This window comes from Alosa sapidissima, chromosome 17 (genome assembly GCF_018492685.1).
Source record: "Alosa sapidissima isolate fAloSap1 chromosome 17, fAloSap1.pri, whole genome shotgun sequence".
In the NCBI taxonomy this organism is placed as follows: domain Eukaryota; kingdom Metazoa; phylum Chordata; class Actinopteri; order Clupeiformes; family Clupeidae; genus Alosa; species Alosa sapidissima.
Genome location: NC_055973.1, coordinates 17,968,379 through 18,090,274, shown reverse-complemented (window position 1 = coordinate 18,090,274; position 121,896 = coordinate 17,968,379). Strand labels below are relative to the sequence as shown.

General features: G+C 40.6%; 4 protein-coding genes and 1 long non-coding RNA gene across 5 annotated transcripts; 3 read left to right on the top strand and 2 right to left on the bottom strand.

Moving 5' to 3' along the window:
• Positions 1-936: 936 nt before the first annotated feature.
• Positions 937-3,172, bottom strand: idi1 (isopentenyl-diphosphate delta isomerase 1). The gene is made up of 5 exons (XM_042067599.1): positions 2,778-3,172; positions 2,353-2,531; positions 2,140-2,232; positions 1,724-1,854; positions 937-1,552 (listed from the first exon to the last, which is right to left on the bottom strand). The coding sequence occupies exons 1-5, from the start codon at positions 2,927-2,929 to the stop codon at positions 1,235-1,237; spliced, it is 873 nt and encodes a 290-aa protein (XP_041923533.1). The 5' UTR covers positions 2,930-3,172; the 3' UTR covers positions 937-1,234.
• Positions 3,173-4,171: 999 nt separating this feature from the next.
• Positions 4,172-15,837, top strand: prpf4bb (pre-mRNA processing factor 4Bb). The gene is made up of 15 exons (XM_042067598.1): positions 4,172-4,384; positions 5,336-6,640; positions 7,225-7,383; positions 7,565-7,714; positions 10,125-10,206; positions 10,466-10,676; positions 11,739-11,812; positions 12,109-12,199; positions 12,465-12,612; positions 12,756-12,893; positions 13,187-13,340; positions 13,435-13,549; positions 13,710-13,861; positions 14,039-14,125; positions 14,271-15,837. The coding sequence occupies exons 1-15, from the start codon at positions 4,263-4,265 to the stop codon at positions 14,472-14,474; spliced, it is 3,192 nt and encodes a 1,063-aa protein (XP_041923532.1). The 5' UTR covers positions 4,172-4,262; the 3' UTR covers positions 14,475-15,837.
• Positions 15,838-22,987: 7,150 nt separating this feature from the next.
• On the bottom strand, positions 22,988-24,243 carry LOC121688872. Its single transcript, XR_006024713.1, has 2 exons — positions 24,142-24,243; positions 22,988-23,627 (listed from the first exon to the last, which is right to left on the bottom strand). It is a non-coding gene; the product is annotated as an uncharacterized LOC121688872 (long non-coding RNA).
• Positions 24,244-27,677: 3,434 nt separating this feature from the next.
• pxdc1b (PX domain containing 1b) lies at positions 27,678-38,178 on the top strand. Its single transcript, XM_042068454.1, has 5 exons — positions 27,678-28,525; positions 34,458-34,549; positions 34,815-34,932; positions 35,100-35,211; positions 36,013-38,178. Exons 1-5 carry the CDS (start codon positions 28,270-28,272, stop codon positions 36,131-36,133), a joined length of 699 nt encoding a protein of 232 aa, XP_041924388.1. The 5' UTR covers positions 27,678-28,269; the 3' UTR covers positions 36,134-38,178.
• Positions 38,179-38,766: 588 nt separating this feature from the next.
• tmx3b (thioredoxin related transmembrane protein 3b) lies at positions 38,767-70,538 on the top strand. Its single transcript, XM_042067846.1, has 16 exons — positions 38,767-38,905; positions 39,147-39,198; positions 39,760-39,799; positions 40,561-40,684; positions 43,175-43,220; positions 46,499-46,579; positions 47,198-47,297; positions 48,420-48,497; positions 48,661-48,727; positions 54,203-54,301; positions 57,091-57,148; positions 57,406-57,459; positions 59,940-59,996; positions 63,582-63,711; positions 64,538-64,606; positions 68,369-70,538. Exons 1-16 carry the CDS (start codon positions 38,872-38,874, stop codon positions 68,666-68,668), a joined length of 1,389 nt encoding a protein of 462 aa, XP_041923780.1. The 5' UTR covers positions 38,767-38,871; the 3' UTR covers positions 68,669-70,538.
• The last annotated feature ends 51,358 nt before the right edge of the window (positions 70,539-121,896 follow it).

Sequence of the window (121,896 nt, the reverse complement as noted above, 5' to 3'; positions counted from 1 at the left end):
GTTTTGTATCACCTGAAGCTGTTTGATTGTCTTTTTAGGAAGGCCTGTGAAAAACCCATTGCAGTAATCAGCCTGCTGGAGATGCATGAATAAATCATTGCTTTGACATCAGCCCTCTAGGTTTGCCAATGTTTTTGAGGTGGTAAAAAGCTGATTTAGTTATTGTTTTCATGTAGCTGTTAAAATGTAGATCACTGTCACATAAGACAGCAAGACAATATTTTTAACAGTATCCTTTACTTTGAGCTCTTTTCTCAATGAGAACGGCTACTGTCTTTCCTCCTTTTTACCAAATACAATTAGGCTACTTCAGTTTTTTCTTTGTTCAGCTGAAGAAAATGTTGAGAGATCCAGCTGTTGATTTGGTCTAAACTCTGACAGAGAGATTCGATAGTCATTTGGCGACAGTAAATTTGGATGTCATCTGTATAGCTATGATAGGAAATAAAATTATTTTTAATAATTTGCCCAAGTGGGAGCATATCAAAGTTGAATAATAGTGGCCCCAAGAACACCACAGGTCAAGGACGTTGGTGTTGAGGTACAGTCTAGGCTGAACTTGTCATGCTGCAGCATGAAAAAGACAGGTCCGCAAGTCCTTCCACTCACAAAAATGTCTTCCACAAACATGGTCTTGAGGCAAGCTTTCTACTTATTTTGGTGTCATTTTTACTGTACACTATTTTTAATGTCAAGTGTCTTCTTATTCTCTCACAATTTTATTCAATATTTCTCTTTGATTTGCAATTCATTATAACAGTGCATTCATTTTTAAACTCTTAATTAGTTATATTTTTTATAGTTCTTTATGCACACTTTTAATACATCATTTAGATAACTATTTCTTAATTTTCTAATATTCTATTTATTGACATTTTGTTTGATTGAGAACATTGTGATGGTTATAACCTCACTGATCTTGCGGTTTTGCTGGCAGGCTTTTCCAAAAAGTTTTATTGAATAGAATGCTATAAGCAGCTAATTTAGCTAATATCCAAACTTAATTTACACTACTGTACAGCATGACACAAGTAGTTATCAACACAAAACATTTCATAAAACAGTCTCTCAGTTGGTAACTAGGCACTTTACAAACTAGTTCCTCTCTTCAAACAAGGTCCTCTCTTCATCACCACTACAGCAAATCTATTCAAATCTGTAGGACTACAGACAAGTGCTCTAAAAGTCTCTGTTAGCAGCTTTCATGTGAAAATCCTTTTGCTGAAGTCTGTGGCTACATGCGATGGATTTTCTCATGATCCATGAACTCTTTAAGGTTCTGCAGGTTGTCCCACCATTTAAAGAGGAAGGTGTCCGCAATGAGGCTGAACCAAGGTGTGATGTCCAGTTCTTTTCTCTTTGCTTTTTCCAGCATGTCCTTTAGCTCCTCTTTGGTGACATAGCAGTAGCTCTTGATCTCATTGGGATCGGGGTCCAGCTCAACATCTTTCTGCATGAATAGTATGTAGTCAATCTCATGCTCGCCCCACATACCATCAGACTGCGCTTTGTAGTGGATCCGGGTCAGGTAAGTCATGTCCTCTGGTGGTACCTAAATTGGAACAGGAATGAACAGGAAAATTCCCTTAACAGATCAAAGTCCAGTCACATAACGAAGGTATAAAACACTTGCACAGGCTAAAACTCCTCCCTCTCCTAATTATGACTTTGGCCAGTTAATCCCCTGAGCCTCCCCTTGAGTCACACCTCTATGGAACTGTACCTGATCTGTGGGGATGCCCAACTCTGCTTTCAGGCGTCGCTGTGCTGCTCTTCTCACCCCGATGGCATCCTGCTCCTCTAGCTCACTGTCTGTGTGGAGTGGATGGCTACAGCAGGTGTTTGTGAAGCAACCTACCCACACCAAAAGAAGGAAAGAGGAAAATATTCTGAAGTGTATTCTACTTTGTTCATAGCACTGAGTATTTCAGTATGAGTTCAGTCTTAGGTCAAAATGACATATAAAACGTTCTGCAATAGGCTTTCAGATAGTTGAAAAACTTTCATTTGTAGGTCAAACATGGGCTGATGCACAAAAGTAGATTGTGTTCCACAGACTAGTGCTGACCATTTCAGGTTTTATTGTAGGCCTATATCTTCTTAAAGCCAAATGCCATAGTGTTTGAATGCAAAGCAAACCTGGGAAAGTAATCTTGGCATCAGATCGTTGTTGTAGTAGAAGCTTATCTTCATTGTTAAATATGAACACACTGAAAGCACGATGCAACAGTCCTGAGGGTGATAAAAGCGGGCATGGGTTAAGAATCAAAACACTTTGTGGGCATACCGAACATATAGCCTTACAAGACTGGAATTAGTCAACAATTAAACAGAAGTGCGGTCATAGCCAACCTTTTTCGATGTTGGAATTCAAATGACAGTTCTTTTTGCTGTCAGCTCCTGTCTTAAGGTCATTCTCATCTATCAAGATGCACATCTCAGCGAGGAGCTGAACTTGTTTTTCGTCCAGGTTATCCATGTTAACTTCATTCTCAGGCATCTTTCCCGACGTGCCGTATAGTCTTGTTAAGCTGCATAGCACATATTAAGCCACAGTCATATCGTCTCGGTAATCAGGCGGGTATAACCTTGGCTATCTCATGTTACAATGTTTAAGTGACAGTGACGTTGGAGATGTTTGTTAATTTTGTAAACAACCAATACTTGAATGACAACTGATTCGCCCACTAGTGTTAGGCTAAGCTAGGGTACTTCCAACATTAGTGTAGGCTACTAGTAGACTACGAAACGCAGTGCGTCAAATTGAGGAATCTTACCTTGCGTGCTTATATCCTAAAGTACTGGTACGCTTTCTGAAGCCTGTTGATAGAGCAGTGTTTCTCCCACCAAACACAGGTAAGCCTGATTTTCTCGACAGAAGTCCCTTGCAGGATACTACCCTTAGCGCCGCCCACATACTGTGCGCCATGGTCTGTCAGCACAAAACCTCCAATCAAAATAGAAGAACTTCCCAACATGCCATCGAACCATTTAATTGAGTAGAAACCCGGTGGATAATTACGAATAATCTTCGCGGTGCTTTCCAAATTATGCTTTATTAAAGTTTGGAATTTGTTCAGCAAATGCACTAAAAGAACAAAGCTAACAGAAAACGAATATATTTGCTACTTCTCAATCACGCAGCACACCACTCGCTCACGCGCAACACTTCCTGTCACTCTGACGCAAAGCCTATTCATTGGTTCATCTACAACACGGACCACCACCACTCCAGATAAAGTGATAGGCCTACAAATAATATTAAAACTCCGACCTCTAAAATCAAAGAGCTCGTCTATATACAAACGTTGGTAATTTAATTTAAGTACTGTCCTTTGCTATCTTAGGTCTTTATTTTACGAGTAGGCCTATGTCGATTAATTATTACGTGAAAATAACAACCGCCAAAGCCAATCAATTACGGCAGACTGCTTAAAATCCTGCTTTAGGTAGGGACATACCTGCTTCAGGTGGGCAAATATGTTGCCATGAAATAGTGTATAGTAGGCTATCAGAGATGCAGATGCAGGGGTGGACAGTAAACTTAGTACATTTACTTGATTACTTGTATCATTTTTGAGTACTCAAAAAAGTACTTTACTTCTGTAGGCTATTAATATTTTTGGAAACTTGTGACTTTTACTCCACTACATTTGAAAGACAAATACTGTAGGCCTGCTTTTGAGTCCATTACATTTTAAATATGAACATGAAGTACTTGTTACTTTTAACCACATTTGATTTTTTGAATGCAATAATGCGATAGGCTAGAACATCTTGACGTTTTTTCCATTAGTCCAATTTGAACACGGCTGAATTGGCTGTGGTAATGATGGTGACAACCAGGGGTGTAGCCTAGTGGTGAAATAAGAGGTAGGTCAGTGATCACGGTAAGGTGGATTGCACCATGTTATATTCAGAATTCAGAAAGCATTCAGAACATGTTTGATGATGGTGGAGGATATCCAATGTTTATAACAATACCATTGGTATTAAATGGTCCGTAGAGTGTTGATGAGCGTACATATATTGTGAATGTAGATCATTGTGATTTTTGAATGTTAAAAGTCAGAGGTGGATAAACTGTGTTTACTTGCGTTTAGCCTCCACTACACATCTGCTTGTATTGGAGTAATATTTGACAAAGTCTAGGCTATCTATACTTTCACTTAAGTAAAGGAATTGTGTAAAGTATAGATACCACCTCTGCATACGTGAATCTGTATGCATCTACTCTCCATGGCAGTAGGGGCGACACATATATGAGATCTTTAAGGCTCACTACATCTACATGCGAAACCATAGAAGAACAAAGGAAAGGCCACTGGTTGAAGAAAATGGCCGACGTAGAGATGGATTTTCAAGGCGAGAGGTTGAATAATGGGTAAGAACACGTGCAGGGCACACTCTAGTGCAGGCCACTGATGGCTTGAAATTATGACGATGGAAACCAATATCTAACATACTTTAGTGGTTTCAGTTTATAAGTACTTTAATCAGCTGTTCAGATGAGTTTGAATAATAATGCTAACGTAGCCAGTTAGCTAGCCCAGCATCTTAGCCAACCTGTCGGAAAATTGATAATGATGGGTAACGTTACAGTGCAGGATACCAAGCATAACATAGCGTAATGTGCCGGCAACGACAAGAGATCGACATCCCTTAGGTTCTTGATTGTCTACGTGGTCTGTTCTTAGAGCTATAATAAGCCTATAATTGGCTAAAAATAGTTAACGTATAACAGATTAGTGTGTGGTTTAGCTAAATTGTTATTAGCCGATTTATGCTAGCTTACGGCATGCAGATAACGTTGGCATAGATCGCTAGCGAGTAGGCTAGCACTAACATAGCTACGGGAGCAGTGTTTAATATGCCGGCTGACTCTTGCCTAACATACAACCATTCCGTCCTTCACATCCGCATAGAATTTAGTATCGATAGTTGTAGGGGTACGTACCACCACTTAGCACTTCTTTGCCCAAACTTTTGTTTGGGGAAGGACGCGCATGGCCAAGCTAGTTAACTCAACGAACAGAGCAACGTTAATCAAAAGTGATTGTGTGGTGTAAACGGTTAACGCGTATCATTTATCTTAGCTGAAGTTTAAAGTTAAGGAAATGTTATGTCATCATCCAGTTTCTTGGCCTTAGCTGGTATCTAGGGAAATGTTCATAGTCATGATGATTTGATTAAGTAATCAATTTTGCTATTGCACATTCTATTTCTTACAATACATTGTTGCCTTTTATGTCTCAATTTAACTACCCACAACATGCATTCTGTGCTATTTAAAGTAAGTTGACTTTTTGACTTTAATCTGTTTGTTGTCCGGTAGGAAAGAGGATTTGGAAAGTCCTGGAAAGAGTGAGGATGAGAACGGTGACATGTCGGAAGAAGAAGAGGAGGAGGATGAAGGGGAGGCACCAGCAGTAACAGCTGGGGTTGAGATAAACGGAGAGAAATCAGAACAGGGGTCCAAGCATCACAGCAGCAGTGGTAAACATAAGAAGAAAAAACACAAGCACCGCAGCAAGCACAAGAAGCATAAGCATGCTACAGATGAAGACAAGGAGAAGAAGCGCAAACACAGGCACAAGCACAAGAAACATCGACGCAAAGATGATGTCTCGCCATCCCCTGCTGCTGGGGCTACTGAAAAGGCTGAAGGCTCCCCAAGCACAGTCAACCCCAACTTAGATGACCGAGCCCTTCTGGAGGACTTGGAGAAGCAGCGGGCACTTATCAAAGCTGAGTTGGACAGCCAGCTGATGGAGGGCAAAGTGCAGTCAGGCATGGGCCTTATCCTGCAGGGTTACAACTCTGGCTCAGAGGAGGACGGTGGGGGAAGAGATGGCAGGACTCGTAATGGGGAGCAGAGACAAAGGGTCAGCACAGGAAAAGCTCGCTCGCCCAAGGACCAGAGCAGCCGGTCCGGCAAGAGCCGGAGGGACTCGATCGAAGCTGGCAAACCAGGCTCCAAACGCCGCAGCCGAAGCAGATCCAAAGAAAAGAGTAGTCGGGATGCCAAAGTTGAAAAGACCACGACATCAGCAACCACAGTGACTAAGGGCAGTGACTCTAATAAAGAACGTGGTAAGGATCGCAGCGGTTCTAAAGACAGGAAGCGCTCACGAAGCCAGGACCGTTCCAAGGATCGTCCCAAGAAGTCTCCATCCCCAGCTGGACACAGACGTTCACCCTCTGACAAACGAGCAGAGGGGAAAGGCCGCTCGGAGAGGCGATCGTCTCCCCGGCCAGATGAGAGGCGACACCAGGCTGAGCCAAGCAGCAGCAGTCGCAGGTCGAGCTCACGCGGCCGTAGAAGTCGGTCCAGAGATGGGCGGCCAGGTCGCTCAGAAGCAGAGAGGGATCGAGAGAAGGACAAAAGGCCTGGTAAATCCCCGTCCAAAGACACGTCATCTGGGAAGGAGAACCGGTCGCCGCACCACAGGCGAGCTCCGAGCCCCCAGCACCATCGCAGCTCCTCTCCACGCCACAGGGATCGTTCTGCACACCAGCCACCATCTGGGTCTGCAGACAGGGGCAAGCAGAGCCACTCCCCCCCCAGAACCAGGTCCCCGCCCAGAAGGGGTAGAAGCAGGTCTCCAGAGGCACGCAGGAGGGACTCCTCACCTGTCAGGTACAACACACTTCTGTCCAATAATTTGCTGTTCTACGTGAAGGCAAAATGTTAGATTTATTAAAACACTAATTATTGAGACAACCATTTTCATTAGTTCATTCAAGTTGTCTGTGTGTTTGTTTATTGATTATATGTCATTTTTATAGCCTAAGCTTAATAGTTTAATTTGTTACAGTTTGACTTCTCTGTTTGGATATTGAGGTTTTACATCTGTGAGAGAGACTTTGGCAACTGCAATCTCTCTAGTGTCTAAAGATGTTTGCTAAATTGAACAAATTGTTAGGTCTGCGTTGTTTAGAAATTCCTACACATTTTTACATTGACTACTTGCGTGTGAAACGGCAACTAATTTTCATAGATTTTGAAACAATGCTTTACTGGTGTAAGTAATCTCAGACATACAGGCATAAATTTACATGAAAAGTTGCATTGGTTTCCTAATGTTAGGGATTTGAGGCCTTCTGCTATGTTTACATAAAAATGACAGGGAAGATTTATTTATTTATTTATTTATTTATTTATTTATTTATTTATTTATTTATTTATTTATTTATTCATTCATTCATGTCTCCATCCGTCAGAAAACGGAGCCGGGCAGATGGTATCACAGGTAGATCGCGTGACACCAGTCCTGTTCGACGACGAATGAGCCGCTCCCCCTTGAGGCGGAGGTCTCTGTCTCCACGGCGACAGGCGCGCTCATCTCCCCGCAGGCGAAGCAGGTCCCCCCTGAGGCGTGGGTGAGAGAGCCTTGTCTTCCATAAGTTTTAGGCTTTTACAAATTGAACCTAGAATTGTTAAGATGAAGATACAGAGAATAACACGGAGTTTAGTCCTTTACAAACACTGCAATTTGTGTAGTATACTGTTAGGAATGTGGATATTAATCAGATGACTCACTGATGACTTTGGATTTTTCAGTGAGCGAGACCGTTTTGGTCGGTTACGATACCGGCGGTCCAACTCTCGGGATCGAGGGCGAAGGAGACGGAGGAGCAGAGATGAGGACAAGTTCAAGGGCAGCCTTTCAGAGGGCATGAAGGTTGACCAGGAATCATCCTCAGAGGAAGTGTATGTTGAATGAAATGATACACAACCACATTTGAGGAACCTGAGATTTGAAAGTAGACCAGTGTTTTTCAACCTTTTTTGAGCCACGGTACATTTTTTACATAAGAATCCCGCGGCACTAGCCTGGAAACCAGACTCTCTGACTTCGCAGAGAGTCTGGCCCAGATCCATAGGCAAACGTTTATTTCTGGGTGGGAGGGCACAGTTTGAGGTTTAAAATCATTGGAGTTCCTTTGAACCAATCACCATCAACCAGCGTTTCGTCATAGGCCTACAGAGAAGTTTCTCTGCATCATGCCCATAACAAGCAAGCGTGCATCTTATCAGCAAACAGTCACACGTTTCATCTGCGTAACTCTCGCCAAAATGCATCATATGGTGTTTTGTGAATGTACCCAAGTCAAACTTTCATATAAATGCATAAGTACGTCCAAAGCGCCACTTTTAAGCTTGTATGCGATGTCGTTTTCGGGTGAAATGACCTTTTGAATGGGAATCCTATAGGGCCACTACTTTTTTGATACAATCGTGTCAAAATCGCTATTTTTTCAAAGAAGTCTCGACAACATGAAACTTTGATCGAAGTATCATCAGTGTCTCTACACATGAACTGGGGGACGTAGTAATTGAAACACCATGCCTGTGTAACGTAATCGCTCTCAGGGACGTCTCTGTTCGCTGGTTGGTTCGCCTGCCCAACTACCGAAGTAAACGAGGGCGAATCAACCTATTCCAGACTGTATGGAAAAGAAATCGAGCGGAAGTACGTAGGCAGGCAGAGGCCAGGCTACCGCGGCACACCACCAATCAAAAATGTAACAGAATTACACACCTAATATAGCAAAAATAATGACAATTTAGTCTCATTTGTTTACAGTTGAGTTCAGAGTCTGCATTTTTTCTTGTATATCCATCACTGTTTTAGGCCCTACGTCTTTTCATCCATAGTTATTAGAAAGCTAGATAGTGGGTTTTCCGTTGAGTTATAGCCTATTAAGTGACAGGCTACGTGAACGCGGAAATCATATTACTGTCTATGGGCAACACTTGTCAACAATCAGACACCTGTTTCTCTATTGGCCTCCTGTGATTGTTGCACCCAACATGATGACAGCGCCGTTTACGTACATTCTGGAGCCCAATGCGGTATCTTCCAATAATAATACATTTTACTTTTATCACAGATCTAGCTTTCCAAGTTCTCTTGCGCATCATTTGAATTATTGCACTACATACTGCCACCCACTGACATGAAAGAGTATTTATTTGCTTAGCAAGTCACTACATTGCAGGCATAGATGCTCAACAATGACATCCTAGCCTACAATTTGCAACAACTAAATAGTAAATGTTTTTGGAACGATTAAGTGAAATTGGACAATTCCCACGGCACACATGATCTCTCACGGCACACTGGTGTTCCGCGGAACAGTGGTTGAAAATCACTTAAGTAGACAATTGTATGTTATGGTTTTAAAAATGTCTGATATGTTCAGGCACACACATTTTCCCTTCTGTAAGTTAGTTAATGGAATTAAAAAATGAAACCTAAAAACAAAGTGAGGTCTATAAAAAACTAAAATGATAATGTTAACACTTCAATTTGTTCCTAGGGCCATTGAACTGTTCAATGCCTCACTAAAGGGAAGAGGAGAGAGACTTCTCTGCTTAGTCTGTCTGCCTCTCCACCCTCTCCATGTTTGAGTACTGACTGTCCACTGCTGCTTTACTACTGTTTTACTACTGTTTTACTAATGTACACAGCCTAATGTTTTCACTACTGTTTTACTGCTACACTGTTTTTCATGCTATATTAGCACACATGATCAATGGCTGCGGTCAGGCTTCTGCTACAATACTGAATGAATGAATGGCTATAACCCTATTACTTCAACCTGTTCTTGCACTGAAATAGTTTTTTATTTTACCTTGTCTACATTATACTTTACTCTCCTAATTGTCCATATTATTTATGCTGGTCTCTAGACCTTACTTTTGCCCTGTTGCACTGTTGGACTAATGTTGGACTACTTTTTTGCACCTTCACCATGACACTCACTCCTTTTAGCACCTTACCAGTCCCGGCCCTGTCACTACAAGCGTCTTATGCTTGATCACCCTCAAGCACATTGGACTTTCTTAATTTAATTTATATAGTGTATTTAGTATTTAGTTTTGTTAGTTTTCTTATCTTTCTTATCTTCTACTGTCTTTATTGTACAGTGGAGTTTAGTTATATGTTTATACTTATACTTATGTTTACCATTTCTGCTGTAAGTGCATGTTGTGTGTGATGTCTGTATGCTAACTGAGACCCTTGAATTTCCCCTTGGGGATCAATAAAGTATCTATCTATCTATCTATCTATCTATCTCAATTTGAAAGTAAAATAAACTGTCTTTCCATTCAGGTTGGAGGATTTTGATGCAGAGGAAGAGGATGAGGAAGCTTTGATTGAGCAGAGACGACAACAGCGATTAGCCATTGTGCAGGTCAGTTGTGCAAACGGTATGGGATATTTTGGCTGGACTGGCTCTGGTTCTGTCTACAGGTGTGGAAATGCACAACAAAAGCCTATATGAACTGTAAAATGTGTCTGTTATGCTGAGCTTTTCTGAGTTTTCAATTGAGTTCAAGTTTGCTTCAGTGCCTATAATTCAAACCTTGACCTGTGACTGGCTGAACTACCCTATTGTAACCGATTTTGTGGCCCATCGTCTAAGTCTGTACTGTAATGTTACACCCACATAGAAATACAAGGGAGGGAATGAGGACAGCAACATGGGCTCCATGGCGTCAGAGCCCAGCAGTCCTCAGAGTAGCACACGGAGTCGGTCACCGTCGCCCGACGATATCCTGGAGCGTGTTGCAGCTGATGTGAAGGAATATGAACGTGAGAATCTCAACACATTCGAGGCCAACATCAAAGCCAAGCAGAACCTCATTGCGCAGGAGAAAGATGGTGAGCATGAACAATGTTCTAACTAGCCAGCGTTTGTATCACACGCGGCCCTGTCTTTTTCCTGTTCCATTTTAAGAAATGAGCAATCAAACCTGAACTTTTTTTGTTTATTTATGGTGTGGAGGGTGGTTGGGGGTATATTGAGATGTATGCCGTGTATATAAGTATGGTAACCCTCTGGTGATGTGTCATGTATTCAAAACATCGTTATCTTGCCGCTAAGAGTACCAAGTTCCACTAAAGCAGTGGTTCTCAAACTTACAATGAATACCACCTCACGTCTTAATGGTGGTGCTCTCCAAGTACCAAGAAAGACAAAAACTAGCCTAATTTAAATTTAACTTAATTTTTAGTATATATATTTATATATAATTTGAAGTGAATATTTCATTATGAAAAAACATCTCGGAGACTCCCGGAGTACCACTAGAGAGGGTCCGCATACAACCAGTGGTACCCGTACCACTGCACTGAAGGTTTCTAGCTGAATGTTTTCTCTAAATCCTATTCACAAAGCTGTTGAAACCAGTGTTTACTAAGGAAACGTGACTCCTACAAGCAAAGAGAAAGACTTGTAACTATGGCTGATATGAATTCTCATGCTTGCTTGCAATGACCTTTCTGATTGACTCATGAGCAACTGATATGTTACAGTGATTAGTAGGCATGTGCTAGCCAAAATGTCCATGAATGCATACAACAATGAAAACATGGAGAAATAAGTAGCTAACTAAATACATATTTCTTTCACTGGTGCCTCTAGAGGATGTTGATGTTTTCAGTCAAATTAAACTGTCAGTATTTATACATTATACTCCACTGCTACACCTTGGTGACTGGAAAGCAAACCACACAAAGAAACACTCCTCTGTTGGAAACAATTGCTTGTTATGGGTTAGGGGGGAGGGGGGTAACAAAGCACAGTGGGCATTCAGTACATCCTTTCCCCATGTTAGCGTTGTGTGACTTTGGAAATGTCATTGACTATTTCTCTGGAACAAAGCCCTCATGTACTTTTGATCGACACAACTGATCTTTTTTCCGCATTCTTGTCTAAAATAGGCTCCAACCCAAAGAAGCCATCAGCTCCTGACATGTTTACAGAGTCAGATGACATGTTTGCTGCAGACTTTGATGTGAGTCATGTTTGATTAGTCTTCTGTAAATCCTCTTGCCCTTCAATTTGTACAGTGTCGTCACAAACTTGTACCTACAATGATGCTGTTGTTTAATTTATATAAATGTTTTTGATTGTTTGTTAAATTTAGAATGATAGTTCCATGTGGTCTATAACCCTTAGTGTTAAGTTAGGTACAGCCAGATCAGTCCCTATAAATTGGATTAGGACACGGACAAGAGAGCCTGATACTGGATCTGCACTGTGTGCTCTATTAACTATTAACATGGCCTTTCCTGTCCCTCTCATCTGCAGAGTGCAAGGCTGAGAGCAGCAGGCATTGGCAAGGATTTCAAAGAAAACCCCAACCTCAGGGACAATTGGACAGATGCTGAAGGCTATTACCGTAAGGAAAATCTTCAGACCAATGTGCTTTGTTGTTTGTTGTGTTTATTGTATTTCTGAAGTATTTTATTATAAATCAAAGAAATTGTGTGACTCAAACTGCTGAAAGTATTCCTTGTAATAGTAAAGGACGATTACTTGGAATAGTGTTGATTTAAAGCCTTTGATGATCGAACCAAGACAGCCAATCACCCAAATTCACAATTTGTGAAATGCTCCCACAATGTGTTGTGTTGCGTTGTTGACTTCGGGTGACTCTCGCACAGGTGTGAACATTGGTGAGATGTTGGATAAGCGGTATGATGTGTATGGCTACACTGGCCAGGGGGTCTTCAGCAACGTGATCCGGGCCAGGGACACGGCCCGCGCAGGCCAGGACGTGGCCATCAAGATCATCCGCAACAACGAACTCATGTAAGCACAGGCGTGATGCCCAGTGGGCTGTACGCTCCTATGCTATTCTTAAGGCTCCCCTAATCAGACTTCAACGAAGGGATTAATCGGGTCACATGATAATAAGCTCATCTTTTAATATGCTTTGTGCTTTCCCCCTATAGGCACAAGACTGGAATGAAGGAATTGGAATTCCTGAAGAAGCTGAATGATGCTGATCCTGATGACAAGTTCCACTGTCTCCGTCTGTTCCGCCACTTTGACCACAAACAGCATCTGTGTCTTGTCTTTGAGCCACTCAGGTGCATAAAACACTACCAATTGAACATTTTCCTTCAGGATCAGTATTTGTGTATCTATCTTTTTAAAATGTGTCACATATTGATGTAAGCCGATAGAAGAGCATGTAGCCATGCTTGCTGTGAAATGTACGGAAAAGAACGCGTTTACACATAATTCAAGTTTATACACAGTGTTTTTGAAATGCACTTAGAATGATCATTGTAACAGTTCCAAGAACATGTCAAAAGCTATTGTTTGAGTTTACAATGCTTTTGAGATGGACAATTTTATACCTGATTTCTCTGTCCCTCAGTATGAACCTACGTGAGGTGCTCAAAAAGTACGGTAAAGATGTGGGGCTGCATATCAAGGCGGTGCGATCCTACAGCCAGCAACTCTTTCTAGCCCTGAAGCTCCTCAAGCGCTGCAACATTCTGCATGCCGACATCAAACCAGACAACATTCTGGTGAGTCTTGCCCTATGGTCTGTGGAATGGAGTTCATGTTTTACTTTCTATGATCTATGTGTCATCATTTTTTCTGTTCTCTACTTCAATTCAGGTGAACGAGTCAAAGACGATTTTGAAACTCTGCGATTTTGGGTCAGCGTCCCACGTTGCAGACAATGATATCACACCCTACTTGGTCAGCAGGTTTTACAGAGCACCTGAAATCAGTAAGCACAGCTTTTCACTGTTAACTGTTATTAGCATATGCAACATTTAGAAATATGTGGGTACATTTGTTGCAATTTATACCAATGTAAATGTTTGTCATCTGTCGCATGCAAGGTAAAGGTTATTTAAATTAACACTAGCTGGTCTCTTTCTTGTCAGTCATTGGGAAGCCATATGATTATGGGATAGACATGTGGTCAGTGGGCTGCACTCTTTATGAGCTCTACGCTGGCAAGATCCTCTTCCCAGGCTCTTCAAACAACCACATGATCAAACTGGCCATGGACGTCAAGGGCAAGATGCCCAATAAGGTATCCATGTAGCTCAATACTACTGAGTTGGTACAATTTTATACCGTCAAAATCTGTCTGATGTGAAGCTATCCATGCTAAATACCCAAGCATTCATTACAGTATACAATGTTATTAACATATTAATATACTGCAAAACCTGTTTAAAATTGTAAATCGTCAGTATTTAATTCACAGATGATCCGGAAAGGCCTGTTCAAAGACCAACACTTTGACCAGAACTTGAACTTCTTGTACATTGAAGTGGATAAAGTGACAGAGAGGGTTAGTGTTTGTTTTTAGTTCTTTTTCCCTGCCCCCCTTCCCACCTTATTAGTCGAGTTCCATAATCTATGAAACTGTGTTTGTGCTTCATGTATGTGAACAATGGTCTCGTAAATGTATATATCTCTCTTGTCCACACTTATAGGAGAAGGTGACTGTCATGAGCACCATCAACCCCACAAAGGACCTGCTGGCAGACATGATTGGAGGTCAGAGGCTCCCCGAGGAGATGAGGAAGAAGGTGATGCAGCTGAAGGACCTGCTAGATGGGACTCTCATGCTGGACCCCGCCAAGCGCATCACCATCAACCAGGCCCTCCAGCACCCATTCATCCAGGAGAAGATCTAAACTACTGGTACCACCAGACACGGTTACACAGGAGACCATACTGCAATCCTCCCCTCATCCGTCAGGCTGCCTCTGACCTTAAACCAGCATTATCAGGACAGATCTGATCCATCATAAACCTTAGCTAGGCACACTGGGGACCTTCTGGAGTTGATGCCTCCCAGGCCTACAGTTGACCTGATTCAGATGTTGGAGTGGTTGAATGGTATAAAACAATCCATTAGAATGTTATCTTGATACATCTGCACCAAGTCCATATATGTCTCACTCTGTAGAGAGTAGATGCATTACACCTGGAATACATTATACCATTTCTCAAGATGCTTCAAATATTTGTGGATCATCCTGTCGTGGTCATTCAACCAAATGGCAATGAAATGCCATCCTTTTTATTTTTAAGATCTTTCCGGATTTGATTTTCATTATGTTGCGCTAAAGTGAACGTATTTTTATTGTAAATATGTCACTGTAGGCTTTATGTTTTCAGGTCATTCAGGAAAGTTATTTGTTCGGTTCACAGCAGCGAGGGTGAGAACACTGTTCTCATGACACTTCCTAGCGACTGATATATTGAAGAATAGCAAATGGTGTAAGTGTACAGCTCAGACAAGGCTCCATGGAAGGCTGTTGATGTACTGATCATAGTGGGGCCTGTGCCTCAGAAAGACTGACAGATCTTGGCCAGGAGATGGCTCATGTCACTGTTCACAGCACTGAGGTCTTTAAGTGACAAGTGGAGTTTCAGGATGTCATGTTCTCTCACAGGAAATCTGAAGAGTGTTCCATGTTGCTTTCCCCTTACTTAGAGATTCCTTTGGTTGGTAAAACCTTTGACAAAAGATTTGGCCAGTACGCTTAGAGCACCCTCATGTTGTGTTGGAGTTGGTATACGGTTCTGAATTCTACGCAAGTGGTGCTCCACCTTCATTTAGAGCTCCAAACAGTCACATTTTTGTGGTGTCCAGATCTGTGTACTATTCTGAGCCCTGCCATTGACTGACTGCCCATGCTCTTTCTGGCAACATTCTTGACCCCACCTATGGGCATCCTTGTCAAAGTGCCTCCTCCATGAGTTGTCTGTGTAAAATGTAAAGCGATTAAAATGACCCACCCCACCCCACGTGCCCGGTCCTGGCCCACCTCACACTCACAAGCACCATTGTTTGCATTACGTGTTGTAGATATTCCAGTTACCACTTTCGTAATGCAAGCCATCAATGTTTTGTTTCTTATAAAGGAATAAATGCCTTTTGTTTTCACTTCGGGATTGAAACTCATTAATTGGGTTGTGAAGGACATTGAATGAAATGAAACACCTTGAGTGTACCATTTACTTTTATTAATAAAAATGTTTCATATCTTTGCCAAGCACAATTGTCTTTTAACTAACAGAAATGTAGCAAGTGCTATTCTGCAATTTACTAAATAATGCATTACTCACAGACTTTTTTTCATCGTTTGTAATAGGCTGTACCACCACGTGGAAGTTTCCTGTGCAGGTTTGATGTAATACTGATAAGATGACCTGGTTCACAGGGAAATTATATTTGTTAATCAATATTCTGATTCACCATCTGATTATAAAGCTCTGAGCTTTAAATTTGATTGATGCATATGAGCGGATTAATGAAAACAAAAAAAATGTGGTCTTGCTGTTAATAGCTTTTCCATTCAGAATCAGAAAATACCAATTTGTTGCAAATATTTGTCTCTCTAACTTATCATTTCTTAGTTTTTCGCAACTCAACCTATTGAAATCGAGTCTAGTTTGTCCTTGGTATCCCAATGATATTGCCTGCATTAAAACTGAACTGAAACTGACCACCCTCTCAGCCAACACAACCCTGCACCAAACCTATCATCCAGCAGGAGGCAGTGTGTGGCAGAAGCCAAGATGACTGGTGGACTGAGCATGTGATGTGGGACTGAGCACTTCTCTCTTTAATTTCCTCTTTGCTTCTGTCTGCAGAGAAGAGGTGATGTTTGTTGTGACACAGGGATATTCTAATCTTAGAATAGGTTATTTAAAACGTTTCAGCTATGTCCCGAGATGGAAAAGAAGGGGTTTCACAAAAGGAGAACAAGTTTTCGGTCAGTGTTGGCAAGCTTGATAATAAAACAACTAGTTTCACAACACTGATAAATTAATGGTAGCCTATAAACTAAAAAAAAACATGAATCAGTGGAAGTATGTTTGCTTTACAGAGAAGAGATTCAGAATCACAGGAGATATTTAACATCCCTCTGTAGAGGGTGTGAAGTATCGGTTTTAACAACACAAAGGAGTTCCTCTTTTTGTCAGTTTTCAGTGTGATCATGTGCTGGGTAGTCATTTGGCGCTAATGGACAATTCATGTAAAACCAACAAACAGGGTCATGCTCTTACCTGCGAGGTAAAACAAAGGCTTGTTTCTATTGCTTCAAGTTTCAAGTAAGAAACAAATGAAGCCTCTCGCAGCAACCTTTAAAGCAACACCAAAGAGTTTTTTGTACCTTCAAATATTGTTTCCAAAATCGTTTCAGTGGTTCATCAACTCATAACAGGGTGAACGGCACTTTTGCATTTTCTTTGCGACCCTCTCGGCTATAACCGCACTATGCAAGTTTGCCAGATCGGGTAGCGGATCTGTAGTTCGATGGAATGAGACATAAGAAACTAAATTTGACTTGCTTCTGATGTTGCAATACATCATACTTTCATAAAATCATGCAACGTACTCTAACTTGTCAGTAGACATCGTTATTTCCAAAGCCAGTGCTGGATGTGCGTGCGACAGGAAAAGTGCTTTGGTGTTGCTTTAATCAAATAAGGTTCAGTTGCATTGCGCCCCCCCCCCCCCCCCCATCCTCGGTTGGGCTTAGGAGATCTGGTCAAACCCGCTAGCAGTTCTTTCTTTCCATCACCAAAGTTTTCTAATTCCCAGGAATGGGCACAAATACATCAAATGTATTTCCAAATAAAATACCAAATACCCACCTTAAAAATTTATCAAAAAAGCAACAAAATACAGCAGCCAAAAATTTATCAAAATACTGTATTTTTGTATTTTCAAAATACTACAAAATAGTTCTTTATAAAAGCCTTTTTCGTCTATCCCTTCACTTGTACACTACCTGGAAAAACATCTGAAAGCAAGAGACTCCTTCCATAATCAGTCAACAGATTAGATATGCTGACCCCTCATGTTGGACATCCCAATATAAACCTCTGCCAGGGCCGGCGCCAGAGAACAACGGGTGGGGGGGGGGGGGGGGCACCTCTTTTATTAGTTATTTTAGTATTAGTTATTTTAACAAAATTGGCATAGAATAAAGAGCCTTCGAGCCTTTTGGATAACTGAAACAATATCATGGGGGAAATAGTGCAAGAACATAGCGGCCATAGCCTAGTGTTTAATGGACTATAGCACACAGTGTTTAATAGAATAGTTGCATAGGCTACTACAATACAACTAAATAGGCTATAACAGACTCACCACTATAGCAGGCCTAGGCTACAGCTGAGTGCAAAATCTCATCACTGTCTTTCCATTCATTTTGAAATGTTCTTATAAGATCCTGCTCAAAAGAAAATTGCACATAGGGCCTTCTGATAATATTGCAACATTGAACATACAGTAGGCTATGTGATCGCTCAAAATGTTCTTTAGAATTCTAACACATTTATGGAGTGGCTAGGCAGAGGCACCAAATGTGATGGAAAGTTTATGAGCGAACAGGACACTCATGGCTTTTAGTATATGCTGCTCTGACAGTCCAGTTTTATTTACTGTTAGTCTACTGTTTTTAAGTTTGGAGATGTACTGTTTTGCAGTGACATGCAATGCCGACTCCACAACTGTTGCACTTCCCAGCCAGTTGGTGTAATAGATTGCCCATTATGAATCAGTGACAATAACTCAAAGACAAACAATCCAAATAGATTTTAGACTTATTTAGACATTTAAACTGGGTAGCATTTTCACCTTTTAAGTTATTTAACACCATCACTACCACACTTATGGTGAGTTTCATCACAGTTGAATAATTTTGTATACACCTGAAACTGGTGTGTGCACAACCTCTATCAATGTAAATACAAAAAAATTCAAGTTGTCACATTAATACCATCCAATTAGTTAAGCCAATTAGAAGCCAATTATTATGACATTATCAATCATTTCTTATTTAAAATGTGCAAAATTGGAAATGTCCTTGTTTGAGGTATCTTGTCAAGTTACCATAGCACTGAAATATTTCACAGGTCAGAGAACATAGACAAATTTAAAGTCTAGAAAAAAACTGTAAAACAGAAAAAAGAAAGGAAAATAGCAAACTCAAGTGTTGCAATATAAACTTGTGAACTCAAGTCCTTGTGCTGTCCTTGTGTGAGCAAAGGAGTGTGTGTAACCTTAGCTATAGTCGTGTCTCCTCAGCTGATGCCTTTAAGCACAACTAACTTCTCAAAACAGTGTTGCATTCAGACGACGCCTATGGGACCTGTTAATCATTCCAGCAAAGGAAAATCAACGCTCTACTGGAGCAGAGGGGCTTGACCATGCGAGGGTGCCACAAACAGACAGAGACAGAGATTTAATGCTTTACAGTATAGATAGATAGATGTCATCACAGTGTTTCACAGAAAGTATTTTGAAAATACAAAAATACACAACACTGAAGTATTTTGATACAAAATACGAAGGCATTTTCATCATCTCAATAAAATACAAATTACAAAATAGTATTTTGTATTTCAAATACGTATTTTAAATACATGTATTAGAAATACTGCCTATCCCTGCTAATCCCTAACACAAAACCACTGACTCTTTTTCCTCCCCCTCTAAGACAATAGACTCAAGAGTCAAGAGCAAACATGTTATGACATGATGGCCAACTGTCACTTACAAAGAGATAGAGGATTAGCAGTTTCCTTGGAAACTCCCAAAGTAATCCTGCATATTCTTTTTTAGTAGACAAATGCAATTGCAACCATATTGTTCTCGTTGAAAGCCTTTATTTAACAAATCCTAAAATGAGGCACCATAGGCTGAGGCTCACCTAGGCTATCTCAAGCCAAATGATAGGATTTATATTGTTTCGTGAATTGTGTTCATTTTTATTTGAAATTGGCTTTTATGCAATTTAAATACAGTGCATGTAGCACCATATATGTTATCACTGAATGAATATATTTTCCTGACAAAATGTGTCATGTCATATCAAAAAGATAAAAGAAAGAAATAGGAACATGTTTATCTGATTTCATATTGTCTCGTGCATGGTGCATTGGCAGAATGTAGCTTCAAGAAACGTCTACTTCTGGAGTAGTCTTCAATCTTCAGTCTTTAATACTGTTGAGCCTTTGTCTTTTGTGCATGTTTGATTTAGACTTACATCGACAGAACTGCACAGTATGCATGAAAGCTGAGGCCCATGCTAACCACAAGCCTGCAAGCCTGCAAAAGGACCAAAACATTCTAGTGGTCTGTGGTAATTTGTGCCTGTGCTTGGCAGTTCTGTTTACATGCATAGAAATTGCTTTTCAGGAGGCCTTCTTGACTTCTGTGACACATAAACTGGCTGTGGAGGAGGTGGGGTGGCTGTGAAATATAATCACATCACCAAGGCAAACAGCCTAAAATGGTTTGGGGTCCAGTGAACTGTGAACATATCATAGGCATGCAAATTAGATGCTTGAAATTACCATCTTTAAAAAGAGGAGATGTAGCCTAGAAATCAAATTACATTTGCTGCCAGGGCTAGTCTAGCAACTCTCCGTTGGCTTGTGAGCTCCAGAAATCGAAACTTAATCAGGGCATTGAAATCATGTATAGAGTCGTTTGGTGGGCTTAACATAATGATTGATGGCAGAGTTGCAACGGTTTGGCTTGAATTCCCTGCTACTTGAAAACAAATATCCTATTGCGTCCTATTGCGTGCAGAGGGAATTTGAAAGACAACTGATTATCCCGCCCCTCGGACTGAGCACTGCGAACGGTGAGTGCCCAGACCCTACATTTTAATGTGGGTCTGGCTCGCCAGGCTACTGTGAACATATCATAGGCATGCAAATTAGATGCTTGAAATTACCATCTTTAAAAAGAGGAGATGTCTATGTGCCCTCAATACCAAGTCAAGGAAGCGATGTCATTTGATACTCACGTCACAGCCATCAGCACATTTTTCTGCCCAAAGACACTCTTAAGTGCATGTGAAAAGTGCTCAAGTGAATAGTGGTCATTATTCATCCTGTCACAGTCTGCATTGGATGTATACTATATTTGGATGCCTGCCATTACACTCACATGGAAGACAAGATATAAGAAAAGGAGTTTTAATCCTGAATAGGATAGGATATATCAGAAACAATAGGCTACGCAAGATGCACATTCACTTTCTATTGGTTCATAGTTGGCTAAATAAATGAATGGGAGGTGTAGGGCAATGTGACTGAATAGTCAATGATTGGCTAGGAAGAACAATGAATGATGTGGTGTGTTGACGTGTGTGAACATGACTATAAATCTTCCCTATAGAACTTAGCTATCATTGACATCTAATTCTAAATCCATAGGTATTAATATGGCGTTGGGACAGAAATTGCAAGCCAGGTACCCTCTTGCCAGAGTTCTTCTGAATGTGTAAGGTTTGGTACAGTATGAGTTACAGTGATTTAGGAATAAAATAGGACTTTATGTTGTAGGTCAAAAAAGGATGACAGAAACTTCAATAGCCCGAATTTCTGTGGTCACTTGTTTATAAGGAAGCAACAATACATCGGACTAACATCAGTATTAGCCAATATTTGCATCGCCGATTTAAAATCGGCCTATCAGCAAATAATATGCCATTTACAGATGGCAGTGCCTGATATTTATCTGTGGTGTCGCATCAATTCCGCTCTAGCTAAATGTTGTGGCACATTCATGCTATGAAGGGCTGAAAGACTGTTTTTTTTAGATAAACTATGCCGTTTTGGCAATTTCTTCGCTGTTTTCTAGCTTTTGGCTCACAGCTTTCTCTGCGGAGCTCCCCCTATAGCTTACACGACACTCCTCAATCGGTCAGTCTGCTGTTTTCCTCTTTCCCTGTTCCTCCAACAACGCTTTACTCGCTTTATGCTTCTTTTCGCTGGCTCTGCCATGACGAATGTCTGAGAAACTCCATAGCTACCTTGTTCTAGCCAGTGCCTGGTGTGTATGTGTGTAGTGCAGTAAAGCAATTTGTTACATCGCGAGGCTGCGAGCAAAGGCTGCGAGACTTTCTGTCTCTGAGGCTGTCTGCCCGGCGGCCCAAAGTTGCCAGGGTGGTTTTCCCGCTCACAGGCGCTAGAGAAAGCCAGACGGCCATCATTCAACCCGGAAAAAGTCATATAACCATTCCAATGACTTCAAAGCTGTTCAGTTAAGGTAAATTAAGCTAAAAAAACAACAACTGCATAGGTCCCCTTTAATAATAGATATTTTGTCACTGCCACTAAGGTGTAATTAACAACAAATAAAATAAATAAAAATATTGGTTATTGGCCAGATTGTTAATATAAAGATTGTTATCATGCAACATTTCAGAATTGGCGCATCCCTACTCATTTACAATTTTGAAAGTCTCAAAATGTGACTAATATCATGCATGTTGAGATTCTCAGATTTAGAATAATTTAATGGCTGTAAACCAGTTACAATATGTGTCTGCATGTTCTATAGCTAATGACTTTCATGTATTTCTTCACAGACAGCAGACATCAGACAAGCTACATAAAGAGACCTAACTGCTCTTAGCCCAGCCATTTAACTGCTAAATAATTGACGTCCCTCCCTGACTTCAGGCCCTGTCTCTGAACAACTCCCTTCATGGCTTGCCCTCAAACCCAAAAACAAAAGTTTGATAAGACAATTCAATCTTTTCAGAATACAAAGGATGCATTTAAACAATGCCAAGTTTGCTAACACGTTAAAGTCCCTTTTGGACACTCTGTGCACCCCTAAGTGGTTGGTAGTGACTTTGGAGTGTGACCTAGCGCACAGAGCTGTTCTCATGCTTAATGAGTTTTCATTTTCTGTAGAAACATGTCTAACATTTCACACTCTATCACATTTCAATGAAGACTTTCTGTCAAGTTTGGTCTTGCACTGAACAGAGCACATAACATCTCCCATACCCTCAGGGCATCCCATCCCAATCTTTTTCTTATAATTTTTTTTAACAAACTGGTTGTGTAAAAAGTACTCCCCTCCCATAACTTTTTTTTCTCTGGTTCTATCATACTTCATTTGAGTGATCAAACTTTAATTTCCAGTCCGGTTCCAGAATCTGATCAGTCAGATGTTAGCACAGTATGCCTGCCCTGGTCTATACACACCACCCCCTACATCATGCATCTGGAGAAAGTACCATATGATGTAGCCTATGTGTATACTGTATACTCATTAGTGAACTATTTCATCCAACACATTTAATTAGCAGACAAGAGCTCGGAGAAAAGCCAGATCTTTCTCCAAAGCACATGGCCATGTGAATAAATCTGTGCATAATTCAATATTATTAATCTTTTTATTTTAAAGAATATAGTCCTTTGTTTGAAAATATTTCCTGATTATACTTAAAAACTGCAGGCAATATCTTCTGAAATCTTGCCAAAATTTGATCAAAATGCCTCTTGGCTGCCCAAAGACTCTGGAGTGCAGAGCTGACAGGTCAAATTGACAGCTTGTCCAAACAGGGATTTAGCACTGGAATACATTACAATGTCCAGACAGCAGGTCTCCTTTCAATCGGTGGGCGACACTGTAAAGCCAACCCATAAAACATGTCTAGCAGATGCTTTATGAAGGCAGCCACAGTTAATTACCAACTCAAAAAAAGCTTTCCAGTTTTTAGTCTCTCCTCTTGACCTTCCCCCTCTTCTCCCACCACCTTCCAGGAGGCTTTGTGTCAGAGGGGATGGTTCCTGAGTTATGGCTCTTCTCATGACTTCCTCCTGCTGCTGAGCTGGGGGTGCAGGTTGAAGCCCTCTCACTTTTAGCTCTGAGGGACAAGGAGAAAAAAAGATGGCTGCAGATGTTCTTTGTTTCCCTTTCTTCCAACAGATGCCCCCTCCTTTTGTTTGCTCTGTTTCTGTTCTTGCCATATCTTTTATTTTGTATTTTATAGCCTCTGTATGGTTTGAAGAGCCTGAAACAAAAAACATAGCTCTTGGCAATAGGGAATGTGTAGTCTGTGTTGCCTGTAGGAGAATAGCCAGCACATGGTCACATAAGTGCAATGGGATTTATGTGTGGTACCAGACAGGATATTGGAAAATCAGTGAGGGAGAATTGCTCCACAAACCTTTATCGAGCTCAGTGTAGATTGTCAAATGTGTGGATGCTGTATAGTATAGATCATGTTCCCTCTGTAATGTCCAAGCCATGGTCAACCCTTCACTAATACATCTGAAGAAATCTCCATCTGATGGGCCATTCTGATGGATTACTAATAGATGCTCTAATGCTTCAAACAATTTTCAGATGTGCAGTAACTGGCACCCCATAATTAAGTGAAACAACTGAAGGCACCTTATCAAAGAAGAATGGTGTTTTAATTAAAATGCATTGCAAAATACTTGCCATGTCCATTTTTAACTCCAGGCAAGACTCTTTGCAAACAAAATGGTGGAACATGTTATACATAAGAAATATAACTATACCTGAAAATATTCACTATGTGGAGCAACTGAATTATTGGTTGAGCTGGTTTAAAAAGTTGAAAGGATGGCTCCAATGGCTCGGACGTGTCCTTAGAATGGACAGCGTCCTTGAATTAGCCTTGAGATGGACACCATCTGGAAAGAGGAAACAAGGGAGGCCAAAAACAACCGTTTGGGGAACTGACTTCAGAATTGAAAATGGCTTGAAAACTTGGGGTGAGACACAACATGTTGCCTAGAATAGGACCAGACAGAGGCAGATAATCACAGCCTTGTGTTCAAAGAGGATTAAATAAGTAATAAGGATTAATGATAGCCATCAGTCACCCTGCTTCCCTTTTTGGGAGATTTACATTTAATATATACACTTGGATACATTTCTTACCTGTCCACTACTCTGAGCATTATAAACCTTAGCCCCATTCTCCTTCATTTCACTGAACTCAAATTATTCATAGGGTGTCAGTAGACTTGCTTTTTAGGAAAACCAGCACCATGCACGGTCAGCTACCAGGCCAAACATGCTTATTATCAGCGCTCTAACTGTTATCATAGTTTATGAATTTCTCATATTTTTACCTTGCTGCTAACTAATTAGTTGTTTTTTAGAATCATTGGAAATTATTGGAAATGTTTTGATTTTTATTGACTTAACTTTAAATCAGAAATGTTCAATATGAATGTTATGGTTATTGTTATGCAAGTCACTTTAGATAAAAGCATCTTCTAAGTAAACATAAACAAACATCACAGTATAACTGGAACTGAAGGACCTGGAAGTGGAACTGGAAGTCTTGGAGAGTGCTGCTGGGAATTAGTTTATTTTCATGATGGAAATGCGAGATTCAAAACCACTCAGTACCCTCCCCAATTATATGGCAAATCTATATATGGATGACATCACTTTTCAGATTCCACTGACAGCTCATTATTGGAGGGAAGGAGACAGGAGAGAGGACAGTGATGAGTTACAGCTGCACTGTTGGAACTGGCACAAATGTAGCTCTAAATAGAAACAGTGGTGTGGAAATGTACTGTAATTGTGCAACGTTAAGAGTTTTTGTCTAAAGGCCAACTGCAGCAAATCTGCCACTAATAAAGTTGGTTCCAAACCGATGTGTTTTGGGTGATACAGTTAGAGAAGCTGTGTTGTAATAGCATGCACACATTATTTCAGGTGTTCCGCCCCACACGATTACCTAATGAATGTCCTTAAAAACTGACATGAAAGGTGTGCTTACCTCCCTTTCACTTCACACAATCAAAATGACCTACCTATACAAACACAAACCATTGAAAACTACATCTCTCTCTCTCTCTCTCTCTCTCTCTTTCTCTCAGAAACGTGATTATGAGCTGTCAAAAAGTAACCCCAGAATTTAACATGACCAAAATGATATGACCAAAACGTCATGTATGGCCTGTTGTACCATCCACAAACATGAAAAGCCCAAAAGTAATTTAAAACATAGGTAACCGCAGAAAACCCCGTCTGTCAACCTGAGATGTTCAGGAATGTTGTTGAATTCAATAGAAAAAATGTGGTATAACACCCCTGTTATAGCCTAATGTGTGTAGCCTATTTCACAATAACCATAGGTCAGGGTGCCTCTGGGCATTTTGGTTTGACTTGTTAGCCCTAGCCTAGAAATCTAGACGCACCTGTCTGGCTCATCAGGCTTAGCCCCAAACAGTAGGCTAGTGGTGTACGATACTTTTTTTGGTTTCGATCCGATACCAAGTAAATAGGGCCGATACCAGGTAATAGGGCCAGCATTGCAATACCAATATTTGTTACTAAAAGCAGCTTAGATAGCCTACTTTTATGTAAGGGAGAGCAGTGTGTCATGATTTATGACGTGAAGGAAACATCAATATGCTACATTTTAATATATTATGAAGATTTTGTGATTTCCACTGTTAATAATTTAAAAACATTTCAACAACGAAACATTGCAAGGTGGCCTGCAAGATGTGATGTGCGTTTTGTGTACGCACAAAAATGCTGCTTCTCACGCTCACGTCCGGATGTACGAAGAGTGACTTGAACGTGAGAATGTGTGGTCCTCCACGCAAACTTCATGTCTGGCGTACGCACATTTCCAATGTGTATCGTCAGTTGGCGACACTTAGAGGCAATGCAGCGCAACAAAATTAGTTGATCGCAAGTCTAGGCCTTTATTTGCACAGTATTGTGAAACGTGGGTTATTAAAAATTATAACACTTCGAAAGTAGGCCTATGTTTCTATATTTGGACATGCAAAATGCTCAAATTCTACTAAGTTATGCAACAACCTATCTATAATGACAACTGTAGACTTATTAGAGGATACGAATTAAAAGGGAACGTGAAACCTATAGCCTACACATATGTATATATAGATAGAATAGATAGGCTGACTAATAAGCGCGGATATAAGCTATTTCCCTTAGTGTGATTGACTGCAAAGGATACTTTGACTTTCCTCGAGTAAGCATTCGCATTATTGTTGTCACACTTGTGTGCAAATATAGGGATATGATCCAGAAATCGTAATGTTGTGGCGATGTGGCCTGGATCAACTTCGTTTATTCCACCTGGAGTGCGCGATGCGTGGTAGTCTACTTGGACACGATTGATTTAATGTTTTTTTTTTATTAATGCAGTTGTGTTGTAATGGTTCAAATGCATCAAACCCAGTTATGCGACTGTCACCTACTTGACTGACCAATAATTCTGCCACGGTCTCTGACCCTAGCTAGCCACTGCTACGCTCTGCCTCTACTGTTTTTTTGTTAGTATTTTTTTTTAATTATTATTAATTACAGATGATAAAGACGTTAGATTCTTGACATTTCGTCGGATAAACACTTTTACCTCGCATTCGCTGGAGAGAAACCTTTTTTTATTAATTTGATGATTTCAATTATTAAACTTTGGAGCAGGTTCGAGTATGAAAGGATCCACAAATGAGTTTTCATTGTTATTAATATTGCGGGATAGGCTATTTTGTCTGCGCGGAGGTCTGCGCTCTCGAGTGGCCTTCTAGTTAGCATATTAAAATGAGTGTGATTGAGGGAGGAGAGAGGGTGGAGTGTTATGCTTGTGCGTGGAAAATCTGCGTGGAGTGCTGCGTACGCACAGTTTCAGGATTTTTTGTGCGTAGGCTACGCTACTTTTCAGGTTTGCACGTACGCAATGTTTTAGTATGAAATCCACCACGCAAGTCTTTGTACATGAGGCCCCTGGTTGCTTGAATTTTATCAGTGAGTAGCCAATGGAAATTGTGTAACGGTACCGGTAACGGTTTACTTATGGTTTAGTTTGGTGTGGAGGGAATTACTTGAGAGCAATCACTACATCACTGAGGAGCAGCACCTACGATTTTTAGAAGGCAACCAATTTTATTATACTGGATTACTACAAACTGTAGCCATATCGCCCTGATAGGCCCCCCCCCTACTCATTAGCGTTTTCCCTTTTACACTCCAAGTAAACTTTTCACACTGGACAATGAAGTAGGCTAATGCAGGGAGTTGCATTCCTTACATAGCGTTGCGTTGGGGAGAGTCAACTGGGAGAGAGAAGGAAGCAGGGGAGGGGGAATGTTGACTCCTGCAAAGGAAGCCATAAAGTTGTCTCTGTGACCAGCAGCAACACAACGCTCAAGAAGCTTCGACTGCTGGTAGAACTGTGGAATATATTTGAAAGTGAGATATGCTGAGAAATCCTGACAAACAGTGGTCGCGCTTTTTAGCCTACATTTCAATCCGCCATCAAGGAGCAGAGATCAAAGGATATGCTGGAATAATAGTCTCAAGCAAACCTTGTAATGTGTAATTTCCGATTTGTTTTAAAATATCGATTTTTTTTTTTGAGCGCATGACTTGGTCAAAGGCTGTCACGGATAGTGCCACGTTTATAATAGGCCTATCTGCACTGACCATTGCGTCTCCAGAGCTTAAAACGTCGATATAATTAGCTTAGTCATAGGTGGAACTTCACTTTTATGTCTCGCATTCAACTGGTTAGTTAAATTGCAACGAAGCCCCGACCGCGCCTTGCCGAGTGGGCATGACTGTTTTGATTATTCAGTTTGACAAGAGACTGCCAACAACACTCACAATGTGGGATTGACGGCTGAGGAATGGCATCGGCGATATTCGAGGGCACGTCTTTGGCAAACATGTTTGTGAAAGATTGTTGGGTTAACGGAATCCGGAGACTTATTATAAATCAGCGTGGCGAGGAAGAGGAATTCTTTGAAATTAGGACTGAGTGGTCAGATAGAAATGTTTTATACTTGCATAGAAGTTACTCCGATTTTGGAAGATTATTGAAAAGGCTTTTGGAATGCTTCCCTGAGGACAGACGAACCCTGTCGAAGTCACCACTAATAGAAGGTAAGCTGTCCGCCTCGATTACCGGTATGTAGATAAATTAGTTGTCCTAGGCTATATGTTCAAGTCAACCTATCCCCAGATAATTCTGTGGATTTTGATGCTGGCCATGGGTATAGGCTACCAGTGCGAAATGTCCAAATTAGTTAGCGTTCTGTGTTCTGCCGTATTGGTCTACACCCCAAATAAAATTACTCACCTGCTGGTGCCAAGTAGGCAGATGAGTTCATCTGCCTACTTGGCACCAGCAGGTGAGTTACTGTTATACTGTTTCAGAAACAGTTTTCACAGGGGTAAATATAAGCCATATATTTCAGACCTTCACTTGGGAGTTTAAACATGGCTTTGAACCATGTCTTGTAACATAAGCTATGAGCCACAGAGGCCCTTGAGTCACGTACTAGGTCTTACAAAAGTACTTTGATCTCAATTTGGCACATCCTGTCTTGCTAGAAATAAAATACTCATGTTAAATGTATATAGGCACAGACTAACACAGACACACACACTTTAACAGAAGAGAAAAAACAGGACTACAGTAGGTGATGCAGCATTACACGACTGGTGGTTTCACACTGTTACACACCTTTCCTTTCTTTCTTTGAACTAGTACATTTTTTCACTGTATGTTATGTGCAATGCAGTTTGCAATATTTAGATACTGTTCAGTGAAGGTGGACATTTCAGCCATTTTGCCTGACTATGATGATTATCTATAGTGTGACAATCAGTACAGATGCTCCCCTCCTTGGACTGTGTAGCATTTTGTTGTAAGGCTACACGCCGAGCATGATCATAGTGAGTCTTAATTATTAAATTATAGGGATGCCAGTCCAGTCTTTCAATTTCCTGCTGACGTGTGCTTCACTGTAGACCCTGACCACTCTCTGATCAATCACAGCACCAATATTTCATAAAGACATGATTATTAGTCACAGGTTGAGTCAATGCCTGCACTGCGTCTCAACAAGCACTATGGAAAATTACAGTATCTCGTAATCATTTGGGACCCTGCGTATTCACAAAGTAAGACTTGACAGCAAACAGGCATTCATGATTAACTATTTTAATATCAAGGAGTATAGTAGCAATGACTCAATTCACAAGGTCTCTATACTTGTAGAGTCTTCAAGGAATTTCATACAATTTCTTATGATTATGGTTATGGGATTTGGCAAACGCTTTTATCCAAGGCGACAATGCAGACCTTACCTTTATACCGATCTACCCATTCAAATCTTATTCAGGCATTTATACCTGTCTTTATTTACTGTACTATCTACATATATTTTTAAGTTAAAAGTGATCATTCTACAACTGGCATGAATGTTTTAAATAAAGAAATGGCATGGGAATAAATAATTATCCAGGATAATAGCCTATCAAAGTGTAGAATAAGCTGTTTTGATAGTAATTTCTCTTAATTGATATGCAATAAAGACATCTTTCAAAATGTAATCACACTCTTAATTTATACCCCTGCCATTACATTTACAGATGATTTGATTTAACAGGCTGATAGCTAATATTTCTTGACTTGCACCTGATTGTAGTATTGTTTTCAGTTGGTCATCAATGTGGTGCATGCTCTGGACGCCTTCCAGTGGGCTTATCTGTGTCTGGCAGAATGTAAAGCGTATGCCACTGCACCAATCAGTCTCAACTTCTGCACCTCTGCTTTTGTCTGTGCCCAGCCAGCCAAGGTAGTTTTTGAAACAACACCAAACAGCCTTTTATGGCCACAGCAGTGTACCATCATGTCCACTCCATAGGATATTCATAGGCCAACTATTGTAGTGAAATAATGACAATGACTCACTGTCGCATGTTTTCAAAGGCTTCTTCATTTTTTAAAACCACCTTCTCTGTGTGCATGTGTGACTGAATGAGTGAGTGAGTGTGTTCAAATCAATGTTTAATCAATGTTAACATTTCCAAGCAGGGATAGCTCATCTCCTACACTAGTCTTTCAGCATGGCTCTTGTTTTCCTGCTACTGGGGCCTTGCTAGGCAACTGGGCCAGACACAACACTTCCACTTTAGGCTGATGTCATCAGCAGAGAGTGGTACACAGTGCTGGGATGAGTAGGCCTAGCAGGAGAGAGGGAGTATAGGACCCTATTTTTATCCATCTCACAGAGTTTCTCAGCAGACCTGCGCACCAAGCAGATGTGACATTCTGAGGGTGTGTGTGGAGAATGGACATGGCTTGTGTAATTGACAGTGATGTAAGAGAAGAAGTGGATGGTTGTACCATGTCACGGATATGAAACTTATCGGCACAATCTTATTCCGAGGACATTTAAGTTGTTGAGTGCTATGGGTTTGGATGAATTTCTAGATGGTGATATCGTCAGAATCGAGTTTATTATTACTGTAATGATGTCAGCTGAGCAATGGAGAAAGCTGATTAGCAGTGTTCATTCTACACTCATATTGTGAAGTTGAATTCGCTCTGCAGGTTAGTCTGGCAAGGCAGCAATTGACACCCACTTCCAATATTACAAAAACCCAGGCACCAATCACATACACCATTGATAATGGGCTTTGTGTGATGACAGATAGAGCAATGCATTCAAAACAACCAATGGCTATGCTGATGGAAACAGGGTTAAACAGATGTGGACTTTCTTTGGATTTGAGTAAACAACTGCATTTAAAACTTTTGTTTACAAGATTTGATTGCAGCACGATTTGGTAAGAGTTTAATGCACCAATTTAAGTTTAAATTCACTGCTAGTTATGCCCCTGGAAGTCGTAAGTCAATGAAGCCTTTCCAGACCCACTCTTAATCTCAATTGAGATATATGGTCTAGTGTCAATGAAGCTATGATTTCTTAAGTCAACTTGTATGAATCTACACACCAAAAAGAAATGACAGATAGTCAGACAGTTAAACACACCGAAACTAACAGAAAGAAGGATATGACCAAACAGATATAGTTCCTTCTTTGTCAGCCTTCATGATCTGCATTTTCTGTGGTTCTCAATTATGTCTTTGAATGCATGCATAATGCAAAAAAACATTTTAAATAAAAGTATCTGCACACAGAATTAAGAAAACTGTCATTTGTTGTAGTTATTGTACTTTTCAACATTATGATATGAAAGTAACCATTTTATACAGTTTTAGAAGGTTTAGAAACAGTGCTACTGTTTATCAGAGTTAGCATGAGCACCCGTCGTGAGACAGCTTAGTTTGACCCTACTGATGATGTGTTGCAATGGTAATCCTGCTCAGTACGAGAGGAACCGCAGGTTTTTCATGCTTTTCATGCATGTCTCCAGCACACTTGATCTGATGATATGAGAAAAATACGGTTACACTTTACTTGACAGTATTGACATAAGAGTGACATGACACTGTCATGAACGTGTCATAAACAAGTCATAAACGTTTATGACATAACGCTTCTGTTATTAAGTGACATTCAGTTTTTGTCATAACAAGATAAGGTTAGGATTAGGGTTAGGATTAGGGTAAGGGTTAGGGTTAGGGATAGGGTATGGATTAAGATTAGAGGTTAGGATTAGGGTTAGGTTTCATGTTTCATGTGTCATGTGTTCATGACAGTGTCATGTCACCTTTTATGTCAATACTGTCAAGTAAAGTGTTACCAAATATACTGTAGCTGCAAAGAAGGTGACAGCACGGTGCAACAACTACATAAGAAAATTGAAAGGAATACATGTTTAAAGCAGACATAGAATGAAAACACCGCTGGATTTGTTGAAGATGTTCGGTGAGAGTCCGGTGCATGGCCTCAAACCTACTGTGAACCGGAAACACGGTTGTTTCCTCCTATGCAAATCTGGGACTTTGAAATTACCATGAAAAACGGGCAAACCTGAACAAAGAGTGTGACGTGAACAGACACACAAACCAATCCTCTGATCACCCCCTCCCCCCAATCAGCGTAAAGCTCACTTAATTATTCATTGTGTTCTGTTTTGGAAAGGTTGGCCTTTATGGAGCATAACCTACAGGTTGTGAGATGGAAGTTATGTAATGTACAAAGTCTGCATGTAATTGGTAATATATATGTATACAAAGCAAGCCAAATGAATGTACAAATAAGGAAGACAGTTTTGAATGACAGTTGTTACTTTGATAAACCTATTCCAGGTGGTTTAAAGATAAACTAAGACCGATAGTTTTTCATTCACTTTACCAACACCTGTCCACATCCATTTTGGTCGATCAGGGTAGCTTAGGTCAGGGTAGAATGTAGAGAGACGCTGAAATGTACAGACTCAAGGCGCTGAAATGTAGACAGACTAGAGTTGTTAAATGATTAAAGTGGATAGAATATAATTCATACAGTCTACACTCACACACCAAACCCAAGTTCAAGTTCAAGTTCAGACACACACATAGAAAAAGGTAGGACATTTTAAATGTTTTCCTTCCACATTAGGGCAGTAGATTGAAGGATGTACAGGAAAATGCTTGTTCCTCAGGAAGTTTTAACTGGGGATGCAGCTGTTTCTGATTTGTTGGTTGTTGTTGTTTTTTTAAGAAAGAGCATGTTTTTGCTATAAATGTAAACCAACCAATATGTAGAGGTCCCAGTTATCTGTTTCACTGTTGTCCAAACAGCAATAATTGTTTTTGTCTTGGCTCCTGTTGATAATGTCTGACCACCACCAGAGGAGACACCTGTGTCCAGACTTTAATAAGCTGTATCCACTAGCGTGAATAAACAGACTTGTATTTTGGAGAAAGGATTAACGTCTAGTCTCTGCCAGACAGCTGTGTTTTTGTTTTGTATCACCAGCACCATTTACCCCTCCTATGTTTAATGAATACAACATACTCACATTGGTCAACACTTTGCCTGGTTACCTTGGCAAACTATTTTTATTGAAATGCACCAGGAAAGCATCATTCATAATTATAGAAAGAGTAGCTTCTTTTATCTTTTCACCAGCCATAGGGGTAATGTCATCATGAAAGGTGTTGAATGCTTCTATCCCTCCAAATCCATTCTGTGCCCAGGTCCTACTGAGGTTTTTTTGTTTGTGTGGCTTAGAGGGCTGATTCAGAATGAGTTCTGCTCCCCCTGTATTAACGACATTGTTATCGTCATCACTCATCTTCAGCATGACCATAGGGATATGTGAGGTCATAGCTTTCGTCTGAACACTCAGCTCTCTGTGTGTTAGTCTGAATCATGTCAGTGTCATTGCAGAAGCCATCAAGGTTTCTTCCAGGAATATGGGAGTTTTTCCTTGCCACTGTTACCATATGGCGTGCTTGTAGGGAGTTAAAGGTTAAGGGTGCCAGTTTTCCAGTCGTTGTGTTCCTTAAACATCTGTACATAATCACAATAGATACTAAGAACATACTAAGGCTAACCGCTTGGAGTCCACATCAACAGGGCCTAAGCATTTTTTAGCAAAACCTATACTGCAACTTGCTGCGTTAGCCTCAAAATGTATTATTATTATTATTATGTATAGATCAGCAGTCAAACATTTCAGACGATAAACTGATTGGCATCCTAGTGTCAAAAACCTAGTCCCAAGGAACATTTTGCGAGACCAGAGATATGCATAGTTGGTGTACTTAAGTTTGCTGCTTACAATATGCAACTGTGTCAGAAAACAATCCCATATCCAAAATCTGTATCAGCTGGTACTGCCGATTGTTCACTATTGTGTCACCTGAAGAGAATCTGGACTTTTCTGTTTTCCCCTGTAAATGACAGCATTCAAATGGATATTGTGAAGCAAAAGGTTAGCGCTATTGAACTGTCAGTCATCTGTTTTTCCTGATGCTGGTTCAGTTGGATGTCTGGTTGCTAAAGCACTGAGCCTTTGTGGCATCTGATAAGGCATTATATGTGGAAAGGTCATCAAGACTGTCCTTTATTGTTCATTATTGAAGTATGTACCTGTGTGTTTATATTCCTTGGTATTTCTTGTTATCCAGGGCTTGTGAAGATTAAGGAAGCAAGTGACATTGAAGTGAAACTGAATGAAGTGGAGAAGTTATTGAAAAATGCTATCAACTTGCCCTGGAAGGTATGCAATACACTGGTCTTGGACTGTTTCTTTAATTTGGTACATTTGAAGGATGAATTAAGGAGTAAAAGGCTTGTCGATTTGTATCCTAGTTTATACTGAATGAGATAAGAAAGTGGATTTCTTAATAAAGCTGTATTATTATTTCATGATAGGAGGTTTGGGGTTACCTATAGACTTAAGCATCTTACTAGGCCTACCATGTTCAATGTTATGTAATAGATGCGTTTTGAACAGGAACTCAACCATTGTTTTTTCTCTTTAGTATTCCAGGTCAGAGGTTGTGCTTACTTTCTTTGAACGTTCACCACTTGATCAAATCCTAAGGAATGATAATGTTCACAAGATCCAGCCTTGCTTCCAAAGTCCAGTCAAAATCTCTGGTTAGTCACACAAAAATGTGTGTGTGTGTGTGTGTGTGTGTGTGTGTGTGTATGATTGTTTTTCTGAAGGTGCTCAGTTTGTATGTATAATAATATTGTGTTAAACTTGAATCAGTTGTGCTAATGCTATACATTCGTTGATTTGGATTGCTCCTGGCTTGTTACAGAGATCATGAGATCCAATGGCTTCTGTCTAGCCAATACGGAGACCATTGTGTTTGATGAAAACATCCCCCAGGAGAAGGAGAGACCCTCATCGACTGACTCAGCTGAGCATTCGTGAGTGTTTTCATTCTCATGTATATTTTGATTCCTGTTAAATCATACAGACATGAAAAGTGGTGATTATGTGAGACATGACATGGCATTAGCATACCTAGGTTTGCATGTGGATGTATGTGTCTAGTCCCCGAATGTGAATGAGCTTCTTTCTGGCCAGGAAGTAGCAAAGAGGCATTTCCTTTCCTGGGTGTGAGTAGGAAGTAAAGGAAGTCAGCCTAGAGTTGGAGCATTCATCAAGAATTTGAACCATGGCCTTCATAACTCAGACTCCCTTTAAAGCAACACCAAAGAACTTTCCCTCTGTCACACACACGCTATTTGTTTATCCAGCACCGGCTTTGCGTTGTCCACAGACAAGGTAGAATATTTTGCATGACTTACGAAGTACGATGTATTGCGACATCAGATGCAAGTCAAATTTGTAGTTTCTTATGTCTCATTTCATCGAACTACAGATCCGCTACCCGATCTGGCAAACTTACATAGTGCGGTTATAGCCGATAGAGGGTGGCGAAGCGAATGCAGAATTGCCGTTCACCCTGTTACAAGTTGATGAACCACTGAAACGATTTTGGAAACATTATTTTAAGGTATAAAAAACTCTTTGGTGTTGCTTTAACCTTTCAAGAACTTTTTTTCCCTGGCCCTCAACCTCAAACACAAACAAATATCAAAGTGCTTACTGACAGCTCTTGTATTTGGTAGACCATGCATGAGGTTATATGTTTGGGTCATATATTTTATCACTTTATGTGAAACTTAATACTAATGCAGTTTCCCCCTCTATTCTATGCTTAGGTATGATGACACGGAGAGTCTTCCTGTGGAGCCTGACCTCAGTGATGAAGAGCCTGAGGCATATGTCACCAACCTGTCCTACTACCACCTGGTGCCTTTTGAGACAGACATTCTGGAGTGAGATACTCTAGACATCATCTACTGCACATATGTCAGGAAAGCAGCCATTAGTGGTGTTCTCTTTGCTGATTTCCATTCAGTTCTCTTGGAGGACATTGCAGGAGTTTTGTGATGAAGAAGCTTAGACTCTCCGCTGAGTCACACCTCCTTGTACACATGGCATCATTATCGCAGAGGTCTCCCACAGCCAAGGAACATTCACAGACGTGCTTTAATCGAGTCATCTTCACTGCCACTGATTTGTAAAGGACTAAATGGGAGAGGAGGTGGTTATCAGGTCATTTCTGGATATGGAGGAAGGGAAAAGGGTGGAGGATCAGTGCTAATCTTGATAGGAAATCTCACTGAGTTGAGAAATTATTGTGGTCACATCTTTCAGTGTTATGACGGTAAATTTATTTTTAAATACCTGTCATTCTCTCGCATCCAAGGGTTGTTGAATTTGCTCTGTCTTGGGAACTATAAAGATTAAAAATCACACAGATATCTAGTTGCACTGCAGTTATCTGTGATGAATTATGCTCACATTAGACTGCACTGTCAGCTTATTTAACTGTTATAACTTTAAAGAGCATGAGTGAATGCCCTGTGCCAGAGGGGTGTCTTTTGGCATGAACCAGTACGAAAATATGCTTTGGTTGGAACATTTCAGATTCTCTACTGCGGCCTTTGGAGTGCTGTTTATTGCGCTAGCACCACAATAACCATTAAGCCTGTGCATGCAATCAGTGTGGCCACATGACAAATCAAAGCTTCCCAGTTATTTCATCTGGCATAGTTCATTTTGAAAACAAGTTAGACTACATCATCAACTCATTGATACAAGCACAGTGTTGAACAGTTCAAGTGGGACTATTCACGTTTACATAAAAACATGAAAGCATTCTGCTGCAGTCATATTTTGTTGCATGTTATTTCTCCGTCACATACATTCTCTCAGCGCCAGTTGTGACACAGTACAAGTATGCTGTAAAATTTGCCAGAGTCATGTGCAGTTGTAGAGATATGTGTTTTTTTTTGTTGTTGAGAGGGCACCAGACAGTCTGCATGCAGGCTAAGTAGGCTACTTCTGCTTCTTCTTACCTTCCATTTTCTCTGCTCATGAGTCTGTTTAGTAACACAGTCATGCCCCTCTCTGGACTGTGGGAAAGCATTGCTCTTTCTTCAATGGATTTCTTGCAATGTGTGTGTGTGTGTGTGTGTGTGTGTGTGTGTGTGTGTGTGTGTGTTTGTTGTGTGTGTGCGCGCGTACCTGCGTACCTGCGTGCATGCTTGAATGTGTAACTTTATTTTTCTTTTTAGTTTTTTCTTCCGTTGCTCTGTTTGCATCGACTGTGGTTGAAAGTGTTGAAGGGGAGACGAAACAGCAGAACAATGATCTGCATTGTGCAGCTGAACATAAGCAAGACTCTTCTGAATTGAGCTGATAAATAAAGATATTTGTGCACAATTTCTAGGATCTATAGCAGTAGAGGACAGTAAATAAACTGGAATGGTGGACATGTAGGTATTAAGTATTCATTAGCACCACAGGATGATTCATGCCAGAGTACTTGTTGATCAAGTCACTTGCCTCTATTTGGGTAGTCAGGCTTGTCTGAGCATTGCAGCCCATGTTCAATCATAAGCTAGTGTAACAAGTCATTAGACACCCAGGCTAACAAGTCATGGGAATAATTTCTAGGGAAGGGAAGTGATTGAGAGTTTTTTTTTATTGCAATTGTTTTATTTAATATAATATGAAAGGAAATATTTATTTTTGTAATCACAAAAATGGTCAGGTTTACAGTTGACCCGAGAGACATTCTCACTTTGCTGATCTTGGAGTGCCTACTAATTTTGATATATTAGAATGATGTAAAGATTTTCAGTGGGTGCAGCAATAACATCTGACTGGAGGGCAAAATAAGAAAAAAACCCTTGTCAGATTGCCTTTCATTTAAGCTATTAGTTTATCAGTTTAAAAGTTCAGTGCTTGTGCCTGAAATCATTTGCATGTAATATGTTAAAGCTTTATTTGTAATAAACAATGTTTTTGGTGCTGCACTGTTTATGTTGTACATTTGATATTATCTTCCTCTCAAGCACTCATGCATGCCTCACCAGTTCATTTGGCTTTTCAAACTCAAGATGTGAAAGAGCTACAACATTACCATCTGCTGGCATAACATCGACAGTGCTAGTCTCCAGGCACAATAGCCCAGAAGACCAAGTTCATGATAAAAACAATAACAAGTAAATTTGTTAAATTAATTGTTAATTTGAGGACCACATATAAGAAATGGGTTCTATATCCCTAGGCTTAGCTTAGTATAGAGTGATAATAGCCTAATACAAATAATGATATGGAAAGTTTCAGGACAATAGCCTACAACAATGAAAAATGTTGTTGGAGAAGCTCACTGTTTTACAAATTTGCAAAAGTACCCTAATAATACTTTTTATTTGCGGAATAATATAGGTCTGACTGTAATAATAGGCCCACGCTAACGTGGCAAGTTTGAAAAACACCACTTCATAAAAAAAATATTTCAATTTTAATACATTTTATTGTCTAACAAAATCTGAAAGGTTCCTCCTAGCAGAGAATGTATAAAGTACCATATGTAAGTGAGTACCCTGTCTCATCGCTCTGCTGTCGCCAACACTTCCGATAGAATGCAGCGGGGTGACTGCGCACGCGCAGATGTCTTGGATTTTCTTGGTGTATTTCCTGTTTGATGGTTCTCATTCGGAAAGATGGCTGAAGTGAGAGTCAGTTTGGTTTGTGCAGGTAAGTAACTCGTAGGCTACTACAATATTTGTGGCGTTAGGATGTCTATTTTAGTCAGCACCGTTTGGAATGAGAGTATTCCCAAGCGCGATGTGATAGAACTATGCATACAAGTTCGACCCTGGCTTGCTAAGCAAGCTTATGGATCATCGATAGCAGCAGAAATCTCAGATGAAGATACACTGTTCCTTCCGTTAAATGACATTCATCATTGTGAATTATGTTGTCTTTTTTTTCACAGTGCTTTTTCTAAGTTCGGTGGTAGTAGCATTAGTCGAGGACCTCGATGACTCGTAAGTGATTTCATTTTTAAAAGAATGAGCCCAATCAGCCCATGCTTATTTAAATGGGTTAGCAAATGCAGACATTGCACCAGTTTTACCAGAGACCTACATTTTACCTACATCTTACAGCCTACAGGACATTCACTTAAAAGTAACAAGGATATTTTGAAGACAACAGCTAGGAGTAGGCCTACGTTGTGTTTCTGTGACTGCAGTGAAATGGCCTGTGCATATAATGTGCATTGAATGAAAGTAGCATAGCATCCTCTAGTTATTCTGATGTAGACAATTGTTCGCTGACCTACACTTTGTTGATACGCTTTGTTGATTTACGCAGTCATACCCTTTGTAACAATATTAACAGTGTTTTGCAAATTCACACCCCTTGCTCACTTCCTAACAGGAAACAACAGTCTGTCATGCCATTCTGTAGCATAGGCTAACTTTATTGTATTGGTACAGTAGTTGACTTAACACAGCATTAACATCCTCAGTGTAGACATTTACCATCCTTTATCATATGGCATCTTGTGAGCTTTTTAAATCTTTAAACGTGCTGTTCTTCTGTAGGTTTAAAGACAAACGCATGGATGATGTGTGGATAGTAGATGTGAGTATCTCTGTTTCATACACAGACACACATAGAGACAACATTCAAGCTGTATGCACCCCTTTAGAGCCACTGCCAATGGGCACCCTCGACAGCTCTGTGATTTTCATCCCTTACGGAAGCTGCTAGGCTGGTGGAATAGGAGACGATGCGCTGTGCTGTGTTTTTTAGTGAAAGAGAAGTCATGCATGCTAGATTAGGTGGGCGCAAATGGCGGGGGTACTGGGTGGGTTTAGTCTGTGTGCGGATGATGTGGTATCAGAGTTGGTTCAACACAGGGTTCCTGTCTGGAGCCTGGGCAGATGGCTAGGACAGTACAAAGAGAAAGGCCTTTGTGAAAATGCAGGAAGTTTTATCCAGTCAAACTGGACATAATCAAAGAATTTGCTAGCTTGGCTGTACTAGACTATATGCTGCTTAAGTTATTAAATATTCTTTGTACTAATGAGAAATGGATGTTTTGATTACGCAACATGTGTTCAGTTCAGTTCCGTTTTCCATGAAAATGCCCTCAGGTACACTTTAAATAGTTCAATGTGAATAAACAATACATCTTTCACTGCAAAAAAATGGGATTAACTCTTAAAATTAAAGTGTGGTGTTTATAGCCTACTTGAATGTGAGCATCTTGTAGGAATGGTATTAGCTTCACAAAATACTGTAACTCATCTTTGCTTTGTGAAATAGCCTGACATCGTATTCTTTTTTTGACTTTTAATATTTTACATGTTTAATGTGTTGTCATGTGCTGTCTACTGTAGTTTTATGCCCCTTGGTGTGGCTACTGTAAAAAGTTGGAGCCAGTGTGGCATGATGTCGGTGCTGAGTTGAAGAGCTCAGGGTCTCCTGTCAGAGTTGGCAAAATGGATGCAACTGCTTACTCTGGTGAGATTGCATATTTTATTACAATATACAGATAACAATTAGCAATTGCAAAATAGCAATTTAACATGGTTGTTATCTTTTCCGTACTGTCCTTAATACACATAAGACAAGATGGTGTTTTGTTTAATTTGCCATTGACTAAGCCCATAAATGTGACTAATAAAAGATTTATAAAAAAATAAAAATAAAAACTAGTTCTTAGATAGACAGCTCTATTTGCTATGCACTTGGGTGGTTGGTGCTCCTTAAACGATTGTACATGGGAAATCTCTGTTGTATTATGGCCGCAGTGGTATTTCCACCTGACTACTAAGGCATCCTGGGTGATACAGAAAACACAGATTACACTTTGGGCCAATCCTCTCAAGCAAGTTAATTACGATAATCTGCTTTGAGTTCCAGAGTGAGATTACATGACATTAAGGTTTGGCCACAGCTTTGTTAAAAGAAGCTACTTAATACTTATAAAGCAGGTGAGGAAAGTGTGCTGACTCCAGGATTACAGGCCTGTCCATTTAGAGACCAGAGATGGGAGAGCTTTATGTGTTGCAAATAGAGGATTATAGGGCTTGCCACTCTAAACAGCAGGCAGGTGAGGTGTACATGTCCCAAACTTTTCTGTTTTAAAGTTCCAAAACATCAAAATGCCTCTACACAGGGTCTTACAATGCTTCCTGAAGTACGCATATCTATAACCCTAGGTCAATGCAAACTATAGTAGATATCTGGGTAACACAAAGCATAGGTCTTTTGACATTACGTCAAAAGGGTAATTTCTTCACATTACTTCACAGAGCACACTGTTGCTCTCTCTAAGGAATTTTGTAATATTTAAAATTAGGGATGCACAATATCGTATTTCTGACGATATTCAAACAAATTTTTTGGCCAATTTCCAATGTTGATACAGATATTCACACATTTTTTTTTATTTCCTCCAAAGCAGTGGTTCTTAACTGGTCTAGCCTTGGAACCCTAAATTTCCTGGTCATTAAGTCACGACTCATATTTTTTAGCATTCAAGCCAAACTGATACGGTGAGCTATGTGGTAATATGTGCAAAGTGCCTATAGGCTAGGTTACTTGTTTGGAACATGCTGATCATAGGCACATTTGCAAAGTCCTGAACTCCTAACGTCACCTTTCGAAGTAGGCTACTCAACAGGTTTGTCTTTGACAGTAGGGTGCTTTGTTTTCATGTGGTGTTTTAGTTGTGATGGTTTCATGCTCTCATGTGTCAGCAATTCACTGCTCATTATACACTGAGGTTTCTGTCCCTTTTTGTCCTCAACATCTGAATCCATACTTCAAATATTCAGGGCTACTTGCATATTTACTGCTAAAATGATGTCTAACATGACCTGTCACATAAACATTGTCTATGGCCATGGCAACGACTAGCATACAAAATACATTTTATAGACTAAAGGTCCGACATTAGATCTGATAGGGTGGCATTTGAAATGGCTATTTTTTTTTACATTTCATTTATTTATTTTTTAACAACAACCTCCACGACCTACCCAGAACGATTCCGCGACCCACCAGTTAAGAAACACTGCTCTAGGGGTCTCTCCTGTACTAGAATTAACCTATTACTCTTATTGTGAATGTCTAGTAGTTGCAGACAGATATACAAAACTTTCATTGAAAGTGAAAAATAAGGAAATCATCGCAACACAGGGCAGTCGTGGCCTACTGGTTAGGGCTTCGGGCTTGTAACCGGAGGGTTGCCGGTTCAATCCCCGACTATGAACGGCTGAAGTGCCCTTGTGCAAGGCACCTAACACCTCAACCCCTGAGCGCCGCTGTAGCAAGGCAGCTCACTGCTCCGGGTTAGTGTGTGCTTCACTTCACTCTGTGTTCACTGTGTGCTCTGTGTGTTCACTAATTCACAGATGGGATAAATGCAGAGACCAAATTCCTTGTATACGCAAGTATACTTGGCCGAGAAACCTGTTTTTAATTTAATGTTGTAGATGTAAATGAGATATGATGTGAGATATGATTAAACATTTACATGTCAAGTTTCATATCTGCCCATGCCGATAATACAATTCCTACGTGGTCGTCTGCCGATACCGATTTCCTACCAATAATATCATGCATCCCTATTTTAAATCATACATATAGCAACAGTAAACAGTGATCTGCAACTTTTTGAGGTGTTTTTACAGGTAACACATGTTTTATCCCTTCCAAATTCACTCTTGTGATGTATAGTTAATTTGTAGAACACATTACTGCACATTACTGAACACATTACTACACAAACTGTCGTGTTCTGTGGTTTGGGTTGGATCACATTGCGTCAAAAATGTAAGAAAATATTTCACTATGCTGTTGCATTAAATGAAGAAATCAGTGGTTTTTGAACTACTGTCTTACACTTCTGACTTTAATCATTCAATTATTGTTGTACCTCTTGGCATGTTTGTGGAAAGGTGTCCACCAATATAGATAATTCATGCACATGTTTTCTCTTACTAGGTATGGCTTCAGAATTTGGTGTGCGAGGATATCCAACAATCAAACTGTGAGTACTATATTGCCAATAATTGTGAGGGGTGGGGTAGGAGTGCATTTTCACATAAATCATTTGTAGACAATATAACACTGGTAAAACATTGAAAAACTAGATGCATCGCATAGCGGTACAATATATGACCACGGCTCAGTCCTGAACATTCTCTGCGCAAAAATAAATCACGCTTGTCAATTTGTCTCCATCTCCTACTCCATCCCCTACTCTTGCAACTTTTGTATATGTAAATGAGTGTGTGCATATGTGTGTTTGCTTTTGTGTATATTATCAGTCCCTCCAGAAATTTGCGATGTTGCGATCACAACAATTAACGCAAATTCAACCAATCCACGTGAATTCTGGGCGACCTTTGCCATTTTAAATGCAAATTTAAAGAATCTACACATGCCTGTGCCCACGGGAGTTTTTGCTTGACTTTAGAAACTGGCTTCAACTCACAGTGACACATTTCAGGAGCTACTACTGGGGCTGGTGACTCTGGGGTGTTGCAGATGCTGTAATGAGAATGGCCCTTGAGGGCTCTGCTTATGCAATCCTGGGTTCGCTTGCTTCGGGAATGAGGTGTTATTGCTACTTACCCAGCGGGCCCCATTGGGCCTGATGGGGAAACTAATTTTGTTTGCAAGTTGGAGCCTAATGAAGGAAGAGAAACCCAATTTGTGTCCTCATGTATTTAGATTGCAGACAGACAAGTATGCTCCTCTTATCTTAAAAGTCTGATCTGATTTATTGATTACCATAAGTTTGGAGTAGTTTCATTAGTTTTTGAAGGTTTTCAGAACATGACACAGACCACACTGAAAAACAATTATAGAAATTGATTTAGACTTTCTATATTTTTTTTCTTCTTCTTTATTTCACATTGTAATACAAGCATAATGGACATAATTGAATATAAACATTTGTATCTGATCTCAATGGTGGATTATAAAAGCTTTATTGTCTCACATAATGACAGAATTGACATAATGTGAGACTTATCAACAATATCTGAGTACAGATAGTACATAACATAAAAATGAAAGGCTAGAGAGGCAAACACACCCTTATTATGACTAAAATATAAGACATTCAGTCTGGAGTAAATTGGTACCCTCTAGCGCAGCAGTTATTCATGCCTGACCACCCAACCCGATCCACTTAACCCTTTAATTTCCTCCTATATATTACAGGTTTGTAGTCCATACCCCATTTAGCTTTGAGATGAAAGGGTTAATGTGCGTTATAATTATGAAGGCCTTTTTGTGCAAAAAATGGTTTGGAGCCTGTTTTCTCCGTTTTCCTTCTGAAATAAAGTAATTGGGCCATCCACCATCACATGGCTGTATCAGACCCGCAGATGTCTACTTCAGCAGGGGCTTTAATATGTTGTTTTTAAGCCGAGTTCCCTTCAAAGTGAGATCAGAATAAAATATACTCAGGGGACTATTTAATGCCAGGCCTTCAGGGAAAATGGCTTTAGGGCTGCTGGTTGGGAGGACGTGGGGGATCACTTCTTTTCTCCCTCATTAGGCTGGCAGACAGGGCAAGAATAATCTTTGTTTATGCATGTAACCCTAGCAAACACTCGTTAAGGGTATCAGCAGAGTCCTGGCATCCATCACATCTAGTTTAAGCGGAGTGGCATTACCCTGGAAATAATGAAAACAATTTGGTGGAGTTGTTTTGTCCAAAGGCTCTGGCTGTTATATGTATCTATTGTACAGTGAAAAAATAATGGGCCTGTTTTTGGTTCTCATACGTGTGTGCTGTTGACTTTTTTTCTCTGGAAGTGGAGATTTTCTTTCAGTTTGATCATGGTAAAGATAAAAAGAGGTATAAAAAACATATTTTGGTGATCTAGCTCACGTTGAAAACAATATGGGAGCAAAAGTATTCTGAGAAAAAAAACGGATCAAGAAATTATTATTATTATTATTATTATTATTATTATTATTATTATTATTCATTTTTTTTTTTTTACAAAAACAGATGTTCCACAATTATTGGCACCCTTGTATTTAATACTTAATACTTATGTAAAACCTCCCTTTGCCAATAAAAACAGCTCTCCAATAACTTCACATAATGTTGGAGAATACAAAGCAGGGAATTTGACACTATTCATGGAATCTCCTCAGATCTCTACATCCCCCAGATCCTGCAGATACAAATTTCTTTTATACATTCTAGATCACCCCACATGTTTTCTGTATAATTTTTTTAAATGGTTTTCTATGCACAGTAGCTTAGAGCTGATCTTGACCTATGTTTTGCATTATTGACCTGCTAGATGATCCAGTACTGACCCACGTTTAGTGTCTTGACAGAGGAAGACTGATTTCAATTTTAAATGTCTAGGTATTTCATTGAGTTTATGGTACCATGCACCATAATACGGTTCCCAGGGCCTTTTGAGGGAAAGCATCCCTACAACATCACAAACCCTCCACCATAACAGTAGGCATGGGGCTCTTTCAGTATAGTCGTCCTTCTATGTACAGTACACTAAACACTCCTTGGGCCCTAATTTAAATAGTGGGGAAAAAGTCTAAAGTCTAACTAAAGCTGATTTAATGAGTCAAAATCTGCTGGCTAATGTAATGTCATGGGCAAGAAACAAAGAAAAAAACCTTGGTGTGTCAGCTCAATGGTCCCACATGCCATTCAATAGCTTTAGTATTTATGTATCAGACACTTTGCTCTTTGAGTGACTGCCCTTTGCCCATAATTTAAATAAAATAAATATATATAAAATAAATAAAATGTTGCCAAAAACCATGGAACACAATTCCATGCAAAGTCTCGGTAGCCTTTAGTGAAGTTCAGCCACTTACATTTGCAACTAAATGACAGGAAAGGCGTTTTGTTCCTGGCTTTTCACTGTTCAATTGTCTACTCTCTTTTCTTTCTCTGTTAAAGAATGATTAGGACATTTGACTTCTGTGTCTTATTTTTATGCATCCGTGAAACCGGAAGCCATGGATTTCTGCTTCAAATTGCATCAAATGGGTTTATTATACTATGTATTTATTCAGAACTGTTAATGCATCTGAAGTACTAGTCATAACACTGTCATAACACTGAATGTTTTGGTCTCCATAAGTATCCTAAAGGGGTGAATTTAGTTTTAATCTACTCACGCAAGGTTATATAAGGTTGTTCTTGTCAAGCTCAATAGAGAATTGAATAGACCTTCTCATTATCTCTCATTCTCCTCCCCCCTCCTTCTCCTCTGCCTCCCATTGCCCTCTGCTCCCTGTCTGTGTCCATCTCAATCTGCATCGCAGGCTTAAAGGAGATATGGCCTATAATTACAAAGGGCCAAGGACCAAAGATGACATCATAGAATTCGCTAACAGGGTCGCTGGGTAAGGCTAGCAGGCTTTTCATCATTCTGGACACTAGTTTATCATTTAACTTGATGCTGAAGAATGCCTAAATGTGTCATCCAGATGCACATATGTGATATAAAATGAATTAATTTGCCATTTATTAGTACTATAAGCCCCTGGAGATCAACTGTCACTGTTTTAAGGGGGTCTGTAAGTTACACAAATGTACAGGGAATATGATCAAATTGGTTCAAATTGAGTGGAATTAGAAGTGTGTCAGATATCAGATACTGTAAATGTCATGGGTGTTTCACTTTTATTTATTGTTGTGCACAATCCTAATATGTGATGTTAAATATGACTGTCTACATGTAGAAGAAAACAATGTAACACTAAAATACAGAATTACCCATATATTGTCACATTGTATGCTTATACATGTATTTTTGCCACAGCTGTCCACCAGATGGAGCTAGAGGATCAAGAGTAACAGTATTGACTATTGTGTTCCAGCCAGTGTCACATGGTACTGGTTACACCAGTCAAGTGTTCATCATTTCCCCCCCATCGTTTTGTACAGCTTGGATATTGTAGGTGCAACCAGTGTCTCTTTGTTCTGCCTTCTGATTTTATCTTATTCCCTCTCTATTTTAGGCCAGCTGTGCGCCCCCTGCCAAGCAAGCAGATGTTTGAGCACGTCATGAAGAGGCACGATGTGCTGTTCGTTTACATCGGTGGGGAGTCACCGCTGAAAGTAAGCCTGTAATAGTTGGAAGCGACAGCTGGCAGGTCATTAGAAAAATAGCCCATTATGACACGCTCCAACATTGTGGTTGCTATATTTAGGAAACAAATGTTGGAAATAAATCTGAGGTATTTGAAGAAACTCTGCTTAAATGACCTTTTGTTAAAATTGTGTTGAAGGGACTGACTGTTGGGTACACTGCAGTGTTTTCTTAAACGTAGTGACAGAGTGCGGGGCTTACTGCTTTTGTCCAGAGCCCATTAGGTCAGTTTATTATACATCCCTGGTCATTATCAGACACATATATAAAACCTATTCCTTTTTGCGTATTCCATACCCCCCTCAGAATGATCAATGGCTTTGTACCAGGGCTCCGTCTATAGATTTTTCTAATGCTATGCCCATGCTCTCATGTCACAGAGTGGACACACTTGTCTGTTCCCTCCCCCACTGTGGTCATGAATCATGCATGATGGCGATGTCAGTAGCTGACTGATCCTTGCAGCTAATGGCAGCTCTGGCACTATGTGTGTGTGTGTGTGTGTGTGTGTGTGTGTGTGTGTGTGTGTGTGTGTGTGTGTGTGTGTGTGTGTGTTTGTCCTCCTTATCAAGACAAACAAGTCCCCCATCATGGACTTCTGAAATCTAATATAGAATTCAGGAGGAAGATTGCATTGCACGCAGATTATTTCAAGTCAGACATGTTTAGCTCTTCTCTGACAATAAAAGTTGGATGTTGGCTGATATTTGTAACGTCTGTGTACCCTAGGCATTGTGTTTCTGTATGTGCCCCGCAGTGAAAATTGCATTTATTGATTGGGCCATAAAGTGGCCCTGCAGCAGGGTGCTGTGGCAGCTTGGGATAAAGGCGAGCACGTCGCGGTTTGCAAAGCACTGTCACCAGAGCTTCCCAACAACTGTGACAGATTGGCCATAAAATGATGCTGATGTGAGAGACAGTGCCTATAACTCAGTCATGGCCAAAGCAACATTTCAGAAAATCAGCCGTAGCTCTTTGATGCCTCATTATTTTGTGATTTACTTGGGCCTGTGCCTTGACTAAGAGGTAGTGAGGACTGCGTCAGAAAACGGATGCATGACCCTGGTCTCACCTCTATTTCCTGATTCCAGGAGAAGTACATTGAGGTGGCATCTGAGCTGATTGTCTACACTTACTTCTTCTCTGCCTTAGAGGACGTTTTACCTGAGGTGAGTTACCATGCAGTGCACTTAAGTGTCATCATTCACAATCCTCTTTTGAATTTGTCCTATTTCACTGAAATGACATGTTTTGGGCTCTTGACATCCTTCCAGCCAAACATACCGGTGCTCATTTACTGCTAAAGTTCTTTCACTCTCTTTTTGTCATCAGACTGTTACTTTGCCTGAGTTGCCCTCTGTGGTGGTCTTCAAAGATGGCAGCTACTTCACATATGATCGTGAGTAATTTTCTTCTCACAAAAACGTTTCTTGAGATAGCATCCTCATGTGACTCCAATAAGCATTCACATTTTCTCTGAAATCAACCTCTTTTCACTACACACATGAAGGCATAAATGCATGGACTCTAGTGATGCTGCAATAATTGAATATCTGACCTGAAACAGCCTAGAAAGCCTATGTGAATGCGGTCCGATTTTAAGTGCTATATGTGTGTTTTCCACCATGGTAGGCCTCCCTGTCAGCTTTAGCTAAATTACAGGCTAGTGCTAACCCTTTGTCCTTTTTGACCCATGTTCACACTGGTGTTTGTGTGTGTTTTGTCTCTTTGATTTTTTTCTTCCTCTTCTGGCTCATTGCTCATGGGTATGATCCGAGACTCTGTCATGGAGCCACACGGTTCAGCTTTTTGTTGGACCTGTGGTTAGTCTGTTACTGTAGTAGAGAAATCCACTCAGAATTCATAGAGATGAACAAGAGCAAGGATGAATTGTCTGCATATTTGGCCACTGAGAATGATCTGCTGAAATTAGTTTGTCTCGACAATGTTTGAACCTCTTGAAATGCAAAGGTGCCAGTGTGCCAAAGCTGAAGCTTACAGGATTTTGACCAAGTATAAAAATAGTTTATGGCATACACACACATTTTTATATGCCCCTGTGCATACAGTACGCCCACGCATTCACAAACATGCTGATGTGTGAGGCAGGGAGAGCGAGGCATTGCATTGATGCATAGAAACCCTAAATAGAATGCTGCCACTTTGTGCTGAACTTTCCCAGTACAGGCTGTGATTTATCTGGTGTGTAACCTTCTCTTTTCAGCGGGGAACCTTCTGTGTCTTAGGGAAACGGCACAGCCCAAGGGGAAATGATAGTGTGGCTCTATCCAAAGCACTTCAGCAGTGGTGGAATTATTCTTTCTGCCTTAGTCATTCTCTCCTCACATGGTTTCCACACACTTACCTCAAACCTCTGTTCCATGACCTGTCCCTGTACAACATACTGGTCCAGAGACCTTTTTATTTTATTTAGGACTGCAGGTTGTGTATTAAAGTAAAATAATGTTAGATTAATTAGATAAAGAAAATGGATAACCGTAGAAGCTATAAAAAACAGCTATAAAAAAACAATAAACATACACCACTGAGAGTTCCTCCACTGACCGAAATATCTTATAAGAAATTCAACACAGTAATCATGAATAACTAGACTCAATCAATCATTTCAAAGCTGTGAGACAAGATTGCAGAACAGATGCGTATTATCAGTCCTTGTTTTACCTTTAAAATGTGTTGTGCCAGTTTCTAGCATAATTAGTCTTTTTTTGGCACTAAGTCAGTCATAGCCTCCATTTAAATTTGGTTAATGCCCCCCCCCCCCCCCCCCCCCCCCCCCCCCCCAATCCTATACACCAAGACCTGCATACATGCCCATGCACAGGGCCAGTCCATGAATATTATGGCCAGTGTGGAAGATATCTCATGTTAGCGGTAGAGCACCAGTTCTCCTCCACTCTCCTGCATCGCCTTTAGCAAGCCTTTCTCCAGTACCTCAGGTGGTAGGGAGAATCGGAAGAATACAGCGTCCAGACACAGTCCCGTCACAAAGGGCCCCCAGTAGTGTGAGTTGTCCAGCCCCCGAGCTCTGTGCTGGGCTCTGAGCACAAACTCGAGCACTTTGGATGGCCAGGCCCCTACTATTATGTCCGTCTGCTTCACCTCTTGGTTCCAAAAAGGTTCCTTTCGCCACAGGAAACCTAACAGGAAAGGGTCATCGCATTGAACCCTCACCACCCACATCCCGCCTCGAACTCTGTTCTCCACCACTGAGATATGCAGAGCCTCTTGTCCGTCTATTGTTGCCATGGCGAAAAAGAGAGCAGACAGGAAAGCACACCACCAAACCCTTGGGAGATCTGACATGTACATATTAGTATTCATATGCAGTGTGAACAAAATACAGTAAAAACAATACACAGAACAATTACGTTCATTTATATTAATATGTAACATTCCATGCCAATATCATAGGCTTAACATTGTTTGCCCAGTTTTGTGACCAGGCAAATCGTACGCAAAATGACCTATCAGTGCAGTAAACAAATTAATATCCACAAGACCAGTAGTCTAGTTCTAGACCTTTTATTAGACAATACTAAGTTAATACAACATATGCCTCTGTTTTGTATAGAATTATTTTTACCTGGATGAGGTAGCTGACAGCTTGAGGTGGTTTGTCTTTCTTTTCCCACGGTTGATGCAATGGCCACTAGTGGACTAGGTTAGCTTCCTGTCAGAGGAGAACAGGATGATTTGCACAGGACCTCAAGTATGATAAAAGTTTGCATAGAACATAATTGCTTTCTGTGTTGTTTTTATATCACTTTTACTGCATTTGCAGATAGCCATATAGAAGGTAGGATGATCCGTTGGCAATAAAATTAACTCCTGAAATGAGATGGCACTTAGGCATGCGTTTCCCTTATTTGAGGTATCAAAGGAAGTGCCTAGAAGTTCACAGGGTCTTGTTTTACTGCTGTGTCATTTGCTGTGTCCTAGGACTATGTGTGTCTACAACATGCAGAAAAAAGTGGGGTTAGCATGAACCCTTGAAAGAGTAATTTTTTATCACATGGCAGTATTGTATCATATTAAGAGAAGCCTCCTGTTTGCTGTTCAGATGCAGCAGGGCCAGGTTTTTGTTAATCCTGTTTGACACAAACCCAACCAAGCTTTGACTGTTTCTCTGTACGTAGCAAACTTAAAGTCCTGCAGCAGTGTAGAGCAGAATAAGCTGCAAGCATGGGAGCCCATACATTTTTTACCACTTGGAATGGGTGAATCTGAAGCACTATGATGTTATGCTGGAATTAGATATTATTACATACTGACTAATGCAGGAGCTTTTAGTGAAATTCTGAAATATATATATATTTTTTATTGCATTATGTAAGTCGCTTAAGCACTCTCTCACTGAGGAGGAAAGGGAAACGGGGGGGTCGACTGTGCGTCTTAAAAGGCAGTTTGTTCTTTTCAACTCAAATGTCAGTAGTGTAATGCACTTGTGTGTATTAAATGTAATGAACACCACGAGTCGAGTAACTAAGGCATGCTACATCTACACACAGTCAGGTAAGCATGAATGTTAGTAGAGAATGAGTAGCCTACAGTTGGCATTTTCACTGACAAAATTCACACATTACATGTGCATAGCATATTAGTAGCGTTTTTGAAATTCTGGCTGCTAAACACCATTTTAACGCAGTTTGGGAGGGACAGAAATGCAATTTACATTACGTGTAATACAAGAATAATTGAATAATGCAATCCCCAAGACCCCCAGTCTGGGGGTGTCCAGGTCCTAATCAGGGGGGCCAGACCCCCCCCCAAACTCCCCAACTATGGGTTACTGCCTACACTGAGAGACTGAAGACTCCATTGACCTTGTCATCGTTGTGCTTTGTCCATCAGAGGAGCCATGGCCTCCCAGCCTCTGACAGCCTAATAGTTAGCTCTGCCTGTCTCACTGTTTGTGTGTGTGTGTGTGTGTGTGTGTGTGTCTGTATGTGTGTGTAATGTGTGTTTGTGTAGTGTGCCCTTGTGATGGTGTAGATGTGTGTCGAGGCTAGAGGCAGCAGTAGAACTAATTTGTTCCAAGGTGAAAGTGATTCAGTCTGGGTGTGTGCGTGTGCCAGTGTTTGTGTCCCTCCCTGACTATCCTGTCCTCTGACATCTATGACTGCGTAATGAAGGGGTGGAGCGTTAGGCAAACACATTAAAAATCAGTAGACAGAGAGAGATAAAGGAAAACTTTAAAGTTCATCTACTCAACAGGATATTTACAATTTTTTGTTATTCCACTGATGCCATTTCAACAAAGTTTATAATGACATTTGCAGTATCTGTCTCACTATGAATGAGCAGCTTCTCTAATATCATACGGTACTTGGTTGATCTACTACCCTTGGCAGGATGTTGCAGATGGGAATGGTACTGGATGGTTAAGTCTTCTGAGATTCATTTTTAAGCCTAAAAAATATGGACACTTCACATCTTGTGTGATTCTCTGTGGGGAGGTGACACTGGTAGTGAATTCCTTGTCATATCTTATTTCATATCCAACCTAAGAATGGTCGTTTCACCTCTTTGTCATTTGATTTTCAGTTTTCAGTCTCTCCAAAAACAAGCTTCAGTGGGGAGAGTCACAACAGTATCTCTTTTGAGACATACTTGCCTGTCAGATGTGCTCATTGTTTATGTTTGGGCCACTGTCGGCTGCAAGGAAGCATCGTCTTAATAAGGTCTGATCCTGTCTAAATAGATTATCTCAATTGTCCCACATGTGTCATTGTTCTGGGATTAGACTTTCACACAGAGCCAGGTATGAATATTTGACGAGTGTCTCACAGGTTTTCAGAAACTCTGCACTTTTACCTATGCAATATATCTTTATATCTTCTTCTATTCATCCTTAAGATGATACTCTAGAGCCATATTTCACTCTCTGCAATGGGTGCATGTCAAATGAACCTGACTCACTGAGTTTAGCATTTGCTGCATCTGATTGCCTGCCACAACAGCATGTCTGTTTACTCTTCAGCGTCCAGTTAGCATTTATTACATTGACTTTTTTATTTTACTCTGTGGTCTGAAAACTGATTACATTAAGTTTATGTGTTTTGACTGCAACATCTGCTGGGAAATAATTTTGACTTCACTCTAGAATGATCATTTTTCTGACATGCAAAAATAGCCATTTGTTAACATTGTATATAAAGTTGGCCCTTATTATTTCCTGTTGAAAAAATAAGTTGTTATTGGTAGTCCAAAAAATAAATGGAACTTTTTAGAATGCAGTATTTCAGTGCCTAAACAACCATGTTGTGTGGCTGTCTTGCAGTCCCATTAAAATGGTCTACGGATATTGAATCTTGCCTTTAACAATCACCCATGAGCAAAGGTTTCTGTTTGACTAATCTATCTCTGGTATTGGGTGCCCTTCACATAGACACTCATTCATTAGCCTCATGTCTTTTCCAACCGTCTTACCCAAAGGCAAACATTTGTTGGCACACTTGGTGGAAGTTGGCCCACAGATGAGTTGCTCTGCATCCCCAGTAGGTGGTCCAAATGTTGACTATGGCTACACATTTTTCTTCCCCTTAGTAAAAATTCAGACCAGAGTAAGCCTCCACTGTGCAACAAAGAATGTTTGTTATTGATTTTAAATATAAATTTGATTCTGGGTTTTCTTGGTTAGTATTTATTGTATGTCTGTGAGACATTGTTGGCAGTGTTCTTTTAATATTTCAGACATGCAGTTGTTAGTTATTGAATTTGTCAGAATTTTCAGTTTGCTTTTTGTCATTTGTTGGAAATGCATGTTATTTTTGTATGTTTCACTATGTGTATGCATCACAGGAATTATAAAGATTTTTCTTTTTTGTTTCTCCTTGCCTGCCTCTTGTCTCAGAATATGAAGATGGCAGCCTGTCTTCGTGGGTGAACAGGGAGCGTTTCCAGGGTTACCTCCAGATTGATGGCTTCACACTCTATGAACTGGGAGAGACAGGTGTGGTATTGTCATGGCAGTATTGATCCTTCAAGGAATACTTAGCAACGTATAGAACGCCGGTCATTATTGAGAAAATAAGTCCCGACAGGGCGAACCGGACCCCGACGCGCCAGCGGAGGGGTCTTGCTTCACCCTGAAGGGACTTATTTTCCCAATAATGACTGGCGTTCTCTGTATATGTGTATAGACTATAAGTCGCATTTATTTAAAAAAAGTATTTCACAAAATCCAAAACCAAAAACAGAGACTATGTAACTGGATTATTGAGGTCAAAAAGATTAATGTTAATGAAGACGAAGGAGTGAAGGCAGCCAAGAGGAGGGCAAGGTAATTGCAAAGCAAAAAATTCACTGAAAGAAAATGCAATGTGGTACACCAAAATGTATAAATTGCGGAGAATACAATGCAATCAAGCCTTTTGGGCAATGTGGAGTCACAAGCTGGCAGCAGATTAAATGCTCATAAGAGAGAAAAAGATGCAGTTTTAGACGTGACTGAAGCAAGACAGGCGATAGGCCCGACGGTAATTGTAAAGCAATTTACAAAAGATTCACTGAACAAAAATGCTGATATGATACATGAAAATTTAGCTAAAAATGTGGAGAATGCAATGAAATCATTTTGGGCGATATGGAGTCACAAGCTGGCAGCAGATTAAATATTCATAATAGAGAAAAAGACGGTTTTAAAAGGACGTGACCGAAGCTGAGGCAAGCCAGGCAATAGGCCTATAGGCCCGACGGTAATTGTAAAGCAAGCCGGCAGCAGAATAAATGCTTGAGAGAGAAAAAGATGCGTTTTAAAAGGACGTGCAGACCGAAGCTGCAGCAAGCAGGTGATATTTAGAAATTTATTATTAGAATTCTACAGGGAATGTTGAAGATGGAGTGAATAGTGGCAAGAGGCAAGCCGAAGGCTGCTGACAAGGGCCCGACGCTATTGTAAAGCAATTTACAAAAGATTCACTGAACAAAAATGCTGATGTGGTACATGAAAATTTAGCTAAAAATGTGGAGAATGCAATGCAATCAAGCATGTTGGACGATATTTTGTCACAAGCTGGCAACAGAACAAATGCTCGCTGGCCACCTCCGAGGGAGCGTGAGAAAAAAAGATGCGCATTTAAAACCAGGGCCTAAATTTCAGCGCTGGATTGCAGGGTATTGCGCATACATTATTACAAAGTATTGAGCATACTAATAAAAGTCCCGCAACTCTAGCCATCATAGTGCGAGAAATTCCCACACATTTTACAGTGCTGTCTGACGTTAATCTAATAATGGAGCGGCCTAAATGCGGGACTATTGACTGGACGGGCCAACTCTGACTTCAATTGAACCCCATACAGAGACACACACACACGCGCGCGCGCAGGACCACTTTGTAGGTGCCTCTCTCTCTCTCTCTCTCTCTCTCTCTCTCAGCAGGATTTGTCACCGCTAAAGTCAAATTATAGCCTAGCCTAGGTGCTTCTACACCAACCGCTATCGACAGGAAAGGAAAACAAACGTTTATCGATCAGGAACCGTCAGGAATTTTGCAAACACAGATGCATGACAGCATATAATATAACGCGAGAGAACATGGATGTGTTCTCCATTTGAGGAACGTTATAATCGATTGCGGACGTGAACAGACAGCTACAGACACGGAGAGCATAGTAGGCCTACTTTCACTTTCTGTGCATATTCACGTGAAAGAGAATTAGAAGCAAAACAGCGATCAAATATTACATGGCAGTGAGTTTTGTTTTCAAATGTTTTCATGCATGTCTAGATAACGGATGAGGAATGTTTAGGGGACAGACTATGGTAAATCCTCAAATTATGGCTGGGCAAAGCACAGCACCTTTATTTGGACCATGGCTTGTAGGCTATTCCAGTCAGCTATAGGCCTTTATTTCTTGCGTTTACATATGCCTATACTTTTCATTATAGGAGCGGCATACCGGTAGGCAATGGTTCATTAAGTTTCATGTATGAAAGAGTGTCTGGATTTCCATCCGCTTATTGCGAGATAAGGCATCCGCTTTCATTCATTCATGGTATGTGTGCTGTGCTGCAAGGGAAACCTTATTCCATATAGCTAAAGAGGTCTAAGATAGACTAAATTTAATTATTTTATAAATTATGCATGATTTACTTTTTTTTATTTTTATATAAAGGCAGCTGATACCTGGCAGCAACAATTGTGTTTAAATGTAGGTTATTACTTCAGCCTCTAGCTCAGAAAGGGGCTGTGTGCGTGACTGGTAGCTTGAGAGCAACGTGTTGGAGACTCATGGTGTAGGATGATGACTTTTCATTGGCAACAATATTAAACCAACCAACAATATACATTATTAAGAAGAGCTCTTTTGTGAGTTAAATTGAAGCAACATTATACTGGCTTTTATTTGCCCGAATCTGAGGCCCGGCTATAAATAGAATCCTGGCCATAATTTGAGTATATGCACGTGTGTTTCAGGCATAGCGCAAGCGCTAATCTCTGACTGAAAGTGCACAGGAGTTGTGCATTTGAGAGTGCTCTCTTGAGGCTGTAGACGCTAATGTTTCATGTAGGGTTCATGTCAGTTCATATAAATTAACATTTAAAAACATGTTCAATTATATATTTTTTTTCATATATAAGTCGCACCTGACTATAAGTCGCAGGACCAGCCAAACTATGAAAAAAAAGTGCGACTTATAGTCCGGAAAATGCGGTATATATGAGCCTTTGTATCAAGTATAAGGTGAACTGTTTTTTCCACTTTTCTGACTTATGGTCTACTTATTTTGTTTCAGGTAAATTGGTGGCGATTGCCATCATTGATGAGAAGGAGCATGCAGAGGACAGCACCAGGTGAGAGGCAGCTTTAAGTGCTTGCTCACCCTGTGACAAATGACAAACACCTTCGCTGTCATGGAAACCAGGAGTTTGCTCTTCAATGCAAGCATGTCCTCTAAGGCTCTTTTCGGAATGGATACGGGCCAAATTGAAGCATATTGCTTTTTCAAAGGCATGGGTTTGGATTGTGACATCTCTTTCATTCTCTTTTCTCACACATTCTCTCTCTCCCTCTCTCTCTCTCTCCATCATCCTACCACTGTCTCTGTCAGGCTGAAGAATCTTATTCAGAGGGTGTCCACAGAGTACAGAGATCACTTCAACAGGTAAGCCACCATGTAGTGAGTCATGGAGAGAAAGAAACTCACCTGGCCTCAACTTCATTTGCATCTGCCATCATCAAAAGGTTGCTTTGTGAGAGCATTAAAATGTCTGTGTTAGCATGGAGCGTAGGAGTCACATAATATTTGCCTTTTCGAAACAGTTCTCTGGGTTGTCTTAAGCCTCACTCGCTAGAACCCCTTGTGTTCTAAAAATATAATGGCCACATACTGTTGTTGGCCTGATGGCTTGTGTCGTCAAGCTGATCAAACAGTCCCTCTGAAATGTCAAGTGCCATAATTGTTGGTATGCATAGGTTTGAGCGGATATTTGACAAGAATATTTCATAGTCCTTGTTTCCAATCCCTTTCAATGCAGTAGGTCCACAACCACCCTCTCCTCTCCTCCAAACCAGGACACATCTCAGCAGTAGCTTCTTCAGTTTTGGTGATTCATCAAAGGAGGCGGAGCTTTTGTCTCCACTGTTATATACTTGGCCAGATACCTTGTGGAGATTTTTTTCTGGAATCTGTAACTGTTTGTTACTGGCCTCCGATGGTTACAAGATGCCATAGTGAATGTATATTCTCTCCAATCATATTGATGTGTCTCTTTTTCCAGGTGGTTCCATCACAAGCCATTGCAATAGACGAGACTGTATTTCAGCCAATATGCTGCCTCTGTTTTGCCACCCATCATTTGATTGTATCTCTCATTCTCTCTAGTCCCCTCTTTTCTGTATGTAAGATGTCTGCTTCTTGATTTTTAATGCAACTGAGCATCGTAGGCTGTACTTAATTGCATCAAGCCGTCACACAAAATCCCTTCAAAGTGTGTTTGTGTGTGTGTGTGTGTGTATGCAGGGAACTGAGCCTGCCAACCAACCATTAGATGTCAAGTGAATTAGGCAGTGGGTGTGACTGGGTAATGGGGGCTGTGTGTGTGTGTGTGTGTGAGAGGGGGAGGGGGCAGTGTGCATTTTATCCCAGCATAGCCCAGGCTATTACTGAATGCAGAATGCAGAGTCTTTTAGAGATGTTTGTGTGTGTGTGTGTGTGTGTGTGTGTGTGAATATGGCCTCCGATGCCTAGCAGGGAAGGCGGGAGTAGGAGGAAAATGAATATGGTGGATAGATATGGAGGGTTAATAAATACATAATGCATATATGCACACTCATACTCCAAATACTGCCGCTAATATTGGGACTCTAGGCTGTGTAGTGCAACTCAGTGCAACTCAACAGAATGTAACTTCAGACATTCCAAGCTTGGGAAAGGCTTTCTCATCATCCCCGGGCCACAAACTTAATGCTGAAGTACATTTATTTATATGCTAATCAAATATGATGAACTTCCAAGTACAAATGTCTGCAGCTATCTAAGGTATTTGAAAAATATGTAATGTAACCACAATGTGGAATATACTGAGGTAAACACAGACCCATAAAGTAGCACACCGATGCGTAAAGTGTATGGAAATTGTGTGTCATATTCTCTTGGTATTATCTCTGGAGACTTTCTGCACATGAGCACTCTCCCCTGATAACAGTGATTTTCAAATGTCTTTATGTATCTCTCTTCCCTTTCTCCAATTGAGAATGCACGAATATACTGTTGCATACTCAGGGGAGTCAGCATGATGTCTTTAGATAAGATCAAATATGAGGGCAGTTGATATACCCAAGCTTCGGTAATCAGCCTTGCGGGCTGCATAGTATAAAAAAGAAAAGAAGAGAAAAAGACAAGAAAGAGAGAAACACTTGTACATAAGAAACTCTACCACGACGGACCATTCTCCTAGACAGTGAGACACAGATTGAATTCTGCCCAACTGTATAGTATAGAATAGATATATGACCCCAGAGAGAGATGAAGGCCGATAGAGATGTGACAATAGTTCTGAATGTAGGTGTCACACAATAGACATGGCAAAGCTCAAAGAGCTCCGCCTGCCCACTTAGATGGTGCTTGGATATTGAACAATGATGTTCAGTGGTATTCAATTATTTTATCCTCATGAGCAATGTGTGGCCAGGGTTTCTGTCAGTATACTAAACATGGTATAAGTATATATATACTCTTTTGATCCCGTGAGGGAAATTTGGTCTCTGCATTTATCCCAATCCGTGAATTAGTGAAACACACTCCGCACACAGTGAACACACAGTGAGGTGATGCACACACTAATCCCGACGCAGTAAGCTGCCTGTTACAGCTGCCTGCTACAGCGGCGCTCAGGGAGCAGTGAGGGGTTAGGTGCCTTGCTCAAGGGCACTTTAGCAGTTCCTACTGGTCAGGGATCAAACCAGCAACCCTCCAGTTCCAAGCCCGAAGCCCTAACCAGTAGGCCACGACTGCCCCTCAGGCTGGTTGTGTTTATAATACAAAAGCTCAGGGTTGTGTGCGATGAATTTCAGCATTAGTGTTACATTTGGTTTTGGATTGCAGGCATGTGACTGACACCAGTCGTCTCTCTCTCTTTACAGGGATTTCCAATTTGGCCACATGGAAGGAAACGACTACATCAATGGACTCATCATGGGGTGAGTACCATCTCTGTCCTCTGCGTGCGGCTGCCGCCTCCGCCCTCCAACTCTCGTATCAAAAACAGGCTCTAACCGAGGGAGGCTTCACTGTGGCTGCACTCGTCTGAGATGAGAGTAATGACCCATAGATTCAAAGTACAACTTGGAATGAAGTTTGTTGTGGCTGTAAGCAGGTAATTATGTAGTCTACAGGATGAGCTAGAGACATGGCTTTTCTACACTTCCCTTCAAGGTTATATTTATTGTCATAGTTAGGAGGTAGCGGAGGAGTGTGTTGGCACACGGTGTGGTCTGCAGCCGGCTGCTTTGTGTGAGGTGAAGTGCGTAAGGTCAGGGCTTCGTCTGCTGTTAGGTTTTGGGAGGAGCTGTACTGTATAATGAATGCAGGAAAGAGGGAAGGAGACGCTGGTAATGATGGAAGTCTTACTCCGTAAAGTGGAACCATGCTAGGCCACTGGATCAGTGGTTGTGGAGCGTGTTCGTAGGTGGCGGAGTAATGAACGTCTCAAATCGCCGTGGTGATGAGAGGCCCCACTCTTTGAAGTGGTCTCCATGGGACCAGAGGTTAGATGGTGGTGTGGATGGTACTACGGGTCGGGTGGCACGGGGGCGGGTAGTGTCGGCGCGCTCGCTGCGTGGAACAGCCTGGCGTTGGCAGGGCGTGGAGCTCGAAGACTCTTATTTCTGACTCCCCCACTTTTAATTAGCCTCCGACCACAGAGAGGAGCCAGACTCTGAGCCTGATACTATTGGGCTCCTTTAGGGGATACCATTTAAAAGAGCTTATATATGTATCTCATGTTTGTGTGTGAGTGTGGGTGAAAATTATGAAAGCTCTTTATTTGAACCACTGAGGCAAATAAATGCATTAAAATCTGAAATGACTGCTGAATATGCAAACATGCACTCCTTTGAACTTTGAAATGGAACACAAAACAATCAAGCTCCTGGCCCTGCAGCAGAGTCCTATAGCTGCACTGTGTGTTGGTCTGTTGGGTGTCAGAGTGGAAGTAAAGGACAGTGTAGCCAGTTAAAGCTTTTTTATATGAATCACTGAAGCAAATAAGGATAATTCACAGTGAATTGAAACATGGAGCGTACCAAACGTGATATAGCACACTGTATCTTCATAGCAAGGGTTTGTGTAGTTTGTGGCGGTTTGTGGTTTGAGTATATTTTGAAAAAGGCAAACAATTGAAAATATTTTCATATTGTTTTAGATTTTCAGAAACAATTAATGTTTTTTGTCTCGCGTTCATTGGCCAATGATTGGCTCATTTGCCGTTGTGCACCACCTTGGGTATGAAGTATTTGACTTTTTGACCACTTTACAGTGTGCTTGATAGATAGATAGATAGATAGATAGATAGATAGATACTTTATTGATCCCCAAGGGGAAATTCAAGAAAGTGAGATCACGTGACAGCGTGCCGGCAATGCTACTGGCATGGTTCTTCATGTGCCCGGCAGAGCAACGCCTTCTCAATAGTGCTACGGAGGCGATGGAGGACCACACCACGTTTATCATGGCAGCTGTGCTCTCTCACTCTCGAGTGAAAGGCTCCGCAGCTCCAGGATTAATTGCCCTCCTTTGAGGAATGAAATCCCTCGGCCTGTCAATGGCCACTAATCCGCTCCTCTGGGATCTTGGTCTGAGTCAAATCTGATGCCTTTTATATTCACTGCCTGCCACCCCTCTGCCAGCTTGGACACGCGCATACCCACACTCTGTCTCAACACACGCACGCACACACACACCATTTATAAGCATGCATACACACACACACACACACAGACACAGACACACACACACACACACACACACACACACACACACACAGACAGGATGACACATTTAGACAGTCAGACATGCACACACACACATACAGACACACAGACAGATTACACTGCACTGGCATGGACTGTATGCGGCAGCCTGCGGCCGAGCTGCTCAATCCAACCAAATCATATGCGCTTTCCATCTCGCTCAGAGTCTGTTTGAACATGAGATTATCATCAAGGCTTCCTCGCACACCGCACATATGGCACGCCATTGAGGTTCCCACGGAAACGCACGAGGGAGGGCTGCAGTCACTCTGGAAACAGGGTTGCGGTGCTTGCGTTCTGATTTGTGATAGGAATACATTGCTGCGTGCAGAGAACCAAGATCTCCATAAAACCCCCCATCTCTTGTCTATTCATGGGGACACGCTATGTTTGTGCTGAACTATTACCACCCCTGTGAATTATTCAGAGTGCCTGCTGAGTTGCATGCACATGCTTACAGTCAGACACGACTTTTTCACTGGAGAGGCAAATGCCCATCGAGTAGGAAAAAAAGTTGCTCTTTTTTCCCCATCTCTTTGGCCAGAAGCGGTGCTTTTAGCGTGTTGAAGCTTCTTTAGTCACTTGTTGTCAAGTGGACTTGGCACAGAATGCCCGGCCGCATGCAATCCTCGGTGGAACTTGCAGTTGGAAAAGCTGAGTTTTTGATGTTCCTGTTTCCTGTCACAGAGAAATAGATGACCCAACACTCACCCAACACGCCTTGAGTTTTTTTGGCTCTAATAGGTCCTCAGGGGTATACAAAGTGTCTTAAGTTGCTGTTAGAATGACCAAAATCATGCAAATTCTCATTCTGTGTGTAGCCTTGACTTTTTGAAGATGTGGATCTATGCAAGAGAGAAAACAGTGGGAAAGCTCTGTGTATGTACATCTGACTGGATTATCAGTCATAGAATGTATTCATGTGTATACACATTGTGTTACTCATTTTCAGTGCCAAGTGTATATTTGTGTATCATTTCCAGTGCAGTGTATTTTTTTGGTGATGTGTTCAATTCTTGTATAGTATAGAGACGAAACACAACAGTACTGTGTTTCTTTTTTCAGTTGACAATCCTCAGAGAGAATGCATAATCTATTAATGACTATATCAATATTAATATAGAATGCCAATTACTTGTTCACTTATATCCAGTTGGTTATGTATGTACTGCACCTGAAAATAATTATGCTTTTATTTATATAATTAATTATAATAAGTTCTGTCCAAAAGCATCTGTTATAGGCAATGAACTATGCATGCTGTTTATACAAAGCATTTGGGTAAAACACATAAGTCACCAATGCAGTATGTGTATTGATCTTGCTATTTGATTTAGAGCGGTCATCTCTGAGAAATCTCTGGGCAGTGCCTGAGAAAGCAAAGAAGAAAGCTTAAAGGCTCTTTTATCTAGCAGTTTAATGTAGATGTAATGGACAAAAGTACTTGGATTTGTGTATATATCTAGACTTCATAGACACCTGGAATGTACAGTGTGAAACATATTGACTGTTCCTGCAGATGTATGTCATTTTGGTAACGAAATAGCCACTGGCTGTGGTCAGACTGTAGAAAAAATAAATATAATGTGCGCTTAGATTACAGGGAGCACATGCTATTGTATTTGAATATCAGAAAGTTTGAAGCGTTGCATTGTTCTAGGTTTACATTCTTTTACTGGCTTCTCAGAAATAAGCTACTCGTTAGCAACTCCGAAATGAGATGATGTGATAGCCATCCTTTTTGTGTCGCCTCAGTGAAGTGACAGTCCCCAGCGTCATCATCCTCAACACCTCTAATGAGCAGTACTTCCTGCCTACTGAATCTATGGACACCATAGAGAAGCTGGTGAACTTCATTAACAGTGTGCTGGACGGCACAGCACCGGTAAGATATACAGAAGACACCACACACACACACACACACACACACACACACACACACCTCTGTGAGCCCCAACTCTCTTCACACCACTCTGAGGCCCAAAGGAGCACACACACACTCCTCCCTCTCCCCAGTCAGAGTGGCTTTGGCCCTGGGAAGCCACTCACACCACCCTGCAGCCACACACACACACACACACACACACACACACACACACACACACACACACACACACACACACACACACACACACACACACACACACACACACACACCTTCCATGTAAACGTGGCACATTTGAACTGATGAAAAGCATGCACATGCTGTCATTACTGGTTATAACAATGGTAACAGAACTGTAGCTTTGACCTACTGTTTTATTTTCTTTACCACCCCCTCAACTTACTGGAAAGTTTCGTTTCGTGTACCACATTTTCTACAAAAAAAAGGTTCATCTGTTCCGGATCTTTCCCAAGGTTATTTTTACTTGGCCAAACAAAGCTGGCCTGCCAGCTGAGTTGACCGCTGACCATGTTCCTACGGCGATGCCAGGCAGCTCACCTCGCTGCCATGTCTGGTTTGGCTGTGTCCGCAGCACTGCCCTGGGCAAAGTCTTTGGTCTCATTAAAAAAACAACATAACCACTCTCTCTCTCTCTCTCTCTCTCTCTCTCTCTCTCTCTCTCTTGTTGTCTTACCCTTCCTCTCTCTCTCTCTCTCTCTCTCTCTCTCTCTCTCTCTCTCTCTCTCTGTCTCTCACACTTGTGGTTTCTCATTCTTTCTGTCTGTACCTGTCTTTGTCTGTCTGTCTGTCTCTCTCTCTTACGCAGGCTTATGGTGGAGATGGAATATTCCAGAGGGTCAAGAGAGTGGCTTTCGACGCCAAGTCTACAGTGATGGTTAGTGGGACTGTACAGTACATAGCAAGACAACTTTGGCATTGAAGGCCAGCGGTCCTCATGATAAGTCAAGTCAAGTCGGCTTTATTGTCAATTTCTTTACATGCACTTGTCATACAAAGAATTGAAATTTTGTTTCTTACTTTCCCATGCAGACATAGACATACTTTAAATACAGACATAGACATACTTTAGACATAGCCATAGCCATAGACATTAAAAAATAAAAATATACAGACATACCACATACAGACATTAAAGTGCGAGACTGAAATATAGAACATATATCAAAATATAGAAATATAGAATATATATCAAAACAATAGAGGTAGTTGTGTTGTATATTTACATAGTCCTAGCGTAACCTTCTGACAGAGTAGTAGTAGCAGCAGCATTGTGGCAGAGTGATAAATAACATTGATAACATTTACATGAAGTTTAAACTTGTGCTTGTGTGTACTGTATATTTACATTGATATGCAGTCATTTCAAGTATATCAGGCTTGATATGAAGCAGCAACACGTTAGGCTGCGCAGTCACAGTGCAGTTCCACAGGGCGGTCCTGGGGGGGGGGGGGGGGGGGGGGTGTTGAGGGGGGTGGGTGGGTAGGGTACACAGGACCCTATGGTCCTAGGTTCCTGGCTGGCTGGTGGGTGGGGGGGCTGTCAGTGATGGGAGAGTGGCTAGAGTGTTCAGCATCCTGATTGCTTGGTGGATGAAGCTACTTGCAAGTCTGGTGGTGTGGGAGCGGAGGCTCCTGTACCTCTTTCCAGAGGGCAGGAGGCTGAACAGTTCGTGTGCAGGGTGGGTTGTGTCCTTGACAATCATTAGTGCTTTGCAGGTGAGGCGGATGGTGTAAATGTCCTGTAGGGAGGGGAGTGGTGCTCCAATGATCCTCTTAGCTGTGTTAACAATGCGCTGGAGGGTCTTTCTGTTCTGATCTGTGCAGCTTCCGCCCCACACTGTGATGCAGCTGGACACGATGCTCTCGATGGTCCCTCTGTAGAATGTGGTCATGACGGGAGGCGTGGCACTTGCCTTCAATTTGCGCAAGAAGTAGAGGCGCTGCTGGGCTTTCTTCACCAGTGATGCCGTGTTGGTGGTCCAGGAGAGGTCGTCGCTGATGTGCACCCCTAGGAATTTTGTGCTGCTCACTCTCTCCACAGCATCTCGGTCGATGGACAGTGGTGGCAGTTGTTTGTGGCCTCTCTGAAATCTCCTTGGTCTTGCTGACATTCAGCAGGAGGTTGTTGTCTTTGCACCATTTAGCCAGCAGGTCTACTTACAGCTTAAGATAAGCTTACAGAGCCAGATGGAATCACTGGGAGCTGTGCTTTCATGGGTGCTCAGAAGTATTTATGTAGATCAGAGTTCAGCCTTTTCTAGGGGAGCTGTATTTGAAGACTCATCTACATAAAAGCTTTATGTAAACGCCTCTGAATTCACATGAGATGACTTGAGTCGGCCTTCACTAATGCTTCACAACTCCTTGTCTGTCTTTTAGCAGTATTACTTCATGACAAAAAGCTGAAAATATGTTGCAATTTATCTGTTTCACCCTCATAATTGAAATATTGGCAAACAACTTTTGTGTTTGTATGTATTTATGTTTGTTTGCTTTGACAAGTTGACGAGAGTTGGTGCCACCCCCTCACCATCTCAGACAGAGCAAAAAAAAATGTTGTGTTGTATTGTTTTTATTTTTGATTTCAGCTTCTGTTTTTTTGGCTCCTTTAGTGCCATGTCACCCATGGTGTTTCTTGTTCTCGCAGAGAACCACTTCTTCAGAGGCTCTGGATCATGAGCTCTTGGTGACCTCATTTCCTTTGTGTGAGCACCTGTGCTGATGGAGGTGGGGGGGGGGGGGTGTGAGACTTATAAGTCTTGTCTTTTGTTGAGGCCAGACACGGTGCTGACCAATGCTAATTTACCTGGATATGCGAGAGCAGGCACACAAGGCCGCCCGCGCCCTCTATTGTTCCCACCTTATTTTCCCTTACACGTCTCCAGCTAATAGCGGCTGTGTCACCAAAAAGGAGATAGAGGCAGAAGAATAAAGAGGATTAGCTTTGATTAAAAAAGAAGCTGAATGACAGTAGGAATGGGGAAAACATGTCACAAAGCATTGTGGAGGCGGGAGTGTAGCACCCGAGTATATTTTCAGTTATTGTCTGGAAAGTCAGGAGAGAGGCCAATTATAAGAGTTGTTTTAAGTGAAAATCTGTTGCATCTGAGTGGTCTTTGCTTGTGCATCCTTTGCTGATTTTGGCTGTAGGTGGTGTGCATGAACAAGTGTTCCTGAGCATAGAGTCCCTTGGCTCCAAGGCCGTGGGGTGCCAGGAATGACTGAATGTGATAGATTACTCTCTAAGAGGGAAATATGCTGATGCTGCACAGCACACACACACAAAGATGTTGACCTTGTTGTGACACCTAAAGGAGAGAGGATACATTTGTCTCCCTCACTAGTGTCCCTCCGTTTTATATTGTTTTCTCAATAGCCATTTTGTCCAGAATGCCTGTCTCTATCACTTAAGCATGGTGACCGATGGCTCCAGGTACATTTGCTGACGGGGTTGGGGTCCTTATGAGAGTGCAGGACTGTTGCTGCTGCTGGTGCTGCGTCGGTGCAGTGGCCATTACCGAGGTAGCTCGCCACACTTGCATGGGCTCCAATGAGTCACATCGCTGTGTTTGCATAACGTGCGTCGCCATCTCAACCTGAGCTTGGTGGCAGAGCAATCATCATCCTTCACCCTCCTCCACTGCGCGAAAGTAAATCTCACGATTCTCATTCCCTCCAACCCCTCCACCCCCGCTAACCGTTGCAGAAGGCAGGCGGCTGTGTTCAGTGATGGATTTCGCTGAACTCCACGCAGCGCCGCTACATTAAGTCCAGGCGTTTGTTTCACCATTTCTGGAACACAAAGCCACATATTTCAGAGCGATGCCTCAAATGACTCACACAAATGGACCTCTGTCTGAACAGAAAAAAGTGATTTACAAGTGGGGGAAAGAGTTGAAATTGAGAGGAGCAGAGGACTTACACCCAGCGTTTAGTTTAGGACCTTGTTGGAATGGCTTTGCCATGTCAGGCTGAAGGTTTTTAATCTATTGTAGGGGACTGTGTTTTTATGCTGTCCCCTAGGCCCATTCATCTGAAGTACAGTCTCTATACTTTGTCCTCCTGTCCTTTATTGTTTCTCTTTATCAGCACTATAGAGCATTTCTCTCTGTTATCCCCCACCGCTTACTTTAATGTAAGTGCTTAGCTTTGAGCAGCTGTACTTTTTTTTAATTATTTATTTACTTTTTCCAGTTTATTATGCCTCCCAACACTATAACCCCAGCTCATTGTACTGTAGCTTGTTAACATATGTTCTTGTTTCTTTTATAATTACACAATCAAGGTTTGATCTCTCGTAATGATGAGTTAGTGTTTTAATTTAAAGCGCATACCGATATGTTTTAGTTTGCCAATACTTTAAAGTACATCTGTGTCCTCTGTAGTGTCTCAGATTGCTTTGTCTTCTAAATTAAGACAAGCAACAAGGAGTAAAAGCAGTTTCCCCGTGCACTCGTTACAGCTTTTATTTCCAGGTTGAACATGATATTGTTGTCACTGCTATCAAAACAAGTTTTGGTGATCCTGACATCCCACCCATTTTTCTTTCCTTCCCTCTCTGTCTTTCTGTCCATTTCTTTCATTCTTCCTGCCTCCCCCTGTTGATCTCTGCCCCCCCCCTCCCCCCCTCCTCCAGTCTGTGTTCCGCAGCTCCCCTCTACTTGGCTGCTTCCTGTTTGGCCTGCCGTTGGGCGTCATCAGCCTCATGTGCTACGGCATGTGCACAGCCGAGGCGGACGATGGCGCCGATGACATGGAGCTCATGAAGAGGGAGGGCTTCACCGACGAAGAGGAGGAGGATGATGAGGAAGAAGAGGAGAAGCGCCGGCAGGCAGCCAAGCTGGAGGAGTACGAGGACGAGGAGGGGGTGGGCGAGGAGGGAGGAGAGCTGCAGCAGAAGGAGGAGAAGAGCCCAGAGGAGAAAAAGGCTGATTAACTCAGGATGGGTGGAGCAGGTGGAGCAGGAGGGGGAGGAAGATCCAGCCAAAACGGAGGAGGAGGAGATTTTAGGAGAGGGCAAAGAAGTGGAGGCTGAGAAATGGTGACGTGAAAGTCTCCACAGACATATCTATTTTTTTTTTCCATTTTGATCTGATATCTCTGCAGTGAGACGGTCCCAGCTTCCCAGTCCTCCCTGATCATTTTTTTTCCCTTTTATTATTTATGAAGTTGAAGATGTTACCGTAATTCTAAGTGGTCTTATTGATGCTCCCCAGCATCTTCAGTGGAACAAAAAATGTTACTAAAATGGGGAGAAGGCATTTGAAAATTAAGCATAATTGAGATGAATCAAACGATGACTAATGGTTGTTGTTGAAAAGCCATGCCAAACCATGTTTTATTTAAAGACATCACTTAGCCCAACTGAATTATTCATTCATATATCTACATGTAGGTTGGATTGTATAAAACACCATTTGACCCTCAAGGGTCTTAACAGGTCAGAGAAGTCTACTGTGTGTCCTCTTTGGTCTTCTCCTCATCTCGCTTGAAAATAAGGTCCTGTAGTTGTTCAGTAATACATCTGGGGGGGATGAACAATGAGGGGCCACTTTTTGTCACCTTTTTTGTCATGCGTGTAATTTAGTCATACTCCCCTTCTCCTTTTTGCCTATTTACAAAAATATTAAAAAGTGCCGAGTCATCCATGTTCTAAGTGAGCCATACCGTAATCCCCCATAATAGAAGGCAAAAGGCTTGGGAGATATCAATTCTTACTTATTAATTAAGAAATATTCCATTGTCAATAACTGGAGGTTGCTAGTAGTTCTGGGAACTGTAGCTCAAGGGCACAGAGATGATATTCTCAGTCGGTGATTTGAGATTTATACCTTAAACCCCACTGCGAAAATTCATCTCCAAGGGAGCCCCAGGTCCTTCTGTCTCCTACCACTAGGGCTCCCGTCCCCTTTGTCTTAACAGTGTAGAGCTGCAATGCACTGAGATGCAGAGGAGGGAAATGGACTTTCTCGGCTATGTTTACTCAATGCACTGAAAATCATGGATATAATGTGAAGGCAAACTAGGGCAGAATGCTCATTAAAACTCAGCCAGGCAGCAGTGGTAGTTTAGTCTGTGTAAAGGATTAACATAGGGGCTTTTTGTATTGTACAATATCTAATGTGAACATTCCTTTTGCAAGGAGACAAACCCCCTACTTAAGTGTACTGAGTGATAATATGTTCCGGAGTTAGATGCCATAACAGGTGCACTTTGATTCTTCATGTAGTCAACTCAATTAGTCTACAAGGAAATGGGCTCCCATAGCAAAACGATTTTTTGCATCTCCAGGCATTTCTAGTTTGCTATTAGACACCTGAACCTAAGCACACTTCTGAAATGCACAGCTAGTCCTCTGTTGTGCCCCTCATAAAGATACTACTGCCATTTTGTTTATAAGCTATGAATAATGCGGTCAGAGGATCTACAGTAATGTATAAATGTGTATATTTGATTCCTTATGAAGGTCAAAACCTATACACACATTTTGACCACATTTAGCTATGGAACCTCTGAAAGTTCTAAGCATGGCTTTTGAAGATGCTGTTCCATCTTTATGTTGAAGCTATTGTAAAGGATATCACTCATGTAAAGGATGACATGATGTGGCAGCCTTAGCTTTCAGACAGATTACAACCTGCGTGTGCTAGGAAACCACAGTGCAAACCTGGCCCTGTCTTTGCCTTCCGCTCATTGAAGTTGCCTACCATAAGAATTTCTGCCAAATATCATGGTTTTCATTTGAGATTGTCACTCTTTATTACAGATTTAAAAAAATAAAGATTGTCCTCTTTTTTTCCTTGTGACTGACTGATGTTTGCCATTTTTGTGCCAGCTGTCTTTTTAAAACCCTCCTTCATTAGTAATACTTCTATTTCTCTCTCCCTCAATACTGGCTTCCCTTTCCTCTGAATTTCCTCTGCCTCAGTCCCAAGGTTAGGAAGCGATATACAGACTCAATTATTGCTGATATAATCAAGACTCACAGATCAGGTTGAAGAGAAGTTGATTACATTACCAGAATGTGATCCTTGTTTATTTATTTTCCAGAGGGAATAATTATGAAAAAGGGATTCTGAAAGAGATGCTACACCGTCTAATAGAAGACAACCCTAGTCAGTAAGTCTGGGGGGAAATGTGTGTATGGATTAATGAGCAATTTGTTCTGATTCACTTATGTTTTTCCACATTTTTCATATTGACACATGAGATTTTTCACTTGGCCTTAAAATGTTCATTTGTTAATTTTTACATTTACATAACTGTATTACATGTGGCGTCATAGCACCGAAAAAGAAAATTGAGTGTCTTACCAAGTCACAAGTGCTCACTTTATAATCTGAATGAACTGCTACTCACTGCACTTACCACCTGACATAAGTGTAGTACAGTGTTCATCATCAAATCTCAAGCTCCAATATTTCCCTCTTACTTAATTGTACAACAGTGAACCAATAAAGCAGAATGTTATAAGCTGGCAGCTTCTAAAGGATATACAACTTGGAGACCTGGTTATGACAATCATATCACACAGTCAGTATAGTGTGAGTTCAGAGTTGGGAAATGTTTGAGAGTGCTGAGGAGTGAATGTGTGCAAAGTCAGTATAGTGTGAGTTCAGAGTTCGGATGGCCTGGGGATAAAAAACTTCTCCTGAGTCTCTCAGTTCTGGCTTTGTGACTACATACTGTAGGCGTCTTCTTGATTTCAGCGGTAGGAATAATCCATTGTTAGGATGAGAAGAGTCCTTCAGAATCTTTTGGGCTCTTAGGAGTACTCTTCTGGAATAGATATCTTGCAGAGCAGGGTGTTGAGTTCTTATAGTACGTTCAGCTGAGCGCACTACTCTCTGCAGAGTACTACAATCTCTAACTGTGGAGTTCCCATACCAGGTGATGATGCTACCAGTTAGAACACTCTCAACCGCTGAAGTGTAGAAGGCCTTCATGATGGATGTAGAAACTTTGAATTTCCTTAGCTGATGAAGGAAGTAGAGTCGTTGTCTGGACTTCTTCAGAACATATTGAGTGTTAACAGTCCATGTTAGGTCTTCAGTAATGTGGACACCAAGGTATTTAAAACTTGTGACTCTCTCTACAGGTTGCCCGCTGATAATTAGTGGGGTGTAACTGTAGTTCTGCTGCTGCCTTCTGTAATCCACTACCATTTCCTTGGTTTTATTGATATTCAGTGTCAAGCTGTAAGATTGACACCACTGTGCCACCTCATCAACCTGATCCAAATAGAGCTGTTCATTGTTGTTACTAATCAGGCCCAAGATCACTGTGTCATCTGCAAACTTGATGATGGAGGTATGACTACTGTTGGCTTTGCAGTCATGTGTGTAGATGTTGTACAGCAGTGGACTCAAAACACAGCCTTGGGGAGCACTAGTGCTGATGGTTAATGAGTCAGATGTCAGACCCCCCACTCTAACCACTTGTGAACGGTTGGTGAGGAAGTCAAATATCCAGTGACACAGGGTGGTGTTCAGTCCTAAGGCCTTCATCTTTGTGACCAAGGTGAGAGGTACTATCGTGTTGAATGCTGAACTAAAGTCAATGAACAGCATCCTCACATAATTCCCATTCCCCTCCTCCAGGTGAGTTAAGGTGGTGTGCATGAAGTTTGAGATGGCATCCTCTGTAGACCTGTTGGCTCTGTAAGCAAATTGGAGGGGGTCGAAGGAGGCAGGGAGGGATGAGCAGATAATGTTTTTCACAAGCTTCTCAAAACACTTCATCACTGTAGACGTCAGGGCTACTGGGCGGTAGTCATTCAGACATGATGGTTCAATGCCCATGTGGAGTTAATTTATGCTATTTAGGTGTTTGTTTTTTGGGTTGCATGTTCATGGTCCAGTGCATGTAGTACTACATACAATTTTGACTTTTAAACATGTCATGCATATTTGTGTGCGTCTCTAGTAGGCCTATATCAGAAAGTGACAAATCTGCAAGCGGCCACATCTGGCAAAGACTCGTCATCAATCATGAAACGTCATCAACGCAGCCAGTTAACATGGGAGCCAGTTGCCATGTAACACAGGAATCAAATCTTTCTTGTAAATTAAGGATTTAGTTGTTTGCCGTAATTTCCCGACTGTTAGCCATGGCTTATACATTGATTTTGCAAAATTTCTTCAGCTATGGGGTTAGGGCAGTTAATATCGTATTAATATGGTTTTGTTTTTTTTAACTTGCATCATTGTCCTGTGGCTTATACACAATGCAGTTAATACACAGGAAATTACTGTACTCAATTCCAAGAAAATAGATGTCCATATCTGTTTCACCCTGTTGCCATCAGTACAGTAATTGGTTGGTGTGTCTGCCTGGTCCCTCAAAGTTGTGTTGAATGCACTGCTCTATCAGTCATCATTTAAAGCCCATCCCATGCCAGATAAGCGATTATAATTGGTTCCTTGGTTTTTGGAATATTGGAAATGGGTGTCAATGACCTCCTGGCTAGACTGACCTGCAGAGCAAACTCAAATTTGCTTGGCTGGGTTCTCCCAGGCTAGGTTGTTGGCTAACTTCCATCGCATTCTTGGAAGTTGGAACCATCATTCAGGGATTTGGTGTTTCTAGAAAGGATAGTTCCAAGAGTCAATCTAAATATGTTCGGAAAGTTTGGTAGTTGGAACGATATGTCAAGAAAATATCGGGACATTTTATTACATGAATTATATGCCAGTTTGTTCATTCTCAATAATGTACTATGTAGTATGATGTAGCTCTATGCTCTAAATAATGTGTAGGGCCCTCAATAGCATTATGTTGTGTCATTAAGATCAGACTGTGTTTTGAGCGACGGGACTTGCTATTTTTGAATGAACAACACTTTAGACACAGTAAGTAATTTGTTGTTTTAGCGAAAGTTGCGTCGTACCATGATTTGGCAATGACTAAGGTAGCTTTTCTAGAATAGTTCCCACTATTCAGTGCTGCATGAGGCAAAAGGCTGGTCATCTCATCTGGTCTGTGGGCTAAGGGCACAAGGTGAATGTTAACAATTATGGAAATAATTAATTTACACAGACATTTGACAACATAGTGAACTAAACCCTATTTGACACCATTGATCATAGCATCCTAATTCACCGCCTTGCGAAGTGGGTGGGTCTCTCTGATAATGCTCTAAACTGGTTTCAAACCTACATTACTGGCAGAGATTTTTATATCAGTCTAGGAGATCATGTGTCTGAAAAACATGACTTGCTTTTTGGTGTGGCCCAGGGGAGCTGCCTTGGTCCCCTGCTATTTTCCCTATATATGCTTCCGTTGGGAAACGTCATAAGTCAGCATAATGTTAACTTCCATAGCTACGCAGATGATACCCAATTGTATATTTCTGTGGAGCCAACTAACCCAGTTGGCCTTTGCTCCCTCACTGCATGCCTAACCTCCATTAATCAGTGGATGAGCAAACATTTTTTGAAACTAAATGATGACAAAACAGAGGTACTTTTGGTTGGACCAAAACTAAAGCGAGACATTATTCTTAGTAATCTGGGGAACTTGGCGCACCAGGTCAAACCAAAAGTAACAAGCCTCGGTGTCATCTTAGATGCAGAGTTAAGTTTTAAGCCCCATATCAGTAAAGTTACTCAGACAGCCTATTTCCACCTGAGAAACATTGCCAAAGTGTGGCCCTTTTTAACTCAACAAGATGCAGAAAAACTAATTCACGCCTTTATCACTAGCAGGTTAGACTACTGCAATGCACTTTTCACTGGTCTTCCCAAAAAAACATCTAAAGAAATTGGCACTCATACAGAACTCTGTGGCTAGACTTTTAACTAAGACCAAGAAGAAAGAACACATCACCCCTGTGTTGGCTGAACTGCACTGGCTTCCTATTTCCTATAGAATTGATTTTAAGGTTATGTTAATTACCTACAAAGCTCTGAATGGCATAGCACCTTCATATATCTCTGAGCTTTTAATATCTTATCAACCACAAAGGAAACTTAGATCATCAAATTCTAATCTTTTAATCGTACCCAAAGTGCTCCACAAGCAAAGTGGAGAAGCTGCTTTTATCCATTATGCCCCAAAACTATGGAACACCCTGCCTCTGTACATCAAGCAGGCGAGTTCAGTAAATATTTTAAAGCTGCTGACAGTTCAGAGTAAGAGTGCCCTTGCCATCCTGTTCAATGTCCATCATTAAAAATGCCTAGAATAGACATGCAAGCATCGGAACCAGACCTCAGATCAGTGGAAAACTGGTGTCATGGCATTTGTTTTTTGTTGCATTATCAAGACTATAAGGTGCATGTATATTAGGTAAGACTGGCAGCAGACCACACAATGGGAAGAAGACGAAGTTGTTATGTTGAGTAAGTGTCATTTATTGGACAATACAATACTCAATTGGGAAATACTATCACATTTATGTGGATGTCAATTTGACTTGTTACACCTACGTATAATAAGCATCTTTGTAAATCAACTATGGCAATGATAGAACCCTGATGGAAGTGGATTCTTTCAGTAACATCGTATACCCTGTCACTTCCAGGAATGGTTCGAAGAAGTAACCAGTAAGTACAATTTTACATTTCAATCTAAAAAAGTGATTGAGATAAAGTGTAACCATCTATTACATGGGTTGCCTACTCCACTGTATAGCTTACAGAACTTAAATGATCTGATGTCATGGTGCCAGACGCCACAGGCAACTTAAAAAGTCCATGTAGGAGCCGTTTGCCTGTAGGAGATAATCAGTTGTATGACAGGGGGACATAATAATTAACTTCATTGTATATCAGTGTCACTGGTGTTGCATTGATCATATATATATACATACTTGATTAAAGGGTACCATTGAGTGTAGCCATTCTTTCAGTGTGTTTCCAAGTATAATGACAGGATTGTTGTAGTAAAGCATTCACAAATAATGGACTATGTCATTACAGTATAAGTGTTCTATAACAACACTCTGTTTAAATCTTTGTTTTAGTGAAACATTTTCAACTGCTGCCTTGAAGTTTTACCAGGGGCCACAGTGCAAAAGACATCAGATGTCAGCTACTTCCTCCAAGACAAAGTCTATGGACAGAGAGGTTTGTGTTCTATATTCTGGGCAGCATTTCACTTCTGGTAATGTGTCCTAGATGACCCACCCATGGCATTCAGAGTTGGAGAAAATGAGAAGAGTAGCTGGCTCACAATGGCCATGAAAACCATATCCACACCCTGCCACTTAGGGTACGAGCCTAACCCCATGACTTGCAGGCTGTTTTGGGAGACCATGACATAAGCTACGGGATGTCCATATGTCAACTGTTTGACTGTTTTTTTATCTTTGTTGTTTCTGTAATTACAAGTAACACCACAGCTGGACTTGTGTGTATACTGTGCATAGGTCTACATGTTTTTTTTCTCTTGTAAGGCACATTAACCTTCTGTGAGATCAGGCATTATTGACTTCCCCCCTCCCATTCTCTGTGGTTCCTTCATGTCTGCTTGTCAAGGACTCTAAAGTTTAGCAGCGCTCATTTACTACTTGTCAGCTGAAATCCCCCCCCCCCCCCCCCTCTTTTTTTTTTCTCTCTCCCTGGCACCTCAGAATTCATGGTCTCTGTCAGGGAAATGTACAGAGGGATTATTTTCTTCTCATAGCTCCTGCACGTCCATCAGAGATGCATGTGCTGTGTCTAATAGATGCAGCCAGGTGGTAATAATAGGTATCATAAACATAAACTGAAGAGTAGGAAAAATACTTAATGTTTTTGAAGTTTTCGTTTTTTCCTAACGTTACTTTTTCAGGTTGTGATTAGCATCCTCAAAATCAGTCAATAATACATTTCCTGGTAACAGTTTTTAACAAGAAGAGTTTCTGCTGTGCAGGGCTGCTGTACGTTTACTAAAGCGATGGAAAAACTATGCATTTAAAGATGAGATTGGCCTTTAGTGTGTTGAGATTTTAATGGAAATGGTGGTTAGTTTGAGATTTGAGAATGATTGTGTGGCATGTTTAAAAACAAATTTAAACAAGTGTCTTGTCATGAACAGTTTATGACCAGTCCAGTGAAATTAGTATGATCCATGGTCTATTTTAGATTTTTAGTAATACTATAAAGCCTTAGCCCAGCTGGCACCAGACCTACCTTTCATTGAGAATTGGTATGAACATTCTAAGTTCATTTTCAATTTCCAAGAGGCATAACCAACAATGAAATTAAACTAAAGATCTCCATACAGCTCTTACCAAACCCTTTTGGAAGTACAACAAACACATCTTTCAGGTAACTGAAGAGTTTAAATGCAGTTTACTCAATTTCAAAGAAAAACATGTTTGCTACCAAAGCGGTGAGCACAGCCATCAGTTGTAGTGTTAGGTGTCCTGCTCGCTTTGTCATTGTATAAAGCCTACTCTATGCTGGACAAGGGGTTGTGATTGGTTCTTGGGTTTTGGTGATTTGGAAATCACCTTGAATGGAAGGGTGGCCAGACAGATCTGCAGAGCAAATTCAAATGTGCTCACAGATTCCTTTTGGGTTCACCTAGGCTTTTGGGAAAGCAACAAGGCCTCTCTACATTCTTACAACACTTTCTCAGCTAATACTTTGACTGTTACCATAGTGTAGGCTGTATATGATAATTTGGATTGGCCTCTGATATATTAACAATTATGTGACTCATCCTGTGCTAGCTTGGTATGGTGTGCACGGGTGCTGCTAAAAATGTGGGCCTGATGGTGGGCATTTACAATTGGCTCATAATTAGATGTCTGTCTGCCCACAGGGCTTGCTCTCTCAGGACTTCCAGCAACCTGGTGTTCTTGGTCTCTTGAGAATGGAAAGTGACAGGAGCACAGTGGCAACCATAACCGTCAGCAGTTATGACTATTTTTGGCCCTCAGACTGATTATTTAAAAAAAAAATATATATATCTATATATAAAAAGAATAAAAAAAAATCAGCTTTCACAGCTCAAGGCAGGGGACTGTGTTCACTACTGAGTGTCTATGAGTATGAGCGTTTTTCTGGCTCCTGTGTTTTAATCATAGTTCCTCTTAGCCCCACTTACACAGATGTTCTGTGACTGCAGTGCACAGGGTTTAATTCCTATCCCGCAGGGAATGCCAATGGGAGTTCAGCTCTGATCAGCACAAACACTCGTTCGGTCTGAGTGCTGGGGATGAACACCTTTAGCGTTCGCTCTCTATGGTAAAGATGGGCTTTGTTGGCAGAGGGTCTCAAAAAAAACAGATGAACACTGAATATTTTCGGAGCATAGCAAGTTAGATGAATGGTTTCAGGCAGAGACATATAGGCCTAGAGACTATACAATGCATCCTCTGCATTATACAGTAACTCTTAAAAATGAATGTAGAGCTTTCATATCTGTAAGGTTCTCCTTCTCTCTCTCTATCTCTCTCTCTCACACACACACACACACACACACACACACACACACATATGCTACCAAGGATTACCACCGTCTGTCCTGCAGTGATAAAAAGTGAAAGGGGTCATCCAAAGACGTCTCTGCAGGCAACGATAACTGGGAGTGAAGATCGAGGGCTTATGGACCACAGGCAGATTGGAAATAGGATGGCTGATTAGAAAGATGAGAGAAAAAAACATCACATAGTAAAAAACATCTAACATCCATCTACTTACAATGGCATTGTCAACACAACATTGGCATAATTTATACCAAACGATATGCTAACGTTTTTCAAAAAGGAGGTGAATGCACACACATCATACACCAACAAATACATTTATATGAACAATCCTCACAAAAAAAGCTTGAGATATACATGTAACAATGTTGGTGGTGATGTCAGGCAAAGCTAATAGAACAGGAGGTGTTGTTAAAACACTTCTTCACTCAGTCCAGAAAACTTGAACTTGGTTGGACAATGCTCTCACTTACTAATTTTGTGTATTTAATTGCTTTCAATGACCTTACCACCTCTCGCCTTTAACAGCCTTAATATTTCAACATTTGCCTTTTAGCATGGCACCCCTAATTATAATTGCACAAACATAATTGTTAACCTTTGCTTCCTGGAAACAGCCCAGAGTTATTAGCTTTCACATTTTGTTTTCTAAGCATCAGTCCTTGAGAAACCCAACCAAATCAGAAGGCAAAATATATGTATTGTAACAGCTATGGTTCTAAAGTGTGCCCCTGGGGTTGTGAATGAATGGAGATTATTTCCCAACAGTGGACAGACGGTGTGGCCAGTAGGCTGCATGGGAAAAGTCAATGTTGTTAGGCTACTCAGAGAATTTTAACTCAGAATAACCCACATAAAACTTTAGGAGCCCTTGAAACCTTGGGCCCAATTAGTGGTTTTCAGTGCTTTTGAGTTGTTTAGCAGGATTTTCTTGAGCTTCTTGCATAGCTGACTGTCAACATTATTTTCTTTAGTGAATTTGTGAAAACTACCATAATTAAACCTTTACCCTCCAATAAATCCAGTTATCCAACCAAATAAAGAAGCAGTGCTTAATATGTCAGACTATCAAAACTGTGAAATGTATTCTGAGTCATTACAAGTATGTTTAGAGATGAACAGTTTGAGGGCGTAAATGGAAGTGTTTGAGCTCACAGGATTTCCTAAAATACCAGAATAGGAACAAGCCCAACTCTGGTATACATGGACCACCCAGGGGGTTAAGGGGACAGCTTTTTGGGAGATGTTTCAAGGGCAAAAGAAGAGGGAATCTCATTCCATCACACCCTTCCCCCCCCTCATCATGGGTGGCATCTCACAGCTGGGCTCCAGGCAACAAATGGAGTCAGTTCTTCCTGTGTGGTTGGCTCCTGTTTTGACGGAGGGCAAAGTAAAACCAAAACCTCCCACACCCATTCTGTCCCCTCTCCATCACTGTGTTGATGTTTTACTGTGGGTGTACAATGTTTCACTTTGTGTGTGTATGTGTGTGTGTGTGTATGTGTGTGTGTGTGTATAGGTTTGTGTGTGTGTGCGTGTGTGTGTGTGCGTGCGTGCGTGCGTGCGTGAGTGAGTGCGTGAGCACATACATGCATCTCTTTCTCACTCCCCTCACACACACACACACACTCACACACACATAGGCGCATGAGTGCACACACTCTCACAGGCACACAATCAACACCGTTCTGCCCATTCAGTCACAAGGGATTCTAGGTCGAGGACGGAACATACAGCACACCTGGAGTTAATCTTGGAATCCAGCTTCCATATCTGACACGAAGGGTCCTACAGGATCAGAGGCTGTCACAGACGCTTAGAAGTTACATTTATCAGTGGCGACTGAGAGGAGGGGGAACAGGTGGAGTGCACAGTCCCCTGCACACATCAGCCTCGGCAATATTTCTATCAGTCAGATGAGGAGGGACAAGAGGAGAGAAACCAAGACTCGTCCTCCTATCTGGTAGAGCACGGAGGGATTAAGAGAAAGGCAAGGAGCGGATGAGGTATCGTGAGAATGTAGTAGTGGAGCGTGGAGGAGAGATAGCAGCTGGGGGTTGGGCTGGTCTGTGGTGTGTGTGTGTGTGTGTGTGTGTGTGTGGCGTCTAGGGCTTGGGGTAGCTAACCCAAGTTTCCTTGTTGGTTGAGCAAATCACAGGAAAAGGAAACGCATTATTTCTCATTATTTCCCAGTGAGGCCGCAGTGAAAGTATTGATTATAAGCTAGGAGCTGGAGGGTGTGAGGTGGAGGAGAGAGATGCTATTGTATCATGGATGTGAGTGCTGGAAAAAGAAACTGTGGTTTGGCCTCCCAGGGCTCCCATTGCACTTCACGCCAATACTGATACAAGACACACTAATAATAAACCCTGCAATCCATACCAGAGGGAACGTGGCTCTTGGCAAAATTCTGCATGGTAAAAATAATGCAGTACAGTGATTAGCCTTCATTTGTGAGAAAATCCTAATTATGAACTGGAAAAAAATGCAGCGCCTGTGTAGTGCCCATAGATGTAGTTATAACACTACTACCCCTTCCAAAGTAATGAGCAGTACAGCACTGATCGCAAATTAGGGTTTGGCGCATACTTGTGTAGCTAAATGTGTAATGCAAATCCAGCTTGTGCAGACCATAAGAAGGCATTTCAAAATGCGCATAAGCCTTGCGTTGTCAACCGAGTTTGCATAGCTTGCGTATACCATGAATCAGGCCTTATGTACAAGGTCACGAGCAATAGGTATTTACTTGTTCTTTGCTTTCCCAGGTGATGAAAGGTAAGTTATATTTGTGCGTAAACTGCTGCTAAGTATCTAAGCTGGTATGTTGTAACCATTAGCTAACATTACAGCTTGACATATATTGCTCTCTTGACAAGAGACATGTTAAGTTTGTCCTAAACAGTACTTTCTTGACTTCCAAAATTATCTTTTAATTTGACAGACATATGTGAAATTCATGGCACAATTCAAACAGGACCAAAAAAGAATTTATCTTTGTCAACTGACAACTGTTCATATTTTTTCCCGAAGTATAAGGGCAGGACTTGTAAGGGCACTCTTGTATTGTCAATCCATTTTGTAGCTGCAAATGGATGGGAAGACATGAATAACTGCCCAATCGGCCCCTGGTTTACTCTCTCCACCCAACAAGCATGCAGCCTTTTCTCTAAGCTCAAGCCATTTGTCTTTCTTTGTGCAATTAGAGCAGCTATTATTGAGCTCTTCCTGACTCCCCATCACACACACACACACACACACACACACTCACACACACACACACAGATAGACAGTATTGGCGCTGTCTTGACTTTCCAAATGCAATGTGCTCTAACTCATTACTCACAGGCCTACATTGCTAAATCAACCCTCCAGTAGAGGGAAAAAGCTTGGGATGAATCGGATCCATCCATTAACTCAACATTAGCATAACTAATGATTCTTCCATGCCGAAACAATGTGTGTCCTTGCTAGAACATTGTATGCTACTTGAACATTTGAGAGCTGAAACAAACTCAGAGACACTGAGTCATGCAGCAGAGGAACAAGGGTTGTGTTTCAGCTCATTAGCGGCAGCCAAAGCGCAGTACGCCGATGTGAAACATAATTCCTTTCCCAGACGAAAGGCAGCTTTCCCTTTCGTGTATCATCCCTGTCATCCAGAGTGGTAAGAGCTACAAAGTTACCGGTTATACCAAAGTTGGCAGTGACTGCACTGGGACTAAATTACCAGTGGAAATACAAGACTGCAAAATGCCTTTCTACTCCATCTGTGGGCCCTAATGGTGTCTTTTTCAGATGTCTAGACTTTTTCTGGCAACCTTTGTAAATCTACTTTTTACTGATTCAACTTCCATCATGAGTACAGCATGTTTGTTTAAATCTATTTTTGACCATTTTCTTTTTTACCAGAGATCAATTTATATGATGTGTGGATATTTGAATAAAATGCAACAAAGCAAAGTCACCACTGCAAGCTGTACAGATATTGAAAACCCTGTCTAATGACATTGAAAATCCTGTCTAATGCCCTATTACATTGAAAACACACACAGAGATTGAAAACCATGCCTAATGCCCTATTTTTGGTCACAGCTGTACCATAGGACACAAGCAAATCTCAAATCTCATTTTCCTGTTTATACTCAGTGACACATCCACTGAGCATCACCTTGAGCAATCATTTAACTCTCTTTGTCTTTCTGTTTTAGTTTATTTATCTGCCTGTTCATCAAGACTAATAAGGTATGACACACACACACACACACAGCGATCCACTCCCACTGATCCACACTCACACACACACATACTGTACACATCCACACACACACACACACACACAGAAAGAGAGAGAGTAATAGGCAGGTTTTCATACTCCAGGAGCACAATGTGCTGAGACAACCTTATCTCCCCTGAGCCACCTCCAACTTTCAGAAGTGCTTATCAAAAAATGATTAAAATGAAACTATACCCCTGTGCTGCAGCTCACAGAATATGACAGAATGAAACACATGGAGATGCACATACACCAAAGTCTGTTTGGCCCTATTAGTGCCCAGAGCTGTTTGCAGCTGTTTGAGCATGGTGCTTGTTGGAGGCTTACAGCCATTTCCTAATAGGCAGCACTGTGGATTAATTTGTGCATGATGGCTGTGAATATTGGAGAATCAATGAGTCCACCGTCTATATTTAAGGAGACCCAAAAGAGTATAGTTGCTTTAGATGAGCATCATCATTAGGTAGACTGTGTTACATCATGGTTGGTTAGTTATGCTTGTGCCTGTTAACAAATATAAAAGCCAGACCAAATCTCTCTCCAGTATCTTCACAGGCACAAGAGGGCACAATAATGTCTACTGGCTTTGCTCACCCCTCCCCCACCACTGGGTGCCTCAGTCCCTCAAGGGATGACATCTCTTCTGTGATTGGCTTCAGTGTCCACTCCCAATTATAGACTATGCCCAAGACCCCCAGCACTCCATCTTGTGTTGTGGTTGTCTGGTGACTGCTCCCCCACAGACAGATGTGGGAATGGGAGCTGTCACCACCCTTGAAACTGCATCCCAGGTGGACCCGTCAGCTCCGGTCAACTGCCAGGGCCGCTGCCATGGGAATACTGGGCAGGAAACACAAGCACTGTGTTTGGACAGTTAAATGACACTGGCTGTGTCAGCATGCACCCTGCTGGTGTAGCATATGTGATACAAAATGGTGCGTGGGTGTCTATGTGTGGGTTGAGAAATAGCTTAGCATTCTATAGGCTGCAATTAACTTGGTCTCATATTGCAGACACTGCTGTTAAAATGACACAGGCATTTAATTTATGCTACAGTTCATTGTCTGACAGTGAATAGCAATCATCGTGTTTCATCACAGAGATCAGTAGTGTGTGGCAAATATAGAGTCTCATGAGGGCTGTGGAACTTCAATGCAGACATACATGAGTATACAACTGCTGAGACAGCGGAGGACTGAATAATATTGGCTTCTGTGAAAGAAATTCCCATTATTGGTTTGGCCCGTTTTCTGTGCATAATACAACAGTGAATAAATGCACATATTGATTTCAACATAAACTGATAAATACATGGGGTGATTTATGGTTGATGCACACACCAAACTGTTCAGACTGTTTAATGATCACAGGGTTGAAATTTACAATTCCACTCTATCGACGTATGCTGCTGCCAATACTGACGATAAATCGCTCTCCTATTATTGAGGAGAAGAATTTAATGCATAAATTGGTTGAATGCAAGCAGGTGTGAGTGTTTGGGCCAAGTGCTGATTTTACATCAGTCTCAAGTACCAGGAATGCATGTCTTACAATAGCCTGACAGGTAACTCTACGTTCATAGTAAATCTTCAGAAAGAGAAAAGGGCTCCTTATTCTAATCCAACACAGCTCCAGATGCAGGTTGAAGTAATCGCTATGTACTGGCAAACAACAAGGAAGAGGTTATGATTTTGGTGACTTGATTGCATCACATATCAACCCTATTCAAAGGGGTTCGCTACCATGGGACCCCAAAGACAAGTGCCATCTGGCACGGCTCCCAAATAATGAGGCCTGGGCCATAAAAATTCATGAGATCATTTGCATGTTCTGATCAAAAACAGGTTTCAAGGGATGCAGGAGCAAGAGCTGTCCAAGTAGAGACAGAGCTGTACAAGACAGCCGCAGGACACAGACAGTTTTGCCACATGAAAGTGACGTGTGAGACGCAAGATAAAGAATTCAGCAGAATGAAAGGTGCGGTAGAGATAGTGTGAGAACCAAGTGAAGGGTGGCAGTGGTCCTGCTGTGAGACATGCTGTGATATTTGTGTGTGTGTGTGTGTGAGAGAGAGTGGTGCATGCATATTTCTCACAGTTGCTGAAATTTAGGTGGGGTAGGGCTATCAAGTAGTTTTCCATTTTTTCCATTTCTTGGAAGCATAGAAGCATGCCAAACAATGTAACAGCCTTTCTAATGGACTACAAATCTACAAATCAATTCAGTGTGATATGTGGGTAAGATCCTTCACAGAAGTTGTGCCATTGTTCAAAATCAATACAGGAGCCATTTTTAAAAAATGGTTATACGCGAAAACACCACATTCTCTCTCTTTTTGTTTAATGGGTGCATTTTCCAAAAATTGCAATACTCCAAAATAATAAAGATGGTCAGATTTCAAGATATGTACTACTGTAGCAGCAGGGGTTTCAGCCATTAGGCCTTCATCAGTATATGGCTTTCCTATCCTTGTTTTTAAGAAAGGCCGACTTTGCCTGAGATAATAACACCTGCAGCAAATGGCTACTGGGCGCTCCAACACATCAGGTCCTATAAGTCATTCATTACACAGAGTGAGCAGTGTGTCCCAATGTGCACAGGTAATTTTAGTCCACATCAATGGAAGAAAAACAGAAAGCAGTTTAAAGAGTGAAGGAGACATGCTAAGCAATCCATCTGTAAAATGCACCATGTACATATGATTTAGCCAGACGATGATATAACCACAGCAAGACACAAACAAGTGCAACAGTTCACATTAAATGGAAATGTATTTGCCTATAGAAATGAACAGAGATCAAAGTCCTCATTCATTCTGCTTGATAGTGTTGATTAAAAATCCATGGATTTCAGGAGGGATAAAAAAGCAATCATACAGCACAATTGCATAGCTCACAACTAATCTGCTGAATTAAGACACAATATTTCTTTTACATAAAACTCTGCTGATTTTTAGACTGATATTTCAATTGCAGAATATGATTATATCTAGCTGTTATAGAAGGCAAGTTGTAAGGGGAGATTTGGTTATTGGAGGTTTCTCAGTAAACTGGTTTGGATAGCAGATTTGCTAAGGTTGGGAATATTGGATCCCAAATTTATGTGGATCCCAATTCTTCAGTGTTGTGACAAAGACACGGCTTGGCAACTAGTTGCTATCCACTGGAATAGACACTTAAAGGGCAACTATTTCAACGTAATCTATTTCAACGTAATAAACCCGTTTAGAAATCATTTGGATGGTTCAATGACCTGTTCCGGTGAAGATGGTGACTTTCCCCGCTGCCCCTAGCGTCCCCAGGCGGAAAACCAACCTTTTCAACATTGAGACTACCATCCCGGAAAGAGAAGTGAGAAACAAGAAACTCGTTTTAAATCGTGTTTCTTACCTTGTAACATCCACATTGTTCTTCCGAACGTATGCTAACCGTATCGCTAGCTTGTAAACAAATCCATGTGCTTTATCGTTACCTTTTCCCACAGTTTGAAATAGCATAATGCACAATTTCTCCAGCAGAGGAGGAAATATAGCTAATCCTGCCAAGTTTCCCTTTAATTGACCTGTCGTTAAGCCCCGCCCCCCATTGTTACCGTGTGAAACTTGGACAAACATATCGGAACTCCCCCTATTACCGTCGGTCCCGTATTTCCGGCATCTTGCGTGTATGTGTCACTTAAAATCCATTTCTATACAAACCAAGACGGCGGATTCCTAAAGAAACGCAACCACCCACACCATAGGTGTATCTAAATTAGCTGTGTATCAAAAATAACATTTTACCGTGACTGTAAGGCTGCGTGTATACATCCGCTTGGAGCTCCAGTGGAATTTTAATTTCATGACGAGAATTCTCGGTCTAACCGTTCATGTGCCGTTGAAACGGCATAAATAGGCGACCCATCAGGCCAGCACTATAACTCCGAGCGTGGTAAACAAAATCGGATATTTCAGGCATAAATGCTCCCGTTAAGAACCAAACCAGATTTTGTTCAAATCTACACACCTATGGCTACTGAAAAATGTAAGGTTCATTAAGCAAATGTTATTTTGAAGTGTTAAAAAACATCGTTGTTTTAGAATATAGTAGTTGGCTAATGAGCATTTTCATCTTGGGATTTAACAGGGAACCTGGTTACTGTGCCTACGTTGTTGGCTTAGTAGCCTACATTATGTCGAGCTGCTGCAAATGCGAGAGACGTCCTGTAGGTTACTGTTGATGAAATATACCCGTTTACTAGCCACTCGGGGTACCGGTGTTACATGGCAACTGGCTCCCATGTTAACTGGCTGCGTTGATGACGTTTCATGATTGATGACTAGTCTCTGACAGATGCGGCTGCTTGCAGATTTGTCACTTTCTGATACAAACTAGAGATGAACACATATGCATGACATGTTTAAATGTCAAAATTGTCTGTAGTACTACATGCACTGGACCAACTATGCCACCCAAAAAACAAACACCTTAACAGATTAGCATAATTTAACTCCACATGGGCATCGAACCACTAATAAGTTGAACTGTTTGTTTGATAATCAGATGTCTACCTGCTTGCGCCATGAACCAGCTGACGGCACAAAGAGAAACTGACTTGACTTGAACGATTAAAAGAAGTCAGCTAACGTTATTATCATTGTAACAAGTTAACATACCTGATCATGTTATCTGGCTACCATGCTATCTTGCTACCGTTGCCCAAGCCATTTAGTAGGCCTTCAAAACATCATGGTTAAGTTATCACTTCTGTAGCCGCCCCTAACAGAATAACATGTCTGACATTGCCAATGCACACCCAGAATGCCTTCTATTGCATTATGTAATGTTATTTTCACGGGTTGGAGCATGACTCTTTTTGTCTTTTTCAGATGAATTGATAGAAAAAGTGTAAAGAAAAGGCCTTTGACTCTGTTTGTGTTTGTGTTTGTGGGTGTGGTTGGGGGTGCAAGGAAGTATGTTTGGAATCCCTGTTCAATAAGATTGGTTAGGCTGGACCAATAATTTCAAAGTTAACGCTATGTCTATGCCCATCACCATGCTAGTGTTGGAAAGGTTTCCCAATTGTGAGTGCCCAGACTCTATTCACAAAGTCAATAAGTTTGGTTTTAACCAAGATACAGCCTGCCCCCAAAACAAAAACAAAACACGGGGTGGAGTTTCTCTGGAAAAACTGGAGCTCGGTGAGCTATCATGAATTTATTTGTTTATTTAAGAACATTTAATAAATGTCTTCTACATGTATTTTGGTGTCGTCTCCCTTTCATGTTGCTCCACCATGAAGCTGGTGGTACTAACAAATATGAAGAGTATGTTGTGCAAAGACACTGACCAGCCTATCAGAAATTAGTATTTTTGGTAACCGTGGCATAATGCAAATGGTTGGAATAATCGTCGTTGTAATTGCATAGGACATTTAGTAGAGCTATTCTGAACCACAGACTGATGCATTCTGACTTCATTCATCATCATCGTTGTGGAATATGCTTAAGCTGTCAGCTTACTTCATAACCCACAGGTGCAGAGCATATGAATGCTGCAAAGTGCTTTTAAGATTTGGGTTTGATTGACAGACTGCTGTATGCTCATTTAGGGCAATGCATTTTAGAGCTACTTGTGGTTTCTGGGAGTTGACATTCTGCTGAAGTTTTGTTGGAGTTGCTGGATTTGATTATGCTAATGTATGTTTCATCACAATACCCAATATTTGAGGTAGGACATTATTATAAAAATTATTCATCATTGACCTTGGTAAATGGAATACATCAATCGAACATTTTATCTGCTGACCATGCTTAAACCATTCAAATCCAAAAACTTTAATGAATTAAAACTAGTTCCAAATGAATTGAGAATAACTTCAGTAACTGTAGGCTAGTAACCACAGACAGTCAGAGTTTTTGAAAGAATCCCTATCCCATTGAGAGTGTTAGAAAAATTGACTCATCACAAACATCATTAGATCATGAAAGAGAAAAAGTGTGGTATATTGACCAGAGCAGGGAATTGTGGGTCAAAATTGATTAGCGGCAGTGACTTTTTTCTGCAAGCTCTGTCATCTTCAAGCTGCCCTCTTTATTTTCAGGGCCAGATTTGATCAATGCGAAGCCTCTATCTTGCTCCCTGTGTGGTATTGGGCCTCCCCATGGACCCCATGTAGGTCAGAGCACTGCACTTGGAAAGGTTGCAAAATTGATGGGAATCAATGGGTGGGAAATGTCAGCGGCAAATACTGTTTGCCACAGACTTTCCAGAACTTCATATTATTTTTTTATAAGTAGAAGTCTCAACCCCATTTACTATTGCAGTCTTCCTAGGCCTCTGGTGTTAAGATAGCCATGACCATTGACTTTCAGTAGGCCTTCATTTCAAACAAAAGCAAACCCTCAAGGATCGTGAAACTATTATGTTCCTCTTAAAGAAAGAGACAAAGCCCAAACTTGATAACCTGACTCTCACCAGATGATTTTCGCTCCGCCTAGCTCCACTCATCCATCTGGGATCGCTCCATTGGAGAGGTGTTTCAGAAGGCTGGGCCTTATGTGTTCAATGTGTGCAGCAAGCTCCTCAGGATGTTCTATCAGTCTGTTGTGGCCAGCGCCCTCTTCTATGCAGTGGTATGCTGGGGAGGAAGCACAAAGAAGAAGGATGCTGGGCGACATGACAGGCTGGTAAGGAAGGCTGGATCTGTAGTGGGAGCTGAACTGGAGTGCATCACTTCAATATCTGACAAAAGGACCCTAAACAAACTGATCAACATCTTGGACAATGAATGTCATCCGCTCTACAGCACTATCAAAAACCAAAAGAGCTTGATCAGCTGGAGACTTCGCTCACTGCCATGCACAACTGAAAGGCTGAGGAAGTCATTTGTTCCTAGGGCTATTGAACTGTTCAATGCCTCACTAAGGGAAGAGGAGAGATAGACTTCTCTGCTTAGTCTGTCTGCCTCTCCACCCTCTCCATGTCCATGTTTGAGTACTGACTGCCCACTACTGCTTACTACTGTTTTACTAATGTAAAAGCCTAATGTTTTCACTACTGTTTTACTGCTACACTGTTTTTCATGCTATATTAGCACACATGATCTATGGCTGCGGTCAGGCTTCTGCTTCAATACTGAATGAATGAATGGCTATAACCCTATAATGAGGCTATAACCTCAACCTGTTCTTGCACTGAAATAGTTTTTTATTTTACCTTGTCTACATTATACTTTACTCTCCTATTTGTCCATATTATTTATGCTGGTCTCAAGACCTTACTCTTGCACTGTTGGACTAATGTTAGACTACTTTTTGCACCTTCACCATGACACTCACTCTCTTGAGCACCTTGCCATGCACACATAACTATGGACTATGGTTGGACTACTGTTTGCACCTTCACCATGACACTCACTCCCTTTAGCATCTTACCAGTCCCGGCCCTGTCACTACAAGCGTCTTATGCTTGATCACCCTCAAGCACATTGGACTTTCTTAATTTAATTTATATAGTGTATTTAGTATTTAGTATTTAGTTTTGTTAGTTTTGTTATCTTTCTTATCTTCTACTGTCTTTATTGTACAGTGGAGTTTATACTTATACTCATGTTTACCATTTCTGCTGTAAGTGCATGTTGTGTGTGATGTCTGTATGCTACTGAGACCCTTGAATTTCCCCTCGGGGATCAATAAAGTATCTCACATCGAAGCCAACCCGTGACGCTGAGAACAGTCTCACAGTCGCTTCTACGCTACCTCACATCTATGAAACTCCTGCCCTGCCTCCTGATTGGCTCTACCATAAAATCTGGTGCCGAAATTACTCTCAACGGAAGCAATCCCAGATGGATGTGAGTGGAGCTAGGCGGAACGAAATTCATTCAGGTTACAAACTTGATCCCTGTGTTGGCTTTTACAGTAGGCCTACCTATGTAACAACTTGGTTAATTAGCAATTGTAAAACTCATAGTTCCGGTCCTTGATTGTGATTGGCTGAATCACGTTCGAAGCCGTTGTAAAATGCAGCATAAACATACACCTTGACTGCATTTCGTTCTATATTACTGCGCTACCATAACTTGATACAAAAGTTAAGTAGCTGCGTCTCAACGTTGATTGGCAACCATTCAGATAGAGGAAATGTATTTCTTGGCGAAAGAGTGATTATCTATGAATAAATCGGTTCCATTTCTAGTTGCTGTGTCTTTACTTTATGAAACTTTGCCAGGTATTTATAGTAACAGTGTAAGAAAAGCAATAAGCCACTCGAGTCCGTAGGTTACACTGATTCACTGATTACACTCCGCTAGCGCGTCGTGCCTAACAACGCCCCTTAGCTGTTGTAGAATTGGGGCTTATTGCTTAATTTAATGTGTTAATGTCTAATTTCTTCTGGACTGTTTTGGCACTGCAATCTGGCTTATTGTTCTGTGGCATGGAATTTGCACATGTCTAACAGTGGTCTAGCAAAGTCAGAGGGGATAACAACAGAGTATGTGTGGTTAGAAATAGAACTAACAGCCAGACTGTCTAATTTGTGGAGTATGTCTCTTGTGTCATAAGCATGCTTTGAAGTAAACTGATGTCCCTTTTGTGAACACAGTAACTTACAGCTATGGTATTCACAGACAGACATAAGGAGACGTGCTTTGCTGTAGACATTGCATGTATTTGATTGCATGAATAATTTTAATACCCTGTACTCCTGTGTGATGGAATGGAAATAGATATCCATAAAGACAAAATAAGGCCTAAACTGAATTTATATTTAATTTGGGATACAATGGGAAATAAGATATTACAAAACATAAAATCTTGCTGTGGCTATTGACTGTGGTTCTGGAAGATTTAACCTTCTTAATCAGACTTAAAATGCCAGAAGAAAGTGAGAAACTTTGCAACTCAAGGTTGTTTTGAACTCTAAATAAAGACAATAAGACAATTACGATCAAACTGTGTCATGTAAACATAGGGATTTATTGAGATGCAGTGAAAGCAGTGAAGTATCATACTTGAAAACTCCCTAAGTCCCAAAACAGACAGCAGATGAGAACTGAAATCAGTGATTAATCTTTTCATCCACCATCAGTCTATAATTAGCATTGGTACACAAGGCATCTCCAGGCTAGAGTCACTGACAAAAACAAACAAGATATGTACTAAAAGTCTTTTTCCCAGAGGTGACACTAAATCAATGTTTCTGTCTGGTTACATGAACGCTGTCTAAAGACCTTTACAGCAGACTATAGCCGGCAGGTCCATGAATTAGGTTTGATGCTCTGAGAAAAAGGTGACAGGGTGATTTAGTGATTTTGAGGTTCAACAAAATATTGTTTTTCTTCAGGGTACATTGAAAGCATACTTTGTGAGTTAATATCAACCATAAACAAGATCATTTCTCTTACATGTTGCCTATGCAGTTTCAGGATATAGTATTTGTGTATTAGATATCATCAGAAGCATGAGATGAATATGTTTTTGACCCACTGATTTGTATTGCCAACAATGTTTGGAGAGAAAACTGACATTTTCCACTAGCCAAAAGTGTTATTCCAAATTCGTCGAGAATAAGAATAGAATAGGTGCTAGTGAGTTGATCTCATTGATATAAGAAGGCCATGATCAATCTTGATTGCTTGGGCTTACACCAGCCTGGTGTTTTCTACCTTAAAAAAATAAACACAAAAGGGAAAAAATAACATCCTTGGGGGCAAATAGCAAGGTGTGAAACTGTAAACAGAAAAAGACACCTTGATTGGATACAGGGAACCAGCTGCTGTTGCTCAAAATGACAGAGTGATGCAACAAGCCCAGGTTAATATTTGTGAAGGCCTTCACATTGTTGGAATGTGCAGCTTCTCTTGCCTTTTCCGTTCCCTCTGCACAAGGGCTGCAGGGACCTGTGTGGTAATTCAAAGAGTTGCCTGTCTCTTCCTTTGATCTGATCTGATCTGATCTGAGACCTGCTGGTAGAGAGAGAGAGAGATAGAGAGAGATTATGTTTACTTCCTGATTCATTGATTTATAGAGCTGTCATTTGGAGGGGAGGATTCGTTATTACCTTAGTGTTGTTGCCATGACGCATACTGGTGCTGAATGTTTTTTTCTGTTTCTTTTAGTTGTTTCTTTGAGGCGCTGTTTTTTTAACATACATTTTGCAGATTAATAATACAACTATAAAAACCACCAACAGACTGGAACAAAAGATCAAAATATTCTTCCATAATGTTTGAACTTTCTTCCTCTGATTTTCTCACTTGAGGTTCAAAAGCTCCATAATTGCTTTGTTTTTACTGCATGTTGCCATTAATTTCAGTCCATTAACATACTGGCTTTCATCTAGTTATGCAACGTCAGCCAGAAGGCTTAGCATACCTTTAGCATTTCCACTAAACACTAAACCTTGTTCACTCAAATGTACTGAGAATCAGGCCTCCCTGAGTGAAGTGACATCTCCATAAAACTACAGACAACTTACAATGTTTTCAGAAAAGGACTACATTTATGGACTACATTTACAAACTGAAAGACTGCAAATCCCTCTTGTGCTTTGTTTCATGTGGCCCTTTGCATCAAGTCATCTACATCAAGGGCAGCATGAAAACCTCTCAGGAGGGACCAGGAAGAGATACTAAAGCTGATAGACTGCACCGAATGAGCAGAGGGCAGAAAAGAAGTCTATGCTTTTCTACTGTTAGGAACTGTAAAGAATCCTTTGCACTGACACAAGATATCTCTGCACTCTGAGTCTACATCTTTCCAACAAGAAGTTTAGTGACTACCAAGCATGTAGAAACAAAGCTCCAATTCTAAATATATCTCTCTCACCCACATAGACTTCTCTGAAACTGTGTGACAGCAAGCCAGCATAGTCTTAGGCTGGGGGCATGTTTGTAATGACACTTAAGTACAGGTTTTTAATTACAGTATGTGAACTGCTTTCTTCTGTATGGCTGAATCACGTTCTGTACCGACCCTTTCAAGAGAGTGCCATTATCAGCATCATAGTTGGCCCCACAAGACTTCCTTTTTAACATTCCATATGTTATCTTAATGCAGAGGAAGTAGATTGGGGCCCAAATAGAACGTTCAAGCATTGTTTTTGTTTACCTTGTTGAAAGGGTCTATATTATGGATCTGTTACGTCTATACTCTGCCCAGGTCACATAGGTCATTGTCACCAAAAACTACACTCTGTCCCCCTCTCGCGCTTCAAAACTAAAGGGGCCCTGTAGCCTTTTCTGTTGATGCCCCCTGACTTTGGAATAACCTTCCATCACATATTCAAATCCTGCTTGTCCATTGACAGTTTTAAGTCTCATTTAAAAACATATCCTTCTAAGCTTCTAAGTAACCAGGAAGCAGATGATTACATGGAATCCCTGGGTGGTGCCACCACTTCATTATGTTCCCGTAAGCCTTTCCAAGAATTCTGAGATAATCATTTGATGGTCTTTTGGCCCCCCATATATGGCAATGGCAAAGTGACTGAAGTAGCATGTTTCATGTAAACTTAATTTTAGCAATTTCACTGGAATAAGTTGCTCAAATTCAGTCATCCTGGCATGTACTAATTTTGGACGGAAATAAATAGACATATGCATAGACATATGTTTTATGTACAATCAATGTTTACATCCCAATTAATGAATGCAGTCCAATGTGAATCCAATGTGTTATTTTTTCAGTGCAACTCCCTCCTCTTCTAGTGTTTTCTCTTTTTGTTTTGTGGTGAACATTCTGGGAAATGATGATGGAGTAGCGGAAGACTTGGTCTAAGCTGTTGGGAAATCAAGCCTTCACAAAGTCAGATATTGATTATGTACACAACTGGTGATTCAGCACATCTCCACTGCACCTACAAGCTGTAAACCTACCACAGTAGGGTCCTTATTGTAGTTTCATATAGGATTTATGAATTAAAACGTAGTCTTAAAATTAGATGTACCGCAGAGCGGTACAAAATATGACCGCCGCTGAGTCCAGCACATTTTTTCCACAAAAATAAGTCACGTTTGTCAAATTGTGTTCATTTCCTACTTTGTTTCTTTTTTGTGTGTTTGTAATTGAGTGTGTGGTTGTTTTATACACTCCATAATAAGGTGCCATAATAAATAGCAAACTAGTAATTACCTAACCCTTTGTTAATATTTGTTAATTGTTAGTAACATATCTATTTGGCACAAGTTAATAGTTTTTTCATCATCAATTAAATATTTGTTGTTTGCATAAAATGTGTAGGCTATGTTAATGTTTTAGCAAATATATTAACTAATATTGAATTAATATGTGTTAATAGTTAACTAAATGTCTTTTTGGCACTAATTAACAGTTATTTCTTTCATCATTTAAATGTTAAATGTTTATTTACAAAATATATGTTAATAGAAAAGTTAATGATGGAGCTACCTTGACATGCCGCCACTCTTGTCGGTGCACGAAACGCTTGCAATAAAGTTGGTTAAGCTTAATTAATATATTAGTAGTATATAGCTATAAGCGTGGGGCCCCTTATAATAAAGTTGGTTGAGCTTAATTAATATATTAGTAATATATAACTATCAGTATGGGGGACCCTTATAATAAAGTTGGTTAAGCTTTATTAATATATTAGTAATATATAACTATTAGTCTGACGGTGAAGGGACTGAGACCAAAACTGGCTTATCACATTTATTCCTTTAGGAAAAGTTAAAACAAAACATGCCTTCAGGCACTGGCATACATAAAACAGCATCTGCACAAGCAAAATAAAAATAAGTAGTTTAATGGGCTATATTATATGCATGATTCCTATACCATCACTGTCAGCCCTACTAGCAGGACGTGCGACATGGAATGTTCAGGTGCACAGAACGAGTTTATTAATATTCTGAGACTCACTAAACACTCACAGACGTAGACCATACGGAGGTAATGCATAAACATAATGCTAAACTAAATGTACATTCATTTCCTGTTAGACTGAATTGCACTTTCCATGAGCACTAAGCTTAACTACACTGACACTACACTTAAGTACACTACAAGTTGCTAGCGGAGTTTACAGCTAGTCACGTTAGACTCGTGTGTATGAACTCGTGGTCATAATGAAAACATTAATAAACGTTCTCTAAGTTGCTAGAATCCTAAGAATGCATGTAAAGTAATATAATACAATATTAGTTAATAGATTTGTTAAAACATTAACATACAGATTTTATGCAAACAACTAATATTTAATTAATGATGAAAAAACTATTAACTTGTGCCAAATAGATATTTTAGTAACAATTAACAAATATTAACAAAGGGTTAGGTAATTACTAGTTTGCTATTTATTATGGCACCTTATTATGGAGTGTTACCGTTGTTTTTGTGTATATGTGTGCTTCTGTGTGTGTTTATTGAGTGTGTGTGCCTGCATGTCAGTTTTTGTGTGTGTGTGTGAGTGTGTTTGTGTATTGTATGTAGGTGTGTTTGTATGTGTGGGTGCATGTGTGTGAGCGTGTGTGTGTGTATGTGTGTTTATGTGTTTATGTGTATGTGTGCGTGTTTGTGCGTGTTGTGTGTGTGCATGTATATGTGTGTGAATGTGTAGTGTGCTATTCAACCACTTTACCAATAACCTACCTAGCCTATCTGTTACAATAATACATGCAGAACTGGTTCCTTCCTTCAAAATACTGTAGGGGACTAGTGAATCACCATAATTTAACATTGTTAACAAACATCAAATGTAAAGTATATATATATATAATGGCTGTCAATCGATTAAAAAAATAATCTAATTAATTACATACTCTGTGATTAATCTAAATTAATCGCATATATCATTTTTGCTGTGAAAGTATTTTAAATATTTAAATTCAAATGAATCATTGAATAATCAGCATTAGTGACATTAAAGTTAAAAAACTCTTTTATTATTATTTTCACTGTTTAAATAATGGGCACAATAATCTATGATATGACCTAATATGCTGAGGAAATAAATTCAAAAGTGCTTCGGGAAGAAGTTTTTTTTTCACATACAAGGCATTTCAGGCCACAGATATAACCTAGGGGACACAATGAAAATAAATTAACACTCCCCTCAATGTCAACACTTATTTCTTTGCATTGATATGCGACTATAGAGTTGATGAACTCCGGTGATATGCAAATTCCTTGCTGCAGACATTGCAGAGGACTTTATTTTCAACACTTTATTTTTATCAACACCATCAGGCCGTTTTTTAAAAGTAAATGTTCCAATCAATGATCCAGGCGGCACGTTTTCTTCTCTCTCCTTCATTTTACAGTCTAATTTTTACTGACTAGAACGGCTCAGGGTCAAAGGTCATACGGAATCGATTAATCTGCACTAATTTTTTTAATCAGTTATTTTTTCTCAAATTAATTAATCGAAATGAATCAGTTATTTTGACAGCCCTAATATATATATATATATATATATACACACACATTGCCTTAAGAAAGATTCCATCTAGCATGCCTATCTGTGACCAGCAATAAGGTATAATTTACTACAAGATTTGCATTGTGGGATTCGATAGTTGGAAAATAGATTCTGGGTCAGTGGAGGTGGATTCATGGGACCATGAAAGCACCGTGTTTACTACACCACCCCGCCTCTGTGACTTAACCTCTTCCATATCCCAGAGGTCTTGTGCCTTGGGAACATGGCCTACAACTCATTTTAATGATTTGATCATATACCGTCATGTGGAACACCAGCCATTTTAAAAGAATGTAAAGGCCTTATTATCATTCATAGTGGTGCGAAAAGTGACCTTGACAAGACAGGAGTGACTGTCCTTAGGGTGAATGTGGAATGGTCTGTCCTTAGAGTGAATGAGGAATGGACTGAGTGAGGAGGTGGAGTAGGTACTCAGATATGAGTGAAGTGGAGGACGCATTATTGGTTCTCCTCCTTTCTCAAGATCAATGAGTGGAGTGTCTTCGATTCCAAAGATGCATAGGAAACATTTTATCCAATCACTACATAACTGCTTCTGTCTATAGTGGGGAAATCTGTGAAGTGGATGGTAAAACCAAATTAAACACTCATGATTCATGATGACTATGAATGAGAAATACATTGAGGACAGAATACACAAGGTGGTCCCACTCCCACGAATTATGGATATTATTGTATAGGGCAACACAAGTGTAACACAAGGCTGCAATCAGGGGATGAAACAATGCTTGTTCAGAGCATCGGCTGGTTTGCTTTTTGGCATAATTCTCTGTTTTTATTTTTGTGGGAATGCTATTTCCCCCTGAATTCCCCTCTTGATTATGGTTGTGGGGATGCTATCCCCCCTGCATTCCCCTCTTGATTATGGTTGGTGCTATATATTTATTCCATTTACATTTACTACAATTTATGGAGCTATGGAACTTTCAGAAGTATTTGTCATTTGTTTATGTAGTTATTTGGGCACAAAATGTAAAAGCAAACAAACATTGGATTTACTTAATTGTAATTTGGATATCGGCTGCAAATATATGTCTAAAATTAATTAAACATTTGTCTTGTACTTTTACTTGTACTTGAGTAAAATTTAGCAAAGGGTATCTGTACTTTTACTCAAGTAATGAAGCTGTGTACTCTGTCCGCCTCTGCCCAGAGCAGGAGGCTGAAGAGACTGTATGAGGGGTGGCTGGAGTCGCCCACAATCCTGGTTGTTTGTGGGTGAGACAGGTGTTATATATGTCCTGCAGGGAGGGGAATGAGGCACCAATGATCCTTCCAGCTGTGTTCACTATGCGCTGCAGGGCTTTCCTGTTGTAGTCAGTACATCTCCACACAGTGATGCAGCTGGTCAGGATGCTCTCAATGGTTCCTCAGTAGAATGTGCACATGATGGGTGTGGGTGGGGGGTGGGGGGCACTCTCGCTCTCTTGAGTTTGCAGAGGAAGTAGAGGCGCTGCTGGGCTTTTTTCACCAGTGATACAGTATTGGTAATACTGTTTCCCATTCCATGTTTTGTGGTAGTAACTAGTGAGAACCCCTCTTTTCCTTTTTCACAGTGTATACTCTTACCTTATGTTATACAATCCATCACATAAATGGAATGCTCAACTAGATTGATTATTTGAAGGTTGTGTTTCATACCAAACTAGGCTGGCCCTGGCTGTCCCTTTCTTACATCGTAGAGTCTGCCTATGTAAATGTAAAATGAAGCATTTGTGACACACAGGCAGTTCTAGTTGTTAGTGTTGTGGTGCCTCAGGCAAACACACAAGAAAAATCTCAGTTCAGACTGAACCAAATCAACAGCAAAGTAGATAAGCAATATCACGATGTGTCAGCATGTCATCGTGAAATGTCAAAATCATGGAGAGTATGAGAAATGAATTAATCCTCCCCCCCACTTCCTCGAAAGCAATTTACAATATGCAATAAAGCACCACAAGGGAGGCCACTACCACCACACCTAGAGAGACTGTCATTAACATTGACTGACACTGATAGAAATGTTCGACTTGTTTTGTCATTCTCCTGCACCTTCCACACCATAGTGCCCTTGTGCCCATGGTTTTGAGAAGCTTTGTTTATATATGGTGTTGATGTGCATACCCCTCACCCTGGGAAACAGATAGCATTCCTTATGTGTAGAGGGTAGCAAGTTGTTCATGTTCAGGCAGGGTTATGTACTGTAGTTGACCCTGCTAGCAATAGTGTGATGCCCCTTAACCATGCACTAGCAGGAAGGAATCTTAACATCGCACCCTTTATGCTCTCAAAGTGGGGTCAGTGACCTAGGGGTCAGTGACCCATGGACCAGGGGTCTGCAAAATAATTTGCCTTAAATGATAAAGTTGTGGTTCATCATTTAAAAAAATCATATCTACAGATGACGACCCTTTTCACCAGTAAAACAAACAAATTGTGCTTATTAGCTCCCATCCACATTAACATTTAACTTCAATCAGTTCACAAACATCTATTCCTACTGCTGCTTAGCTTGGCTTATTTGCGGGCTAGCTTTGAATGTGGAGAGATGTCTGAGCCAGTCAATGTTGTGAAGTGACTCATAATCCAAAGTTGACAAAATATCAATTTGCACGCCTGCCAGAAAACACAAGATAGTGAACCTGGCTACAACTTCTGAAAATACAAAATGCTTATTTTTATGATTATGAGGGGGTCCTCGGCAAATGTTCTCCCCACAGGGGGAGACTTTCGATAAATTAATGTCTTTGTAAAACTGTGACATTACAGTAATTGTATTATTGTATTACATTGTATTACGCATAATTGTACTGCATGTGCTAAAATATCAACTAAACTTTTAGTTTGATGATAAATGATTACAGGACATATTTGACCAAAACAGTGAAATCAGACTGTAGATTTCCACTTTATATTGAGCTTACACAGAACTGTGGTGCAGTATATAATTTGTTTTTTAGGCAGCATTATTCACCAAGATTACAAAGACACAAAGAGGACAAAGGAAGATGTTAAAAGAAGTAGGTTTCTGAATGAGACAAACTGCTAGGCAAACAAACAAAGACCTGGGTAGTGCTGGAAATGAAGGAGTTTTGTATTTTCAATGCCATCCACAGCAGAGGAAATGGAAAGATCTTATCATACTGAAATCCAAACAATAGATTCAGGCCCCAGATGAGGCAAACATTAAGTACAAAACACACTGCATTGTTGTGTATAGACAGCCAGGTAAAAAAAATCCATAGTTACTCAAAACATGTATAATATATAAGTATATATACTCTTTTGATCCTGTGAGGGAAATTTGGTCTCTGCTGATCCCGTGAGGGAAATTTGGCCTCTGCATTTAACCCAATCTGTGAATTAGTGAAACACATACAGCACACAGTGAACACACAGTGAGGTGAAGCACACACTAATCCTGGCGCAGTGAGCTGCCTGCAACAACAGCGACGCTCGGGGAGCAGTGAGAGGTTAGGTGCCTTGCTCAAGGGCACTTCAGCCGTGCCTACTGGTCAGGGTTTTAGCAAACTGTTAGCTAAAAATATTAGTCTAATATGTATTAGTGTTCAACAAAGTGTTTATTAAGCACCATTGGACATGTATTAGATCTTTATTGAACAATTTCTTATTCTTAATCAATGGGTAACTTATTCTTGGTAAATCCTTGATAAGTAACAAGTTGATCTTGATATAAGGTTACTGGTGTATAGAAAACAGAGAGTTAACATACTCCTATAAGTTTCTGAATATGGACATGTAGTTAGGGAAAGTTGCTTTTTTTCACCAATCTGCAAAAAATGTCTTACCAATAGCTTTTTTTACTATATGTGTTCCTATAGGTGTCTAGTAACACCTCCCAATTTATCCACGGCCAAATCCTCGGGGAAACACCTGGAGAGCCCATCAAGTTTGGGGTGCTGAGATGGTCTGGGCGAAAATAATGAAAACATTTTTTTTTACCAATATTAGCTTTTGAGATGTATAACTAGGGGTTTTCAGGGGTGCTGAATCTATCCCAGCCATTGGTTTTGAATAAAAATGACTCCAAGTCCATCAAAAAATCCATAACAAGTGGTTTTATTGAACAATTACAAAACAAAACTTCCTTAAACGGTTTAAAATTTAACAAACCTCATCCAACTCCCCTGCACTCCCTCACTCCTGTTGTCATCTGGCTGGTTGATGTTAACTGGCAAGAGTTTTTACAGCAGCACCTGAGAGTGTCACAGTCCCCTGCACAGTTACAGCTGACAAACTTCAAGGTAGTCCGGTGCAATGGGATCTGGTGTAGGGACTGCATGGTGCATAACCATGTTTTCCTTGTTTCTGTCCACAAGGACATCTAGTGATGGACTTTGTACCCCTGTTTTCATTATTTTCGCCCAGACCCTCTGGGCACCCCAGATTGGCTCTCCAGGCGTTTCCCTGAGGATTTGGCCGTGGAAAAATTGGGAAGTGTTATTAGAAACCTATAGGAACACATAGTAAAAAAGCTATTGGTAAGAAATATTTTTGCAGATTGGTGAAAAAAATGCCTAACTTATGTCTCTAATATTTACTCAGTGCTGTTAGTGTTTAAACAGCCTATGTTGCCATCATTGGTCACACGAAAGATCACATGCCAGAAGCCAGCCTATTACATCTGTGATGAATTTGATCAGCCATAATGAAGGGGTTCAATTTACATGCCACCAAAACTCCAGAGCGTCAGTGGTTCAGACCTGTGGCTGGCTAAGGCGTTTGCCAATTTGGACCAGTCATTTAACAACCGACAGTAATGAATTCTTCTTTAAAGTCTGGTAAAGGGGAAGGCGAGGGAATGTCACACCATTTAAGACTAAAGGATCTAATTTGGTAATTGCTAATCTTGATTTTTATGATGCTTAACCATAATTTTCTTCAGCTGTTTTTCTCATTATATTCCATCATAGTAATTCTAAACTTAAGTATAGCAATAGAGTCATGTATGCTTTGCAGATTTGCGGGCAGCCGTGGCCTACTGGTTAGCGCTTTGGACCGGAGGGTTGCCGGTTCGAACCCTGACCAGTAGACACGGCTAAAATGCCCTTGAGCAATGCACCTAACCCCTCACTGCTCCCCGAGCGCCGCTGTTGTTGCAGGCAGCTCACTGCGCCGGGATTAGTGTGTGCTTCACCTCACTGTGTGTTCACTGTGTGCTGAGTGTGTTTCACTAATTCACGGATTGGGATAAATGCAGAGACCAAATTTCCCTCAATGGATATATATATAAGGAGTATATATGGACCCTTTCAAGAGAATTCCATTATCAGCATCATAGCTGGCCCCACAAGACTTCCTTTTTAACATTCCATATGTTATCTTAATGCAGAGGAAGTAGATTGGGGCCCAAATAGAACGTTCAAGCATTGTTTTTGTTTTTATTGTTGAAAGGGTCTATATACTTATACTTAGAATCCCATGTTTCCATGATGCCTGCCTTTCTTATCATTTCCTGATTGTAGGTTCTTGCCCCAGAAGTCACACTGACTCAGACATGTCATCCAAAATTGCTACCTTACTGTATATCTGCCACATATATCCTAGCCACATGGTTGAGCAAACCAGGACTGTCATGTATCATGACAGAGCGTGTTATCCAGTTGCCACCAAAATGTAAAGTATCTCAAACACTCAATTCATAGCTTTCTCCAGCAGCTTCAGAGGGATCCTCCTAATGGCAGCCCTCCTCTCTTCTCACCCACTCAATAATTCAAAGGCAGTCACTCCTCACTCACTCCTTCCTTTTCTTCCTCTTGGTTTGCAAAAATGAATATGTTTATTTGTAATTTTTATTTTGTGTGTGGACTGTGTTTCTTAAAACATACTGTAACATGTAAACTGTAGCACAACACAAGGCAATCACTTTGAAACAAAATCAGTAATCTCTTTCTGATTGGGTCAAAAACATTATCCAGATAAATAATATACAGATAGATAATATGTGTGTTTGCATGGAATGCAAAATGATCATTTGAGTGCGCGAGTGTCTGTGACAGTAGGAGATAGCAGTAGATGAAGTGAAAGCTTTTGTATTAGCTAGGTTGTGGAGGAAAATCACATGAACTAATGCAGCTGGTTTGTAATCTGATTTCTTTTTGCTGCAGTAGTACATTTAGTTTTACACAGAAGGCTTCTTTAATATCAACACTATTTCTTAAAACTGAGTACATTTGCAATTCTGGCATGCTCAGTGCAAAACCTCCTCATTAACATAATGGTACTTTTTAACCCAGAAAAGCCAAAGACTATATTTATTGCAAGCACTATATGATCTCTTTGTCATCATCATCACTAAAGAGAATTTGCAAGGCATATAATATTCTAAAATGGCCTTGTTTTCATTTTGAATGAATTTCAGTGGGAAAACTGCTATAATCCAGGTAATATATGGCCCACTTTCTAGCCAAGAACCTTGTGGAAATACCAGCAAACAAGTTGTTCCACTAGTGACCCAATGTCACATCATGTGACCCCCTGAAACAGCAGATAAACACTTTCACACATGAAGAGACAGAGGCTGGAGCTATGTTTTCAAAGTTAATATAAAGTCGCCTATTAGGATGCTACGATTGAAAAATGTCCAAATGGAGTGAGCCCAGATCCTATTCATGATGTGAATGGGTTTTTGATGATACCAGGCTAAGGAATTTAGCTGGTATACTGGAGAATTCTCTTTGCGATAAACGCCATGGGATCTTTTATGGCCACAGTGAGTTAGGACCTAATCTCATCTGTAGAAAGGAATACGGCTCAGTGTCCCAGTCACTGCACTGGGACACTGAGATGGATTTTTGGCCAGGGCAAAGATTGCCACATGTCACACACGACTTGCAGGAAATATGTTAAATGCCCATGTGTGTTTGTGGTCTGATGCACATAATGACGCAAATAAAAACAGCATTTTCTATTCCTCAGCTCAGAGTATTTTCATGAAAAATCATTAAAGATAGAAATATGTTGTGGATAAGAGGTCAGCATTTCACAATTGCATGTTTCTCATCACAATCTCCATGACCAATTTAAGCACACCAGTAAATAGGCTATATTTAAACCCACATACAGTCACACATACAAACACATACACTCCTATTAATTAACAATACCTTCAGTGCAAGAGTTCTGAAAATGCTGTTTTTAACACACTGGCCACCCACATGTTACTTTCTTTTTATCATTGCTTGCTTGGTGAGGCGTTGGTGACACCGTTGTTCTACAGGGAGCGAGCCGCAGGAGGGAATAAGCACAAATGAGAACACCACTGTGTTCTGTCAGTTTCATCATCCACACAGACACACTGAGCACCAGACAAGCAGACCAAACAAGAATCAGACATTAAAGGCAAAAGGGATTTTGTGCACAAGCCTGCAATATTCAATTGAAAGAATCATAATCACAGCATTTCATTAGGCAAATAAAAACATTTTCTATTGTGAGCTAGCTTTCAGAGTGTTGAGAAGCTTTCCTTTGCAATTTGGATTCAATTATCTTCAAGCTAATCTTTCAGTATTTTAGTTGGTTGGTTCTGCTGGTCAAAACTGTCAACCAAATATCACATGTACAGCAATACTAACAGTTTGATGTCATGATAAGTTTAAAGAAATTAAAAAACTATGAAACGAATTCCTGTGCTTCTCTTTGACCGGCATATGATATATTTATGAAACATTCGATGTGAAACTGCACCTAGTGGTAGGTTACAAACCATTCAAAAAGTTAATTTAGTGCATGTGACAACACATCTCATGCGTTACTATGGGCTACATCTCTGCTGCTTTACATCAGTGAAGGCAACATTGCTGAACACCTCTCCACTATTATTGTGTCTCTTTTTTTTAAATGTTATCTTTCACATTGCTATACAGTTGCAGTAGCTGGGCAGTGATCTCAGACTTACCAGGAGCAGATTAACTTGACTGCTGAACTCTATTCCGTAGATTTGATGAAAGCCCTACGTGTCTGCGTTTTATCCCACTTAATATTAAAATGTCAGTTCTTTCCTGAGGGTGCTAACATACATATAAGCTATATATATATATATATACACATAGTATATATAATATCATTGGTTTAGTGGGCGACACCAACAGTAATGTCAAAAATAATTTAAAGTTAAGTTTAATGGAACAACTAAATCAGGACAATGTAACTTGGATGCATAATTAAATCATAATATGTCAAATCCCACTTGTAATAAGAAAAAAAAATCAAGGTTGCATTGTTGAGGCTGCAGAAGTCAGAAGAACAAAAATTAGTAGGCAATTGTTTTTCCTTCAATTTTTTTTCCTTCAATTTTGTTACTGATGTTGGTTTTGGAGTTCCACATGTTTTACCAACAAAGGGTAAAATGAGCTTGTAATGACATACATTCAGACTGAGGTCTACGGCAAACTGTGATTACACCACTAAACATTTTTGGCCTGTTTGAGGTGCCAGTGGATTTTCAGAGTGGTGCAGTCACTTGGAACCTTCATGTTGCTAGAATGGAATGTCGTGGGTAGAGAATTGCAGGACATTTGACATGTGAGCATAGGCTGAAATGTTTAGATGCTGATATAGCAATAAAAGTGAGGTTTACCAACAGGAGCCAAATGAGCCTGAAACAGTTTACATTCTTCTTTGGGTAGCATGGAAATATAGCTTTGATAACATATATTTTCATTCTTAATTTATAAATATAATGACCTGCCCCTTTTTGTATAAGTATATATACTCTTTTGATCCCGTGAGGGAAATTTGGTCTCTGCATTTATCCCAATCCGTGAATTAGTGAAACACACTCAACACACAGTGAACACACAATGAGGTGAAGCACACACTAATCCCGGCGCAGTGAGCTGCCTGCAACAACAGCGGCGCTCGGGGAGCAGTGAGGGGTTAGGTGTCTTGCTCAAGGGCACTTCAGCCGTGCCTACTAGTCGGGGTTCGAACCGGCAACCCTCCAGTAACAAGTCCTAAGCGCCTGATGGCCTTGCTTAGTCTGGAAGCCAGCCTGAATTTAAACCCACCCACAAAATTTGGGAAATTTGGTCATGACTTGTTCCATTAAGAAGCTTCTATGAAAACTTGAGAACTGTGCAGACCAATCAAATCATCTGGGTGGGCTTTGTACAATGATGGATAGATGAGCAGCCATTGATATGTAAGTAACTGTGCCTAGTCAATCACGTCAACTGAGCTCTCTTTGGTTGATTTTGTTTATAACAAAAAGCCTGTTGCTAGAGAAGCAAGACATTTAGATGTTGCTATCCCACCTGTTGTACAAGATACTGACAGCTCAATAACTTTAAAAATCAGATCAGAAAACAGTGATTAAGGCATTTGTCGAGAAGAATGATATATTGGCTGTTCTCCCTACAGGAGTCATGGTAGGCTATTTCCTTGCTCTGATTGGTTAGGTATATCCAATTGTGTGCAGTGGCATTTTTTCCCCTGTATCGGATGAAACGCGCCCCATGATCATGTCCCAATGCAATCAGACTCACATTCAGAATAGGATTGATTATGGCTACGTCAGGCTAGGCCTTGCTACTAACAATTGAAGCTTTTGAAATAAGCATTATGTCCCAAGGTTACCAGTGAATAAATGGCCATTTCAGATTTCATAACCACAGATTTCATAACTCACAAAGGAAACCTGTTGGACAAATGTACGTAGTCAGTGGACACAATTCATCAAATCTGAGCAGTTAGTGGATTATCATTTCTTCATCACCAGTATGACAAGAACATAGTAGACATAGCAGTTTGAAATTGTATAATTGTTTTGTATGAGATCACTTTTTTTGCACCATGTGATTACTATAAAAAGTTTGATGATGATTAACACATGATCCTGAAAGAAGCTTATTTGGGAAACAAATAAACTGTATTATAAGCAGTCCCCAAATGTAAAAATTCCATTGGACTTTTTTTTTCTATTCAGAAATGTCTATGTTTAAGGTTCTTAGCAGACACTTTTCTCAATAACATCAATAAACATGACAATAAAATTAACTGTTTAATGCCTAATAAGCCTAAAGCTTCAGGTGCAGATTTACATACATTTGCGAACTCAGTGTTATCAGCACCAAGGCCAACTTGCAGAAAGCGCACACTGTGCCTCTTCATTTTACGTGCTATTTATCATACCTGTAGCTCACCTGGTAATCAGCGTCTTTCTCCGCCCCCTACCGCAATTTGCACTGCTCACAACTGAACACAACTGATTACTACATTAAAAGGAATCAAATAGTGATCATGAAATAGTACAATACATGATTAGATGTCAACAAGCAGAGAAATAATGCAGAGCAGTATTCTACTCCACTTAAGAAAATACTCGAACTACTTTTGCACGTAGGCTTTAATAGCCAAATCTAGCAGGTAGGAAAGTTTAAGTCGATGACGAGAAAGTGAAAGTTAGACATTAGCATGCATTTAACCGCAATTTGGATTAACACCTGCTTTTTAGGAGGCCGAAATATTTCACCGCAAAAAAGAAGTGCGCTTTCATGGGCGGTTTTCGTATACAGGGGAATACCTAATTAGGCGCATTTTACACTTCTCCTCCCATCTTTTTACACAAAACTCCCACTTTCCCCTGACCCTCTGTCAGTGCCCTATCCGTACCGCCTGCCGATTTGATTCTGCACACGTGAATACCTGTTTAGTAAGTAAACCTACGCAGAACAGGCAATTTATGTATAAAGTTTAATGAACTGCATACATAAACTGCTAGTTGATCTGCTTCTCTGTCTCTGTTGGTTAATGTCCAGATGTCATTAATATGCAGAGCATTTTTATGTGACAGTGTGTGTTCCATCTCTCGCTCTGTCACACTCTCTCACTCTCAAGCAGAACAACAGGCAGTTTATGTATGTGGTTCATGACACAGGCTCTTGTTGTGAACTGCCAGCTGTTCCACTTGGCCACCAAGTGTTTTACTATGGTTTAAACGGCGCAACTTTGGTACAAATCGGGCTGGCAAATCGTTGGGCATCCTAATACGTAACTATGCACATGCGCAGAACAAATCGGGCAGGCGGTACGGATCATGTAGTGGGCAAGAGGTGATGTAGAGCTGAAATATTGTGGTAATAACATTGCAATCCACAATTTCAGCTGAGAGAAATAGGTTACACTTTACTTGACAGTATCGACATACGAGTGACATGACACTGTCATGAACGTGTCATGAACAAGTCATAAACGTTTATGACATAACGCTTCTGTGACATTCGGTTTTTATCATAACAAGTTAGGATTAGGGTTAGGGTTAGGATTAGGGTTAGAAGTTAGGATTAGAGTTAGGGTTAGGGTTCATATGTCATGACAGTGTCATGTCACTCTTATGTCGATACTGTCAAGTAAAGTGTTACTGAGAAATGTTTGAATTTGCATGAATTGGTGAAAAAAAACATTATTAAAAATACTGGATGAAGTGCAAGCACAAAGTCGATGGTGTTCAGTGTGTTTGTATAATTTTGTTGAAAAGAAAGCCACATGCGTAGCGTAATCAGAAGGCTACTGCCACATTTGACCTGCAGAGGGTAAGGGGAAAAGCAGAATAACCCAAACCCATCTTTGACATATACATAGTAGAGGATTAACTTATATTAATGGAGAAAAAGCATTGAATGAATGAGGATCAGATTTAATTTGTCTCTGATTTCTGCCCACACCATCTGTGATGATTATTCATTCATATCACTGTCAGCCTATCCTTCTATCTTTCAATTATTTTATAAGGAAGGTGTGTGGGCTTAATAATCATATGAATTTGAATTCCCATCGTCCCCATTGTGTCTCTTTATATCTGAGGCTATATCATAAAAGAGCTTTATCTCTTTTTTCTCTCACAGGTTTCATTCTATTTGATATGCACACACACACACACACACACACACACACACGCACACACGCACACACATTGAAATAACGGAATTACTGACACCAGAGCGAGGAGACTCAATGAATTCCCTCATTATCACCATGGCAACGTGGCCTTACAAAATGTGAGCTGCCAGTTAGATATGGAAGCACTGGGGTTTGGCTCAGTAGAGCTAGGTTCAAGCCATTGTATTCTCCATGACTTAGAGAGTGAAGAGGGAGTCCATATTCTCTAAAGCTTCCCCAGTCTCCCTCTCCTAGGCCTGCATGAGAAGGCATTCTTAAATACATGTGCCGGAAAGCTGAGGCCACTCACATCCCAGCTTTCACAGAGATGACACAGAGGCTTTTTGTGCATTTACTACAGGAAGAAAGAGACTCCAACAGATTTGCCAGTCCAAAAAAAGCAGCTCTCACAGGGCTCGCTGCACAGCAGTAGCGATGCCTGCTCTGCGCCATTCTGCTCTGTCAGGGCGTGACAGCATGCCACTTGACACTGCTCAGCTCTGTCTCAGCACATCGGCCATATGGTACATGCAGAGGGTTTCAAACATCCTCTCACCAGCACTCTATGGTTGCTGTTACATTTCTGTCAATTCCTGCTGACCAAATATATAAGCATAAACATAAGCATAGGACAATGCTGTGTATGATGCATTTGTAAATAAAGATACTAGTAAATACAGATAGTAACAAGTATAGATATTAGACAGTTTTAGGTATAGTGACACCCCTGGCTGAGAACAATATCTAATATCTAATATCTAGCATCACAATTAGCCGTTTGATGACGTTGTCAAGCTGAGGGCTCATGTTATTAAATACCATCACTTTTCTATTACTTTACTGAAAGGGAGGGGACAATGACAATAACTTGCCATGACCATGTCAAATTAGCTCTTCATCTTCAGAATCGGATTCCAGTTCAAACATCTATGGTTAATTACCCCAAAGTTAGATTTTGGCTTTATGTAGCATTTAGTATAAAATATATTCTAAAACAGGTTCCTCTAGAACCTGGGAGGGGCAGGGGTAGTATTCAGAGCTGAGGCTTACCAGTGGAGAGTTTCACTGGGAGGTATTATTTCAAGAAAGAGCCACCTCAAATTATACATGCATACACACCCACATTGAATATGGAAGGGTCAATACCAGGGATGTACTGTACAGAGGCCAGTTATGGTTTTATTATGCCTCTGAAGGTTAGTCTTCGGGATTCACATTTTAAATGAAATGCCTGCCCTTTTAAATCAATATTGGCTCATTCTTTTTTCATGCAAAAAAAGTAAATTGCTTTTGAACCAACTATGATACCTCCTTCTCTTTACTTATCTCACATTTGTCATTGCTAAATGTGCAGCGACAATGTTGTTCACTTTAGACAATTTTAGAGACCCTTAAACTGTACTTTACCAAGGGAGGTCTCTAAATTGCAACACTTCAAAGCTCAGAGAATGCCAAGAAAGAGAGTGAGTTTGTGGCACAGGGGACTCTATTCAGTGCAATGCCAGAAACACGGTTACCACGGCACCATTCTCCTTTTGCATCATCCCCACTGATAACAGTTTGATCTTGAACATGGTATTTTCTCTTTATGAGCTAGCCCATGAGAACTATGTGAGTGTCTTTATGTTCCTTTTTTTTCTGTCTGAAGGATGTGCTCTGCTGTGTACAATGTTCTAAAGCAGCCTAAAGTTATGAGCTGAGGTTGTGTTTTGCATATTTTGAAGTTGTATTTTATGGCTGCTCTTTGAGATCTCTGTGCATGATTAGAAGACTAGAATTCCATACTTGATAATAATGTTTTGGGGGGCCTGTGGCTTTTTCTGAATTTATGCTGTGCCACTACAGCCAACCAAGAGATCACCACTAACCTTCACTTTTTGAAATGTATAGGTCATTGATGAATTTCGTGAATTTTTGACAGACTGCACAGATACGCTTAACCTTCCATTTACATGCTTTCCTCTCCCATGGAGCAAAGATCTCAGTAATTACCAGCTCCAGCAGGGCGCTAGATGCCAAATTAGGTTAGGATTAAATTTATGGAGCTAAAAAAGACTTTGTTTGGCAACAAAACAAAACAAAACTGCCATTTATAAAAAAAGAACATAAAATAAAGTAATAAACTAAAAAATAGAACATTGTGTGTTGAAACACTTGTATTACTTAGCTTACAACATTTGTCTGTTGAAAGGAACTGAAAAGAACACCAATGAACTTAAAGCTCAAAGATTATTTTTAATCTTATAGTCTTTTTTCAATGTCGGTAGCCTACTTTTCAATTTAAACTTTTGTCTGGGGGATAAGTTTAGGTTGGTAGGAGGCACAAGATACAGATGATTCACCAAGTATACACAATGTAGCATAAGGACACTAATAAATCATTAAAAATCATATCTTCTTATCACATGTTAAGACCTCTGTTTCAGCTCTAAAAAAATTAAGCAAAATCACAGGGAGTCTTTTGTTTCAGAATCATGATAGTAAAGCTTGGTTGTCTGCTGTCCAGTCGAGCACATGGTTGATGAATTGCATGCTTTATTGTCCTTTGAAACTGCCCTTATTTTACTGTACACAGTAAATTGCCCTAAAATGTACAGCCTCATTTCTCCACTCTGTGACACTGACACTTATGGACCCTTTCAAGAGAGTTCCATTATCAGCATCATAGTTGGCCCCACAAGACTTCCTTTTTAACATTCCATATGTTATCTTAATGCAGAGGAAGTAGATTGGGGCCCAAATAGAACGTTCAAGCATTGTTTTTGTTTACCTTGTTGAAAGGGTCTATAAAAAATAGAAGAGCAGCAGAAATACTTCACCTGGACTGGATAGAAATACAGAGAAAAATACTCAAAATGAGTGACAAAGACATGACCCCTCAGAAATAACCAGGATACCGGTAATCTAACTGCATAAAAGAGGAAATAACTGCGATGAGTCTTTTACCCAGCAAGGTGAACTTCCAATGACACATTTAGAGGCTGCTTACTTTCCTATCATAATCATGCGCTTTCATGGGGATGATTAAATGCCGGTGTCATGGACATGTTTGGCCACCCTAACCATAGCTGACAGGAACCTCCAGGACAGCTATTAACCTTTCCTCTTTGTGAGGCCAGGAGACAAGGCCAAAATAATAGAGTGACCTGGCCTGTTTTGTGTGTACTCATTACAGTAGCTCAGTGTTCTTAGTGGAGGTCAAAAAAACAAGTCAGGAGAGTTTGACTGCAGAGGTCACAGAGAGGGGAAAAAGACACCAGCATCAGCGACCTGCATTCAAGAGGAACAGAGGTGTGAAGACAGTCTAGTGCAGCCTGTGTATCTGTTCTATACAAAGCATTCAGTAGATAAAACACATCCACACCCTCACCCACATCCCATATTATCAAAAGGGTTGGATTTGTCATCACCATATATAAGACAATTATATTTCATGTTTATATATCATATATATATAATGTAATTTACATTATTATGTTTTTTTTTTACATTTTACAAACTGTCTGTCTTCATGTAATTAAAAAATATCCCTGCAACATATTGTGTGAAGACCTAAAAAGGGTATGAAGAAATTTAAACATGATTTGATGGTCCCTCTGTAAAAATACTGGAGCCAACGGTAATTACATGCCAGAGAGTATTATGGACTGCTTTGATTACAACTCAGCCTTGGATTGGAGTGCATGGTTGCTAAATGCATGTTAACTTACAAGACATCATTCCCTCACTTGTTTATACCATTGGCTCTCGAACCGAAGTAGAGTGAAAGAGAGCTATGATGTTTTTAACACACACTCATTGTACTATTTTATTCCAGTGGCTTCTCTAATGTGGACAAGCCAGATTTAGAAAAGTTGGACATCTGTTTAACAACTTAGAGGTGGCATTATACGGTCTACAGCTACCATCTGCATTTTTGAGACTGGTCTGTGACTATTGCACTGCACGTCAGTGACATGTTTACCCTGTTGCTCTTTGCTCATACAGCTCATGCATGTTCTCTTACACTGTGTCAGCTGAATACACTCTCAAAACGCTTCAAATTCAAAAACTATGGATGACAAATCAATATAGGGCTGTGGAGGAAAGAAGAACAGACTGAGCATTACTGTACTAAAATGAGATAAAGATGGTGAGGGGATGCTCTTCACACATAGTATACGCTAATCAAATAATTTAACTTCTAAACCCACTAAATACCACTATCTTCCTGGTCTGAAATATCGATTTATAGGCAAAAACCTATAGGAGCCTGAATTTAAATGCTCATTTAAAAGAAAAGTGGTCAGACGGATTTAGAGGGTTTTGCATCTGAACTCTTCATGTATATGTTCAGTCAACATCAGAGAATAAGAGAAACAAGTTCTAGTGTGTCTCCTCTTTATTCGTGATAAACATGATGTGGGTTTCATTTTGGAGACATTGAGTCAACATCATTTCTAGGGTTGAGTGCTTTGTTCCTTTTTTTTTTTTGACTATTTGATTCAATACAAGATGGTGACTTGGAAAGCGTTATTGTTCAAACCCCAAATGGATGGCATCATCACTCAGGCTTCTCGAAAGTACCTGACATGCAGCACTCAACCACTTTGAGGCTTACTAAATAATTCAAGGCATTTCTCTTTTCTTTCAAAGAAATGTCTGAGTTGTCCCCCAGAATAGCAAGTGGCCATTTGAGCCCACGCATTCCTCCAAAGCCTATTTAAAGGCCATGCTTTACAATGATAACCGTTTGGTCCATCCTCTTCTCCTTTTTGCTTCCAAAGCATCAATTAGGTTTCTCCACCCACGGCCAGGGAAACACCCTTGTGTGCAGGGCAGCTTTGGACAGCAAGCGCTAGATCATTCAGTATTTCATAACGAGACCTCCAGGGTGTGTACTGCTCATTGTGGTCAGTATGGCTTTGCTTCCCACAGCTCAACTAAGAATGATGAACGAGAGGCACAGAATCTCAGTGGAGCCTCATACAAACAATGCCTTTATCCATTTTGCTGTTTTAGCAGAATTTCACAAGCCCTTCCATTGTATACCAGTTGCATCTACTGTATGATATAGGCCTACAGTATATTACCATGTACCAACAGGTCTCACAACAGGGCTGATTACAGTAGGTCTGGTCAGTACTGAGGTTCACTAAAATGACTAGTTGCCCTCTATTTTACCCATGCACACAAAAATGGACAAGTACTGCTGTTCTTTCTTGCACTGAGCATAAAGAATACTTTTCAAAGCCACATGTTGACAGACTTTGTAAGTGAGACATGTGTCTTTTTGCTGAGTGTACTGTTGTGAACTATGTCTATTCAGGTCTGTTTGTTTCTGAACTTCTGAAGGAAAACCAACACATTGTGTCAAATATGTCCTGGTCATGCATGGCTTACTGCCAAACATTAGGCCCGGTAACTGTGGATGCACATGGGTTTCAGCCAGGGAAATCCTATTGTATTGCACTTGTTTGCCAGATCATTTTGCGAAAAGATTCTGTGTAAACATGGGTTATAAACCAACAACATTCCTTGCAAATTGTTTCGTTTCTTCCCTGTTAGGTGAGTAGAGAACTACAGTATAAGCAAATAGATTTTATGTGGGAGGTCTCAGGTCCAGGGCTATATAGTGTGTATGTGTGTGTGAGCAGGGGAAATAATGGTAAATACATGGTTTTGTGTAATTTGCATACAACACTGTCATGTGGTGTAGAGTATACACAGTGTGGCTACACAGGGAATTATGATACTGTGCTATACAGTAGATGCCTCATTGACTTCAGAGTGGGCTAAAGATGAATCAGTTGACTGTTGGTGCTTACAGGCAGGTGGGGAGTGGAATCAGCTTTCTTTTTTGAAAATTCTGAAGTTGCCCATAGCTGACAAGATCTCACACTCTTTTTTTGTCCAGATACCTTGGGTTAGTATTTTCATGGTTTTAATGTTGTTAATGTTTCAGTGTCATAACTAAACACTGTCAGATGAATTGTTGTAAATCACCATTTGTAGAAAGAGAAATGACATGTTCCTGAAATAAATAATATGATAATACATGGATAATTGATTGATTGATTGATTGATAATTCAAAAAGAATTGATAAGCAATAAGAATAGGATTGTATACATCAGTAGTGAATATATAATGGGAGGTAAGGAATGAAACCAACACAACTTCTTACCTATAGTTATTGATTGGAGTGTGAGTAGGCCTACATAAATATATGTTGCTAAGTCATTGACATGTATTAACGATTTTCATTAACAGCAATTTGATTGTGTTTACTGGCCATAGAAGAGGGTTTAACAGGAGGCACTATGTCAAGCATACCAGTCAAATATTTGATATTTCATTAATATGGTTTTAAATAATCATGCTATTCTGATCTTTTCTCTACTCCAACAGCAGGATTTGTCATCATGTTGCAGAGATTCCATTTGAGGTCAATCAAAATGTCCATTGTTCCCTTACAAACAACTCTATATTTTGGCAAACAAGGGTGCCAGATGTTGTGTGTAATTATAATCCCTAGGAGATTTTTTCAGTGCAATTAATCACAAACCTCTCACCGGTAATTACTTCAACCGGATTGTCCATCCTGGCCATGAACCGTTAATGAGGGTCAACTTTTTCTGAGACCACTAATTCCCATAGTAACAGCATACAAAGGTATCAAAAATCTGGGCAGGGGTGTATTACACCAAGTAGGGTCTTATTGTGGGCGTATTGGGCCTCATATAATTCAATAATAATCTCAGCCCCTGACCTCAGTGTCAGACTATGCTACCAAGACAATGACAGCCTAAAAATATGCCCTATATAGACAGGGGCAATTGGAAGCATCTGGCAGTGGCTTCCTGTTCAATGAAGCTCTCCTGAGCTTCTGGAGGTAAATGGAAATCTACGGTGCTGCACATTTTACCAGATGAATTTATGAAAAAGTAAACAGGATGCTCTAGAATACTTTTTTTTTCATGAATCCCAGGGATGAAGTGGATGGGGGTGGCACTTATCCTGTGGCACTGTGGAAAGCCAATAATAGGGCTAGCTACCCCACACTGCACAAGGCCACAACACTCGCTTGATCTAGCCTGTCATTTCCTGTTTACACGAACACGTTATCAGGAACAGCCAAGGTGTTTGTTGACAACACCATACAACCACGAGAGAGGAAAGCAATGATAACACTCTGCATACTGAATCAGTTTAGCTCTACAAAGACTTGGCCCCGAAAAAAGCCGCTTCTTACATGATCTTCTCTGAAGAAAGCCCCATCCATTTACTATAAGGCACATGCATTGCTGAATTTGTACCCACTCAAAAAATCTCATTCAAACACATCATAAAAGTAGTTCTCCTTATTGACAGTTCAGCATTTCCCTTTCTACTGTAGTAGGAGGTGTGGAATGATGCTGCAGCTCTTAGTCTCCCTACATACCTAAAGGCTCAGAGCAGAGGAGTCTTATCTACACACTGCACCTGACAGCAGATAAGGAGGAGCAAACAGAATTCAGATGCCATGATTTACATGTCCCTATATACAGCGCTGCCATTACAGTATGTTAACATTTCACATGCATTTATATGCAACAATAATACATCCACACAAAAGCAGTTGCTGGGGGAAAAAAATATTTTTAGCTGCACACAGCTGAATAAGTTCCTCTCTGAATCAGTAGGAATTTTAAATCACCACACCATCTCTCTATTTCCCTCTTTCATTTCAATACAGAGCCACTGCATGCATTTTTAATCAGCTAAAAAATGCTCGCCTCTGGTCTGGCACCAAATCCTGGCCTGATAAATGATGACAATTAAACAGATTTCCAAGCAATTCTCTTCATTAATGCAAGAAAAGCTGGCCTGCCTGCTAATACCATGTCACCATTCTCCAATTAGTTTCCAATGAGCCAGGACTACATTAACTGACAGTGGAATAAGAGGCAATGGTGAGGGTAATATTTAATCCGCTCTCCTTGGTCTACACTTTACACGGCCTGTAGCAAATGAATGAGTCTCTTGGTTGAAAGGCAATAGCCACCTATATGGAATATGCTGTCTCAGACACAAACAGCTTTCAAATTATTAAATGCCTCTATAAATGAATGAGAAATACTGCTTAAAATGTGGGAGAGGAGAGCTGAAGCTTCTGCATCGGGACTGGCAAAATATCAGTCCTCTCTCAATTAAAAGCCAGGCCAAAAAAAGATTTATGGTTTATGAACGGCAAGTTATTGAGTTTTATTTATCACAGGAACACTGAGTGACATCATAAGAAATTAATATTATAATTAAATATCTCTGGTACAGAGATTCACTGAATTATAACACAACCAGACACAGCATCTTAATATTACAGATCAAGATAGCTCAATTACTGCACCAGTGAACACCCAGGAAAGAGATATTTGTAAAATACGAATAGCATGACGTCAAATTTGAATCATCAATTTAAAATGCAACTGATAGAATGACTGTTATTTTGATCCCTGCAAGTAATTAACAAACAAACTCAGAATCAGAGATTAATTTGGCTTCCAGATTTGCCTTAGCGTTCAATTATAGTAATGTCCTTTCATCACAATTTTACTGACTGCTTTGAACTTCAGTTCAGTTAATGCTTAGCATACATTTTTTTATAAACACATGTCTATCCCATTCCATGTGTTACAAGATAATAGGATTTCCCACAAAAAAAAGGTTTCCCACAAGTATTCTATCAAGATATCAAGCCATAATTATGTTTTTTTTTTATTCATGCAAAATGGGTCTGAACCTCTGGGCCTGTGATATAAGAAACAGCATTTCAGAGGTGCATATAGCCTCAAAAACATAAGACTCTAGGTGATGTTTTTATGACCGCCGCACTAGCGAACCATAAAGGTTTAGTCATATTTTTTTTCCATCAGAGATTCCGGGACACTGAAAGACCGGGCTGTACGAAACTTGGTAGGCATGTAGCCCCACAAGGATGACACGGATCCATTGTTTTTTGATCTGTCGCAATGGGTCCCCCGAAAGGAGGGTAGGCTGGACAGTTTTCTGTCACTATCTCGAGAACCGTCGAGGGCCTGGATGACCACCTTTTTTCAGGTATCTAATCACAGGTATCTTTGGCTGACAGGTTCAAAAACTGCATTGAGTTTGAAGTGTAGGATCATTATGACACCCTCTGAATGAATGCTAAGTTTCGTGGAATTCCGTTCATGGGGGGGCCATATCAGCTACACACATACACACACAGACACACACATGCACGCACGCACACCCACACACATAAAGACCCACACACACACACACACACACACACACACACACACCCCATTACCCCCACACAGAAGCACATATATACACAAAAACAAACACACACTATGCATACACTCATTTACATACACATACATAGGGGGTGGAGTAGGAGATGGAGACAAATTGACAAGCATGATTTTTTTTTGTGGAGAGAATGTGCAGGACTGGGTGGTGGTCATGTTTTGTACCGCTCTGCGGTAGGCCTACATTTAGTTATGTAATGAGTAAAGACATGCCAACCCCAGGCAGATAATTGCCTGCTAAAGGATAATTCCGGTGTGATTTTGACCTAAAGTGTGTTGAAACATGATACCGAGTGTGAACGTATGTTTCATAGCTCACCTCGGCTTGTCCCCTGCACTCAGAAATCTGGTGCTAATTAACCCGGGCATCGGGCATCGGCCTAGCCATGCAAATAAATTACTGTTTTACACCATTTACGAGGCTCAAAGGAGCTCCATACTTTATTGGTAGACTTCCGAAGGCCTTGACATTTAAAACGAGACATAGAGAACTTTGAAAAAGCACTGGTAGTTTATTTACAAGACGATTTATACAGACAGTACCTTAAGGAATTTTACCGTTCGATGCCATCTTGAATTTAGTCACGATAAGTCGAGCGACGAGTACGAACAAACAGGTATGATAAGGGATCAGATTCCAAAAATAATTTCGTAAAAATGAATGGATTCCAGTTGCTGCTACTGGAAGCAACTGAATCCATGCATTTCCACTGAATTATTTTTGGAAAATTCCACTGAATTATTTTTGGAATTCACTATTCAGTGGAAACACAGGCATAGAAAATAAGCTTAACACTTCCATTTCAGTTATACAGTACACCCTGAAATAACTTAATAAATTCATGCAATTTCTGCCATGATAAAGAGGACCGTGAGCAGAGTGTTTTCATTAAAAAGAAAATAATAGACTACAAACCTGCATGAGTCAACTTTATATCCTCTGTGGCGGGAGTGATCCACTGCACCACCATAATGGCTCTTTTCATGGTGAAAATGAAAGAAATGTGGGCTGGAATGCTTTTCAAAAATGGGAAAAAGAATAACTCATATGTGAAATGATTAATTATGAACAAGATGGTAATTTAATAACAGAAGCCTGAACTGACAAGCACATCTTCCCCATTTTATATCTTTGCATTTACTCTGGTAAATAGCGAGCATCAACTCCCAAATGACTGTGATTATTATGATTTATAAATTAATCAATTAATCATCTGAGTAAAACACAACACCCAGTGCAGCTGGCTCGACTATTTGTGAGAAGACCAGTGTGAGCCACAAATGGAAATTACGCCTATGCACAAGTGGATGGTAGAATGATTGCAGCAATTGTGTGATGAGGTTTTATTCATTTCATTTGGATCAGAATGTTGCCTTACATGGCCAGCTGTAACAAGTATGTGCGTTTACGCAATCAAGGCTGATATAAGCTTGAGGTAATAAATAGAATGTGAGTGTGAAGTGTAATACAAAGGATGTCCATGCTGGAACTATAAAGGTACAGACAGCTCAGTCTTACTTATTTATGGCAGCAGAATATCACTCAGCTCAAAATACAAACATAACAACAGATGTACACCAAAGAGCATTAGGCTCGAAGTATGACGTCAGGAAAACAAGGAGCAGAAGATGAATCCTCTCCAGAGGGAAAACGCTGACCATGTGTGGCCCACATTACACGCCAGCCACAGGTCCGAAAGGTTGCCCTGTCCATGCTCAGTGTCTCTCTCAGCCAAGAGGTCCTTGGGTTGAAAAAGGTTGAATACCCCTGGTCTAGAGCATATGAATTGGGAGGTCTTTCCAGTCCTCTGATATGCAATAGTAATTAAACAAATCAACAGAGCTCATTGGAATATAATAAGCCAGCTGGATTCCTTTTATGGTATGACAGAGCAGAGAATTCGGAAGTGACGTTTCAAATAGAATTTAAATAGTAAGCTGTGAAAGTGCACCTTCTGTAAAGTCCACATTGTGAAAATCCCGACTGGATATTCAATGGTTTTGTCAGTACTTATACTGAGGGACTCTGGCCGCCCTGCTGGACTGGTTGTGTATTGTCTGACAATCTTATGTTTTGATGCCTTGTGCCTTTGTTGTGGCCTGAATCCCACCTCCAACTTGCCACTCCCTGTTTTTTCCCGCCACTTTCTGCTACACCTGTGCTGTTCATCAGTCTGCTTATTATCTGTATTGATTTCTCCTGTCCCTTGTTTGTCCTCACCCAATGATCTGTCTCCTTTGTCTAGACCACCTAGTATTTAAAGTTTTTTTTTTTTTCTATTCTTTGTCTGGTTGTAACTGATTTTGGTGAGGATAACGCTGTCTGCCAGAGCTGTATTTCTGGTCTTCTGTGGATACTCTGCCTGGATCTTTTGTGCTTTCCTGTTTTTGGATACGCTGCCTGTTTTGCCTGAACTTTTGTGTTTTGGATACTCAGCCTGGATCTTTTGTGCTTTGCCCTTTTTGGAACTTTTCGTGTTTGGACTATCTCTTGTGCTTTGCTCTGTTGCTGTCTGGCTGCAACAATAAAACTGAACTACGCAAGTTTCTGGTCTGCATTTGGGTCTTTGCCTGCAAGTCCTAACAGGTTTTTCATGCAAACGATAGTATTTACACCCCTAATATTTAGATTGAAAACATACATTTAGCTCATGTCCATTTTTTTTAGCAAGAGCATGGAATTTGCCAAGGGTCACCGTGCTATGCCATTTAACTGGAAAGGTGCTTGGCACAAACCTTGCATCTGGTCAGAGGCCATGCTTAAGAGCTAGCAATGCTGGTAAGAGTTGTGCCAGAGAGGATTCCCTCTCACAACGCCTGGTTTACCAATATGCCCAGCAGGACAACTTAAAGGACTTCTCTCCATCAAAGGATGGGGCAGGGTTCTACTGATTTAGATTTATTTTGAAAAACAGGTAAAAATGAGCATGACTACTCTTTGCAGCAAGAGCTGCTTGGCTAAATAATGAAGTAGTAGGCCAGTGGTTTGATCCATGTGAGAAGGTGCTACAAGACTTAGGAACCTTCCAATATGGAACTGAGATGAGTTCGGCCAACAGGAGTATTAGGGGAAGTTGGTGAACCATACATTGAAGTAACATCTGAAGGGAATACAACTGGAAGGATCAGTCACACCTTGATCATATTTAAAGAGAAAAGACAGAGAAATAAATAGCTACATGGATTCCCAGAGGGTGTTCCTGCAAGAGGAATGGATGGAATAATGTGGGCCTATTCCTTGAATGGGGTCACATGTTTACTTCAGTCCCTCTCCAAAGATGATGCCAGGCCACCTACCCCTTGATGGACACAACAGTACCTACAATGTGCAATTCCTAAAATTGATAAACATATTCTTCCTACCTCCCATGCCATGCAGCCTGCTCACAAAGCTCTTTTCAGGAGCCTAAAGCATCATTGGCATGAGCAGGGGACTATATATAGACACTACAAATGGCTGGCCAGAAGCTACCAAAGGACTAATGCTTCCCAGTGTTTGGCCCTGCATGGACAACTGCAGCTACAGCAAAAAATGCCAGATCAAGGCAACAGGACTCCATGTTAATAACACTCAACTGCCTTCATCTTCCATCTATTCTTTAGAGTCGGAGAGACCTGCTTCCATTTTGCCCAATGCTTCACCCTCCAAAATATTGCTGACTGACTGTGGACAGTAGAGCATTCACTGTCATGCACACTTCAGCCAACACACTGTAAACAGACTGGCATTCTGGCATCCCCTGATAAACAACTACGGAGGCAGTCTGTGGAAGCAAAAGAGAGAAAAGACTTGTTTTAATGCAAACAAATAATAATAAAAATACCCAGTGTGAGCT

Bases quoted from the DNA above. Each gene is read 5' to 3' on its own strand.
- idi1 (XM_042067599.1), bottom strand. From the start codon at position 2,929: ATGGCGCACAGTATGTGGGCGGCGCTAAGGGTAGTATCCTGCAAGGGA. The intron at 2,233-2,352 runs GTTGGCTATGAC...TATCACCCTCAG, and splicing joins GAATTCCAACATCGAAAAAG to GACTGTTGCATCGTGCTTTC. The intron at 1,855-2,139 runs GTTTGCTTTGCA...TGGTGTGGGTAG, and splicing joins TGCCAAGATTACTTTCCCAG to GTTGCTTCACAAACACCTGC.
- prpf4bb (XM_042067598.1), top strand. From the start codon at position 4,263: ATGAGATCTTTAAGGCTCACTACATCTACATGCGAAACCATAGAAGAA. The intron at 4,385-5,335 runs GTAAGAACACGT...GTTGTCCGGTAG, and splicing joins GGCGAGAGGTTGAATAATGG to GAAAGAGGATTTGGAAAGTC. The intron at 14,126-14,270 runs GTTAGTGTTTGT...CCACACTTATAG, and splicing joins TGGATAAAGTGACAGAGAGG to GAGAAGGTGACTGTCATGAG.
- pxdc1b (XM_042068454.1), top strand. From the start codon at position 28,270: ATGGCATCGGCGATATTCGAGGGCACGTCTTTGGCAAACATGTTTGTG. The intron at 34,550-34,814 runs GTATGCAATACA...TTTTCTCTTTAG, and splicing joins CTATCAACTTGCCCTGGAAG to TATTCCAGGTCAGAGGTTGT. The intron at 35,212-36,012 runs GTGAGTGTTTTC...TTCTATGCTTAG, and splicing joins ACTGACTCAGCTGAGCATTC to GTATGATGACACGGAGAGTC.
- tmx3b (XM_042067846.1), top strand. From the start codon at position 38,872: ATGGCTGAAGTGAGAGTCAGTTTGGTTTGTGCAG. The intron at 54,302-57,090 runs GTGTGGTATTGT...ATTTTGTTTCAG, and splicing joins CTATGAACTGGGAGAGACAG to GTAAATTGGTGGCGATTGCC. The intron at 64,607-68,368 runs GTTAGTGGGACT...CCCCTCCTCCAG, and splicing joins ACGCCAAGTCTACAGTGATG to TCTGTGTTCCGCAGCTCCCC.